The sequence below is a fragment of the Lampetra planeri genome, chromosome 26 (genome assembly GCF_965212315.1).
Source record: "Lampetra planeri chromosome 26, kcLamPlan1.2.h2, whole genome shotgun sequence".
Lineage (NCBI taxonomy): Eukaryota > Metazoa > Chordata > Hyperoartia > Petromyzontiformes > Petromyzontidae > Lampetra > Lampetra planeri.
The window spans coordinates 6,538,644-6,660,539 of record NC_136132.1 but is presented as its reverse complement, the minus strand read 5'-3'; the positions used below and the strand labels follow the sequence as shown (position 1 = coordinate 6,660,539).

The 121,896-nt window shown below is 46.7% G+C and overlaps 1 protein-coding gene across 1 annotated transcript; it reads right to left on the bottom strand.

Annotated features, from left to right (window-relative positions):
* Positions 1–510: 510 nt before the first annotated feature.
* Positions 511–109,886, bottom strand: LOC144727644 (A disintegrin and metalloproteinase with thrombospondin motifs 18-like). The gene is made up of 23 exons (XM_078606611.1): positions 109,042–109,886; positions 106,721–106,811; positions 98,802–99,139; positions 85,846–86,095; positions 71,839–72,089; positions 70,872–70,955; positions 53,870–54,029; positions 52,067–52,172; positions 41,968–42,105; positions 40,967–41,117; positions 36,028–36,123; positions 31,064–31,212; positions 27,528–27,700; positions 25,842–25,972; positions 25,104–25,227; positions 24,297–24,586; positions 23,737–23,890; positions 20,699–20,825; positions 18,771–18,972; positions 17,308–17,502; positions 9,761–10,099; positions 3,605–3,761; positions 511–864 (listed from the first exon to the last, which is right to left on the bottom strand). Exons 1-23 carry the CDS (start codon positions 109,216–109,218, stop codon positions 731–733), a joined length of 4,017 nt encoding a protein of 1,338 aa, XP_078462737.1. The 5' UTR covers positions 109,219–109,886; the 3' UTR covers positions 511–730.
* Positions 109,887–121,896: the final 12,010 nt, after the last annotated feature.

Sequence of the window (121,896 nt, the reverse complement as noted above, 5' to 3'; positions counted from 1 at the left end):
ACCAACCCTGGCTACCTTTGTCTCCCCAGTGTTTACGTGTACACACCAAACCGGATCGTCACTTAATGTTGAGTCAATCTCGAGCGGGTGGGGAGGGGGGGGGATGTCGGGATGGTCCAGATTGCACCTGGTTCATGGTCAAGCAATCAAACCGAGTTCACAAAGATCACAGCAGAGTGTGATAACCACCACTGCACCTCACGGAGATCCCCCAAGTGGCAAGTGCTGTTAGCGGGCACCTATTGTCGGCTGGAATGGCGCACAACGAGTTGCCAGTCAGCCCCGTGATTGACCGCATTTGTCTTCCGAATTCGAACGTTTGCACTCCTCACCAGGTACTCATTTAAGGCCGAGTTGACCTAGGAGCGGCCCAGGACAAGTTCTAATAACGCTTGCTACCGATGTTAGCCACCGTCAGGAATCCAACTTCGTTCAGGCCACTGGGTTATTTTGCACACAATGCGCTAACCACTGTGCCATCATCCTCCCCCCCCCCCTGCCCCCCCCCTCACGCACACACACGCGGACGTATACACAGGACACATAACACGAGTACATTTGCACTTTTGCCACGCAGCAGCAAAGTTGGCTGACAATATTAAACGTTGAGGGCTCCCGGGTTCAGGATGGACAGGGAGGTGGGGAGGGGGGGGCTTAATAACGGGATCGGCAAGGAGCTTGGTGTCAGGGGGGATGTGAAGAAGTGGGGGGTGGTGGGGGGGGGGGGGTGTCACCGATGCAAGTGGTTATTGGTTCCGGCACACGAGCGGCAGCACTGGCGCCCGTAGAAGCTGTGGCTGCACATGCCGTGCTGCGGAACCAGCGAGCACCAGCCGAATTGGTCCCGGCAGCCCGAGTCCTCCGCTGGAACGAGAAGGGCGCCGAGTCGGCAAGGGGAGCGGGAATACCGACGGGTGGAAAAAACGGTGAAAGGGTGCAAGCGCTGCAATTCGTTTGCTTACGCGCCGCTGCTAGCGGAAGGGGGGGGGGGCAACCCCTCCACTGCAGGGAGCTCCAGTTGGAGGCCCTCTGGAAGTATTCATATTCTTAGGTTTTTTCGGTGAAGTCACGTAGGTAAAAAATTAAAATTAATAAAAGTAAAATAAAATAAAAATCACGACGTTTCGGAGGCAACACAAGCTTCCGTCTTCAGGTGGAACCGTCACAGCCCGACAGCTGTATCAAGTAAATGAGAGATTACAGGAGATACCACTCCGTATATATAATGGTTGAGGGGGGGGGAAGGAAGGGCCAGGAATGGCCCACTTTTTATTAATATGGTAAGGTGCGGTTTGAGACTATGAATAGACTGCATAACAAAAGACTGAGCCTTTATTATGGAGAGGTTCGGTTTGTGTCTACTCATTCATGCTGGCGAGATGTCCTGCAAGATTGCGAGTGTACCCACAATTCACCCCACCACATTTAACCTGCCCAGCAATGTAAAGGGATTTGTTTTGTTATGGAATATAGAGACCATCCATAACCATCACCTTGCCATATATAGCAGGGGTCACCAAAAAGATTTCCAAAATCATGAGCAAACACAAGATCCCGGTTCGATTTAACACAATACATAAAATTCGTGATCTGATCCCATCTGTGAAGGATGTGATCCTTGACATGCAATACCACGGCGTTTACAAACTAAGCTGTGTCTGCGGCAGTAGTTACATTGGGGAAACTAAGCGACATGTCTCGGACCGTGTTCCTGAACATGAGGCAGATCTGAAACACCTCGGCTGTGGCTGATCATTGTTTTAATGCGGTGGGCTTACACGAAATTGATTTTTCTAAGATGAAGGTACTTTGCAAACCCACTGGCTATCAACAAAGATTCGTTCATGAAGCCAATCACATATTTCGACACAGACACAACTTCAATCGAGAAGATGGGTACAAACTTAGCAATCATTGGAAGGACGTTATCAACCAGTTTAAGTCGTAACTGCCTTTCATGTCCCCATGCTACCACCTTCCGATGTTAGTTGTTATTTTCGGCTCTCTGATTTTACATTAACAGGTTAAATTTATCACGCTAACACAGCCACCTTCGCGCGCCAACCTCGAGGTGAAGGCTGCTCACAGATCTTACATTAACATGCTAATTTTCACCTGGCAGCCCTTTGATTGGTGGAAAACCAACCATTGTCGTGGTTGCTGCCCACAACTTATATTAACATTAGCTGCTGACATTTGGGCTACGCCCATTTCAAACCTTTATAAACAGTTTGCCTTTAGAAGCTAACCCCCCTTTTCTTGATGACGACCGCTTGTGTTGCGTTCGAAACGTCGTAGTTTTTTGTTATTTTCTTTGAACCTATCTGCGTGACTTTACCGAAAGACCCAAATAATATTTATGGAAAAAGTCAATGGCTTGAGATGCGCGAAAACTGAGTGCATCAACACCATCCCAGCGTGGGTGAAAAAGTCAGTTCGTTTGATTTACAGCCCCAATTGGTTGACATACCGTGACCAAGTACATAGCCAATTCACGATCATACTCACGATTTAGCTGGTGTGAAGTGTACGTGCAAAAAAAAATCTGCGGAACTCGCCGTGGGTAGAAGACTAAAGTTAAGTCAGAAATGCTCGCGCGACTGCGTTTCTAAGAGGGGCGGCTGTTGACTGAGACGCAGGTAGCCGAGCGGACGTGTTGGAGGGCGCTCAACTCGGCTGGCAGCCTGGTACAAACAATTCCACTTTCAGATTGTGGACGACCCCCGACATGGCACGGCACTCTATTATTTTATTTACAATTTTTGTAACGGTATTTTATTTACGATAAGAGAGTGACCAGCATGGTGAAATGTGTTAAAACTCCACGACAAAAGAACATTGGGAGACCTTCATCCGGCGACGGATCTCAGGACGTAGAAATAAGAGGGCACTGCTGCCCAGCGCTCGTTGCCAGCAGCGGAATAATGTGACTTTGAAGCAATGGGAAGGCAATCGAGCGTACTGCCACACATGTCACATATTTAAATGACGAGAAAAAACCCGTCGTAACAGAATAGCAGAATTCCAGTGCAGGGTGGAAAACCGTACATTTCAAATAACATGCAAAAATGTATAAAGAGCATTCAACCCTTTGTGCGTTATGCAAGAAAAAAAGAAACCCATCAACATTTCCTGAAGAAGTGCATTTTGGTTGAAGTCACCATCAAAATAATGAATGTGAGCACGTGTGACCATTTTTGTCAGGTCGGTTACATGTCCTCAAATTTACCTCGCCTGGTATACAGGAGGTCGTGGGTTTGATCCCGACCCTAACGCCTGCATATTTGGAATTTGCAGGTACCGTCTCTCTCTCCCCGTTGTCACATGGATTTTCCCCCCGGTCCTCCGGTTTTCCCCTCCACATTTAAAAACATGCCTTTAGATCATTTGGCTGCTATACATTTCCATACAATAAGCCACTTCGTTGGGCGATCATTTGTGGCCAGGTCGCCAGGTATATAGCTCAGTGGGCCTTGTAAAAAGTTTACTTTTGAATACTTTTTATTTTGATAGCGACCGAAAACAAGAGGGCCACAATCCACTTCTTCGGGAAACGCTGATGGTTCCTTGCACGTTGCACCACAGCTCAGCTCCACGGCCACACCTGTGTTGGGCAGGGAGGCGTCGTGAGGGCAGAAGTGAGTGTTGCAGGCCGCGGACATCGGCGGCCTGAGGTGGGGGAGGCACCCGTGCGCCGGGTGACCCTGAGACGCACAGCGCACCGCGCGCGTCTGCACGCCGCCACCGCAGCTCACCGTGCACTGCGGAGACACGAACGTGGGGTTACGGGTCGTGAGCGCTAGGAATCACACCGAGCGATCTCGAACACGGCTAGTAGAGGTTGCCACTCGTACGATTAAAGCTACCGAACGTACCGGTTTGGTCGGGACTGTCCCTGGTTGCAGAAACACTTTTCCCTGGTGTCCCGAATAATTCGGGGAAATTTTGGGATTTTGTCCCGAGTTTCACAAAATGTTCGTCTCGTACTGATTCTGGAACGGGCAAAGGGCAGGGCTACTTGACTAGTGGGGTGAGGTTGGCAGTGGAGTTGGAAGAGCCTCTAACTCTGTGGGCAGTGCTAGTGGTTGGGTGGGGTTGGCCACGTAAAAGTAGGTAGGGCTGATGGTTGGAGAGGCTGCAAGCTCACCCACGTGTCCTGGTTGAGTCTCCAGGAAATTAAACGGATTAACATAAGCTGTGCCAGCCGCCTTAAGTGACGTTCACTAACACTTGCAAAACAACAGAAGCACCTTTATAGCCTGAACAGACTGTTGGGGTAATTGCTGTTAGTGAACACCTATGAAGGCTGGCACGGCACACGTGGGGGTGGGTGACCAGCATCACGCCCGGTCGACGTTGTCTCCCCAGTGGCGATGTTTACACACCACACATTTGAGGCTGAGTCGACCTAGGGGAGGCCCACGACCAGTTCAGATAATCGTCACTGGTGTTGGCCTTGAGCGGGAATCGAACTCGGGTCTCCGGGTTCGTAGCGCAGCACCCTAACCGCTCCCTATCACACACAGACATACACGTATAGAATGATATATACTGCACGCGAGAGAGAACGACCACTGCGGATATGGAGTGACAAGACCAGCTGACTGGCAGGAGTGAGACTTAGCAATGCATGGTGAATATATGTGGATGTCTTCATCCAGCAGTGGCTATATAACGGCTGCTGCTGCTGATGACAGGTCTACTGTACTGTACGTTGGACATGTTATGCTGTACATGCATGTACACTATGAAATTCATATCTATATTCACGCATATAAAGAAGTGTTCAAAGAAACGTTTAAAAAGCTGATAGTTACACGATTGATAGATAGCTGAAAATGGGTTATTCATAGGCATTCCACATGTTGATGCTATCCAATACTTTTTCAATTGTGCTTAATGTAGCGCCTCCAGTGGCTGCATGACTTATGTCTATCAAGGGTATGCAACCTATGGATGTATTGGCGGAACACTATTGCAGCGTAACACGCCCGTCATCATAAAACCGTCTAAAATAAAAAAAATGTATCAGCATATCTGTTTATCAGCCTTTAATTGACCATGACGCAATTCGAAGGTTTATTGAGTCTAACGAGACATCATGGGATCTTTTTGCCAGTATCAAAGTATGAAAAAATAAGAATAGGTTTTCCCTTTCTGGCGAACAAACACCAAATAGAAACCTTTCCCAAGAAATTAAGTCTGCATTTACTGCACACAGTGCGTGTGGTGTACATGTGGCTAATGCAGGCTTGATTCCTTACAACATATTTCTACTTGGTGTTTGAACATCTTAGCACCTAGATTTGAAGCTTTCGTGACTGCAAGGATTCATACTCTTAGGTTTTTTTCGGTAAAGTCACGTAGGTAAAAATATAAATAAATAAGAATTAAGAAATTAAAATGTTGAAATAATAATATGAATAAAATAATAACTCGATTATAATTTCTATCATTTTATTATTCATTTTTATTATTTATTTTTATTTTTACCTACGTGACTTTACCGAAAAAAACCTAAGAGTATCTTAGCACCTGTTTTATTGCCAGAAAGGCTAAAACCTATTCTTATTTTTCATACTCCTGAGACTTGTTACAAAAAAGGTCAATATTGACCGTTGATTTGGGTCCGTTGAATCGATGTCGCTGTTGCCCTTGAGTAAGCTGCAGACTCTCCATCAGAAGTTGCAGTTGCTTTCTCATTTGAACGTGTGACACCAGGAGTCGTAATCTTTGGATGCCACCGTCCGCCGAGAAATGATTCCGAAAATGAATCGAGGAACAAGTCCGGACCAAGTCTCGGGCACGAGTCAAATCTTGGCCTTTGGAACACGAGGCCAATCGTCATCAGGCTGGGTGCTGCGATACGGCAACAGTATGCGAAGCTCCGTGTTCAGCTGCTCATAACGTTTCTCTTCCGACTACTCCGACATCACGAGAATTGATTTTGATGCACAACCTCCCAAGATATTCTGACCGGGGTTGCGAATCGTGTGAACGTAAATAATTATTGGGAAAATTCTGCTTTTATATATGTATATATACCGCGTACCTATGTACCACCAATACGTTCATATACGCATTGGGAAAAAACGACTCTTACACAAATTAACGCATGAATCTCTTGCGTAAGTATTTATCCGAATGAGAATCATAATCATTATTTGTACTGGAGGAATCTGATGAGCTGTGAAACTCTTTGTCACAGATTTACAGTGGTCAAGCAAGTTCCATAAACAAACAATACAATAAATATTCAAGATTAAGATTGAGAAAAGTTAAGCAAGTCAATACAAAATGAATAAATGTAGATATAGCATTGAAGTAGAAATTGCACTAATATATTAATTTTTTGCACAGTTATTTCAATTTTGAGTATTGTCATTGTAATTGTTGGCTATGTATGTGTATACTCATACACGTCCGTAGCCAAATCAAATCCTCCGTACTTGGTATGGCACTAATGTCCTTTACTGTTCCCAAGGCACTGGTGGAAATTCCTTATTCCCATGGCAGATGCCAGTGTCTACCGAGTAAGGGAAAAAACGAGCGTTGACTCGTGATACCAATTCATACTGACCACGGAGGAATACTTAGCCACAATGTGTGAATTCTCCGCAACCAAATATGTCCCCTCATTCGTGTTAATAATAATTGGCCACGCTCATTAAGACATGCTGGAAAGTGTTAATGGAACGATGTAAACGTCGCGGCGCTGTCTGTTTCTACCCAGAGGCCGTGTTTAATCTCGCCCAGTGCAAACGGTGCCTTATGTTTGGGCTCCGTGCCTAAGCAAGCCTTGAAGGAAGGTTCACCATTGGGCCCATCCACACACGAATTATCTTACGGGATTTCACATTGTGCCGTGGAAGTGTCGGCGTGTGATAATTGTGTTCTCTTCCACCCTGCGGTGAAATAGTTCACGCAGGGATGCCTGGTGCCAAGCACTGTGGAGGAAAACCCGTTTGGGCCACGTCAAGCCAAATTTCACAACAAATTCTGCAGCGTCACCTCATCTGCGTGGCCTTAAGAGCCACACTCATTAGTTGCATTGTTACATTTGTTTTGCTCTCTTTTACGCAGGAAAGCCGCATTGAATCTCGAGCTTCATTTTCGGTAGGGTCTTGTCAAGTTTTCGCAGTAGAGGGCAACGTTGATAAATGTGTAATTGCAATTTAATAAATTGTATGTTCGGCCAATACCAGTTACATTGCATTGTTTTTTTTTGTCAACACAGTTCCATGAAACATATCCGACCTGACCAATTAACTGTCCACAGCCAGTGTATTATATGTGGATGGTGTAACTGGCATTTTCTACATGTGTTCACAAATCTGATCTTTTCTTAATCTCGTGCATCCGCTTACTTCTAAAGCACAGGAACGTGGTGCTGTAACTGTCATTTTCTAAACAAGGTTCCCATAGCCAACCTGTCCACATATCGGCCTGTACCTCAGTCCCCGGCAAATGAGGTATGTGTGGGATTGTATTGCCACTGTGGTATTGGAAGACCACTATCAGCTGACCGCGTGACACTGCGATTAGAGATTCACAACTTTCAATGATGCGTTCTACTCTTGAACGGGTAGAGGACCGACTCTGACTTCGTTCCTGCAGGGCGGATGAAATAAAGTACCATTTTGTGGCAAGTTAACAGCGATTGTCGTATGGAGAGACGGGCACTGTTCTTATTCATGTGGAATATTCACCACTGGCTCAGGCGCTTTAGATAGAAACGAGCATCATCCAGCTCTTACCTGAGCATGGATGCGTTTCACTTGTAATTACTTTCGACCAATGGAGTGTCAGGTGTGTTTTAAATGAAATAAGAGTACAAGGGGTGATCTAAAAGGTCCATGACCGAACGCAGCAACGAATGACCTTGAAGAAAGTGTGTTGCATGTCGCAAAGGTCCCCGCGCTCTGAAATGCACGTAATTCTATTGATGTTCCAATGTTGTAATCGCCGCCGGGAGGAATTCTCAGTTTTGTTCTTCAAACCACAACAAACATCACTTCATTATCACTCGAAAATTGTGTTCCCCCGCAAGTGAAATTTTTTTGGACTGTGAAAACCATGTAGGAATCACTTAGAGGCCAGTCCTGGGTGAGTATTTCGTGTGTGACCAATTCAAGGCAAATTGAAATCCGGAATCATTAAATGGCAGCCATGGCAACTCGAAACCTGTGAAGTGAACCGGTTATCAGGTAGCACACAAACAAAATTACGTCAAACACCGATATTAAATATTTTTATAAATGTGACATAGCCAACGGTATCGAGGTCCTCAATGTAAAATCCAAGCAACCACCAACAATTAATGATTCTCAAGAATAACGATTCAATGGCATCAGCCAAGTCACGAATGACTGCATGAATCCACAAAATTCCTTACTATATTCATATTGGCATTATACCGAAATTGGCACATCCCGGCTCCGGGAATTCCCGGAGTGAAAATATTCATCTCATGGCACGACGCCAGGAGTGGCGTTGAGAGCTTGATTGGGGAGCGAACGCCACTGAGTCCATCAACCGCAATGCGATTTTGACAATCCGCCTCGGACGTGGTGTACGTTACACTGAGTGCGCGCGTGAGCTCACCGTTTTAGCACAACTGCGCTACTTCTGTGCAGGGGCTGATGGACTTTTCCCAACACCGCACGCTCAGGGCAAGCCTCAACACGTGGTACCGTCGTTTTTGGACCCCCCCCCCCCCAAGGGGTCTCTCTTTCTCTCCATGTTCAGTTGTACGTCTCATTTCTGTATCTCTCTCTTCCCCTTGAGGTGCACGTTTTTTCATGCCGCTCGGGATTTTTTTCAGCGCCCCTTCTAGATGCGTGTTCCTGTAGAAGCGCACTGACCGCCCACTGAATATGGTCTATGTGCACGAGGGAGACCGTCGAAAAGCCAGAGGCAAGAGAAAGAGACAGCGATATTTTACCAAACGAAACCAACCCAGACAAAAAACATACATTAACATCCGATTAAGACGAAATTGCGGTGATCACGAATTCAGGAGTAATATACACAAAGGAGCAGCAGGCTCTATTGTAGGCCCTCGAGAGGATATTCGGCTTACTCTCCCTGCTAGTCAGACATTTGGAAGAGGTGGGAGAACCCACAGTTTACCCTACAACACATCACCGACTCATCCACTGACGATGGTGAACGCATGTAGACCGCAGAGCGGACGAGGGAGGCAGTGGGGATTCGTGAAAACGTTCACCGTTGTTTCAACTACCGCGCCAGGAGATCAAATTGAACTGGCCCTTCTGGATAGCAAGCTTACCGTGCAAAGCATTATGCCATTGCAGCCTCCCCATTGGTAATAACAGTTGCTTCTAATTAACCGGGTGAGAGCCCCACATACGGTAGACGGGCAAGCAGCACGGTGGCGAAATGTTAACTATCTCGCCCGAGATACACAGGAGGTCGTAGATTGGAATCCCGACCCTGACGCCTGTATATTTGGAGGTTGCATGTCTCTCTCCCCGTAGTCGCATGGATTTTTCTCCGGTTCCTCTTGTTTTTTCCCTCCACATTTCGAATTACCACGCGTTTGGAGTATCTGGGCTGCAATAAATGTCCACGCGTTGACAAGCTACTCCGTTGAGGCCAGGTCGCTTCTGAAAAAAATGGCTATTGCAGCTCAGCGGGTCCTTACCCGGTAAAATAAAACCTGTTTAATTCGCTAATAGTTGGGCTTATAGTTTAAATATCTCGCGGTGTCCGGTCGCCGCGCCTCGTCGCCAGGCACCTGCGACCACGTGGCGGAGTCCCACTGCGGGATGGCGTTGCTCGTCACCGCTTTGTCCGCCGAGGCCCCCAGCGGCGCCGCCAGTTTCTGCCGCTCGGCCGGCCGAGGCAGCGCACGGGGCAGCGCAGCAGGGGGACGAGGAGGAGGACGAGGGCGAGGAGGAGGAAGAGGAGGAGCGGCGGGGCACGACGCGAGCCGGCAGGGCCTCTCCGTGCTGGCGGGAGGCTTGGGCAGTTGGCGGCAGCGGCGGGAGGGCGACTCGCGCAGGGTGCCGCCGGCGTCGCGCTCGCCGCACGACACCGAGCGCCGTTGCACGCCGGGCCCGCACGTCACGGAACACTGAAGAAGGCGGGGGTGGCAGGGGAACAAGGGGGGGGACACGCATGGACGGACGCACGGACGTACGGTGAGAAATCACGACCAAGACGAGATGAACACACAAGACGGTGGGGATTTAGCACGAGAAGTTAAAGAGATTTTGCTTTAAAGCTTTCGTGACTGCAGGGATTCATCTTCTTGGTTCTTTCGGTAAAGTCACGTAGAATGGAAATGACACCTGAGGACGGCTGCTTGCGTTGTGGCCGAAACGTCGTGAGAATTATTTTATTATTTTTCTTTTTATTATTTTATTATTTTATTATTTCCATTCTACGTGACTTTACCGAAAGAACCAAGAAGTTAAAGAGAGACGGACCGACGGTGAAAATTTTTTCGCCAGACCAATAAGAACAAACGGACAGACGAGAGAGAGAGAAATTAGCAGGCCATGGTAAGGCATGCAGACAGACTGAAACACACGGGGAGGCAGTGGGAATTTACCAGATTAATAAAAGAGATGAAGGGAGTGCCAGATAAAGATTACCCTTCCAAAGGCAAGAGACAGACAAACAGTGAACATGTAACAGATAACTAAAGGAAGGACACTGGCCCATTGGAATGGCAACTAGTGGTATTATTATTCGTAGTCTTTTTTTAACGACGTGATCGCTGAGAGATGGCCAAGTGGTGGTAGAAGCATTCGTAAAGTTCCCTTTATTTTACCCAGTTTGAGCCCAGTGAGGACATTTCTCTGGGCTTATTGCAAATAATTCATGAAAATGTACGAATGTAAAATGTGTGGAAATATATATTGTACATGCAAAAATGTGTTTTATTTACAAAATGACAACATTTCTAATTCAAGACATTTAATGTCAGGAAAACCGAAGTAAAAGAAAATAACAGAAAAATACAAATGTAGAAAATCTTAAAAATATATTTTTTTAATTGGCTATTAAATTGTCAAAACTTTGCAACATTATTCAGAGAAATAAACTCTTTCATTTTCACAACCCCCACTGAAAGTTCAGTGACTAATTCGGGTGGAATATCCCCAACACTGATCTTGCGTGCCTACAAGCGGTGCCCGTTTAGCAATACCCACGAGTTGATATCAAATTAATTCCTGAAAAACATTCGTGCCAATGCTGCAAATTTCAGAATTTCTGTTTCTGTCAAGGTGTCCCTCAAGCCCACTAGGTGGCAATAGAAGCCCACACAATATAACAGCGTCACAATAACCCCGGTACTTGCGCCGCATTAAATAATATGATTAATGAAACTCCCAACAATCAATACCAGTTAATCGTTGAAAAAGTAATATAATATGCTTAATGAAACTCCCAACAGTAATATACGTGATTTGAAGATTTCGTGACTGCAAGAATTCACACTCTTTGGTTCTTTCGGTAAAGTCACGTAGGTATAAAATAAAATAAATCACGACGTTTCGGGCGCAACACAAGCGTCCATCATCAGGTGGGCAGCAGACCATGCTTTCCCACCTGATGACGGACGCTTGTGTTGTGCCCGAAACGTCGTGATTTATTTTATTTTATACCTACGTGACTTTACCGAAAGAACCAAAGAGAATAGTAATATACGTATATACAGTTTGCGTACACACACATGTGCACACGCATTTAATAACCCCCATTCTCAAAACGTGCGGACAGTAACGTAATGTGTTCCGTTAGCTACTGCAGGACGTATCTCGTCACTGCTGGATGAAGCAGCCACCATCACTCATGGCCCTGAGATGCAATAATCCATCTAGCTTCTGAACACGAGCTGATTTCATCACTCCATCTCCCTCGGTGGACGTCAGCTCAGGGGCGTTGTAAACATATGGAGTGGAAAGTATCTCCTTGCTCACGTCAGCAAATGGGACAACGCTTAGCTCTGTCGGCAGCTCTGAGCCAGCTGTGGACATTTCCACATTCCTATGCCGGGGGCCAGTCACGAAGTGCACTGCAAACGTCGGACGTCGTGCCGAACAACACGCGGCACAATCCGCAAACACATCGCAGCAGTTTAGCATAGAACATCCAGCGAATGCTTTGTTGGCGGGCATGTTCCACAACTGCTGACACTTGTGTTTGTGTTTGATGATCCTCTGTGGTATTTTGTTTTTGGGCTAAATAGTTCATCCCATCTGGCCAACGTAGCATTTGCCACAGGTCCAAGTAATCCAGTAAACTCCTTATGTTGTTAGTTTGAGGGTTCATCCTTGGTACCAGTTAAGATTCGTAGAATGGGGTTCTGTATACTTAGTGAATATTCATTACAGTAATGTGTTGTATTTACAACTGAAAAGTATATATTTTTAAGTGCAAAAAAACTTTATTTTGTTTTTTTTTATATCAGCAAGCATCTTCTTGCCTGGACACTTATTTTTTTTGTTTTTCTTCCTTTGGTGAAGACACGTGATATCATTGCTACAATGCCCTTCTCATCCATCGCGCATTGGAGTTCATTTCCCTAAATTTTCACAATTCTATAATAGCAACACGTGGGGCATCAATCAGTGGGAAGTCAACAGCGGCGGTTGTCTCATAGTTGAACGAGCCTCGCCATAGCAATGTGGAATTTCCACCAGAGGCTCAGCACAATCAAATGGAGATTAATCCTGGCCCAGAAATCTCTCGAGCAATGGCATTCTAACTTTGTACTTTGAGTGCTTTGCGTAATACAATGACCAATCAAACAGAGGCAAGTTGATATAATCGCTGTAATTAACAGAAAACTTTCTTAACTCCTCTGATCAAAAGTGATGTCGCTTTCTGGGCTCCCGTCCCATTCCAAACCCCAGCCCGGAGTGTAGTGCTTTGTGTCCATTCCCTTCAAAACATTGGCGCTAGTTGCACTTTGATCCTAGGCAGTGAAGCCCCTATGCTTGATCTTGAAAGCGGCTGCACAACTGCTGTAAATCTAGCCCTTGATGTGTCCCGGGCGTGTATGGGTCCGCGCAGGAAGCTAGCCCCACACCTGATTTTCCACCCACCGCACAACAACCCTCCCTTCCCCTGCCTTCCACCATACCTCCCTGTCTCCCTCCTTCCCACCCTCCCTGCCCCCTGTCTCCTACCATCCCTCCCTGTCTCCCTCCATCCCACCCTCCCTGCCCTCTGTCTCCTACCATCCCTACCCTGCCTGCCTCCGCTGCTTCCTCGACTCCCTGCCTGCTTGCAGCCCATCACACATGTCACACACATGGAGAAAGCAGCCTACAAACTCAGCTCTCCGCCCTTGCAGCACACGCCAACATATTTGTGATTTCGCTTAAACGCTTTGCGCGAAGAGCATTTTGGCACGTAGGGTGACCTGGACAAATCAACTGTAAATCGAGATGGTTGTGTCAAACCACCAAAAGGCATCTGTAGGGGCACTGAGCCAGAACTGTTGATATCCTGGATTCAAAAGGGACATTGTTCCCACCTTGAGATAAAACCGGGTTCTTATAGGTGGCATGTTTGGTTGTGTCTCAGTCTGGTCAGCAATGACCACATACAGTACTTTTTTAAAATAAACTAAACTATTTTTATTTTACCAGATAAGGCCTACTGAGCTATGTAGCTCTTTTTACGAAGCGACCTGGCCACAAATGATAGCTCAAAGAAAGTGGCTCATCAGGTGCAATTTTTTTGCAGCCAAATACTTTCAAAAAATTGGAGGGAAATACCGGAGAAAAGTCCAAATGACCACAGGGAGACCATGCAAACTCAAAATATACAGGCATCATGGTTTGGATCAAACCCACGACCTCCTGTATACCAGTTGAGGTCGTTCACATCCCACTACTGTTAATGTTTCATAGTTAATTTGCCCAACTCCAAAGTCTCCTTTGGCAGACTCGAATGTTCAACCTGTTGACCCAGATGAAGAACGCGCAGTTGAGCGGATGGCTAAGATAGAACCTTCTAGGCCAGCGGTGGTCAACTGGTGTCCCCCGAGGGGCATGCGGCTCTTTAATCCACCACACGCGGCTCTATGGAAGGGGCATAACAAAGAACACACCATCACAGTAGTCGCAAAGAATGATGAATGTCTCTCGTGCTGTGCCGAAAACTGTCAACATGTACACACGTATGTATACACTTGGCTCTTTGCAGGACTCATGGGCACCGTTTGGCTCTTGATCTGTTACAAGTTGGCCACCGTTGTTGTTCTTAGGGTGTCTCGCTTATGCCCAAAATGTGTGGTTATGATGCCTTAATGAGCTCCAAACTGAGAAATAAAATGTTTTCCCTGGACCTAGATGTTGATGTGATTTGAGTATGCAGTAATTATGAAATCTGATCCAGCCCCGTGTGCTTCCTTCACAAACCCACACTCCGCAGCGGGGCGAGGTGCGGTCAATCAATACCCATGACCAACACGGCACGGAGACGCCTTTATCGAGCGGCGAATTCCAAAAGGGCTGAACATTATTAATTGTCATACAACAATTGTGGGAACAAAGAGGAAACATCTGCTTGGAATTAACAGTCGGGGTGAACCAATGAGTCTGCGATGACATGTATGCAAACTTGATACAGTTCAAGAATGAAAGAGCAAATCAGAAACAGTTTCCCAGAGATCACACGGATGTCAAGAGGAGCCACTGATTGATTAATGTGGTTCCTGGAGGGTGAGGAGAGGCTACGGAAGTTTACAGAGTGAGAGGTTGGTTCGCTGAGCAAGGCTGCGTAACACATGTGCAAGTTTGGCTCGGCACAAAGAAATGCAAAAAAGTCCCCTTTTGACTACGTCAGATGCAGAGACACGGACCCAGGTTACAAATATCATTTCTCCAGCCTCCATTATGCAACACAAACCGGCATCGGCAAATGTGTTACGCATTAGCACCCACGGGTGTGAGTATTTAAGCGTGATGGATGCGAAGAATAAATAATGTCCCGCCTTTTGACAAACCATTCCCGGATTAAGGTCCGCCCGCTCCATCTCGGCTATGGGGGTTGTTTGACTATACTTCACCATCCTGGTCAGTGCAGATGCCGAAGGGGTGCGGGGACCGGGGTGGGCAGGACCAGTTCAAATATTGTTCCCCGCTGATGTTAGCCGGGCGGCGATGACACACGCCTGCGATCCAGTATCGCTTGGTGGAGAATCACACAAACAACGTTGCGAAACTCGCTACCCTGTGGGCGTCCAGGTGCCGTATCTTGGCCTACCAGGAGGTACGGCGAGTGTGAACTAGTCCCCATCTGCTCCATCTGTTACCACCTTGTCGGAGTGGGTTTGCACCGAGTGCTCTGGCATCCTTCCACATTCGTGGAGTTGGCCAAATGTCCCAATCTAGGTCCGCAGAGCTCGGGCAATTGTTGCCACCAGTTCTGGACGCCTTCCCGCTCATCCTGTGGTTGCCCGTGCCTCTGAACGGACCAAAACTGTGCACTGACACAAATTTGTTACTCGGGTCACCGGGGGTTCGTAACGCAATACGCAGACCACTGTGCCACTGCTAACCCCCCCCCCCGCCCTTACCATGATATACTGCATGGACATAATACATGTATTTTCTGCATAGGGATTCAACATATAATTGATGAGCCTCGTGTCATAGCTCATATCAAATGCAGTTTTCTGAGCTGTGTATGGTATGGCATGTGATCAATCACCTTGGCTAATTTTACATCGCAGCGAGGACATCTGCAGATGCCCGCAGTTACAATTTGTTCCAGCCGTCTGTTACTACAATTGGATGTCTCTTTCAACCGCTGGGGGGGGGAGGTTAAGATGAACGAAGAAAACCCGGCAAGCTCTTGTATCATCTCAGGATGATCCATGATGCACAGCTGTTGATGCTTTATACTATCCATGGTGCACAGCTGTTGATGCTTTATACTATCAAGGAAAAGGCTTTGGCAAGTCAAGTTCTGGCCAGGTGGGCTTTGACCGTCAAGGGCCGGGTCTCAATTTCTCAAAGCCACCACTGCCGCTACCACCACGCGCTCGGCAGCCATCTTCAGTGGCGGCGTTGCTGCTTTTGCTATGCCGACGGAAAAGCTCGGATAAATCTCACACTACCCGCAGTTTGTTGCAATGAGAATGGGCGCCGTCGTTTATTTGAATCGCTCCCAGTGACTTGTGTTGTGGACGTGTCACAGTTTTCTTTGGCAGCGTGCAATGGCATAGAAAACTAAAGTGTCTCTCTCAGCTCAATAATTAATGGGATGGCCCTAATCTGCATTTGCATCTCCGAGCCAGTAGTGAACATTCCACAGTCCGAAGACAAAAACCATAAAACAAAGTGGCCCTCATTTTATCAACTTCCTAGAGAGAATTCAGTTGAGCCCTGATGAGAATTTGAACTTGTGCGCTTCTGAGTGCGTGTCATTTCCTCCAACCACAGTGCCACCTGGCTAGAATAAAGAATCTTGTCAACCCTAATCTGTATTCTTCACTACAGTTCCATTTGTTGTTTCGAATAACTCATGAGGTGTCAGAAAATCCTCAACACCGTTGCCTCTCTATCGCTACTCATCTTCTTGGTTCTTTCGGTAAAGTCACGTAGAAGGGAAATAATAAAATAATAAGAACAGGGCTGTCGGAAAGACAGCATCCTTCACCTGAGGACGGCTGCCTGCGTTGTGGCCGAAACGACGTGAGAATCTTATTTTATTATGTTTTATTTTTATTATTTTATTATTTCCCTTCTACGTGACTTCACCGATAGAACCAAGAAGATGAATCCCTGCAGTCACGAAAGCATTAAATCGAAAAAAAAGCTACTCATCTTGTTCAATCATTGTTGAGCAGGAGGAGGCAACCAACTTGGCTGTACTTAAGAACTTGAACACCAGATTTATTCACGGGTGTTGAAAAACCTCGATTCAAACCAAGGGGTTCTTACCAGTGGCAGCTCGCTCAGTGCCCGAACACAGCATTAGCCCGCTGAGCCACCCGGCCACCTATTGCTAAAAGGGCATCAAGTGATATCAGCTCGTGCGCAGGCGCTATGGGTGCACATCTAACATCGGAGGAACGTGAGAGACGGCAACAGCTTGGGGAGGCCTTCGTCCGGCAATGGATTAATCACGGCAGATGGTGTATGCTGATGACGATGATGCCGTGTGTATTTACGTACGTTCAACTTCATTCGCCACCGTACGTAGCCAAGCGTGCAAATCGGATGCGCGGCGATGATGGCGGTCATGGTGACAACCACGATGATGACGGCGATGGCAACACACGCGCACGCGCGCGCGCTCGCCACTGGCACCCACCTCGGACCACGCCGAGATGAGCCACTGCAGGTGAGGCTCCCTGCGGCAGCGGCGCAGCATGCAGAACTCGCGGTGCGCGGGCTTCCCGCGCGCGTCGCAGCGCTCGTCCGCCAGCGGCAGCGAGCGGCCCCCTCGGCCCGAGCTGCGGCACTGAACGGCGCGTGTCCTCACGCCGCGTCCACACGGCTTGGAACACTGCCGGCGGCAGTGACGGGAAAAACGTGGCGACGCAACGCGACGCTGATGAGGACCAACCGTGGTGGAGCAAGGAATGCCAACCGTGCCGATCGGAGGCGTGGTTGTGGTTTCCATTGCATGAATGTTTAATCGCATGAGATGTACGGTACACGTACAATGTCGTTACGTGTTTGCTATGCGTGTGTCAGTTGACACCCTGAACATCTTTGCAAAGCAAGGTGTTCCATATCAAGGGATTTATCCAGGTGAAATATTTTTTTATAAATAATATAAAGTTAACGCGGTGAGTGCCAAAATTTCGAGCATCGATTGCAAAAAGCATGGGGTTTTGTTTACATCGCAATTTTTGAGCACAGCAGGTCCAAATGTCCAAAAATGTTCGGCAACAAACGGCACTCTTAAAGTTGAAATAGATGACAGTCAACATCTTTCTTGAATTGAGCAAGGTTGTAAGACGTTCGGAAAAGAGACGATGGGAGGGAATCCCAGATGTGAAGCACAGCGGGCGAAGAAGCGAGTGGGTTAGTGAGTGAGTGAGTGAATTTGTGAGTGTGCGAGTTGGTAGGTAAGTGGTTGTGCGTTGTTGTGACCTGCAACGCGGGGGTTAAACACTGTGAATGAGGTGAAACGGTCAGTCTGGTAAACCAAATTCTCAACGTGGATGGATGAATCAAACAGTCACGTTCATGGGAATAGTAACCGTGGTAGTAGTGATATAAGAGTAATCGGGAGGTGACTGACCCCAGTGAGTGAACTGACATAGAGGCTATGGCACCACAGCAGATGGTAAATGTTCAGATTAAAGTACCTTGTGTGTGTGCGGGTTTTTTTTCAAAGGATTGCTAACTTTCATCGCAATAAATTACCCGTCATCTTTAACACATGTTTAAAACATAGTGGGGTTGTTTTTGTGTGTGTGTGTGTGTGTTTGAGCTGAAAAAACATTTTGAGAAATCTGGGAAAATTAAGAGAAATGTGGAGCAAAGCCAAAAGCGCCCTCGCAACATCTTCCACGAAAATTTTTGATTTAAAGCTTTCGTGACTGCAGGGATTCATATTCTTGGTTCTTTCGGTAAAGTCACGTAGAAGGGAAATAATAAAATAATATAAATATCAAACAATTGCTTGTGTTGCAGTCGAAAAGTCGTGAGAATTTTATATAATTTTATTATTATTTCCCTTCTACGTGACTTTACCGAAAGAACCAAGAATATATATCTTCCACGAATACGAGCGAGCGAGAGCCGCGGACTTGCGCAACCGACCTGAGACCAGGACCCCATGACCCAGGCCGGGGGACAGTCCTGTGGGTTGCAGGCTCGCGTCTTGGCGGGCGATGGCGCGGGGCACGCCGAGTCATCGGCGGGGAGAGTTCCCGATGGCCCGGCACGGACGCAAGCGACGGCGCGCGTCTGTTGACCTCCCCCGCACTTCACGCTGCACGCGCTCCACTCTCCTGCAGACCAGCTGCTCCACACACGCACAGGTGAGAGCTCGTTTTACGCGGGAGATCCGTGGCGCTGCGCGAGCACAGAGACGCCAACACCACCAGCGTCACCAGCAACAAAACTAAGACAAAATAACATCGATATTGTGGAGAACGAGTACAGGGTCCTGAAGGAATATTGCACAAATACCAAATGCAATGTGTAACGGTTGTAAATGAAAGAAAAAAAGACGAGAAAAAAATAATTGAAAACCGTGCAAATATAATGTGAGACAAATATACGCCAGAAAATGTAGGTATATGTGGAAGCAAGCTCTCTATGTTTGGCTTAACAGTGACGTAAACACACGTGCATCTAAAAAGACAGTGCAAACGTGTGGGAGCAAGAGGCGACGGAAAAACATTGACCCCCGACGAGTGAGGAGCAGCTAATGATTAAAGCAGCGCGCACATCGAGAGATTTACTCCACAGGTCCAAAAATCTTCTCAGGGGCAATTGAGAGTTGACTATTAGTAATATTTCAGTCCAACGTTAATATGATGAGAATTGTCATTAATTTGTCCAGGAAATCCTCCGTCATCCCCATGGCTCACGTTTGCAGGGTCCCGGATTAATATGTTTGGCCAATTGATTTTTGGAGAATGTTTCGTAAGCGGGAATAAACTGGAGTACTTGGGGGAAACCCATAAGACGTCCACACAAAATCAATCCACGGCTGTGGAAATCGGTTTCCGCGTGGCTCTCAGCTGGTAAACGGATACGAGGGGACTCCAGCATAGAATGTGGCATGGCTAAAGCAAAATTAGAGAGTGGACCTGAAAGTCGTACTATGGTGACTTTGAAGCTTCAGACTCACGCCAGATACTTATATAGCCTAGCTATGTATCATCATCATCAACAGCAGCTGCAGCGGCTGCAGCAGCAATGTTCTATCGACTGCTGGATGAAAGCCGCCCCAAGCCGTCGCAGCACCCATGACCGACGCAGGAATATATATAGAAGCCAAACCCCTGTTTGTCTAGTTTGTGATGCTTCTTAGTTGAATCGAAAGTATCGTGTTTAGTGGGCCAGACAACAGGGCTTCAGGCAAAATTAATGCCAGAAACAGGCGTTGCAAAATTCAGTCAGGTGCCATTGCGATCAACACTGACGTACGGCAGAGCCCCATTGGCTGCCCGGAACCAGCAGGGGAACCAATAGAGAGGCGGTGTCTCCAGAGGATAACCACTGCTGACATCGTGGCAGCAGTACGCGTGCCACCCATTACACCAAACACGCAGGGGTTGATGGGTTGACTCGATTACGATTTAAAATTGATGACATGGACCACAACGCCACCTGGCCAGACGGAAGACGCAAGACTGAATGAGGCAAGGCACCGCCCCTGCTAACTTTGCTCATGAGTCGCCGGTAAGATCTGTATCATAAAAAATATGTATATATTTTTTACCAGGTAAGGCCCACTGGGCTGTATAGCTCTTTTCCAGAAGAGACCTGGCCATAATGAAGTGGCTTATCATGTGGAAATGTATAGTAGCCAAATGCTCTCAATGCATGTTTTTAAGTTGTTTAGGGAAAAACCGGTGGGACCCGGATAAACATCCACGTGACCACGGGGAGAACATTCAAACTCCAAATATACGGCAGGTGTCAGAGTGGGGATCGAACCCATGACCTACTGTATACCAGGGCAAGGTAGTTAACATCTCGCCACCGTGGCAGGTTCACCAGTTCTGCATCCTCACCTGGCAGGGCATGGGTTGTGGTTGCAGGTGTGCGTGGTCGTGGCCGGCTTCTGCCTGGCGTCGCAGAACGAGCCGTTGACCTGCGTCCGTCGGTCTCGTAGGCACACGCCACGCGTCTGCAGCTGCCCTGCGCGCGTGCGAGACGGGGTGGGGGCAGGAAACGCGTGTCAAAAGTGGTGCGCGCGAAAGATGAGCAGGGGAGCAGTGGTGCACACCAGAAGTGTTCCGTGCTGCAAACCCAGCAGCTAGGGATCAATTCCCAACACACCGATGGCAAACGCTGTCCGAGCTTTTCCTTTGCCTAGCTTAGCGTGACCGAGCCTCTTCTTTGTTCCAATTATGTTCCAATTGTGTGATTGGCATCGTGTAATGAGACAAACAACCCACGCTGAACTCGCTCTCGTGTTAAAGAAGGGCCCGCAGAAGGAGATATCACGAAACTAATTCTGAGAAAACCTTAAAGTGGCCTCTTGCACTACACGAGGGGCGGTGCTGCACTTTCCCGCCTGATCTACTCTGGAGAATTGTTCATTGCATGGCAGTTAAATAGATTATTGTAATTCTAAAAACTGGAGTGTTGCCAAATTAAGTGAAAGAGCCAATTAAATTGAATAGATTCGTTTTATGCAGTCATTGGTGACGGAGCTGAGACCATCAACGAACTAGAATAGAGAGCCCTGGTGGATTCCCAAATTCAAACCCAGGATCTCAGTGCCATTGATGTCTGAACCACCCAGGCACGTCATTCAACTTAGTCTTTAAAGAGCGCCCGGTGCACTGAGTAAACATCAGCACTGTTGAGATAAATGCTGCCAGTCGTGTGTAAATACCACCACACCATTGCTCGGTGCTCAAGGGCACCGCACCGGCCTCAAATAGGCGCTCACACACATCACTCGTCCCTGCAGTATTCAAGGGCGAACTCTGGATATTTGCCTCTGTATTGGAATAGGCTTCAAGCCCTACCTACACGCTTATCGCACAAAGTCCCGCAAGCTAACAGAGAACAGTCGCGGGTAAATGTTTGCCGCAACTATTATTAAAGTTTTTCTTTTTTACTTTTAAACACTGACCCCATGCCCGGTGTCCCAATGGGCGTGGGAACCTGAGCATGAAAACAAAAAAAAGCAGAAAATAGACGAAGGCCCTTTGTGCTGTCCTGACAGAGGACACGTCATCGGCGCTCCACATTAAAGCCTTTCCAGAGCATCCCTTCTTCCCACGGCGTTATTCATATTTGTTCTCGCTCTAAAGGACAATTAGCGACAAAGCCCTGATAAACATGACATCATCTGTGAAGGGAAACGGCGCCCCCCAATCCACCACTTTGGGTCACTCGCCCCTTACTCCCCAGATTGGCAAGAAAATGAGCCGGGCTCACGAATTAATTAGGGGGGGGGGGGTGGGACATCAACGGCCGGGGATCCTAGTTTCGCGAGCGTGTGTTGCCGAGCTCCGACAAGAGTGGATGCGATGAAAACGTTCCGGTAATTCTGACTGAGTGTCTTCCTCCCCCCCACCCTCCACCAATGAGTAATGTCATATTGCTGGACAGCAGGTGTTTTCCTGCTCAAGTGAGCATCGCGCGAGCAATCGTCTCGGTCGGTGGCCCTGAGCTCATGGTGAAAATTCCACATTGAGATGAGAACGGTTGGCTACATACGGTGCGAAAGAAGGTCAACATTCAAACGTTAAATAACTACTGTTGAGCTGCAGAAAATAGGTACTCATTTAATCGAGCCTCAAAGGCTGATGGGCTTTGTCAACTGGTGACCAGGATTAGCCACAGTGCCAGTCAGGCAAAGCCTAGTATAGAGATAGTGAATGTATTAACATGCATCGCATGGGTGAATATACATTCTATTTACGTCATCTGATATTTAATATGGCAGAGCCCCGTATTTAACACACTCTATGAAGTTGTATCTGCACCTGCATGGCAAGATTGTTTTAATGTCTGTCAAGGTCATGGCGACTGTACATCAAAGTGGAGCCTGATCCTGGCTAGGCCCAAAACTTAGGAGGGAACGATTCAAAAATAAACAGACCCTGTAAATACACACTTCGAAATCACACCAAGACACTGTGACATCACCGCAGTGAAAATAATAATAAAACGTACAGCAGTCACAATGCAAGCAACAATCAGCACTCCTGATGGTTACTTTAACGCCTATTTTCTGATTAATGATGCTTTAAACTCTTGCCAGACAGCGCAGTGGGTATGAATATTGGCTGCCCAAATGTTTGTTCCCAACCAACCAATATTTGTTCCTCCCTACTCAGATGTACCCTCAGGCTAGGGTTAAGAGGTCGTGGTTAGGCGCTACTTTGGTGAGAGGGCGGGTTAGCGGGCTTCGCTACGAACTCAGTGACCCCAGTTCGATTCCTGCTCACGGCCAACACGTATGACGAGTATTTGACCCGGTCACGGACCTCCCGTGGGTTGACTCAGCCTCAAATGAGCACTGTGTAAGGGATATAAACATCGCCACTGGGGAGACAAAAGCGGCCGGGCGTGGTGCTGGCCACCCAACCCCTCGTGTGCCGTGCCCGGCCTTCATAGTTGCTGCTCGCTAACAGCACTTGCCCCAACAGTCTGGTAAGGCTATACACGGGATCTTGTCTTGGGAGGGCAGGTGAGCGAGGGTGAGCGAGGGTGAGCTAATGCGAGCGAGCGTGAGCGATTGTGTGTGTGTGTGTGGGGAGCGATAGTTAGCGCGCTGCGCTATGAACCCGGCGACACGGGTTCGATTCCCGCTCACGGCCAACACCAGTGACGATTATCTGAACCGGTCCCGGGCCTCCCCTAGGTCGACTCAGCCTCAAATGAGTACCTGGTGCGGTGTAAACATTGCCACTGGGGAGACAAAGGCGGTCGGGCGTATTTCTGGCCACCCACCCCCTCGTGTACCGTTCCGGCCTTCATAGGTGCTCGCTAACAGCACTTGTCCCTACAGTCTGTTAAGGCTATATGGGGGATCTTTGTTGTGTGTGCGGTGTCCATGTGCTCCCGTGTTTCCGCCTGCGGCCTGCACCTCCGCCGCACGTAGCCGAACATTCGGAGCGCGACAGGGCCCACGCGTGGCTGTGCTTGCGGCCACTCGGCTTGCCGGCAGCGCCGGGCCCATCCGAGTCCTTGGGCAGCGTGTACTCCCAGCCGATGCCAGGATTCCGGCCTTGGATAAGCACCTGCGGTGAGGATGACCATCAACAACACCACCATCATCATCATTAGTGGTGGTGGCTTCACATCAGTGCCATTGTCACAATACTGAATTTTTTGTCAATGCTGACCTCAATAAATCTTTATTTTACATGCCAATATCGTCCCTCAATAAAGTTAGGCATCCATGCACATTACAGCAGAACGGGAACAGCACATGGGGCATCGAGCAACAGGGATTGAAAACAGAAACCCATCACGCCCTCAGCGGCTGTGACCGACCTTGCAAAGCAAAACACCGACCGGACCTGCTCGTTATACGGATCACAAACCGCGTACACCACCCTCCCTCGTCCACACTCCGCTCTTCCCAAAAAGCGGTGCTTTTTACGTAGCCCCGCCGTATCCCCGGGCGACAGCACGGGCCCGCACCTCAAACACCAGCGTCTGGTTGGTGGGTCCCGGCGAACTCAGGCTCTCCGGTCGGTTGTACGGCCGCTTGTAGTCGAAGGTGGCGCCGGCAAAACGCAGCCGCCCGGGCCACGTGGCGATGCGCGCGCCATTGAGGTAGTAGCCAGACGATGACGAGGAGGTGGAGGAGGTGGGGGGACCCTGGTGTCTGGGGCTAGCCGTCCGTACGGCGAGCAGGCTGCTCGAGATGCTGAGCTCGAAGACGCGGATCCACCGCGCGCCGGGAGGGACGACGACCACCGTGTGGTACTCTGGTGGATAAGCAAATCGAAACGATTGCCCGTTAAGGTTGCAACAGACTGCTGGGGCAAGTGCTGTTAGTAAGCACCTATGAAGGCCGGCACGGCACACGAGGGGGGTGGGTGGCCAGCACCACGCCCGGCCGCCTTTGTCTCCCGAGTGGCGATGTTTACACACCGCACCAGCGACTCCTTTGAGACCTAGTCGACTTAGGGTCAGCCCAGGACCTGTACAGATAATCGTCATTGGTGTCGACCGTGAGCGGGGATCGAACCCGGGTTGCCGGGTCCGTAGCGCAGCGCGCTAACTGCCACACTACTGGTGGCACACACGCACGCACACACGTAGATCAAAGCTTCCGCAAGCATTTCAGTCAAGGGAGTTCTTTGACCATACTTCATCAGCACCAATGACCGCCCACAGCAATTAGGATCACACACGGCAACATCTCCCACCTAAGCACGACAACTCGGCACCGTTATCGGTGGAGCCGTCGTGGGGTGCGGTGGGGGTGGGGGTGGGCCTCACCGTCCGCGTGGTGCTGGGCTGTGTAGTGTCCTCGGAACACCTGGCACGAGGAGTTGTCCCCGTTACAGACGCCGCACGCGTCCAGCGTAGCCCCCGAGCCCAGAGTCTGGTCACAACCGACCTCCTGCGCCGCACCGCGACCCGAGGGCAACGCCGGGGGGGTTAAGGCGATTGCAGTGGTGGCGGTGTGGCACGGAGATGGGATTGAGAGCGAGGATGGTCTTCCTACCGATATAAGGAAAGCCACTGGGAGCTATGCGATTTGAAATCATCGAGGTTGAAACACTCATGTCTTTAGAACTGATTTTTTTTGTGTTTAGTTTGTCATCCTTCCTCCCGCACCTGCGATTAGCGTGGTTGGCTTCGTACGGTGCGAAAGAAGTTCAACATCCATACGTAGCAAACCGTGCAAATCGGACGTGCAGGGGAAGGCCAACAAACTAAGCACGACAAGCAGTTCTCAAGAAATAAGTTTTACAATCGAGGACTAAAAGTGCATAGCTCCAGTGGCTTCCTAATATCGGTAGGAAGAGCATTCCAGATGACAGCAAACGTGTAATGATGACAGCAAACGTGTAATGATGACATTGCTGATTCATGATAAGGACTTTAACAATAATGATGATGATGATGGCATTGATATGTGTATAATGATGATGATGGCATTGAGAATGATGACAGCATTGAGGTGTACCACAATGGTGGTGGCGAGTATGACTTCAATGATTGGCTTCTCACCTCGCACACTCCATCCACGCAGATGTCAGTGCTGCCCTCCACGCAGGGCGTGCCATCTTTCACCTTGCTCGCCAGCGCAAAGAAGAAGTCAAAGTCCTCTGCCATGCAGTACAGCTTGCAGATGTCCTGCTCTACACACACATGCACGCACACGCGTGAGCCACGACCCTCCAGGGGGCACGCGCGGCGGCATTACACAGTCAGGGGTCAATTGACGCATCACTGGGTGCCCTCTGTTGTAAGAATGCAAGGAGAAGGTCAAAGTGTTTCGTGGCTCAACGTAGGGTGGGTGGTGGTGCATGTCACGATCATTGAAGCTCTTCCCAGGATAGCAAAATTATGCAAAGGCAATTTTAAAAAAACCTCTACGACAACCACATGAAGCGCATTGCGCACCCATGATGCCAACGCTTCACGCAGCTGGTTACGTTTTGGACAACGCTGAACTGTAATAGAACAAGACTCAGAGTGTGTCCAGGCTCAAACAAGCATGGAGTGGTGCTTATCTCTCTTTACATATTCTCTTAGCCCGTGGTGAAAAGTACGTGTGTGTGTTCAACATCTTTCACACCGTACATAGCCAACCATACTAATTGTAGGAGCGGGGGGAGGGGGGGAATGACAACCAACTCAACACAAAAAGCAGTTCTAAAGAAATAAGTTTTCAATTTATATTTAAAAGTGCATAGCTCCAGTGGCTTCCTAATATCGGAAGGAAGAGCGTTCCAGACGGCCGCAGAAACGCATCTCAAAGGGCGCGATGCAGTCACTGTCTTTGTTTGATGGCCCGCCAAAAGCCGCTGCGAGGATGACCGTAGTTCGCGTGATGGCTTATGCTCCTGGACGAAATCAGCAATGTAGTGTGGTTCATTTATGGCAAGAACTTTGTGTGTAATGAGTGGGGACCAGTTCTATGCGTAGGATGCCAACGTTTTGTGGTACAGTGGCGAGTAATTTGCACTCGAAACCCATCCAACTGAGTTTGTTTCCAAACCACAGCGAACATCTTTGGCGAATAATATCTGAACGAGTCCTGGCCCCTTCCCATTCACAAAACTACTCTGCCCAGCGTGGCAAAGTATGGTGAAACGATTCCCATCATTGACACAGTGTACAGATGCCTTCATCCAGCAGTCCGTTTTAAAAGCCTGTAATTTACTATAACTGTCAATTTATATGACCCCATTTAGCTCTCCCCAACAAGGATTTGAACTCGTGCCTGCTTATCATTCATTGTGAGTGAGATGTTCTGTCAACAACGCCGTCTGTGGGTCAGAACACCGTCTGTGATCAGGGAGTCATGGGGACGAGATGTGAACTACATCGCCAGGTAATTAGAAGGCCGTGGGTTTGATCCCGACTCAAACGCCTGTATATTTGGAGTTTGCATGCACTCTCTCTCCCTGTTTTCGCGTGGATTTGTCTCCGGGACCTCTGGTTTTCCCCTTCTACATTTAGAATCAACATGCGTTTTATAGTATTTGGCTGCTATACATTTCCACATTAACACGCCAATTCGTCGAGCTAGCATTTGTGATAGCCAGGTCGCCTCTGAAAAAAAGCTATACAGCTCAGTGGGCCTTACCTGGTAAAATAAAACATAAAATAGTTCATAGTTCATAGCCTGGCCACATTAATAGGACGCGAGAGGCGCCTCGAACAGGACAATGAGACATCTTGCATCACCATCCACTTTGGTGTAGGGCTTCCACTTGTAGAGCCACCCGCGGAACGGCTTGCTGTTGTACTCGGCGCACTGCTGCGCCCGAAACCCCGGGCTGGACGTGGGGCACGTGTCCACGTTGCACATGCGGTACATCCTGCCCGGGCCCTCGCAGTAACCTCCCCCAAACGCGGGTCTGCAAGCCAGCAGCAACATTGTTAGTGGACACGCGTGCAGATTTAAAGCGTTTGTGACTGCAGGGATTCATATTCTTGGTTCTTTCGGTAAAGTCACGTAGAAGGGAAATAACAAAATAATAAAATAATAAAACAATAAAATGATGTTCTTGGTTCTTTCGGTAAAGTCACGTAGAAGGAAAATAATAAAAAAAACATAATAAAATACATTGTATTTTTTTTTTGAGCTGTCGGTGTTCATTGGGACGCTGTCTTTCCGACAGCTCTGTTTCTTCACCTGAGGACGGCTGCTTGTGTTGTATTATTTCCCTTCTACGTGACTTTACCGAAAGAACCAAGAAGGTGAATCCCTGCAGTCACGAAAGCTTTAAATCGAAAAATAAAATGATGATGATTGCTTGTGTTGCAGTCGGAACGTCGTGAGAATTTTTTTTATAGTTTAATATTTTTATTATTTTATTATTTCCCTTCTACGTGACTTTACCGAAAGAACCAAGAATATATATACGTCTGTATGTTCAACTTCTTTCGCATCGTACGTAGCTAGTCGGAGGTGCAGTGCACGCTTGGCTAAACACGCACAAGTCAGTGCCGAGGTGCCCTGCGTTTTGCTTGAACAAAGATTGGACGGCGCTTAACCCCAATGGCGGTGGCTCTGAACTGGTGGTAAAAATTCCACATTCCTACGGCAGTGCCCACTCGTCAGAATAGGGCAATCAATGTAGACTTCTTCATGGTGATGCTCATGATATTGACTCTTGACCCGCAACCAGGATTTAAAATTGAGAACTTTCATTTGTGAGCCAAACACTCGATACGCAGAGCCAACGGTGGAATGAATGCTGTGCATACACAACGTACGAGTGCTATTATTTGCTTTATTATTGAACGTATTGATTGGCAAACTGTAATAGCTTCTTTTGTTTGGTTAATACATCTTTATCTGGAATAAAATGTCACTTTTGTCTCAAGACTCATCGGTGTCATGTCTGGGGATATTTAACGAGTGACCCATTAAAGTGTTGCCCTGCTAAGCGTTGGACCCAGGTAGCTCACTGCGGTGATGGCTGTCACTCATAGCAAATAGTGCCTCTCCAAATCACAATGTATAACAGTGCACTTCTCATTAATACACAGCCCCTATACCTTCACACAAAGTGTGCCAATTGAACGTGCAGCATTTGGAATAAGTTTAACGATAAACCATCAACATATAATTACGCGGATATAGCAATCTGCTTTTATAATTACGAGATTAACAACGATTTTCTTATGCATCCACATTTACTATAAAGTGAGCATGTAATTGTGAGCTTTTACGTATATTTAGTAAATTTCAAAACATAAAACGCTGTAATTAGAACTTAATCACTCGCAGGGTTAATCTACATTTAACTTTACAACCGTGCAAGAACATATTTAAATTTGGCATTAAAAAAAACTAAATGGGCCCTATTCTACGTGATAGCAAGATTAAAACCTTCTGTAGAAATGGTGAACGTAAAGTGCCTTGCAGTATGGGACCATTCCATTTCATGGGGACAGAATGCTCAGGGCTCACCGCTCGACATTCCAGAATTCTTTAAGTGGCAGTTGGGGCCTGGCCTGCGCCAAGAGAAAGAACCGAAATATAATGACTATTTACTTTGAGATAAAATTACCAGTAATATGGAGTAATGTATTTGTACATGTCTTAAATTTCCTACTGGATGTCCCAGACTTGGTGCCCAGATCAAATATGAAATAATGCGACCACTGCGCCCGCTAATTTGTATGAGCGCCGAGTCCTGAAGGATGGCGGTGCGTCGAGCAGACTACGTTAGCTGCATGGAAAATGTTCCGCCTGCAGTGGTTTGTATATTATAGTTAAGAAGATTAGCCTAATTCTAATACGCTCCGCTTGGTCTTACAATGATCGTAGACAGATAATAAACATGGATCATGTCCAATTATTGTATTTATCCAGCGTGTCTGTGTGTTAAATATGTAGATAATTATGTTCTCTATACACGTTCAAAAACGTAAAGTGGATGTGTATGTGCCATTGTATCTTGCATGTGAGAGAGGTAACGTAGCGGTTAGCGCTCTGTGCTTCGGACCCAACGACCCGAGTTTGATTACCACTCACGGCTAACACCAGTGACAATTATTTGAACCGGTCCTGGGCCTGCCATGGGTCGACTAAGCCTCAAATGAGTGCGGTGTGTAAACATCGCCAGGAAAGAGACAAAGGCGGCCAGGCATGGCACTGGCCACTCACCCCTTTCTGCGCTTCATAGGTGGCTCACGAACAGTACTTGCACCAACAGTATGTTAAGGCTAAACGGGGGATCTTTGTCTTTTTACACACGCCATGGTGGCAAGATGTTAACTACCTCGCCTGGCATACAGTTTGCAATCCCGACCATGGCGCCTGTATATTTGGAGTTTCCATGTCCCTGTCCCTGTGGTCGCGTGGATTTTTCTCTGGGTCCTCCTGTTTCCCCCCTCCCCATTTAGAATCAACACGCACTTTAGCGTATTTGGCTGATATACATTTCCACACGAATGATAAGCCACTTCGTTGAGCTATCATTTGTGATAGCCAGGTCGCCAGTTTTCCCCGCACCTTCGATTAGCACGGTTATCTACGTACGGTGCGAAAGAATTTCAAAGTGTAAACTGTAAAAAGTGGGGTGGAAGATGGCAAGCTTTCACGCGCCCCACTCTGTTCAGTGAGCAATCATCAACGCGGTGACCGAACATCGATCATCGCATCTCCCGGTCTCCAGAACAACAACAACAACCACGGGCGAAATTGCAGCCGTCGCTCTGCATCTACATCAGCCGTGCACAACAGAAGAATAAGAAGACTAAAAATGTGCTCAATGGGCCTTCCTTACCTGGTGGAGAGGCGGGGGGGTGGAAAAAAAATTAGACCAGTTTTTTTTTATTTCGATTTAAAACTTTCGTGACTGCAGGGATTCATCTTCTTGGTTCTTTCGGTAAAGTCACGTAGAATGGAAATAATAAAATAATAAAAATAAAACATAATAAAATAATTCTCACGACGTTTCGGCCACAACGCAAGCAGCCATCCTCAGGTGAAGAACAGGTCTGTCGATAAGACAGAAAGTCATTCAGACTCTGTCTGACAGAAAGTCATTCAGACTCTGTCTTATCGACATACCTGTTCTTCACCTGAGGACGGATGCTTGCGTTGTGGCCGAAACGTCGTGAGAATGATTTTATTATGTTTTATTTTTATTATTTTTATTATTTTATTATTTCCATTCTACGTGACTTTACCGAAATAACCAAGAAGAGTTTTTTTTTTACTTTACATAATGAGCAGGAAGGGTGGTGGCGGGGGGCCCTCTCACCGCGGGTCGCTGCAGACGCGCTCGCGACGCGTCACCCCGCCGCCGCACGTGCGCGAGCACTCGCTCCACCCGGCCCACGGAGCCCAGTTCCCCGGCACCGCGCGGGGTCCCTCCTCTCCGTGCCGCACGCATTCGCCGCGACGGCACCACTGAGCCACGCGACACCACCGCACAGCACAACGGGGGCACAGCAGGGTCAGAGGCGCAGCCCTTGCAATAGCGCGCTCAAGGTCGCTGCCGGCAGAAGGGGTCTCCGCTAGAGGGAGCACGAGAGAGCACGCTCTTAAGAGGGTGTTTTGGCCTACTCTTCCACGCTGACCAGGTGGCTTGGAATAGGTGGGATTGCCCGCACTTAGCCCAACCACACGCGACCTGGTGAGCGATAATTATTACCTGTGGTGTACACATTTATGTCCAGAGGTGGACAGTGTATGAACCATTCACCGTGGCTATTATCCCCACCCCCCCAGTCAAGGCATCTCCCCATTTAAACATGCAAATTGGCATCACTCGCCTCCAATAAGCCAGTAAAACTAAATCGAAATGTCCATCGCAAGAGGGTGGGGTCAGTCTCTCTCTGACCACCGCTGGTATGTGCACAAAGCGGCGCCTGATCTATTAACGCCAGACTTTTAGCAGCTGCCCCAAGTCAGCATCCTGTGGATATACTGCACGTGGAAGAATTCTCGCCGGGCTCCCACGTCGTTGCGGGGATATCTGTGATGCTGTGTGAAGTAAACATTCCCCCGTTCCGATTTAAAGCTTTCGTGACTGCAGGGAATCATCTTCTTGGTTCTTTCGGTAAAGTCACGTAGAAGGGAAAAAAAATACATAAAAAATAAAAAACATAATAAATAAAAATTTCACGACGTTTCGGCCACAACACAAGCAGCCGTCCTCAGGTGAAGAAGCAGAGCTATCGGTTTTCATTGAGACGCTGTCCTTCCGACAGCTCTGCTTCTTCAGCTGAGGACGGCTGCTTGTGTTGTGGCCGAAACGTCGCGAAAATTGTATTGTTTTATTTGTATTATTTCCCTTCTACGTGACTTTACCAAAAGAACCAAGACGATGATTCCCCCGTTCATTTAACGACTGGCGAATGACTTGCAAGCGGTGACGTAGCGTGCGTGGCGTGGGCCATGGTGTGAGATATTATCAGAATTATATTATTTATTATACTGGAGGAATCCGATGAGCTGTAAAGCTCTTTTTCACAGATGTCCATTAGTTAATTGAGCTCCCCCCCCCTCCCATCTTCGATGTAAACAATTGAGAATAATCATCCCCTGTCACGAGGCCCAGCTCCAGCTTCTCACAGATGGAGGAGGCGCCGGGGAGAACCGTGGTGGTCACCACCACTGAGAGGAGTAAACACGACCGGGCCCAATTGGACATTCGGTGATATGGGGGCCCACCCGCATCACCGCCCACATGCCACCACCACTGTTCGTCGCCGTGCATTGCTTTGGCAATGACGCGCGTATATAAAGCCTCGCCTGTTGTGACGTTTGAATAATTTTTGGCGAGTTTTCTCTAATTGCTCTTCTCGTGATTCCCTTTAGGGTTGTGCAGAGTTATGTGCATTCAGTGGTTTGTTTGGTACTTTCATCCCTTTTGGCGTCTACATTTTTCATCGTGATATTTGTGGCCTCTGATAGATTTTTTCTCTGTACGCTTTTCTTTTGTGCTTTCCACCCCATGTTCAGGGCACTGGCTTTAAAGTGGTCGCATCCAGGGTTCCTGTGACATCATGGCCGAGTGAGCAGCTCGAAACAGAGTGCTCCTATCTCAACTTAAACTAATAGACCCCTTTCAACCGGGTTTCTTACTTATAACTCATTTAAAGGTTTTGTTTCTCTCCCCCAACCTTGAAAACACGAAATACTCGAATAGACGAACCTCCCCGCCCGAAGCCGTCGGAAACCATCTCCAAGCCCCTATGACCTCGTGTCTGGGACACACGAACTGAACCTGACCCCGTGGCAAGGTCAGGTGAATCCCTTCACATACCCCCCGAACACGATGGAAAGTGGTCACATCCATGTCACCGTTGTGCACCTTCTTGAGTTTGAATCTGTTGTTTCGTCTGAATTCCTCAACCTCCTGCACGAGACTTTAGATGTTAACCACCTTGTGTTGGCAGCTCTGTGCAGTCTTCTTCCAACTATGATGAAATGTGTCTTGCATTGCACCAGCCTGTGATCAATGCCAGCGGCGCTACATTTTTAAAGGGCGTCTTTGATCATCTCGGACTCATCTGTGAGAAATCAAGTCAACTTCATGCATCATTTCTCCATATAGGCTCTTCCATATCCATTTTCTAGACTTCTTTTTGAGAGAAAAAAGTGTTTATGATGGTCATGGCACATACGTTCTGGCCTCTCACGTCCCAAAGCAAGAGTCACATTTACCATTCATACCATTTATCAAATGTACCATTCACACAATCTCCGCTACGTTTGCCTACCCTTGTGTTCATCGCCCATCCTGATGTTGTAATCTGTTGTTGTGCTCGTTAAGAAGTCATAATTGACGTATACAATTGTTCTAGGTCTACATCATCAGGACTTGTTGGAGCATACGTTTGAATAATCTTGGGATGGCAGAATAAGACAGTGGTAACAAGTGCTCCTCGTCAAGAAGGCCCTGGGTTTCATTCCCTTTCTGTATGGATTCATATATTATCCCTCTTGTTCTGTATTGGTTTCCTCTGGGTTCTTTCTTGTTTCCTAACATAGCTAAAAAAAAAGGTTCAATTTAACTGATGCTGCCAAAACATCCCAATCATGATTTTAAAAATACGTGTAAGTTACTCAAATGGGATTTCAACACAGCAGCTACATCGCTCTCCTCCTGAGAAAAACTTTGCAGGATCCTCCTGAAAGATAGTCTTGAGACTCGGCGAAGCCTCCCTGGGTAAACAAGCATCACAATAATAATAATTATACATCTTTAACTTGCGGTGGTTTGCGTGCCTTAACGTTATCTGGAGTAACTTTTTCCTTAATATGAACATGAATCCGAACATTTGCTTTGATTCCCAGACAAGCCTAAGGATTCCCCTTGATAATTTATTGATTTGTAATTACTAATAACAGTAAGTTGGCTACAATTTGCGCGACATATTAAGTTTGTAAAAACATAACCGTAAATTAATACATCATTGTAAAATTAGTAACTTTCATCCCTATTATCTCACAGCAGTATTAATATTAACTCTGTACTCAAATGACAGACAGTCATAATGTTGAGAAAGATGTAAAAGCCACTCTGACCTAATGTTAGCATAATTTTGGCCCCATAAGAACGCACTAATTACGTCGTATAATATGATTGTTTATTGATGTTAGCGATTCATTTATTGAAAAATAATGTGCATGAGCCTGTGTATTTTCTTAACATCCCATTTTGAAAACCTTTTTGGCAAACCCTCACGTAGTATATAGATACACAATGTATAGCAGGAGGGAGAATTTTTTTTTTTGTATACACTAAAGAACGTGCAATACTACTCCAGTTTATATTATCGTCTGCTGATTGTTAGTGATCTGCATGGTGGTGTCGGAATCCAGATGTCGTTGGTGTAACGTCAGATTGCTTTTATTCTGAGCACATTTGAGATCGCTTGCTTCATTCACTGTGGCACCAAACCTCCACTTTACACACATTCCACAGGAACGTTTGCCAAAATGTAACTGCAACAAAAATAAACGGGCCGGGAAAATACTCTCCCGTTACCGCGTTTGTCGCTGCAATATTTAGCCGAAGGTTTCCTGGTCCCGATTCTGTGCAACATTCGCATTAAAACATGTTGATTTTGGTGGAAAGCAAAGGGCAGGAGAGAATAAACAAACCCAACTTTGAAGCTAAAGGTTAAAATAAACACGCCATATTTGAAATTATGAAATTCATCAAAAAGTAAATGCTCAACCGTTTAAAGTTTATCGCCGCTGAGGATTATTTTTTAAAATTTCCCCCACTTTGGAATAAAGTTTATTTAAATGACCATTGCCAAAAGGAACACTCGGAAAGTTAAACTGCTTTGCCTGCAATGAATTAACCTGGAAACCGAAAACAATAATCACGTGCATTTGTGAAAAGTCTGCCTCTTAAGCTTTGTTTGTAAAAGCTGCTGAGCATCAAGATTCTAAAAGCCAGGTGGACAAATTAATAAACCCATCCACGACTAGTATTCAATGTGTGAAGGTGCAGTGCATTGCCATATTGATTATATTTCTCATTACTTTTATTCAATTTGTACTACCTAATTTCGCATTACTTAATCTCTCAATATAATTCACTTCAATTCAGCGTCAATGCCAGTGTCTCCATGCTCAAGAGAGCAATGAGTATTATATATTTCCATTGATAGTCTAAAGCCAGCGTTTGAAATTCCACATTTTCATTGCAGTGTAGTTTCTTTCCACAGGATAACCACTATGGACTTACTATAAAGCTCTATAGTAAAACTCCTCTTATTTTCCCCAGTGGCATCAAAGACAAGACACCTTTCCTATGACTCCTTCCAACTTACTTCAGGAGTAGTTCTACGAAGGCCTCTTTTGAGGACTGTTCTCTGGTACACAGTGACACACGGTGCACTGTGAGCATTCTAAATCGTATTTCTTCTTCCTACGGCATGGCGCAATTTAGACAGATGTTCATTGCTAAGACAGGCTACGACGCGAAGAGGATCCGGTTTTTTTCGATTTAAAGCTTTCGTGACTGCAGGGATTCATCTTCTTGGTTCTTTCGGTATAAAGTCACGTAGAAGAGAAGTAATAAAATAATAAAAATAAAACATAATAATGTGGCCGAAACGTCGTGAGAATTATTTTATTATGTTTTATTTTTATTATTTTATTACTTCCCTTCTACGTGACTTTACCGAAAGAACCAAGAAGAAGGATCCGGTTTGTAATACAGCTGCTGTGATTCTCTCTCTCTCTCTCTCAGGGGCTCACCATGTTGCTGGCACATGCGGTGCCCTCGGCTGCCGGCAGGAACTTGGTCTCGCAGTGCCGCCCGTCTCGGTGACACCACAGCGCCTTGCAGACGTCCTGCGCACGCCGGAGGAACGAGCGTCTGGGTCACGAGTGGCGAGCGCGTGGGAGCGCTGCGAAAGCCACACTCCGCACGTGCATGCCAAACACACAAGTGCACAAAGACGAAGACGAAAATCCCCCAGGATTAGCCTTCAACAGACTGTAGGGGTTTCGATTTAAAGCTTTCGTAACTGCAGGGATTCATCTTCTTGGTTCTTTCCATAAAGTCACGTAGAAGGGAAGTAATAAAATAATACAACTAAAACATAAAATAATTCTCACGACGTTTCGGCCACAACGCAAGCAGCCGTCCTCAGGTGAAGAATGAAACACCACCAAGCTTGGAGCATATATTTAAGCTGGGTTGGGTCCAAGCTTGGTGGTGTTTCATTCTTCACCTGAGGACGGCTGCTTGCGTTGTGGCCGAAACGTCGTGAGAATTATTTTATGTTTTATTTTTATTATTTTATTACTTCCCTTCTACGTGACTTTACCGAAAGAACCAAGAAGACTGTAGGGGCAAGAGCTGTTCGCGAGCACCTATGAAGGCCAGCAGGGCACACGAGGAGGGTTGGATGGGCAGCACCACGCCCGACCGCCTTTGTCTCCCCAGTGACGATGTTTACACATCGCACCAGGGACTCATTTTAGGCTGAGTCGACCTAAGGGAGGCCCAGGACTGGTTCAGATAATCGTCAACGGTGTTGGCCGTGAGCGGGAATCAAACTACCACTCCCCACATATAAGTACGCACACACACACAGATAAAGGCACTCGCGAACACAAACACACGTACACACCGACATACAAAAGGCGGAGAGATGCAATGTTAGCTGTGTAGACCACAGCACATTTTATTTCTGCTCGTGATGCAAGATGGAGTGGTGGTGTCGCCAGCATCACATCACGACGGCTTTGCCTCGCCTGTGCCGATTCTCGCAAACTCTGCCAGGCACTCATGGACCAAGTCAGCGCAGGGGTTGGCAAACGAAATAACAATAGCCACATGTCAGGCAAGCATTTAGGGCTGAGTCAAGCCACAACAGGCCCAACAAAGGTGCTGATACCACTTACATTAGCCAGGGCTCGGAATCCAATTCAGTGAGCCGGAGTCATTGGACAGTGTGAAAACCACAAGTGCCATTATTCCCTGCTACACGCACACATATTTAACAAAGGTCTGCGACGTAACCAATTGCGGTGACTGAAACGTGTAATTATAATGATCTGCTGTTCCTTGAAAGTGTGTGGAGCTTGAATGCATTTGTACACTTTGGCATTGAGAAAAAAATAATCATTGGGCAGTTATTCAAGGAAATGTGCTATTTGAGTTACGCTAGTCAGCACGTATGATTTACAGGGTCTAGCCTTGCAGCCGGGTGCAAGTTAGGGCTTGTCGGAAGCTCTAAGTTCTTGCATGGAATATGTAACCAATTAAATGTTTTCACAAGTGTGTTTGCCAGTGTAAGTGTGTCGGTGATGCATTGGGAGAAACTCTGGCAGCTTTAGCAAGGCCATTCCGAGATAGGTGCATTGTACGTGTTTTTTTATACCATCAAGTTGTTTATTGAAATGGAAATTAGTAACATTTATTAGAGTACTAGAGACTGGTCCCAGCCATGGAAATGTAGAATTTCCACCCTTGGCTCAGGACCGCTGAAGGAGGTAAGCAACCACCACCACGCTTATTTTACAAGCGATGCAACTGTGACTTGACCTTTGACCTGTGCCGTACACGCTGCTTCGCTGAAAGTGATAACACACAATCTGTCATCAGTTCAGCAATAGGCAGCCTTGCTTTACTAAAATAAGGGGCAGTCAATTATGGTTTGGTGTGCTGCCCAGCTCAGCAGGCTTCCCAGCCACTTCAAACCTCTTATTTCCTGCCCGCATGAAAACGTAGAAAAAAAAAGAAAGAGACAAAATAAAAAAAATAAAAATGTGTCCTTTGAAAGTTAGCAGAGCGTGTGTTTCAGCCAGCAAGCAGCTAAAGGCCGACCACTACTGCCAAGCACGTTCGCACACTGTGCCACAAATCGATCGCCGGATCCATAAATGAACCAACTACGTGTGAATTGGCTTGATTCTCACCTTTACCAAACCCTCAGCTTCTTTTCCCCTCCCTGCCATGTGGAATCCCATGCAGAATTTGTCATCATGGTACACTGGACTTGCTATCTCCCAGCGCAGCAGTTCAAATAACTGGCAAATCTCCCCCCGCCTCTGGCCCACTCAACCAGTATCAATTGATAGGCAACGGTTCTCTGATCGGCAGGCCGCAGTGCCATTGCGCAAAATATTGGTGGACCCACCTCTTCCAAGCCTTCTGGGACAGCATGGAAGAGTAGGCCAAAATTATCCTCAACAGGGGCTTTCTCGAGCTCCCCTGGTAAGAGGCCGGCCTAGGAAACAATCTCACTGCTCTCCTGTGCTCAGAACCCGTGCCTCGTCTTCTCCGTTCTTACAAAGCAGCTTGAAATGCGGATGATAAAACAAATTGCATACTATTCGTCTGTGTGTCTCTTCACGCACTGCTGCCGTTTGCTCTTCTCTGAAGCTCCGCAGGGACTGGGTACTGTTTTCATCGCATTGCCTCGGTGGCGTGGGAAGATTTTTGCAGGGGCATTCTCTTCCGTCGAAGTCTTAGTCTGTAGCTCGGATTGAGATTTTAATTTTAACAAGCGTTTTAAGGTGGAATTGTGCTGCTCTAAGGCATTTATGTTTTTTTCTCTGGGAACTTTGTGCTCATTGTTCGGATGTGTTTTTTAAAGTTATCTTTGCCGCCTTCTGCTGGCATTTTCTTTCTATCTCTTGCAGGCGAGATGTGTATCTCAATCGACTCTTTAGTTAAATGAAAAAGCTCAACCTTTATCTCAATTGTGCTATAATCTCAAAGGTAAAGATGTTTCTTTTGTTTATCTTAAACTCCTTCAAGTCACGAGAACATGTTGCGTCACTGATCGGGCCACGGAAGGTGACAGCACGGAACACATCCACAAGTCTGTCTTGTGAAATGCTGCTGTCTCTTCAAAAAATATGACGAGAAAGCAGCATTCCTTTGGGTAAGTGGTCAGTTTGGTTTCCCACCCCCAACCTCAACAGCTCTCTAGGAGGAATGCGCTGCCAATTTTTGAATTCACCAGAAAAAAGATAGATCGTTTCGGATTTTTCCCGAAAACCAGAAAGTAGCATCACTAACATAACATCACGTCCGCTCTTTGGCCCCGCCAAATATGGTGCCACGTGGCATCATCACGTGACGCCACTATAGTGTGCACGAAGACATGTTTACATTGGGTGATTGGTAGAATTGATCCAAAGATCCCAAAGAGATCCCAAATTGTCCGTCAAAATCCATTCATTAAGAAGACGAAACGTTCCAAATCTGACAATCGTCCCTTCTCTCTACAGGTAGGGGAATCGGAATCTGCGTGCTTGTGTTCACACCGTCCACAAAGTCCCAATACCCAGTACAGCACCAGTCCCGTGCTCGATTTAGTGGACGTCTCTGCGGATTCCGTCGTGGCCAGGGGAGGGCTGAATCCGACGCCACACGTCCGTCGGGTCGCTCGTTTTATGCAACGCGTTCGGCGGTGTAGAGCGCCACACACACGGCACGGCTCAAGGCGTCCACGGAGCCAAGGAGCATGAAGTGTATCGGGAACTTGTTGAGCGGTCTGCATAAGTGTGACGCGTGTGTTTACTCGGTGACACGAGCTGCTATTCTCCGCAATGCTTTTCAAACCGTTGCCAACAATTTAACAGCGAGGATTACAAAAATCATTGACAAAATGCCTTGCAATTCTGTACTAATCATCGTAGAAACATTCCATTTACCAATGAGAGAAGGTCAGCTCCATACCAGCTGGATTTTTTGGTTTTTCCACGGTAATTAAAAGCGAGGGAGGGGGGGGTGGGACACGGCGCAACGCGCCCCCGTTACGAGGGCAGCATACGATGTTAACAGCCTCGCTTACCAGCCAACCCCCAACACGTAACCACTCGTAATGTAGGTCGCATTCAAGCAGAAGTCCTTCATCCACCCGCATCTATGCACTGACCACATGATTGCTCTCAGCTGTGAGATGAGCGTCAAACTTCCATGTTCACAGTCGGCAAATTACCCTGAGTGCGATGGGAGGGGGCTGGTCTATTCATGTGCTATTATTTTGTGCGATTGTAGTGTATTTTTAGGGTCCTTCCTAGAGCGTACATTGGCAGTGCTTCTATAATGCGAGGATACAAATGAGGCGGGGTGTTTTTTCCCCCAACTTCCAGTTTGATATTTTTAGCGAGTGAGCTGAAACTAGTCGACACTTTTTTTTGAATGGTGAAATAATAATTGTCAATCTTTGTAATAATCCACATTGGATGGTGCGCCAGTTGACGTCAGATATAGTATACATCTCGGAGCCACACAGCAAATTTAACGAGCTATTGCGAGACACAATGAGCACAAAGTGCACTGTTGCTAAAATGTGTGTTTTACTACGCCAATTCATGAAGTGCATCTATACAATGTATTGTTCACTACCTCGCCTGGTATACAGGAGGTCGTGGCTTTGCACTACGAATCGAGAGACCCGAGTTCGATTCCTGCTCACGGCCAACAGCTGTGACAATTATCTGAACCAATCCTGGGCCTCCACTAGGTCGACTAAGCCTCAAAATTAGTACCTCGTGCAATGAACAAACATCGCCACTCTGGATACAAAGGCGACCGAGCGTGGTGCTGGCAACCCCACCCCCTCGTGCGCCCCGTGCTGCCCTTCGCTCGCTAACGGCACTTGCCCCAACAGTGTCAAAGGCTATAACCGGGGAATCTTTGTCTTTGGTGTAGGGTTGCTGTGCAGCTCACCCGCTTGCCCTCAGAGCACATGCGCGCGATGGTACCGAACAGCCACCGGCACTGCGTGTCGCCATCGTACAGCTGGCCCGGCAGCTCCTCGGGGAAGCGGAAGGGCACGGAGGTCTTGGGTTTGTCGGCCAGGCAGGCGGCTTGTGGGGAACTGGCAGCAGAGACAACAGAACTCGAACGAGCGCACCGACAAGAGAAACCCAACGACCGCGACCACAACAGAACTCCAACGATCGCGACGCCGACAACAGAACTCGAACGATCGCACCGACAAGAGAGACGGGTGTCTCAGAGGTCAAAGCTTGGAGCTGGCACTGCAACTCCTATCTAATCGCTTCCCAGTCACTTGTAACAGGCTCCTGGATTCACTACTTGGTTCATACGAATGAAAAGCGCTTTTGAATTGTACCTAACTTCACATTGCACCTAAAGCTTAATTTGATACCGCATAGAAAATTTAATGAAGTTCATTTTTTTCGTTTCTTTTTTCATCCCGTATTTTGTTTGGGGGAATTCTTCATCCAGTAGTAGATTGACAACGGCTGATGATCATGATGAGTGTTTGGTGCAATGGGATCCACGGATTAAATGCACCTCATACATACACATTATAATTAGTTGGCACAATGAGGAGCGCAGGTAGTGCATCTGCCAGTCGAGTCAGTCAGCGAGCTTGCAACACTTCACGTGGCCTCAACGTGCACCCCGGTGACGTTACCACCACTTTGAGAAGAACGGCAGCTGTTGTTATTTTGGCGTCATGGCTAGATTGATACTAATTGCTTTAGAACTGCTTTTTTGTTTGTTGTCCTTCCCCCCCTCCCCGCACCTCCGATTGGCTACGTACGGCGCAAAACAAACTCAACACGAATTAAATTCTCGTACTTGTCGACAAAAATGGCTCTGGCGCCCTTTGGGGGGGGGGGGGGGGAGTGGCGCTACGGGCTGCAGCGGTCTTCGTGTTCTGGCAGCGAGAGTGAGCCGTGCGCACGAGCACTTACTTGAGGAAGCGGTGCAGGTACTGGCGGCTGCAGTCCGACCAGGTGAAGACGCCGTTGTTGCCGGCGAGTGTCGGCGACATGATGCTCCCCTCGGTTTTCTTGCACGCGTTGCCCTCGCCGTCGTGGATCATGCCGAAGCTGGCGAGACGCGCGCAAAATCGAAAGGCAGGGAAAAGGGGTGGAGAAGGGGGTGGTGGTTCTCCCCATGGGGACAACACCGACTGTTGTATTGAGGATGGCCACGGCGCGCGACCGAGGGTTCGTGTGCTCGGAGCCCGGGTTGTGTAGTTTTTTGGTGAGCAAATGCAGCGATGAAAATATCGCTCAGCCACAAGTGTTTTTATTATATTTTAGAGAACGATGACCGTGATGGCAATAAATAGACGTTGTGACAACTACGGCTGCCCCGGCGAAAGTACCGATGGGTAACTACGATTAGATGAAATTACCAAGTCCGAATTAAGGCACAGACTGGGATTATGTAGTCATGTCATTAGAGACCGCAGTGCACTCAGGGAGACCAAAACAAGGTAACTGGCTTCATAATGCGTGGAAAAACGAGTCTCAATTCACTGATTGGCTCATATGATAGTATGAATGGAAATTGTGCGCCCCTCGCACCAGACTAATACTTCACAAAAGTTCAACAGGTGGCCATCAACGTGAATGTTGTTGACGAAATGAACACTGGTCAGAACCCTGACAAATTGTGACCTTTGACTCCCCCAGTGATGGGTATTCACACTCCACCACCGGGTTCTCAATGAAGGCTGAGTTGACCTAGGAGAGGCCGGCTACAGGCGCACGCGCCAGTCATGTGCCACTAATGTTTGTCATTGGTAAAGATCCAACAAACGTGGGATGACACTCATCTACACTCACGGCTCCGAGACGTTGAGTGTTAACCGGAGGTACTCCTTTAAGCCTGGGGCTCTTGCCAAGCACGCTACAACACTGCTCTGAGAGAAGAGCGAAATTTACACATTCTTCAGGGCAGGGGACCAGTCTCCCCATAGGACAACGACTGCTGGCATCCCACAAAGTGGTATTCATTTTAATGTACTGAGAGGGATGATGATGATAGGCTGACACCTGACGAGGATTTTAACTCGTAACTTTCCGTTCACGGGTCAAGCACTCTGCGAGAGCGTGCCTCATATATACGTGTGTCGAATCCAGATATCTCGTTGAACATTTACACTCGTCAATAGTTTTAGCTTTTTGTAATTCCTTTAAACCGGTGTAATTTCACACAAATCACCAGCGATTTGTAAAAAATAAAAATCACACAATAAATCGTATATCTCTCAGGCCCATTAAAATGACATGGCACGGAGATTCAAATTTCGAGAACCTCACTCTTTGACAGTTCCCTAAATTCCATATCTGATTATGTGAACGGCCACAAATTAGACTCCGTGTTTACACTCATCATGCGAGCAAGTGTACTCGTGGATGCTATATTTAGTTCAAGTTTGCCTTGGCATGAATCCACATGGCATGACGTTGTGTGCGCAAGTCTTACATCCCCATTTAGACCCGGTGCAAGATATGTTATACACTGCCCAAGGCAGTCAGAGTGTTGCTTGCTAGGTGTGGGAATAACCGTGTTTATCCAGGTGTATGGTAATGCATATTAAATATACAACACGCGCGCGCGCATAAGCGCACACGCATACATTTCTACACGTGGCCAGCTGCACACTTTGTTTACAGCATGCAAAGTGATATATTACCGCCCTCTACAATTTCCCACAATCAGATCTTGCCAATAGATGTAATAGAAGATTGGCTGTACATCAATGTATACAGTTACCTCTATGGTCACACCTGGCATAACAGATTTCTCAACTCGTTCACCACGCAACAAAGATCCCCCGTGTAGCCTTAACAGACTGTTGGGGCAAGTGCTGTTCGCGAGCACCTATAAAGGCCGGCACGGCACACGAGGGGGTGGGTGGCCAACACGACGCCCGGCCGCCTTTGTCTCCCTCGTGACGATGTTTACACAACCGCACCAGATACTCATTTTAGGCTGAGTTTACCTAGGGGAGGCCCAGGACCAGTTCAGATAATCGTCACTGGTATTGGCTGTGAGCGGGAATCAAACCCGAGTCGCCAGGTTCGTAGCACAACGCACTAATCGCTACACTACCGCTCACCACACAAAGACAAAGATCCCCCGTGTAGCCTTAACAGACTGTAGGGGCAAGTGCTGTTAGCGAGCACCTATGAAGGCCGGAACGGTACACAAAGGGGTGGGTGGCCAGCCCCACGCCCGACCGCCTTTGTCTCCCCAGTGGCGATGTTTACACAACCGCACCAGATACTCATTTGAGGCTGAGTCCACGTAGGGGAGGCCCAGGACCGGTTCAGATTATCGTCACTGGTATTGGCCGTGAGCGGGAATCGAACCCGGATCTCCGGGTTCGTAGCGCAGCACGCTAACCGCTACACTACCGCTCCCCACACATATACACACACAAATGTCCACACTGCATAGCAATTGATTGAGTTGATTGTAGCAAACACTGCGACGAATGTATGTGACACATACTACTGCATTAGCATGAGTTCAAGTCCCGGCTCCGGGGTTAGTGTAACAGATCTTGTCTCTGAGATCGGTAAACATGAGCACTGCACGGTGAGGCTAAAAAAAAAACATGATCTGAAGCCAACAAAGGTGGCTGTGCTGTGGGAAAACGATCCCTGTCATAGGAATGTGGAATTTTCAAAAGCTGGTTCAGAACCACTATGAAAGATGAGCAGTGCTGCCAAACAGAGATGTGTTGGTTTAACGCGTTGGCTTTCGCGACCAATATCATCCACAATACAGGTTATTTTAGGGGGTTTGGTCGCGTAAATATAAATGTGTCATTAAACTCGCCACCACCCGACACAGCCAATTAGTAAGGTTTGTCACGTAAACAGAGCTTGCCAATTCGTCACTAGTACAGCACACCGGTGTGTTGGAGAGCAAAGCCACAACATTTACAATCTGATTACGACGTTTCGCCAGCAATTACAACTAGCTCTGAATTGGCTGTGTCGGGTGGTGGCGAGTTTAACGACACATTTATATATTTACACGATATAACCCCCAAAAAAACCCGTATTATAGAGATGCGCTGCTTCAGTGAACCTCGACTGGTTTCTTTAATATTACGACACACAAAGTCACGTTCACATTTGCGGTTGACATACAAGCACGTACGATGGGTTTACGTACAGCATCCATTCTACATGTACGCGGAAAACATCGAGCGGTGCGAGACGTATCCAGTTCACCGTAACTTAAACAGCAAGTGCAATTACCGCTTAAGGAAGTGATCGTGAATGTAATCACAGACTACAACATTTGTACTTATGTCTTCTACATGTCACGGTTATTTTTCAACGGAACTGACCGTAAGGGTGATGCCGTATTTGCACAAAGCTTGATTTGTTACCTATTTTTTTTCCCCTGCCTGTGTGCTTTTGGAAAGAGCTTGTGCACACACATGTATCATTAATTCATTAGCATTAATAAAATAACATAAATCTTACATTTCTTTTTCCGTTGTTTTTTAACAATCCTTGAAAAATTGTTCCCACTTAATTTTTTTTAATGGATCCCTCAGGCATTCAATATTTAAAGCAATGCATATTTGCACACACACACACTTACAATAGCAAGCACACACACGTATAAATTTATTTATTTATATATATATATAAACGAGAGGGACAAGATCTATTCGTGAACACCTTTCGTATTCTCTGAACTATAAGAAGCAGCTTTCACTCCAAATGTATTTCAAAGCAAACGTTTGGGGTGGGCCTCAAATTCTGGTAGGCGCGTGTGCGCGCGTGTGTGTGAGTGAGACCAGATCTGTGTACTTGTATCGACACTCGGCACAAGTTTGGGGGCGCGTCTGCTTTTCCGGAACGTCTCATAATCTGGCGATCACAGTATTAACGAGCACAATAACAATAATAATAATGAGATGAATTTCGATTTAAAGCTTTCGTGACTGCAGGGATTCATCTTCTTGGTTCTTTCGGTAAAGTCACGTAGAAAGGAAATAATAATAAAATAATAAAAATAAAACATAATAAAATAATTCTCACGACGTTTCGGCTGCTTGCGTTGTGGCCGAAACGTCGTGAGAATTATTTTATTATGTTTTATTTTTATTATTTTATTATTTCCATTCTACGTGACTTTACCGAAAAAAACAAGAAAAATAATGAGATGCTTCTCAAAGAGCGCACTTCATTCCCGGGGCATCCCAGAGTGCTGTGCACGCAATACTCAACTGACAACCTGACAACACATCTCATTCTAGATTTGAAGCTTTCGTGACTGCAAGGATTCATATTCTTAGGTTTTTTCGGTAAAGTCACGTAGGTAAAAAAATGTAATTAATAAAAGTAAAATAAAAATAAAATAAAAATCACGACGTTTCGGAGGCAACACAAGCTTCTGTCTTCAGGTGGAACAGTCACAGCACGATAGCTGTATCAAATGATCAAGTGATACAGCTTTCGTGCTGTGACGGTCCCACCTGAAGACGGAAGCTTGTGTTGCTTCCGAAACGTCGTGATTTTTTTATTTTATTTAACTTTTATTAATTAATTTTTTTACCTACGTGACTTTACCGAAAAAACCTAAGGATATGAACACATCTCATCTCAAATACTCTGGAAGGAGACCCCCCCCCCCCCCAATGGCAGCTATGCCTGTGCAGCGCAAGGCGACTCAGCTCCTGGTCGGCAAGGCGAGCATTGGGTCTTGCAGGAGGTGGGAAAGAATTGCGGCTGTGTGCAATCACAATTGAGGATGTATATTTGAAGGTGAGTGCAGCACGTAATGTGATAGTGGTGGGGTCAGGGCTGCACGCTCGTATCTACACGATCAACACGCACTCACAAGGCACCAGCTTTCATGCTTCACCACCACAGATAGCTGCCTCCGAAGAGAAGCACTCACGTGTTAAAATATACCCCGAAATGTCTATGCCACCCACGTTTCAAGAGCCAGTACCAAACATTTTTAAACCACCTTTCACAATGGACGCCAGCCAACAGTCGAACGATATCAAGTGTGTGTGTTACATTTACAATATACATATCATCTCGGTGGGTTTTCACAAGTTGTTCGTTACTTGAACAGCCTAAATCTCGTTTTTCAAGTATTCTTCGAATGCCTACATCCTCTGGGTAAAGTTATTTGTTTAATGTTTCTCCGAACTGACTTTTGCCAGAATCCTGTGTTATGAAAAGTTATTCCGTGATCCACCTTTTGCATTTCATTGACTCTATTTTTGCCTCCTAGTTGTAGGATTGTTCCAATGTTTGTTTTATTTTTATATAATAAAACAATGTTTCTGCTGTTCATTTTTGGGGGTTTTTTTTACCCTGGTTATCCTTGAACATGATCATTTTTGTTTTAACAGGTTCTAAACACGTTAATTAATTTTTAAATATAATCGACAAAAATTGAATAAGTAACTGAATGAGATGCTGGTTTCAAATACCAATTGTCACTGCGTGGTCATGAATCGGACTTGAGAAGCCAGAATTGAAGCTTTAATGCCTTAACCATAACACCCCTGCCAAACACAAATGCAAAAATATCCGCATATAGATTGTTGGGGAAAGTGCTGTTATCGACAACCTACGAAGGGTAGCATGGCCCACGAAGGGGATGAGGCGTGGCTCAGATCCCACTCACGACTTACATTTCAATCGCCAGGAATCGAAATTAGGTCACCGGGTTTGCAGCACCGCGTGCTAACCGTTATGCCACTACTCCCCATGTGCGCACGCACGAACACGTGGGCTGCACAGGCTACCAACTTCTGGAACTGACAAACACCCCCCCCCCCACGCATGTTATGCTTGGCAAAAATATATTCCTGACACTTCAAAATGAAACGTAATCTCATGATCTAATTTTCCTAATTCACGTGTCAGCAAGCTAAATAAAAGTTTTTTAAATAAATAATTGTTTTAAAAAGTGGGAAGAAATTATTGCCACATTATTTATGCTGCATGTGTAACCCAGTCTTAATAGTAGTGAGTAACAATCCGTTTTAATGGAGAATGTACTATTCGGAATTTGTTTGCCAAAAAACGTTAAACCTCATTTTAAAAAGAATGCTGAACACTCTCCTTCCACGTTGAGCCTTTGAGATACTGACAAAACATCATTTGCTTTGACATCGTGTTGTTGATTATGAGAACATTTAACAGGAATATGCCCCACTAGCTGTTCGCCTTCAAGAATGGCTTTTAAGAGGTTTACGTCTGTCCCATCTGCGGTTTTTAGGTAAGATTTTGAAAGAAGTTGACTCAGTATTCTGACCATACACGCAACAATGGTGCATTTGTCTCCGTGCGTGTTTAATTACGAGCAAATGTTCCGAATAAAAAACAGAAAATATATGTAAAGCACATTGGAGATGGCTGGGTTTTTAGTGCAGAAGGCGAATGTCATGTCAGAGCACTTCTCAGCAAGCACCACTGGAGATTCTGGGTTCAAATCCAGACATCCGCCTGTGATTTATCTGGGCTCATGAGTGCATCGAGGTGATGATCTCACCCCAGTCACCAAAGACGGCATACACACAAAAATTCACGATATTGAATGTTGTTTTTCCACTTAATATTATTTCCGTTCTGAGAATGAAATACATATCATTTCATTGACATTTTTGGCAAATGCACTTTGCAGGGCACACCTAATGTGTATGGTTAGAGAGGGATATTTAATAGGCTTCAGAAGTAATCGTCCCATGTCATCTTCTTCGGCTGCTCTATGACACAAGGTAGTGTACTGCTTACTGTGAGAGTTCAGAATTAAATGTCTGCATCTCATGACAAGACACTGAGAGCACCATCGCGATACAAGTGGGATAGAAAGGGAAATACATGTACACCCATAGCAGTGATCTCCAAATGTACAATTTTCCTAAGGGTTAATTTACGTTCATTCTCTTGACAAAAAGCATACAACCAAATCCATAAGCGTTACCACTGTACCACCCTGCCTGCCACCCAAATTGATGCGTGAATTATTACTTAAACTGAATTTATGAACTGCTCGTTGTAGGGATACTTCAGAGAGGCTATATTTTGGAGATTTAAACAAATATTTAACGTCTGATGTCTCTACATTTCCCACTATACTCCTATCCTTAATAATTTACGATATTTGATGAATAAACAAGCACATTCTTAAACGCACAGAAATACTATGTTGTGCCGGAAGGGAAAAATAAGTGAAAGGGGTTATAAATTTTCCATTTCTGGTATCAAGGAGAGGACCTTTGATGAAGTCTACCCAGACCCCAATACCCACAAAAACATCTACCCCGGCTTACAAATCAGAGGTCCCTCTCACAACCCTTTAATGTATCATCAACGTGTTACCATGATCGTATGAGAATTTAGCGATACTCCTAAATGGTGGCAGTGCTAAGCCAGCACTGGAAATTCCATATACCCAGGGGTGGTACCAGTCTAACCATACAATTAGCACTGATGATGTGCAGAGTAAACCCCAATCAGCAACTTGAGCTCACAAGCTTCTGTTTGTAAATGAAGCATTCGAACCAAAGTGCCACCTGGCCAAACTTTGCCACCATCACCACCAAGCTCAAACATTGAAGGTTTTGACTTAAACTTCCGTGACTGCAGGAATTCATATTTTTGGTTCTTTCGGTAAAGTCACGTAGATAGAAAACAAAAATAATTAAATAAAAGCTACAAAAAAACACGACGTTTCGATCGCAACACAAGCGGTCTTCATCAGGCGCATGATGAAGACCGCTTGTGTTGCGATCGAAACGTCGTGGGTTTTTTGCTTTAATTTTTAATTTTAATTTAATTTTACTATTTTTATTTTTAATTTTTATCTACGTGACTTCACCGAAAGAACCAAGAATAATGAAGGTTTTGCCTAAACAAGTAAGTCGGAATGTTACATCGTCTTCCTTGGATAAGTGAAAACCCATCCAGGCTACAGACAATATCTGAAGGGCTTAATGCCAACTCCGAGTCTGCCCACCTCTTTGCTACGTATCGCTTGAGAAGGTTCGCCCTCATTTTTCATTGCTAACCGCCTCTCCCCCCCCCATCCTTCTTTGTGACGCAGTCCGACCGGCGCTGTTAACACAACCCCATGCTACGGACTGCATTGAAAGCCCGCGTTGAAAGCCTCGGTTCGCGTAAGTGGAGTTATTGGTTTTTGAAGGCCGTGGGGAAGAGCCTAAAGACCCGTACCGAGTTTATTTTCACAGAATCCTCAACCGGCCAAGTTAATTTTCACGTGGGCAAGCACCCGCGTGTGACGAGGCCGCGACTGGGGTGGTCTCAAATGAAATGCATATAATGTCCGTGTGCGGACCGTGCAGCGTAGGCGTGTTCCTAAACACTTTAGTCATGCTCTATGGACAACGCCGTCGTGATGGCAAAGGATCGCTGTTCATCGGCGGCACAGACGCACGCACGCACGCACGCGCGGGCGCGTTTATGAGGCGTATCTGCTTCGGAAGCAGCAATGCGCCTACAAGGCGTTGACATTGTTGACGTTTATATTGTTGACGTTGACATTGTTCATTTACGTGCTATGAAGAAGGGACCCCCATTGCCCAAGACGTTGCACACTGCAACTTTTTTAATTTCTTCCTGTTAAGGCCACAGTGTTGTTGAAGGAATCCGTTGAGTTGTTTTTTTTTCTTTCGCTACGTTGTTGATGCGCACACGATTAGTGTAGGGGAGGAATGAGCGGGCGGCGCACGGCTACTTTATAATAAAACGAAGGGCGTCCCGGACGAGCCAACTTTCAAGTGCGATCACAGGTTCAGCACACGAGGGCAGTGATGAAGCTTTACCGACTACTCAGGAGTTCATCTCTTCGCCCTATGCTGTGCGTGCACGGGGTAACATTTGGCTCTACAGTCTCGTTGCCATACGAGGACACGTCGCACTGATGAGAAGCGGTGGAATTTAGATCAGTCAGAGGTCACTGTGTATAAAACAATAAATCAATACTTTTTTACGTATTCAAAATAGAGAGTGCACGTCGCATCAATAAATGCGTATCGGAGGGCTTTACGTAAAACGTAATTCATGTGAATGAACAACACTTCGACTTTATGAATTACAAGCCATTTATTTTAAAATAACCAAGCAACGTACCAGAGGCAATATAATTTAAAACCAACACAAGCTTGATTCATAGTTTATTTTTGGGTTAGACCATGTGGCCATATATCCCAATCCAAAACTCGACCATGAATCACAATACTTGCTGCAAAAACCTCATCTGTTAAGTTAATTAAAGCTGATAAACAAATGTGGTAACGTGGAAGGCATATGTACACGCACATTGAATAACAAGTTGATCGATTAAACGTTTCCTCGCTTCGACTGTACGTATGTTGAACTTATTTCGTACTGTACGCAGCCAACCATGCTAATCAGCAATTAAACAGAGCCTACTGCACACGACTGAGTGTGAATGTGGTGCATGTGCTTATGAATAATGGGTACCAGGCCTTCAATGACAATATTCAAATATAAAAATCGATGCCAATTGTTGAGTTTACTCGTGGTCTAAATCTGTTGTGTAACACACTTTTGAATATAGCGACAGATACATCATGCATCCCTTCAATTGCCTTTGTAGATGCGACTATGCTGTGCACGTGCACGAATCGACTCAGATTTGAATGAGTAACACAGTGCTGGCCTTCAGAGGTGCTCGCTAACAGCACTTGCTCCAACAACCTGCATAGGCTACATGTATGGATCTTTATTTTGAATGTAAGTATGCTGGAGGGGGTTCACACTCTATAAGTGATTAAGTTTTATCTGAATCAGTCCTGGTCCTCCCTTAGGTCGACTCGGCCTTAAATGAGTACCTGACACAGTGTGCCAACATGAACACTGGGGAGACAAAGGTGGGCAGGCATTGTTCTTGCCACGCCTGCCACTTGCGGGCATAAAAGGTGCTCGCTAACAGCACGTGTGATAAAAGTCTGTATGACTTTACAGGGGATCTTTATTTTGTTTCGTGCATGTGTGTGCTTATATATATGTTCGTACTCACTTGTGTCCTGACTCATGAGCGATGGTGAAGGCGACTCCCAGACCAGAGTCTTCATTCACCGTGCAGCTGCGGTACTTACTGCACATCCCACTGATGGGCGCAAAGCCTGCACAGTGAGAAAACACGCGCACACACAACACACAACACGACCACCAATAACAACAGTCGCCATTTGTCACTAAGTGACGGTGAAATTACCACCAAGCTCCTGTCAGGCTAGAGGCACTTGGAAGCCACAATGGAGCGTCAAAGGCTTTGCTGGCAGGAGGTCACGGGACATATCCAGGTATCGTGGGTTGACAAAGACAAAGATCCCCCGTAGAGCCTTAACAGACTGTTGAGGGCAAGTGCTGTTAGCGAGCACCTATGAAGGCCAGCACGGCTCACGAGGGGGTGGGTGGCCCGCACCACGCACGGTCACCTTTGTCTCCCCAGTGCTGATGCGTACACACTGTACGAGTTACTCATTTAAGGCTGAGTCAATCTAGGGGGGATCACCACGACTGGTTCAGATATTCATCACTGTTATTGGCTTCGAGCGCGAAACCAATTCATGGTCACCGGGTTTGTAACGCAGTACGCTAACCACGACACTACCACAGTACCACTCCCCGTACACATACAACGACAAACATCTCCCGTATCGCCTGAACAGACTGTTGGGGCAAGTGTAGTTAGTGAGCAACTATGAAGGCCAGCACGGCTCACGAGGGGGTGGGTGGCCAGGACCACGCCCGGCAGCCTTTGTCTCCCCAGTGGCGATGTTTACACATCGCACGAGGTACTCATTTGAGGCTGAGGTGACCAAGGGGAGGCCCAGGACCGGTTCAGATAATCGTCACTGGTGTTGACCGTGAGCGGGAATGGAACCCGGGCGCGAGGTTTGTAGCACAGTGCGCTAACCGTTGCACCATCGCTCCCCATACATACACACACACGCATGTGCGCACACACGCACAAAAACGCACAGCCACTTAGGTCAAATCTTGCACTCATGAATGCCCCACGTCCCGGCATAACAATAGCGATTCTCTCATGCCGCAGCAGGTGAGTTCTCCCAGTGTGTGATGTTGGGTGATGCCTCAGTGTTGTATCCTTTAAACACCTTATGCATCGGAAGCATTTCAATGCACCAGGGGCTCTTGGTTTAATCCCCCCGCCCCCCCCCCTCTAGCGAAACGTGAGTTTTCAAGAATGGTCTCCAAGCCAAGAGGGGGCTACAACAAAGTGCAGGAAGCCGAGGAGCGGGTACAAGTCGGTAAGAGGTTGACAGATCTGCAATTATAATAAATGACCTCAACTTGCAATGCGCCGCAGAGTCGTCGCTCCCTCCAGACGGGCGAGAGCGACTCAAAGAGGCGCAAGTATCCCACCAAAGTCAGCGGCCACGCGGCAAGCCTGCGCCCAAGCACCCACCAAGCTCTGCGGTCCTCTACGTGTCAAGGCGTTGTCGGCCCATCGCTGAGTGGTCACACGCGAGAGTAAAAAAACGGAGCTTCCGGGGGAAAACTAACGGGTGAGCGGGAGCAACAACTTCCCAGTGCAGATGCAACAGGTGGAGTCCACGTGTTGCTGTGCCGCCGTCTGCCGGCGAGCCGGGGTGTGGCACCGCCTTGACAGGAAGGGAGTTTTCCGCAACATCTGCGCGACCCCCCCCCCAACCCTTTCCTCCAGCGGGTGGATTACTGGCGTGCATAGAGCCACGACCGCCCCTGCCGAGACCTCTGTGGCCACTAAGAGGATGACGGCTGCCGGGGCAAGCAAAAAGGCGGAATGTGAAGGTCTGAGCGGCGGTGGCGGTACCGAGGGTGTCGCACGGCTTGTTCTGCCAGGAGCAGATGTCCAAGCCGGTGAGGAGGATGGCGTGGTCGTGACGGGCACCGTTGCGGCCCGATACACCGGCCTGCCACTGGCAGAAGCTGCTGAGTGTCTGGTCGGCGTGGTGGGAGATCACGAGGCCCGGCTGAAACCAAACAAACAACAGCAACAACAACAAACCCCCCCCCAGATAGTTTTGTGACGAACTGTTGAGGGGGGGGGGGGTCGAGTGATGTTTGTGAGCGCCCATAAATGCTGGCAAGTACATATGTACGTTGAATTTCTTTCGCGCCATACATAGCCAACCGTGATAATCGGAGGTGCGGCGGAATTGCTGGGACCACAGATCGTGTTGATGGTGAAATCGGTGGGGGGGGGGGCGGGGGGGTGGTGAATGTCTCCCTAAGTTTCATGGACTTGTGTGCAATGTTATGAATTTGAAATCTGTGGTCGAGCAAACGGTCTGTGCTGGTTGGGGTTGCTTTATTCACGATTCTAGGTGGGATGAAGTAAATCGGTTGGGCAGGAAATTGGCACGGCACACGAGCGGAGTGGGAGGGGGGGGACAGCACTACGCCCGGCTGCCTTTGTCTCCCCAGTGCCGATGTTTACACGCCGCATCAGGTTCTCGTTTAAGGCTCAAGTCGTCGGCCCGGGGGGAAGGCCCGGGACCAGTTCTGATAATCCCTCACCACTGAGTCACGGCAGGTCACCGGGTTCGTAGCGCAGTACGTGAACCACTTTGCCACCACCACCACCACACACGCGCACGTGCGTCCAAACGCATGGAGAAAGCAACCACCCCCCCCCCCCTATTTATCCTCAGAGACGGTCGCATACATACATACATATATGCGTGTGTGTGTGTGTTCGCAGGCACACATGGAATCGTTTTACTCTTCCGTTAACTGTCATTTGAAGGTGGCTGGGGCTGCTCGAGGGGGGTTGGCGGGCAAATGTTGCGCCAATTGCCCCGAGCGATCGCGGTGTCGAGCCACAACCCTCGGCTCACATCGCGGGGTAAAACCGGCGTCTCTAGAGTGAGCGCCCGCGTGTGTGTGCGTGCGTGTGACAGGCTTTGACATTCTCCGCACGATCACTAATTATTGCACAGAAGAAAGCATTGTCAGAAAAAATATGAGAATAGTTGTTACACTTCATTCGGTCAACCGGTCCCTCTTTACACAAAACTCAGGGGGGGACCAGGATATACAAAAAACAGACCCACCATTGAAGGGATCTGGAATAAAATCCCCTTGGGCCCCTCCTGAGACATTACATTCGACAAATGATTATTTTTTTGCTTGTTTGTTTATACGATCGACAAACCCCGAACGCGCTTGTTTCACTTGCCTGCATTGATGGCGAATGTGACAGATCGCATGTGACTACGACGCGGACCGTGGTATCGGCAGAAATGTGAAAATGTCAGCTACCGGAACATCTTTGGCACTGGCAGAGCCAATGGGGGGGGTGGGGGGGGTGACATGTGCCCCCCAATGATCTGATCGAAATCCTTAATTTCGATCGGATCATTCGGGTTTATTAGTAATAAATCGGCATTTTGCGACCCCCACTGCCACTGTGTATCATATTATTACGTGCCAGGGACTCTATGAGATGATAGGACAATAGTCTGAGTCCATAATTGCCAATAAGTAATGTCAAAGCAGTTATAAGTGACTCACAGAATTGTGCGCAGTTGCGTATACAGCACACGACTTCCCTGAAGGCATTCACCTTCAGCGAGCACGATGCCGATCACACAACGCGGTTCGAATTCGACCCTCGATCGATGGCTGCACCATCGCCGCACACGCGTCGAATACAAAACAAGGGACAAGTCCTTACTTACTAACAACTCCTCTATAATTTTTCATTGCTGGAGGGGTTGCCCCCCCCCCCCCCCTACCTGAAAATCCTGGCTCTGCCATTGATCGTTGGAAAATGACCATCACACCACCGTACTGCATCGGGCGTGGGCGGTCAATTGGTCAGGGCGGGTAATTTGTGAGGGTCGGATATGCGACACTGTGGTCCTCTGCAATTCAAGTGAAATCAAAACGTGCGTCTCCGTTCACGCAAATAATAGGGGGGGGGGGGGGGGGTGGGGGCAGTGCTAATTTCCACACGAGAAAGTGGTGGAAACTCCACGATCGCATGTCAGGCGGCCGTCTGCCCACGGGACGGCAAACGCCGCCGACTTCCACGAACGCGACGGCCGGTTTACGTAAAGATCAACGGTTGCATACTCTTTGGTTCTTTCGGTAAAGTCACGTAGGTATAAAAAAATAAAAGAAATTTCATCACGACGTTTCGGGCGCAACACAAGCGTCCGTCATCAGGTCATCAGGTGGGACAACCACAACAAGAAACATGCCAGGGACTCTATGAGATGATATGCAATTGCTGTGGTTGGACCACTTGATGACGGACGCTTGTGTTGCGCCCGAAACGTCGTGATATTTTTTTTTATACCTACGTGACTTTACCGAACGAACCAAAGAGTATCGATCCCTGCAGTCACGAAAACTTCAAATGAAGATCAACGGTTGCGTTCAACACGACTTCCCTCGAGTGTGAGGGCACACTCTGCGACGCCAACGACGCGAATGATGAGCCCGTTTTGTTTTCGAAACGTTTTCTTTTTGTTGCCTTCCACGGTAGCACCGCGACACCCACTGCGACACACGGCGAATCAGGTGTTCGCCTTCACCCGTACCGTGAAAGCCGCTCCGCGTCTCGGGGGATTAATATAATTCTCTGCACGCCAACCCCTTGCGGACGTAAGCATATCGCTCCGTCAGCACACAAAGTCTCGGTTGATTGAGTGTGGCACTGGCACGTACTATTTTCCTTCTTACTCTTAAATCCATTTTGACTTCCTGTACCGCATTGCACATGTGGCCTTTACGTACGCAAGACCACACACTGCCTCGGTATTTATTGTCGAGAATTCCCGGGATTCCTTCATTGTGTAGAGTTATTTCAAAGCGATGAAGGTTTAGAGCTGAAGACTGAGCAGAGGTGCTAGACAATGCGTATGAATTCAGTGGCGTTATTCCCACATCCACGTCGGCTATTCTCCGGGTATTCCAGTTTCCTCCTGCATGTGAAATTATTCACGCAAGGAATTTACACATTTTCCCAGGCACGACCTACCTGAAAAAGGGATTTGAGACTCATTTGATGACATGTTACGTATGTAAATAATTACAATGTAAAAGGCTTGACTTAACCGCTGGCGAATGCTACCTTTCGTCTAGTTTGTGTTAACGTGCTTATATTCTACCACCACTTCTTCACGTAGCTGTCAATCTGTTCCAACTTGTCTGCCAGCTCAAACGAGCACAGTGGTCGAGTTAAACTCTGTTACTTTGAGCCAGAGGAGGAAATTCCACATTCCTACTTTGCGGGCTAATATATCTCTGTCGATAGAATGGTACTTATTTCATCGACCACTGATAGTTGACATGATGGGCAAAGTCTCACCCCTAATAAAAATTCGAACTTACAACCCCTCCAATTGTTAGTCAAGTTGTTGAACCCAACATTGCCACAATGGTGGCGATATTGGAATGGAACAAACTTAAGTAGCAATCATTGAGATATTATCGGCATCGCTTTATTCGAGTGTGTCGCCTGCCAAGCGTAAGGTCACAAGCAGCACGCAGCGCACCTTCCATCGAACCACCCCGCACTTACACTGAGGAATTAACACAGCTCTACATTCTGAACGCGATAAAAAAAACACTGCAAATGAATACTTTTGATAATGACTGCTCGCAGCTTCGCCATATCCAAGAAAAAATCCACAAACCCAACGCTTGACACTGTAACTTTATTAGCTAATTCTGCCAAGATCGAGTCAACCAATTCCTCGATGGAAACCGATCGCTTGCACTTATGAGCAGATTCATAGACTCGTGTCTGCATCTGATCAAACGACCGCTGTGCCCATGAGAGAGAACGCTGCTCAATGGTCGGTACTCAACACCCGTTGGGGGCTTTGATCGTATTTTAAACAAGCCGTTGGTTTCACAGAAGCATAACCAATGAAAGTGACGTTCCTCAGGCCACTTGGGTTGGCTGTGAAATTAATCACGGTTTTAGAAAAGAAGGGGGGGAAAAATGAAAGCCGAGGTCACGGCGGTATTATGCCGGCGTTATTCTCCAAGCGATGGTCAGGAAAAAGGGCCCGTGCGAGAGAAACCTGTAATATTTTAGCCCCAAAATATAGCAATTCTGGGAATTTCGAAATTAAAGATATTTGACATTTGGACATGTTTTTGCGCATGTGCATGCACGCAAAGTCACCAGCGTGCCTGGCGCGCACACGCACCAATCACACGCACCAATCACACGCACCAATCACACGCACCAATCACACGCACACACAAACAAGCGCGTGCGCCCGCACGCCCACACGCGCACACACACGCACGCACGCTCATGCACGTGCACACACACACACTCATGCTCACGTGCAAACACACGCACACACGCAAGCTCACGTGCACACAAACACACACACGTTCATGCACGCGCACACACACTCATGCTCACGTGCAAACACACGCACACACGCTCATGCACACGCAAACACACACACGCTCATGCACGCGCACACACACACACTCATGATCACGTGCAAACACACGCACACACGCAAGCTCACGTGCACACAAACACACACACGCTCATGCACACGCAAACACACACACACGCTCATGCACACGCACACACACACTCATGCTCACGTGCAAACACACACATGCTCACGTGCAAACACACGCACACACGCAAGCTCACGTGCACACAAACACACGCACGCTCATGCACACGCACACACACACTCATGCTCACGTGCAAACACACGCACACACGCTCATGCACACGCAAACACACACACGCTCATGCACACGCAGGCGCGCGCGACAGAGGGGGGGGGGGAATACAAAAGCAGCTGCATCAGCAAGGGAAAAATAATAGGCAATGTGAAAAACACAATCCTTGAAAATCGCTCAAATCAGGATTTAAGTGAACACCCCCTCGCTCCACAGTTTAACCTTTGTGAAGAGGCTGCTGAATTTCCACAGTGCCAGTGGAGTTGCGCTCTGATCCAGCATAGTAACTCAATGCGCGTTGCTGTGGAACATTTCGAGTAAAATCACGTACAAGCGAAACTGTTGGAACCTCATTTGCCAGTAAAAAATATGATAATTGGTTTTTTACCCTTCTATCTGGCAACAAAACCGACACATTTTTTACGCCTTTTGGCGTCATCTGGTCCAACCCATGTGAGACTAGGCTCTAAGGAAAGCTGTCACGGGTGTGGACCAATCAACTTCAAGGACAGTGCATATATTCATCTTCTTGGTTCTTACGGTAAAGTCACGTAGAAGGGAAGTAATAAAATAATAAAAATAAAACATAATAAAATAAAATAATTCTCACGACGTTTCGGCTACAACGCAAGCAGCCGTCTTCAGGTGAAGAATGAGACACTACCAAGCTAGGAGCTTATATATAAGCTGGGTTGGAGGTGGAAGAGCGCCTTAACAAAAAGAATGTGCATATGAAGAGGAATTTAGCATATTCATGGGAAATGCGTAGGAGGTGGGCGGGGGGGTTTCAAAGTCATATTATGCCCATGCATTATGCAGGATCAGCAGCACCAAGGGGGGGTGCAGGGAGTAGCATTAACAAAGGAAAGGAATGTTAATGATATGTAGCTGCAGTTACTAAACAACCACGTAGAAAACTAAAGCATAAACTACATAAATAATTAAAGTATGAACCTCATAGCACCATCAGTATACTTACTATACTCTAAAATAAGCTGAGTTACTAACAGCAAGTAATACATTACAATTCTACGTCGTAAAAATTATATAATATGCTTCCATCTAAACTTTATTCTCTTACATCACACGAGCATATACCATACTATATACTGCCATAGATAAACCCAACATTAAATTATATACTGTATTGCTATAAACCACCCTATACCTTATACATTTTAATATAACACTATGTATTATTCTACCCACCCTAATGTGTATCGAAATGGTTTATTACGTCCTTCCAATGATTGCTAAGCCAGAATCCATCTTCTCGGTTAAAATTGTCTCTGTGTTTGTATATGTGGATCGCCTCATGAACGAATCTCTCATGATAGCCAGATGGCTTACAGAGAACCTCTGTCTTGGAGAAGTCAATGTCATGTGAGCCCACTGAGTTGTAACAGTGATCTGCAACGGCTGAGGTGTTTGTCCTACCGTGTTTCAGGTCAGCTTTATGTTCACGGATGCGGTCCGAGACATGTCGTTTGGTTTCCCCAATGTAATTGCTACCACAGAGGCAACTTAGTTTGTAGACGCCAGGGTACTGTATGTCTGGAACCACATCTTTTACAGACGGTACCAGATCACGGATTTTATGTACTGTGTTGAATCGGACCTGGATCTTGTGTTTAATCAGGATTTTGGAGATATTTTTTGTGACCCCAGCAATGTAGGGTAAGGTGATGGTCTTGAAAGGCTCCTCAACAGGATCCTTCTTGATGGTTGGAGTGATGGCTTTGCGGATTGTGTAGTCGGAGTAACCATTAGCCTTAAGAGCTTGGCGTACGTGTTTGAGTTCACTGGAAATGTGTTCATGGTCGGAGATGCATTGGGCTCTATGATATAGAGTCTTGATGAGGGAATTCTTTTGGGATGGATGGTGGTGGGAATCCGGTTTTAGGTAAGCACCCGTATGGGTGGCTTTCCTGTAGACAGAGTGGCTCATTGAACCATCAGGTCTCCTTTTGATTAGGGCATCCAAAAAGGGTAGCTTGCCATCTTTTTCGACTTCCATGGTGAATCTGATGGCTGGGTGTATGGAATTGATGTGGTCGAGAAATTGGTCTAGAGCAGGCCGGCCATGTGGCCAGATGACAAAAGTGTCGTCTACGTACCTCTTCCATAAGGTCGGGCGTAGAGTGGCAGTCTGGATGGCGTCCGTCTCAAATTTCTCCATGAAGATGTTGGCTACAACCGGAGATAGGGGGGAGCCCATTGGGGTGCCCTCAGTTTGCTTGTAGAAAGTTTCATTCCAGGTGAAGTATGTATTGGTTAAGCAGTGTCTCACCAGGGGGGGTACCCCAGCATTCAGTTCTTGATGAACCAAGTCTTCAATGATTGCGATGGTGTCAGGTACAGGAACCTTGGTGAATAAGGAAACCACATCAAAACTGACAAGCAGGTCGTCTGGGGACAGGGCAATCCAAGACAGAGGTTCTCTGCAAGCCATCTGGCTATCATGAGAGATTCGTTCATGAGGCGATCCACATATACAAACACAGAGACAATTTTAACCGAGAAGATGGATTCTGGCTTAGCAATCATTGGAAGGACGTAATAAACCATTTCGATACACATTAGGGTGGGTAGAATAATACATAGTGTTATATTAAAATGTATATGGTATAGGGTGGTTTATAGCAATACAGTATATAATTTAATGTTGGGTTTATCTATGGCAGTATATAGTACGGTATATGCTCGTGTGATGTAAGAGAATAAAGTTTAGATGGAAGCATATTATATAATTTTTACGACGTAGAATTGTAATGTATTACTTGCTGTTAGTAACTCAGCTTATTGTAGAGTATAGTAAGTATACTGATGGTGCTATGCACTTTATACTTTAGTTTTTTATGTAGTTTATACTTTAGTTTTCTACGTGGTTGTTTAGTAACTGCAGCTACATATCATTAACATTCCTTTCCTTTGTTAATGCTACTCCCTGCACCCCCCCTTGGTGCTGCTGATCCTGCATAATGCATGGGCATAATATGACTTTGAAACCCCCCCGCCCACCTCCTACGCATTTCCCATGAATATGCTAAATTCCTCTTCATATGCACATTCTTTTTGTTAAGGCGCTCTTCCACCTCCAACCCAGCTTATATATAAGCTCCTAGCTTGGTAGTGTCTCATTCTTCACCTGAAGACGGCTGCTTGCGTTGTAGCCGAAACGTCGTGAGAATTATTTTATTTTATTATGTTTTATTTTTTATTATACTTCCCTTCTACGTGACTTTACCGAAAGAACCAAGAAGATGAATCCCTGCAGTCACGAAAGCTTTAAATCGAAATTTAGTGCATATATTATCAGAGTTATGTTTTTTGTTTGCATTATGGCTGCAGGTATTGTGGTCTATGCAAACATGACTCCTTGTAAAAAAATGTGTCAGTTTTGTTGCCAGATAGAAGGGTAAAAAAACTATTATCAAGCGAAACTGTGTTTCCGTATATGAGAAAACAAATCTGTATTTTGGTCCATTGGCCAATTGGCTTTTCTACCAATGTTATCCGGAAGAATTTGTTTAAGTAGGCTTGAGTAAGCAAACTGTGGACTAGTTTCAAGCTTATGGGTCTCTTCAGCAGAGTCAGGCTTGGTGAACGAGGCTGCTGGGTTTACAAATGTTGTTGGCATTAGCACTCCGTATACAAGATGAAGCCCTGTGTAATGCGAACGAGCAATGTGTACAAAATCATTGTGTGGGGTGCATTGTAAGATATAATCACGTCCATTTTTAATCCATCGGGTTTTGTGGCACAATCAAAAGGCTGCGTGAGTTCAAATCCAAGGACGAGGCGTGGTTCAAAACCATTTCTTCCCCTCCAGGGTCAATTAAATTAGTACCACTTTGTGGGAAGCCAACAGGGGTCATTATATATGTGAAATATGTTCCTGCCATATGAATGTGGAATTTCCACCAGAGGCTCAGGGCTGTTCATCGCAAATGAATGCCGCATCATTATTAATTGAAGAGAGGAGATGTTTTTTTTATTTGTGTGTTTGTAACCACACAGTGTCAATTTGCATGAATCACCAACCCCACGTCCAAAGTGCTGGATTACGTCCACTACAGTAATTTATGTCTTGCTGTGGTTTTCCCACCTGATGACGGAAGCTTGTGTTGCTTCCGAAACGTCGTGATTTAATGTTTTTTTTTATTCTTTAAACATTTCAATAACATTTTTTTCATTTGTAAAAAAGTGTTTATTTTATTTTATACCTACGTGACTTTACCGAATGAACCAAAGAGTATGCTTCATGCTATTTCGCGGAAATTGTGAGTTAGTGCCCCAAGCCTACACTGATGTCCAAATTCCATGTCACAGTTGCACATTTTGTTCATAGCTACAGCACGCTTGAGCATAGCGTGAATAATAAATTGGCTTTGAAGTGGACAAAAAAAGAGTGCAAACGTCTTTATGTTAATGGTTATTGCTGCACCAAGAAGATAATACATTTTAGAGGTATTTACGTCTAAAAACTCACAGAGTCAGAATTAATTTGTTGACATGCAATTACACGTTCCATTAGTCTTTCAATTAAAAACACCCTTGAATTTCTGTGCAGCTTCACAACGGACATTGTATATATACCCTTTACTTAAGACGCAAACAAGACGACATTTGAAACTATTACACTTGCAGTTGATTATAATCCGGGATGTCTTAAAATATACATGTCATGCGATCTCAAATGTAGTTTAGTTTTTGACTCTGCACGTTACGGTTACAATGCGCATTGCCAACAGCTGAGAAAATGTCTCGTGGGTTGAGCCTACCTTGCCAATGGGTCCTTATATTTCTCGGGAAAACCCTGCTTGGCTTAGCTCTGTATCATGTCACCCATGAAACTAGACCACACCACGAATGCCAAAGCAAATAGGTGAAACGAAGTTGCGTTTATTATTATTATTATCATCAGACCGCAAGACGAACGGGGAGGAGCTGACTCTGAAACCGCGGAAGAAAACGAAGCCGATTTGTAAACCGGAGTTTGCAGAAATAGACAAGCGTCGTTAATTACCAAAAGTGTTTAGCTCTGATTAAATATAGGGTCACGCTGTCTCGGGGGAGCACTTCTTTAGGGCAATATAAACACCATCACGTCCACTACAAGCACCCTATTCCAAGTGACATAATGCCGTCAACATTTTGATTGCACCAAGTTTTACAAAGGCTTGCTTTTATAAATCAGCAGCAAAGAGATTGTACCTTTGTGTGACCCAAAACGCTTAAATAATCAGCTGCAAGTAATGCGCAACAATTTCCTAAAGCTATGAGCTGTTTCTTTTTTGCTGCAAAGTGACTTAAGGCTTTGGGTGGGTGGTGGGTTGGGGGAGGTTTAATTAGTGGCAGTTAAGGGCAAGTTCAATAAGCGCTTATACTATTCCACAGATCCCATTTCGGGGAATAAGTAAGATCGCGTTATTTAATTATATTTGTTTTGGCTTGCTTCAATCACCCACATGGAGCCCTCCAAAAGTAAAAGGAGGCACAGGAGTCCCACAGCAAGTTTTGCGGCCAAACCCAAGCCCCATACGAAAGGACAACCCACAGAGGGGGCCTGCTACACTTTCCTGCCGCAGATTTTAATGGGCAAATCACACCGCTGTTACTATATTAAGCACCAAAAAGGAAAATATCAATTTTCAAACTAAATAAACGTCGTTTTTTTACATTTATTTAATGTCTTTTTTTTTACCTTCACCACGTTTAATTCATTCTCTCTTTCCTCTGCTTTTTAAATAATAATAATAAAAAGTCTTTCAAGGAAACATTCCTCTCCGGGGAGTGGGGGTGGTTTGGAAAACGAATCCTTTGAAGGGAAAAAAAAACAGAGACTGCTGTTTGACCACACTGGATTTTTTTGTGCGAAAAAGCCATCGGTAAAATTTGGAAGATTGCTGCTCCCCCACCCCCTCCCCCCCCCCGGGTACGGGGCAGCATCATGGGAGCCTCGCACATTAAAGCGATGCGGAGAAGCGTCCTTGCGTGCTCTGCTGAAGGAGGAGGAAGAAGAAATAAAACAACAATGGGAGACTGCCTGTCATGAAGGACGCTGTGTCGTTCGAGCGTCGGCGATCCAGGACCACACGGTGGAATCTCCTAATTAACAGCACTGCCGGGAACCCCACGCAACAGGCGATCCCTCCCACCGGCCCAAACTGTTTTTTTTTTTTTGGGGGGGGGGGGGGTTTGCGAGCGACAGTTGTGTTGCCGTACCCTTTCATCGGTATCGACAGATAGAATGTATCCGCTTCCAAAACTGCGACGGGGACGACAAGCTGATGGGAAAGAGTTAATGTGAAACATGTGTCGGAGTGGAGGCGGACCCGCCACCCCCCCACCCACCCCCGGCCAAAAAGACTCCTCGTAGCAACTCGCATCTGCTTTCGCAAGTGTCTCGGTAACGCCAACAACCAACAGAGATATATATTCTTAGGTGTTTTCGGTAAAGTCACGTAGGTAAAAAATTTTTTTATTAATAAAAGTAAAATAAAAATAAAATAAAAATCACGAGGTTTCGGAGGCAACACAAGTTTCCGTCTTCAGGTGGAACCGTCACAGCACTTGATGCAGCAGTCGTGCTGTGACGGTTCCACCTGAAGACGGAGGCTTGTGTTGCCTCTGAAACGTCGTGATTTTTATTTAATTTTCATTTTACTTTATTAATTTTAATTTTTTACCTACGTGACTTTACCGAAAAAACCTAAGAATATGAATCCTTGCAGTCACGAAAGCTTCAAATCTAGAATTAACAGAGATAGAGTTGATCGAATAGCAACATTGCCTTTAACAAGGCTGGATATCTATAGCCCTTTATGTGTATGTATGCTGAACTTCTTTCGCACCGTACGGAGCTAATCGCGCTATAATCGGTGTCGTCAATATTCGTCTGGGTGAAGGCCTCCTGATGCAATGTCAGTCATGGGAGGTTGTTTCACCATATTTCACCACACTGGTCACTGCAGGTTCGTGAAAGGAGACAGCCCCAGGACCTGCTCAGATATCTCTAACCACGGACGTTAGCTCTGGTTGGGAATCAAACTCATGTAACTTCTAGATTTGAAGCTTTTGTGACTGCAAGGATTTATACTCTTTGTTTTTTTCCGTAAAGTCACGTAACTTTGCTGAAAGTGCCGTGCACCAAGCACTGCCACACTACTCCAATCCAGGCTGCATGTACACATTTATAATATTACTGTTTGTTTTTATTTGCCCAAGAACGCCCGAGTAAGTCTTAGTACTCAGCCCGAGTTCAAAATCTAAATTCTAATTATTCTGATTTTGATTCTGTGTATCAGTCCTCGGTGGAGAATCACATCGCAGGATACTTAGAGATGGTGACCGCTTGGGAAAGCCTTCATCCAGCAGTGGATTGATCAAGACTGATGATGATTTATGTTACACTGGTCAAATCACAAATCACATATTAAAATATACACTCCGATAATTTTTTTTTTTTTAAATCGATATCAGATCATCAATTTATGTCGTATCTCAGTGGAGCTGTCCAGCACAAATCCTTTTCAGATTATTTGAACACGCATGCCATATGTATATATACATAACGTAATCCTGAAAGCAACGGTGCTGAACACAAAGAAATTGCAACCTTTCAAAATACGATGCTGCAGGCATACAACGAGAGGGGGTTACTGTGCAGCGATCAGTCACATGCGCCGGATTCACATTCCAAGAGTGAATTCAATTATCTGCCCAATTAACGATGCAGATGTTGCCAGCAGTGAATGGGTGCGTGTGTGCGTGTGCGTGCGTGCGTGAGTGAGTGCGCTCTCTAGAAAATTGAGTCACGCGTGCTAAATCTGCAGCCATCGACGGGTAATGTAATGGTTAAGACAAGCAACCAGAAAATTGCTTCAATAAGGTTCAGCTGTGCACCAACAGTGTACGTTCTTGACCGACGCATAGTCGTCATTCTTCCATATAAATAGCACAAGCGCACAAAAAACAAAGACCCCTCTCCCTGATCCCTCCCCCGTGAAGCCATGGCAGGCTGTAGGGGCAAGTGCTGTTAGCGAGCACCTATGAAGGCCAGCACGGCACACGAGGGGGTGGGTGGTCAGCACCACGCCTGATCGTCCACAGTGGCGATGTTTACTGCACACCGCACCAGGTAACCCATTTGAGACCGAGTCGACCAAGGGGAGGCCCAGGACCGGTTCAGATATTCGTCACTGGTGTTGGCTGTGAGCGGGATTCGAACTCGGGTCCTCAGGTTCATAGCACAGTGCGCTAACCGCTACACACGTATGCACACTCAGATCAGCAACCCCATTAAGCTATACTCTTTGGGTCTTTCGGTGAAGTCATGTAGGTAGAAAAATAATAGATCACGACTTTCCCATTAAGCTGTATGGTTTGTCAGTGAGAATCTACTAATGCCAGAAGTGGACATCTGGTGATGTAATTTTTTGATGTAAAGCTCTCGTGACTGCAGGGATTCATATTCTTGGTTCTTTCGGTAAAGTCACGTAGAATAGACTTTACCGAAAGAACCAAGAATATCTGGTGGTGTGGCTATGTCTTCCTGTCTTTGTCTCTCCATGTTCATGCACTGCACCTGGCACTCCCTTCAGGCTAAGTTGACCTGGAGGAGTCGTCCAGGACAGGTTCAGATTTCACTTTCGACGGATGGTATCCGTGCCCAGGAATCGAACCGAGGTTGCCGGTTTCAAAAAGCAGTTGCACGAACCACCATGGCACTCTTGACCACACGCAGCAGCTGACATCCATCAACTAGGTGGTGGTGGTGGTGGTGAAGTCATCCCACGCACGCAAAGAACCCTCCCCTGTATACTGAGGTAAGTGCTGTAAGTGAGCGCACCTATTAAGGCCAATACAACACATGCGGGGGTGGGTGGCCAGAACCACACCGGGCCATCTTTGTGTACCCAATGCTGACTTTCACACCGCACCAGCTACTCTTTGCCAACTGCCTATTTATGCAAAGGACGGGAAATGCCCACACTGTTCGGTAGGCAGTCCCCTCGTTTTGTTCATGGGTCATTTTATTGAGGGACTGTTGTCTCGGTGTGGTCTGGGACTGTCCGTGTCGTTGTTTTTGCTACCTTGCCCAATGGTGATAAATCGGACTTAAATGATGTGCGCGTTTATTCATTATTCACATTGAGTGACTTGCTTACCAATTTTTCTCTAATTTCGCGTGTTTTGTTTAAAAAAATTGCTCTTGTAACTTCCTGACCCGCCCACCCTCGACGTCTGTGTAAAAGAGCTTCACCGCCCAGCGGATTTCCCCCCCAGTCGAAATAAAGATTCTGATTCTACAACGGCCCCCGCGGTGCGCTTTGCGCATTTTTGTCGCGAGCACGCTGATCCGTTTCCACAAACTAAAATGCTGCTTCGCCCTCTCGTCTGTGCAATCTATAGCCCCAAACACGCTTGTTGTCCTTCCCGCCCGCACCCCCCGATTAGCACGGTTGGCTACGTACGGTGCGAAAGAAGTTCAACACGTTCGTCAGGCGACAACAAAGCCTACGGAGCCGTGATGTGCGGTTTTTTATTTATTTAGAGAATCCAGACTGCGATCAGCGACTATCAAAACGAGAGCACGTGACTGCGTTCTCCTGGCTGGCGCGAGCCACAGCCGCTGTTGTAGACGCCAAGGCAATCGCGATGTCGTTCCATTTCTATGCGAAGAAAATGGGAGCGTGTTGTGTGTGTGTGCGTGATGTTTTTGTGTTTCTCACACATTTGCAAGGCTAAGCGGGATTGATTCATCTGATTTTGGCTTTCACAACGTTCGTATTAAAATAAAGCATTGTGTTTCTAGACGGTAGAGATGATACCTAAAATGTTACTGGTACTTGCAATATGCTTGCTCACTCACAAAGGCAAAGATGCCCAGTATAGCCTTGTCAGAACTTTTGGGGCAAGTGCTGCTAGCGAGCACCTATGAAGGCCGGAACGGTACACGAGGAGGTGGGTGGGCCAGCACCACGCCCAACCACCATTGTCTCCCGAGTGGCGATGTTTACACACAGCAACAGAAACTCATTTCAGGCTGAGTCGACCTAGGGGAGGCCCAGGACAGGTTCAGATAATCGTCACTGGTGTTTGCCGTGAGCGGGAATCGAACCCGGATCGCCGGGTTCATTGCGCAGCGCGCTAACCACTACACTACCACTCCCCACACACAGGTGCGCACACACACGCATTACGGTCGCATACGTATTCAGGTGGGAATTATATTAAAATGAATTTGAAGAAAATTGACAGCCGATTTCTATCTTGAACCAATTACCTGCACATATTAAATCGTGGTCTATAGTCTAATCAGAGTCTACATAAGTGAACCATTATGAAGATGGTGTGAAATTAACCAGTGCGTAATGGTGTAATGGTCGTTATAACATTATTACGCCATGCTATATTCTTTCAAATACGCCCCTGGAATCAATAAAACGAGACCGACGCTGTGGGAGGCGAGGTGACAGTGGTTGCCCAACATCAAGACTGGCCCCTGCCATACGAACGCGTTCTTTCCTTCACTGGCTCAGGAGCGCAGAGAGCGGCCAAGCGCCATCTGCCAGCGAGACATCTGTCCTAGAACCTGGCAACCCGAGTTCGATTCCCGGGCACGGTCGACGTACGCGTTGATCCGCGTGGTGAGGTTGGGTCAAACGACCGCCGTGACCGATATGGATGCGCAGGAGGCATTCATTCGGCGGTGGACTGGTAAGGGGCTGGACATTACATAACAGATGCTGGCACCCATTCACCACATTTTATTGACCAGCCTGGTGAAGCGAGGTCACGTAGCCCATTATGACTGACACAGCATGGGGGGCGGAGGGGCGGGGGGGCGGGGGGGGCGGGGGGGCGGGGGGAGGTCTTTCATCCAACAATGGATTTAGGGTCGTAATCGATTCATACGATCATCATCATTATTCGTGCACGCACTGCGTGGTACGTGTGGTGCCACGTGTACCTGCGTGCACAGCGAGCGGCGGTAGCAGCAGCCAGCTGACTGAAGCGGCTATCTCTCCCCCAAACAACGTGCCGGCCGGAATTTTTTTTTATTTCAATTCTCCCGCACCCCCCCCACCCATTGTCGGCTCAAAAAAATAAAAAAAGACGCGCGCTCAAAGGCGGGCGCCCCAACTGCCCGGCCACCGCAACCCCCTAATCCGACTCGTCGCCGGCGCTGCGGCAATAATGGGTTCCGTCTTGGGCGAATTAATTGCGCGTCGCACGCAACGCTACTCCGTGGCGATGCTTCAGCACGGGAGTGGAAGTTAAGGCAAGTCACCCGCCCCGTGCGCATTCGCGAAACTTCTAAATGAAGCGCGCGCTCAACCGTGAGGCTGCTTGCCGGGAGGGCGCGGGGAGTTGGTGGATGGGGGGGGGGGGTAAGGGGTGGGGGGGTGGTGGTTTTGCAGGAATCAGTGGAGGTTCGAGCTTTGATTCGATGCCAGATCTGTACGTGCAGTAATAACGCGTCTCTTGAAGTTGTGGGCCCCTGGCCTGGCGTTGGCTGGAGTTGTGTAAATGTCCCATTAAAGCGCCCGGGGCATGCCAGAGTAGAATGGCGCTGCTGCTGCTGCTGTTCCATGTGCACTCTCGCGCACAAGCAGTGAGCGAGCGACGATGATGACGACGATGCAACGATGATGCCACGATGCGCCGCTCATACGAAGAGTAAAAAAATAACCTTCGAGGCTTAGACTCGAAGGTGTGAATTCTGCCTTTGATTTAGGACAAGGAGATGGCGATTGAACGAATTAAGCAGAGAACGTAAATAACCGAGGGCGATGGATGACAGACAGACCAACAAGCACAGACAGGTGGACAAGAGAGAAAGCAAACACGAAAAATCTGAAAGATAAGCAGACAGAAACCAGCACACACAGGTGGACAAGATCCACATATGTTGTATGTTAAAGTCAGCATCCACTATGGATGATTCAGATTGGATTCATCCAGTCTAAATACAGATTGTGATGTTACAAACATACTGCCCAAAACATAATCGATTATTAAATGAAGTCGCAAACTCAAATTGTGACGACTCGTTAAATCGCTAAAGGGGGCGGATTCGTGAGTTACACAATGTGTTCACGTCGCTCGGCGGATGCCACGGCCCACCATACCTGATCTTCCTCCAGTAGAATGAGCCCCACCACCACCATGTTGATCTTGCTACCGATCGTGCCATCCTTGAACAGCGTAGACACCTGCCAGACACGCACGCACACGCCCGCGGGACAGGTGGTGTGCACATGGGGCAAAGCGAAAGTATGCTGTTGTGGCCAGGCATGAGGAACACGTTTCTCTACCCAAACATGGTTGATGAGCATTGTCAATGCAGCATCTTCATACAACTACTACGTGTTGTTGTTTGTTTGTGGTCGTGCCGTCCAGCCCTCTGACGTGTGCTCCTTCAGGAATACCTCCTGTAGAAGCCTCTTACACGTGAAGTGAAACGTCGAATATTGTTTCGAACAACTTGCGGTATAACCCGAATGCACATCAGAGAGCTATGGTACAAGTTATATTGTATGCACTGACATTATAAAGGTTAGTAGTGGTAATATCACATTTATAGGCTAGGAGGCAGCCTTTCCATAGACAAACGCCACCAGCTGATGGTGATGTTTGATGGATACTGAAAATTTATGGACGAAGATGATGATGGCTGAAAGGTGGATGCTGATAATGATGGATGGATAGTGATGATAATGATGATTTGAGTTGGACTCCAACTGGTATATAACTTCCCTTTGGGGGCGGTACAATTAAGGGGAACAAATCAGCATTAGTTTGAAACAAGTACACATTACCCGCGGGAAGCAATATTCACACAAACTAACATGGCAAGCGATGGGAGTGATCGGGGCCGGCACCATCACGAGCGAACTCACGGCCAGACCGACAACTCAACGCACGGGAGAACGAGCGGCTCAACTCAACGACTGACCGACCGAACAAAATTAACTCAACGGACGAAACAAAGCAACAACAGAAACCCCCCCCCAAATAAAAAAAAACCGACCCACTGAACGGACAACGATCGACCGACCAAACGAGCGGCCAAAACCCTCGGAAGCTGGCGCTCACCATGTTGAGCACGGTGAGGATGTAGGTGGTGACGTTGTCGGCCGTGTGCCGCTGCAGCATGCGCTTGTCGGCCACCACCAGGGTCTCCACCGTGAGCTCCTTGCCGCCGCCGCGCGCCGGAGAGCGCCGACTCCTCGCCTCGCGGCGCTGGCGCCCGGCTCCGGCCGCCGTCGCCGCCGCGGCGGGGCTTGGGTACTCGTCCAGACGGACGCGGAACGCGGGGTCGAGGGAAGGAGACATGGAGGGCGAGGCTGCAACACAGGCGCACGGAACAGGGCTTGGCCGTCGGGCCGAGCAGTAGCGGTGGAGGTGCCGGCCCATCGGCCACTCACCGCCCCACCACCACCCTCCCTCCCCCCTGCACCTCCGATTAGCAAGGTTGGCTACGTACGGTGCGAAAGAAGATCAACAAACGTAACCCGCTTCCAATGTGTAAACTCCACGTTTAAACTCCCCGTGAGATGATAGGCGAGATATTAGGTAGCAGGTCGAGATGATATAGCGAGGCGAGAGAAATGTGGTCAACATGTTAGAGGTGTAGTCAGATGTAGTGAAATGAGAGACATGTGGAAAGCAGCAGATATGGAGTGGGATTGGGGAAGAGCAGTGCAGACAAGATAGGGGTGAGAGAGAGAGAGAGAGATTCGCCGTTGTATGTGAATTAACTGGTTATGTTTATTATGATCTGAATTAGAGCTAATATTTTGTCATCCCCTACTTTTGGGTCCCCTTAGCTGCATGGGGTCCTGAGGTTTTGCTTCGTGCGTTTCATGCCCAGCGCCACCGCTGTGGCCGGGGATGGAGTCCAGTAAAAGACTCCGGTGAAAATTACATATTCTCATGCTGGCACCAGTCTCTCCGCTGAACGGCCACTGCTGACAAAGTGGTCCTCTTTCGGCATGAAATATGCATCAATTCAGCGACTGAAATCGATTCCTGCAAACGTGCTAAACGCATCAAATCGTGCGTGTGAAATATGACTCAAGATTTATGCAAATAATATTTTTATGTTACATTCAAAGCTAATGGAGCTCACAAAATAATTGAACAAGTGAGCAAAATATTTAGGATTGTTACAAACAGAGTGGTAAAAAATAGCCAAACAAAAATAATCAAATTTGAATTACAACATTGAATTGTGGCTCTCAATTCCAAAAAAACTGCTGGATGAGTTGACACACACAGAGTACGTATTGTATTGACCTGAACAAATGATATTACAATTTGACTTTTAAATAAAATTCCACTCGCGACCTACGTATACATGAGTCAAATGTTCTACCACAATTGCCAACCCAGTCTGATGGGAATAGAATACTCCATCTCGTGTCAGGGATTTAACACAAACCACTGTTTTACAAATTATGATGATGCTTTTAATAGGTCTGGGTCAGGAAGTCCTAATAACGTGATTTAAGAAGTAAATCTGTGGTGTCATTTTCTGGAGGCCATTCCATGACATGACATGATGTTTTGCTGACGAGAGGAGATGAGGACATTTCTTCGCTTAATTACATATTTCCTTGCTTAATAACACGTATTTACAATGCAAGAAATCATTTTGATTTTTTAAACATAACATTTCGCAATTCGGGGAAAACGAACAGCAGAGATATTTCCGAAATGGATATTAAAGAAGACAAACAGGAATAGAGGGGGGGGGGGTGTGGAAAAGGAAATGAAGAGATGGCAGCATAGACAAATTATCATGAGCAATACCATGCAGACATCTCATCCGATTTCCTGCATAAGTTAAGGAAGCGATCACAATAATGTGGTACATTCACACATACATATGATGGGGAGTCATTTTGACACGAGCACATCGATAAAAGGTGACATGTGTATTTGATTGTATTTCTGAAAACAATTCAACATCATCATCATCACTATGGGAACCTCATTTGCCAGTAAAAATATGATAATTGGTTCTTTACCCTTCTATCTGGCAACAAACATGACTCCTTGTAAAAAGGTGTCAGTTTTGTTGCCAGATAGAAGGGTAAAGAACCAATTATCATATTTTTACTGGCAAATGAGGTTCCCATAGTGTAGATGCTTGCCCCGAGCTCTCATACTCTGATGGTGCATTGTCTTTGAGCTGTGCGCCTTTTGGCGTCATCTGGTCCAACCCATATGAGACTAGGCTCTAAGGAAAGCTGTCTCGGGTGTGGATCAATCAACTTTAAGGACAGTGCACATTGTCAGAGTTATGTTCTTTTGTTTGTATTATGACTGCAGGTATTGCGGTCTATGCAAACATGACTCCTTGTAAAAAGGTGTCAGTTTTGTTGCCAGATAGAAGGGTAAAGAACCAATTATCATCATCATCATCATCCAGGAACTATCCACTGCTGGATAAAGGTCTCCCCAATCCGTCGCCATCTCTCAAGGTCCTGGGATGTAACAATCCATGCGACCGCACGCACACGATCCACTTCTATTGCTACATCTCCGTGGCGTGAAATCTCCTTGCGCACGTGTCCCCTTTTTTGGCTTTCACTCCGCCGTTAGCCTTGACCCACTGGCCACCACCCCTGCCAATGACGTCTCCTGCCCAAAGCCCCACTCTTCTCAACGGTAAAAAAAATGCTTCCCTATGTACGTATGTTGAACTTAATTCGCTCATCGGATGATGTCTCTAGCTCTCCGATCCATCGGTCCCTTTTTCTGGCTCTCAAATTTAATCAGGGGCATGCACCTCTTATTCGCTGCGTTGCGCACACTTTATACTTTATTCCATTGTATCCGACAATTACACCTATGCACCCTATGGCGAATTGGACTCAAGGACTAACCATCGCAAATGTTCTCTTTTTAACGATTTCAAGTTCTACCAATGTGGATCGAAAGAGTTCAGAGCTCATTAATTCACGTGCACCGCACAACTGCGTACACGCACGCGCACACACACACAGAGACCCTGCATAATTATATAAACAACAAAAAAATATACGTTCATGCACAGCTCTCAGTATGCATTCACGAGGGGGGCATGAAGGGTAGGACTAACGGATTAATTACACACGTCGCTGAACGCACGCCTGGTGCCGGGAAGGCGTGAGTGAAAAGGCGCCGAGGCCACACGCTCAGCAAGTATTGATGGGAGTGTCCCCCACGAAAAATTATTTTTCTAAAATGTATTTGCACGGAATTATGCGCTTTCTCTGCAAAAATGCACCGACGCCACGCACGCACGCACGGTGCTCACCAGGTGCACTCTGCACCGGCGCCGGCGGGTTCTAACATGTGCAAAGAGACAGCTGCAAGCGTGTCGCGTTCAAAATGCATATTCCATATGGGCGCATTCATTATTAAAAGAAAATGTATTTTCGTATATTTATTTCGCGTATGCAAATGTGCACCTGCAAATGCTCGAGTTCACACGGATATTCCGCTATGCCGTATTTATTAAAAAAAATGTGCACCTAAGTAATTATAAGGGAGTTCAGTTCAAACAATGGGCAAGTTTCTCTTTTTTACTTGACTCTCTGACCTTTTGACATGAGGATACACGATGCTGTGGCTTTTCAGACAATGTATTGATAAAAAAAAATCTGAGAATGTGCTGCTGTGTAATGGTGAGAGCACATCGCAAGGTCGCAGCTGGAACAATGGTGCAAGATTCATAAATGCCACCCCCATCCTCTCCCCCCTTTGTCCACCCAGCCAGGTTCCATGTAGTGGTGGGGTAAAGTGTGGGTACTGCCACCATTGCTGAGACACACCTGGCCAGCGTGAAAAAGGCGAAATACCCGACAGTGGAGGTCCTTCTGCAAGCGGTGCTATCAGCAAGCGAACGCTCACAATACAATTGACGTTCAACATATCGTGCACGTGGTAGATTGTTTATAATAATTGTTGGGCAACTTTTGAACGGATATTTCTCCCTGTGTCTAAAAAAAAGCCGATTGAAATAAAGAATAAAAACACTTGCAACGAAAACAACAACATCTACGACACCACCAGTTAAAAAATTTCCAACCGCCGATGCCAGCATCTGCATGTATATTCCATATGTCGCCTGTGACCCACAACCGACAACGCGAGACAAAGACAAAGATCCCTCGTGTAGCCTTCACAGACTCTTGGCAGCAAGTGCTGTTAGCGAGCACCGATGAAGGCCGGCACGGCACACGAGGGGGTGGGTGGGCCAGCACCACACCCGGCCGCCTTTGTCTCCCCAGTTGCGATGTTCACACACCACACCAGGTACTCATTTGTGGCTGAGTCGACCTAGGGGAGTCCCAGGGCCGGTTCAGATAATCGTCACTGACATTGGACGCCGTGAGCGGGAATCGACCTCGGTTCGCCGGGTTCATTAGCGCGGCGTGCAAAACCGCTACACGACCGGACACACACACAGACACATTGACACACAGACACATTGACACACGGCTTGTTTTCTCCACTTGTGGGGGTCAGAACGACCCCGCTACGACCTTTCCGCTGACCTGCTGCTCGGAGCTACTGCAGCTTCCCGTGTCAGCTCACGCCGGCCACACGAGGAGAGCTACGTGGCGGTGGTGTGGGCGGTAGTGTGATAGCCGCACAGATTGTATTTTCGCGAAGCGGAGGGGGGGGGGCTGCTTTAAATAACAATTAAATGTGCGGCTCATCGGCTCGTCTGCTGGCACAATAAATACTCAGCAGTGTTTTCCCGCCATTAATCTTGGCGGCGGCTCGAACACTAAACCGCTAAGTAAATGAACACGTGCATAACGGGTATCGTGACACGGGGAGGGGGGGGGTGGTTTGTTTCGTGGCGGAACGCAAAATGCTTGGCCGTGTGACCACGGGCGAGTTAGTTGATTGGCGACTTGAGCAGTCGGTTTTGCCTGCCAATAATGCGACGTTTTGAGTTCGGTGACAAGGGCTTTGAGTGGCGCGGAAAGCGGCATTAAATACGCGTTTTGTTTTCACCGGCAGGCGGGCAAGCGAACCGATGGAATCGAGTGCCAAACTTTGCTACAAGGTGTGTGTTGTGCAAGTTTGTGCCCGTGTGGGCAGTAGCAATGCCACTTCTGGAGGTACAAAATCACCGGGACATTTCGTCGGAAGAAGAATGCCTCCTCACAATACCGAAATAGGCGAGAAACAACACCTGTGAATGCATCGTTATTAACATGGCACAACCGACAAAAACAGGACAAGGGGAGGATCCTGGGAAAACCAGGACAGATGGCAACCCTCGTGGTGACCGAAAACTTCATTGGTTATTTACAGGGGTAGGATTCCAGCTACCTAAGTTTGACTCCTAACCAGGGACGCATCGGTGACTACTGACCACTAAAGCAGCCCTGGGTCTCCGCTTGAATTACTCATCCTCAAACGAGAACTGGGAAGACAAAGACGGCCAGGCTTGGAGCAAGTCACATTACCAACGTGTGTGCTCTGCAAGTCGTATGGGGCGTTCACAAAAAGCACTCTCTCCTGGAGAATGTGAAACTAAGGACTGCTATATTGCCCTAAGAGGTCAGGGTGATACCACACATCCAGCATAATGTAGGACACAGCAGCAGTGCACCCAGATAAAAAAAAACGGGGGCCAAATCATATCGGGAAACAAAATTGATTGCATATGACTGAAGTTGTTTGTGATTAAACGTGCACAATTAAATGCACATGAACAAGGCTTGCTCCCTCCCACCCCCATGAGCTTGCAAGCTCATGGGAGTGGGGGGGTGGCTATTGACAAAAAGGCTGCACGTTTTTATGCACGCACACACCGTAGCTCTACATTGGGTCAGCAATGAAAATAACAAGATGGGCCATCTTCTTGGTTCTTTCGGTAAAGTCACGTAGAAAGGAAATAATAAAATAATAAAAAGAAAACATAATAAAATACAATTCTCACGACGTTCCGGCCACAACGCAAGCAGCCGTCCTCAGGTGAAGAACAGGTCAGACGCTGTCTTTCCGACAGACCTGTTCTTCACCTGAGGACGGCTGCTTGCGTTGTGGCCGAAACGTCGTGAGAATTGTATTTTATTATGTTTTATTTTTATTATTTTATTATTTCCCATCTACGTGACTTTACCGAAAGAACCAAGAAGATGAATCCCTGCAGTCACGAAAGCTTTAAATCGAAATTTAAGATGGGCCATTTTTGATCGAATTCGGTAACGAAAAACTCAATATTTCAATAGCCCAATCAGAGCCGGATTAAGGCACGGGGGCTTTAGGGGCTGCAAGCCCAGGGGCCTCTGCCAGCTGGAGGGCCTCCAGGGATGAAGTGAAAAGTTATTTCATTTGTGAATGGCGAATTTAATTTGTTGTTAGCCTTGTAAAAAAAAATACATTTTATTTTTCTTTAACTTTGTTTTCCTTTTGAAGATATTACTGGGGGGGCCTCACAGTACCTTCAGCCCAGGGAGCCTACAAAATCTTAATCCGGCCCTGAGCGCAATGCACGGTGGTGATTACGAGACGATGGTTCTGAATAAGTAACGCCACGAAGCAGCAGTCCTTAAAGAGGCACGTGAGCGCGTGTGCGGTTCCGGAGCCGAAGGGTTGCCGATCCCTGGTATATACCCTAACAGTTGATCTCATCTCGTGCATAGATGTTGCTCTAATGCCTAATACTTCCCATGCTAGGTTTTTTTAATTTAATGTGTCTCTCTCCCGTTCTCCTAATTTTCAAGCTTGCTTACTTTACCACCCGTCGTCCTACCCATTGACATGCTAATTTTTTCTCTAACCCTCTCCCTCTCTCCAACCCCGCCCCCTCTCTCTATTTAAGGCCTCGTCACAGAAACTTTCTCTCTCTGTGTGCCTATGTGTTGCTCTCTCTCTATGTATCTTGGTGATATCTGTCTGCTTATATGTCTGTCTATAGTTTTCTGGTTATATTTTTGTTGCTATTTCATTTATACCTGATGATGATTGCTTGTGTTGCAATCGAAACGTCGTATGCTATTATTTAATTTTTTATTTTATCTTTATACGTGACTTTACCGAAAGAACCAAAGAGTAATTCCTGCAGTCACGAAAGCTCCAAAATTAAGATTGAACTTCCCATGAGTCAGACCAGGGGACATGAGTGCCGCTACAGGTGTGTATGGAAGCCCACGTGACCTGCACGTACATCCTGGCACGGAAACGTGAAATCTCCAGCAGGGCAGCTACTGTAGACGAGAGCTCCAATCCCTGCGCATGGCGACGGTGCACGACGATTTTGGCTTGACATTGTACATTCACATTCCACATTCCTATGGAGGGGGCCGGTTTCCCCAGAGGACCACTGAACCTACCGATCAGTGGACCATTCCAAGTCGTTATGATTTAAAGCTGTCCTGGCGCATACGAACATCACATACATAGCATATGTACGTACATACACGCCATGTATCTAACATGCACACGTACGTGTGTGTATTGAATGTGGGGATCGGTAGTGTTGCGGTTAGCGTGCTTAGCGACGAACCCAGCAACCCGAGTTGGCCAACAACAGTGATGATCTCATCTGAACTGGTCCTGGGCCTCCCCTAGGTGAACTCAGCCCCAACTGAGTACTCGATGCGATGTATAAACATCGCCACTCGGGAGACAAAGGCGGCCGGGCGTGGCGCTGGCCACCCACCCCCCTCGCGAGCCTTGACGGCCTTGGTAACTGCTCGCTCACGGCGCTTGGCACCAAAAGTCTGTTGAGGCTATTCAGGGGGATCTTTGACTTCGCATCGAACGGGATGTCACGATGACCGGCGGGCCGATCGACGGTCGGTGCAGGCCCTCCGCCGAGCTCAATCTGCTCCTCGTGTAAAGTCGTCGCATTCTCGGGGAGCCGGGGGCCAAAGACTCGCCAGTGAAGCGCAAGCAGCGGCTGCCCCGGCCAAGCCAAGCTGTGGGTCGATGCGATCTCTGGCACGGATCCATCCAGTCCCACCCCCCCCCCCCCCCAAAGCAGGGCTTTCCCCCTATGCGTAGGGCACGAGAACACACTCGTCAACAGTGCAGAACATCTATTTGCTTCGACGTGCAACCGATACATTCTAATTAACCAATGTCTTGTGTTCGAGCACGTGGGAGTACGCTGAGATTAGCCATCTCTTTGGCAGGCAAAGGCCAAGTTCATGCAATAACACGCATATTCATAATTTTGTCACTGCAAACGTCATCGTTGTCCATCCACTGTGAGCTAAAAGAATTGCCACGATTCCCCGCCTTGCCTCGCCATCCTGCGGGTTTTCCTCAATACGTCTCACTCCTGCGCATGATCTGATGTCACCGTTCCATTTCCACGGTGTTTGTCCCGATCCATAGTTTTTGTTTTGGGTCAGGCCACGTGGTGGTCGCTTTTATGCCAAAGTTTTTTTAACTGACCCCCCATCACCCGACAAGATATGATTTGCGTGTGTGGATGTATTGATCACATTCTGACCAATTAAGCTCCCTGGAATGTGATCAATATATTGGAACGTATAAATAACGTTTGTGAACGTGACAATTGTATGCAGTGCTGGAGCGTTAATGACAGGAATATTGCCATAAAAAACTACCACCACGTGGCACTACCAAAAAAAACAATATTGCATTGGCGCCGAGAAACTGAGCTTTTAAGTGTTAAGTCCTCTCGGCCCAGGTCATAATACTGCTAATCCATCACCAGCCTCGACCTTCAGCCAACGTCCTTTCTAGAGCTGTGCCCTGCGAAAGCTCACTTGACTTTTCTCGTGAGTCAAGAAGACGTTTCTGATTTGTGTTCGTTCCCTGATCCACGTGGGTCTCCTCTTTCCGTCTCTCCACTCTAATTCTAAGCGTGCACCCTGTTCGTGCTTCTTTGCACACTTTTCATCCTGTCAAATCTTCTCTGGCAGCGTGGTCCTGCTGATATAAACATCGTAGCTGGTGGTACGCTCGGCCTGAAATCATTCTTCTTCTCTGCCTGAATAGCATTCTTTTTCAGGCAGACCAACGAGTTACTCTTCAGTTTAACACGTAGGCTTTCGTGACCAATATCATCCATAAGAGGTTTTTGGGGTTAGATCACGTAAATATATAAATGTGTCGTTAAAACCCGCCACCACCCGACACAGCCAACTAGTAAGGGTTGTCACGTAAACAGAACGTGACCAATTCGTCACGAGTACAGCACTAACCAGTGTGTTGGAGAGCCAAGCCGCAACATTTACAATCTGAGTACGACGTTTCATTGAATGCCAAAACCAAATCAAATAACACGAACATTTAAACTGCCAAAGTAATTAAAACGATCAAAATACCGTGCATTGCAGGAGTAACTGATAAACCAGCCAGATGTTTGGAAAAACAAAACATCTGAGTCAGATTTGGCACGGTACATAAAATACAGAAATTAATAGCAGGTACAAAAGATGTATTATCGAAGCTATCAACAGAAGGTGTGTACAGGATTAAATACACGTGTGGTAAATGTTATTTTGGGCAAACAGGATTAAAGATTAGCACGAGACTAAAAGAATATCAGAGAAATATTAAATTATCCCAAATACAACTATCAGCAGTATCAGAACATGCGTGCCAACAAGGACACTCAAAACTAGCTACTTTAACCAGTCGGATAGCTTTCACCTTAGTGCTGCGTGGAAGCGAATCATCAAATATGACATTAGTTAAATGCATGCCTACAAAGGGCAGCGTACTTCAATAGGGATTACCGTTGGTACGGATATTTTAATACACACAATAGACAGGAAGGACAAGATCATAGGGCTCGAATAACAAGAGCGCAGAAGCGTGGTCACCACATCTACGCCTCTATATAAGGAATGAAACAGTTAGACTTCTCCACAAATCTGGCTGTTGCCTGATGAAGCTGGTTGTAATTACTGGCGAAACGTCGTACTCAGATTGTAAATGTTGTGGCTTGGCTCTCCAACACACCGGTGTGCTGTACTAGTGACGAACTGGCCACGTTCTGTTTACGTGACAACCCTTACTAGTTGGCTGTGCCGGGTGGTGGCGGGTTTTAACGACACATTTGTATATTTATGCGATCTAACCCCAAAAAAACTCTATTATGGACTCACTCTTCCTTATTGAGTTAAACTTTCCCAGAAGTGACGCATCCTGCTCCTGTTGTCCTCTGTGTTGCATCATTGCGATCCCCATCTGCCTTTAGCAAATGCCATGTTTCGATTTAAAGCTTTCGTGACTGCAGGGATTCATCTTCTTGGTTCTTTCGGTAAAGTCACGTAGAAGGGAAGTTGTTTGGCAAATGCAGCTACATATCATTAACATTCCTCTCCTTTATTAACGCTGTTCCTTGCGCCCCCCCGTGGTGCTGTTGATCCTGCATAATGCATGGGCATAATGGGACTTTGAAACCCCTCCGCCCACCTCCTATGCATTGCCCATTGGTATGCTAAATTCCTCTTCATATGCACATTCTTTTGTTAAGGCGCTCCTCCTCACTACACCTATATAAGCTCCTAGCTTGATAATGTTCTCATTCTTCGCCTGAGGACGGCTGCTTGCGTTGTGGCCGAAACGTCGTGAGAATTGTTTTATTATGTTTTATTTTTATTATTTTATTACTTCCCTTCTACGTGACTTTACCGAAAGAACCAAGAAGACAAATGCCATGTATTGACACCTGTCACGCTGTGCTTTCAACTTGTTGTCACGTCAATAGTTCCAATGGCGCAATGTCCTGAACTTAACGGCAGCAGAAATAACCGAGAGAGAAAAGTTATCCGAAACACGTGTGCACATTTCATCCATTCAAGTGAGCATTTCTTACGTCATGCATGTCACTTTCCCTCAACATTGCGTTAAAGGCTGCATGGGGGAATCTTTGTCTTTGTTGTGTGTGTGTGTGTTTGTATATACAATGGTATGTAGTATGTGCACATGGTATATATGGATCTAATTAAAACAATGTTAGCCCTTAGTCAATTCATTGTTGCATGGAGGCCTCTGTACATTGCATCAGTCAGAGGGTTTTTCAACAATAATAATACTTCACCACGCTGGCGATCGTTAACTCGCAAAGTGGGGGCTCTCAGGACTACCGTAGTTCTATATCACTCGTCACTGATGTTAACCATGGCCAGGAACTCCAACTCAGGTCATCGAATTCAAAGACCGGTGCGCTCACCGCTGCGCCACCACTCCCTCGTGCCCTGCCGTGTATTTGTGGAGATTGGTGGGCGACGTCTGCACAAGAGGTGGAGGTGGCTTAACGGAGGATTTCATCCAGCAGTGGATTGCCCACAGCTGATGATGCTGATGATGAACTGCTTGTTGTGTTTGGTCTGTCGTCCTTCCCCCGCACCTCCGGTTATACCGACGTTGCCAACGTACGGTGCGACAGAAGTTCAGCGTGCACACGCACACGACGATTATGACGTGAAGTCAAACTGACTTTAACGCTCAAACTGACTTTAACACAATATCTGCACAATGACACCCTGCCATATTTGCACTATGTTACCTTATTTGCATTTTTGTAATTTTATATTGTATATTATAGCTATTGTATATTTTAGATTTTATTTTATTAAATTTTTATATACTTTAGCTCCTTAGTATTAGTTAGACTTGTATCTTTAGTAGTTAGACTTGTAAACCACTTATTTAAGATTTAAGATTCCTAAATGTTGAATGTATGCACCTTCCGGCCAAAGTAAATGCCTTGTCTGTGCGAACTTTCATGGCGAATAAAGCCCTTTCTGATTCTGACCGCCTTTTCTTTACACTTGTTTTTCCTACAGCTGGTTCAGTTGCCTGCGAATGCCATGGCCCTGGCTTCCAGAGTGGTCCTCGTTGCACCACCGTCAGCAAAAAAATGTTGTCAGGGATCCATTACACGGCGAGACGTGGCGGACACTTTCCCAGCGCAGGGAAGAGCTCGCGGTTTTAAATGAAAGCCAAATGTATGAAGCAAATTAATCATTTTATGAACATGTGCTCGCAGCAGATAAAACAAATTAAGTGGATGTGCTGCGCTCTTTACGTCTTAACGCATCACAAATAGTAACATCCAGCGCCGGTTTATATTGTACACTGCTGCAGTGTTTGCATTAACCGCTCCGCATGCATCACATGGGGGCATGGCGACATAAAACGCCATTTTAATGTACAGTAAAAGCAACGTGGTGGAATAAATAACACGACGTGAGAGTCGTGAATCATGACAACAGGCCACATGACTCTCTCATGCAAGGGCACGAGCACTGTGGGTCCCTTGGGTACCCCCCCAACGTGTGTAGATATGACTAAGAGGGACCTCCCCACAACGTGTGTAGATATGACTAAGAGGGACCTCCCCACAACGTGTGTAGATATAGATTTGTCTGTTCTTCGTGTTTGTGTCTGGTCTCTCTTTAAAATGTCACACTTAACTTCTAACTTAGCAATCTTTGAAAAACGTAATCAGCCAGGCGATGCGTTAATTGTGTGTTGACCGACTCTCTGTGTTGCATTACATTACATTTCGAAATTTTGCTAGGTTATTTAATTCAGTGTGTCTCTCCAGGTCTCCTAATTTTCTCAAGCTTTTGCACCGTGCAACTCACCGTGCCACTCATTGACATGCTAATTTCCCTAACCCCTCCCTCTCTCTCTGCCCCCGCCCCCTCTCTCTATTTAAGGCCTCGACACAGAGGCGTGGTTTCTATGTGTGCCTATGTGTGTCTCTCTCTATGTATCTCTGTGATATCTGTCTGCTTATATGTCTGTCTATATGTCTCTGGTTCTGTGTTTTATCTCTCTCTCAAATTTAGCATTCTCAGGAAGAACGTAATCAACCAGGGAGGATTATGACTGTTATGTTATCCGACTCTCTGTTGTATTACATTACATTTCTAAGTATACTAGATTTGTGTTTCTATTTCATTTATACCTGATGATGATTGCTTGTGTTGCAATCGAAACGTCGTATGCTAGTATTTAATTTATTATTTTCTCTTTATACGTGACTTTACCGAAAGAACCAAAAGTGTGTAGATGTGGCTAAGAGAGACCCCCCCCACAACGAGTGTAGATATGACTTAGTGGGACCCACCAATATTTGGCGGGAAACCATCGTGGTGAGTCCACATGTCTTTTGCCCCTTCGACAAAGGTGACAACGAAAAGTTGATGGCGCCAATGACCGAACCTCGAAACTACGCCGTGAACGTACAAACATTGGGCTAAGCATCGGATCCGTACACGCCATCGGCGCAGAGTTAACGTCATTAACATTCGGGAGAACGTCGCTTCTCCGTGACGACGTTGAGAGGGGGGAGGGGTGTAGAACTTGGTATTGGATCCTTAACACCTGTTTCATGATCACCCCGAGATCTCAATGTCCTGAGAGTGCATTGTCTTTGTGCTGTTCGCCTTTTGCTCTCCTCTGGTCTAACACTGTTTGAGACTTGGCTCTATAGAAAGATGTCTCTGGTGTGAACCAATCAGTTTCAAAGAAAATGTATACATTACCAGAGCATGTTTTCTGCTTGCATGTTCACCACAAACATATGTGGTTAAAGCAGACATGATTCCTTACAAAAAGGTTTCTGTTCGTTGTTTCAACATCTCAACACAACTGCTTTATTGCCAGAAAGGTTAAAACCTATTCTTATACTGGTAGGAACCTCCTGGTTACACCAGCCCACAGGGGATTATTGTGTCCGTCCGTCGTGCAGGGAGGGGCTGGGTGGGGAGGGGAGGGTGGGGAGGGGCTGGGCTGGGTGGGGAGGGTGAGGCTGGGTGGGGGGTGGGAGGGGTTAGGCTGGGTGGGGAGGGGCTGGTCACCCCGTGGTGCCCTTATAAAACTCAAAGTTTAACCTACTCACGCTGGCTTCTGCCCGCCCTCACAGTCGGGCATATTTGCGGAATACACCACGCCGCCGTTGACCCTACCAGCTGCCTCCGCAGGAATGTGTGATTGTGATGCTGGCATGGGAGGTCCCACGATGGATCCTGTCTGTAATCTACCAAGGGACCACCGGGGAACCGTTCGCGAGTACGATTCGAGATCCGCAGTGCGACTGCGCCCCTGGCTCTGCCTCGGGGGGAAGGGGACGTGGTGGCTCTTACATACATTTCTTCCGTGCCGCCCCACAGTAGTGCTGCTTGCGTCCATCCCCGCCGCCTCCGTCGTCGCCGTCGTCGCGAGGTCCTCCTCCGGCTCGTCGTTTCCCGGTCGGCGACACTCGCCGCTCGGCCGCGCGCCGGTAGAGGACGTGCGGAGGGGCGGCCGCCGCCGGCCGGCTGATGTTGTGCTTGCGGGCCAGGTGGTCGGGCAGCGGAGATATGAAATACTCTCCCATCGATGTGCGTATCAATCCGGACTGCGAAAAAGATCGATCAGGGGCGGGGTGGGGGGTGGAGGTGGGTTAGGGGGGGGACACTTCAGCGAGTGTCGACATCGACATCGTTTGGTTGTCGTCGCGGTGACGATCACCGCCATCGTCGTCGTGATGATCACCGCCATCGTTGTGACGATCACCGCCATCGTCGTTGATGACGATCGCCACCGTCGTCATGACGATCGTCATGGTGAGGATCGCCACCGTCGTCATGACGATCGTCATGGTGACGATCGCCGCCGCCGTCGTCGTGGTGACGATCGCCGCCGCCGCCGTCGTCATCATCGTCGCTACCGTTTTGACCGTCGTCGGCGCTGTCGCCGTCATCGTACTCAACGGATTTGTCAACAGAATATTCTGACGAGAATCGGTTTTACCCGTTCTGGCAAATAAAAACAGAAGATGTTCAAATACCAAACAGAAACCTTTTTGCAAGGAATCATGTCTGCATTAAACACGCATGCTTGTTGTGGTGAACATGCAAACAAAAAAAACACATCTTAACACCTGTTTTATTCATCATACAGGTTTTCTGGGTTAGATCGCGTAAATATATAAATGTGTCGTTAAACCCACCACCGCCCGACACAGCCAACTAGTAAGGTTTGTCACGTGAACACAACGTGCCCATTCGTTACTAGTGCAGCACACCGCTGTGTTGTTCTGTTTACGTGACAAACCTTACTAGTTGGCCGTGTCGGGTGGTGGTGGTTTTAATGACACATTTATATATTGACGCGGTCTAACCCAAACAAATCTGTGTTATGGATGATATTGGTCGCTAAAGCGTACGCGCTAAACCTGTTTTATTGTCAGAAATGGTCAAATCTATTCCTATACTTTGATACTAGCAAAAGAGCTTCCATGTCAGACTATCTTTAATTGGCTTTGTCATCATCATCAACGTCATTACCATGACTATAATTATCAACATCGGTCACCAGCACCACTGTCATCGGTACTGCCCACCGCCGCCGTAACTGTTATTTTTGTTTCACCAATATCATTATCATCGTTGACAACAAACTGTCTCGTAGTAGTTTGTCCGGAGAAAAACCACAAATCACACTATCACGAGAACACTGCGTCCTAACACTCATTCATTAAAGAGATAATGTTGCTAAATGGGAACTGTGGAGTAATCCCAAAGAAATGTTGATATCGCTCCAGCAAACAATTAACAATGCTTGCAAATTAAATCATCTTCATAATCATAACAGGCTAGCAGACAATGCAAGTGATTTCATTACATGTGTACAGAAAATACTATAAAACAAATCACGTGATTAATTCCTTGACCCTTGGTAATTACAACAGTCGCCAAAATAAATTGAAAGCAAATTGCCAATTATATGCCGATTTTGACCAACACCTTGAGCAAATTAAGTCTTGTCCCGTTATTTTTTTCGTATCTCCCCAACTCGATTTACTTCATCCCACCTAGAATCGTAAATAAAACAACCCCACTACCACAGACCGCTTGCTCGACCACACAATTCAAGTTGCACACAACTTCATGACATTTAGGGAGACATTCATCACTGTGTTGCTCATGCCCCCCCCGCGCGCCTCCAATTTCACCATCAACAAGATCTGGGATCCCAGCACGCCCCCTGTACCTCCAATAAGCACGGTTGGTTCCGTACGGTGCAAACGAAGTTCAACGCACACACGTACACAATAACGCACAGAAGCACATTTGCATCACAGGGGGAAGTCGCTTTTCTTTTCTTTTTTTACTACGCAGCCATAATCACTCACGATGTAACCAAAGCCACGTGTGGTTCCGTGGTAACATTGGCCAAGAATCACGCATTGCACATCCACAGCGTCAATGCATTTGCATTGTTGCTCTGGAAGAGGTTATAAAACCTACAACTGGAGCAAAGTCAATTCTCCACAACTGGCATTTCTCAGGATTGCAGTGAGACTTTTGGCCATCATGCTTTTATATATATACACATTATGTTGGTATGTACCCCTGTGGGATGACTTCATTTTTGTTATATTTATTATTATTTTTCTTTATCGCGTTTGCCTTTTTAAAATACAGCTGGCATACATTTCTGGGTTGAACTTTACACTGATGCGTCAATTAAGTTTAGACGTTTGCGGCTGAGGCTTGTGTTGGAACGTATATCAATCATTGTTAGTGGTCCATATATTTTGTCGGGGACAAAAACGAGTCGTAAAAAAACATTGATACGATTCTGCAAAATCACTTGTCTTGTATGTATGTTACTTGTGAATTTACAAAAGTTCCGAGTACGGCATTAAGTGCAACTTAAGTACATTATGGATGTTTTTGTTTTTTTAACCTTACTCTTTGCTGAGAAACCCAATGTTCATCTGAAGGCAACATTCTTTTGTACGAAACGGAATCTTTCCAACATATTTGTCTTTTTCCCCAATCGCATTCTAAGCTGTGTTATTGGCATCATGTCATGAGGCAAAATAAAACAAAACCTCATCTTTATTTTTATTTTTGCTTGCGCTGATTTTCTCTGCATGTGCACCTTTCTTAAGCTCTGAAAGTAATCACTGGTACAGCAATTTACATCTATTTTTTTTTCTTTCAAAATGGTCATGTTGAAATGAACCAGGTTAACCCTAGAAGAGTCAATACATGTTTTCTCCATGAGTTTCAGAACGAAACGTTATGAGCCCCTCCGACCCAAACCCTTGCGACCTTGGAAATTAGCTCGTGTCCTGCCAGATCAAAAAAAAATTGCGATCCATCTTCTTGTCGTCCTATCTCCCAGACGTCATTCTACTTGGGAAACCGATGGAATATATCAACAACAATCAGCTCGTCCATCAATTGAATTCGCAATTGTTTCTTAGTGATGATCGGTATCGTGGGTTACACTCTACAAGTGACCTGTTATAGCTTATGAATATTTTGGGAGAGTCTACAATTGTAGGCCTTGACATTTAGAAAGCATTTGATCATGTCTGGCATTCCGCACTATGTTGCCAATCTTCCATCATTTGGCAACCACTCTGATCTGAAAGCTTGGATTCTCTGGCGTTCTAACCGCTCGGCCACTACGTGCAGTAGTTGATGGTCGCAAAAACGAATACTTTCACCATTAACTGTGGAACTACACAAGTATCTGTTTTGTCTCCCACATGTTTCGTGTCTTCATTAACGATATCTTAACACTCACAAAACGATGACATAACACGTCATGCATAACACTTATTTAAATGTTGATTTGAAGCTTTCGTGACTGCAGGAATCCATACTATTTGTTTCTTTCGGTAAAGTCACGTGGGTAGAAAATTAGAACTGCTGACGTCAGCAGTTATCATGCTGTGTTTGTTTCACCTGATGACGGTTGCTTGTGTTGCAATCGAAACGTCGTGATCTATTAATCTTCTATCTGCGTGACTTTACCAAAGGAACCAAAGAGTACTCATTTAAATCTTAGGCTAAAAGTGAGTGGACATTTAGCTGCCAGGCGCACAGATAATTCACTATCAATCACCACTGACTTGAATACGACCGTTAATTGGACTGACAAAATCCTGATGCTCAACGGGGAAAAATAACCCCATCGATGATAATATCACGTAAGTCTGTCAATTTCGCTGTCAAATTCCTCACGTCATATTAAACGTAGATTTTCGTATCTGAAGTAAATCCATTCATCTGCTTGGCACAACAATATCATTTGACCTGTCTTGGAATGGCTATACGACTCATCTGGCTAGGTTTAATTTTTCCACGATGAATCCTCCAGTGACTCTAAAACAATTACTCCTATACAAAGCACTTATTTGGTCTAAACTGGAATCCTCTTGCAATGTCTGTGGTGGAGAAACACAGTTCCTACCTCGCTCGCTCAACAGCGGTGAGTTGCTTTCTTATCACTCATCTATAGCTATGACCAAGACTATATGGTCCTTCCCATTGGCTATGCTACTCCGATTAGCACGGTTGGCTTAGTACGTACGGTGCGAAAGAAGTTCAACATACATGCATACATACACAACGTTCGGTATCATCCACACACCGAGTTCAACCACCACACTGCAGGTCACGACAATTCTACGTCGGCTTTATCCATCAGCAGTTGTGTCGCTAAAAAATTGCGTCTCCCATATAAATAATACGGCACCTTCCCAGGCTGGGTCTGTGGTTGCTGGAGATTATGCAGGCGGTAAACCTGCTGCTGTACGTATATTGAAACTCCTCTTGCTAGAGCCCCTCCTCGCTGCTGCTGATATTAGCTGCATCACAAATCAGCGGTAGCAAAATTATTCTCTCATTGTCTGATAGAGTCTTTCCGTTATTCGCATTCACCTGCGGATTAACAGATGCCACCCAGGCGTGGGGCCCAAGTCCTTCCGTTCTCCGTGTCGATCCGTGGATAAAGAGGGACAGTCAGGGGTCTACAAGAAACTCAAAATTCTTCCTAATTATGTAAGTTCTTTTTTTAAATATATATGTATAACAGGAGTGTCTTGGATGTGGCGGATAAGCCATCTCCTATTATACTCGTTTATACGCAGATGACAGTGTAAATAACTTGGAGAAATTCTGCAAATAATAGGATCAGTTAATAGTTGCCAAGAAGCGCTGCTCTAAAAAAAGTCACATAACAGTGTCTTGCTCTGCGACTAACGAGAACCAGCCTAAACAAAAATGTCTCATGATGTCAAATCATCAGCCCGCCTACACGTTCGCAACCCTGTCTGAATGCTGCTAATATAACTATATATGTGTATATTGCACCAATAGAAGGGATGCCCTTTAAACAGATCAAGTCCTCAAAGTCAAACATAAATTAAACCCGGTGACATCATGACACGGTATCATAAAATGCATGACACGTATTTATCTTGCAATTGATTTGTTTCAAAGATATTTACGTGGGAAAAATCTGCTAAGTTAAAGATGAATGCATCTTTTAAAATACAACTTGTGTCCTACTCCCAGTGAAGAATTATGTATTTTTTTGCAACGAGCTTAAGAGAAAAAATAGAGAACTGACAGCGAAGTCTCCTAAAAATACAAGATGAATATATATTTCAGCATATTTAACTTTGTGTGTGTGTGTCTGCTGGGAAAGACTGTTGACACAACTAGATTTCATCTAGAAGACTTCTACAGCAACTACTTTGATCTTTTTTTAGAATGTATAATTTAGGTAGGAATCATATGACAGGAACTCAGAAATTACTAGATAGTACTATAATGCTCAAGATACATGTATCAAATAACATGTATTAGAATATCTCATTTAATATATTTACGTAACTTTATTTTGTATTCACCGCCATGTCAATCAAATATTTTTATTAGTGAATCCAATCACAAGTCAAATGTTTTGAGAATGTGTCTCAATCATAACAATAGCAGAGGCCCTATTTTTTTTATCCAGGAACGCTCCAATGAGTCGAAGAACCATTTTACAGGAGGGTCCTGCATTGGGATGTTTGTGCCAATCCCATCAACCATTGTAGGGCAAGTGGGTGGAAACCAGAGTACGTGGAGACAACCTACACACGCATCCACGGAGAAAACACTCCACACGTTTGGATTCAATAATCCACTGCTGTACTGCCATCTACCGAGCACCTCACAGCTTGACTACGCCATCTCACATTCCCTGTCAGTCTTCCATCCAATTCATCCCCATGCAACAAACGTGCTGCATTTGAAGATCTGGTGAGAGATTTGGATACATTCAGTGTGCTTCGATTGTAGACAAGGGCGGGCGAGGTGCATTGTCACAAAAAAATTAACCCGTAAAAACAAAGTTTTTCACTATAAATCCTTTATATGCGTGTTCAATGGGCCACAACCCAGCCCACATTGGTCTTTGAAACGGGCGGCTAGAGTCCTCTCGTCCTCTGGCTTGAGATGGCTGCCACCTATGGGTCAGATGATTGCCTGCCACCATTAAGCAATTGGAAAAAAAAATGTTCACGAAAATAAATTGTCACGCACAACGAGTCTGTGTGCAAAATGTCAGCTCGATTGGATCACGGGAAGTGGGTTAAAAAACGACCGAAAGATTTGCACGGTCGTAAGCGCGCAAGCAAGCAAGCGAACTTAATATAAAGGATTTTAAAAAGGCCACGCACAAGACCGCTATGCGTAAACGTGGCGCGCACCGTACGCCAGCCATCTGGTGTCGACGAGGGTTTGGTGGTTCACGTGGTGCCTCCTTGATCAGGCATGCTTGGTGCCAGTGCTCATCTCTGTTGGAGGCTCTGAGCTGGCTGTAAGCATTATATGTTACTATGGCCGGGACCAGTTCATCCATTGGGTTGTGAACATACACGTGTTGTTGTTGTTGTTGTTGTCGGCCTGTAACTTTCTACTGCCGTGCAAAGCCTGCCCCATGCTCTTCCGTTCTCTTCGATGTCCCCACATGCTCCTGTCTGCTCATGGCCCACGAACCGGGACTTCATCTCGCCGCTGCAATCTCTTCCGTCGTTTCCCTCGGCTTCTCTTCACTTCTCCCGCGGTGTCCACTCCGAGTTTTAATGTTTGTGTCTCTCACCTCTCGCCAATTATTCTCATGACGCATCCTGCCTGCCTCCCCCACCCACCCCACTTGCACTCAATTGATTTCGATCTGACAACAGCGTGCTCATCATTGGTGAGCCCTGTTGTTTTCCTCATTTCTACATTCCTATCTTTTGTCCACTGTTCGCGTGTCAGGATGTTGAAACACCTTGAAAGCTACTCGACATATTTGGCAATAACAATGCCTTAAAAAGAAACGTCTATAATCCGCGAAATTACGAGCAACGGTCTTTCTCCAGAGCACATTTGAAGACATCGTTACTTTAGGGAAGTTGATATTCCCTCATGTATTGAGTTTTGCTGTTGTTCTTATTATTATTATTTATTGCCTGTACACCACTGCCAACGCAGCATCACCAAATAACAATACTGCATTTAAAACCGCTGCATCGCGGTGGCTAGCGTCACGGTAACATCGCCACCGAAACCGCACAATTCCACCACCGCCAGCAACGATCCAGCATTAGCCACAGCACGTCGCGAAAAGGGAGAGTGGCGAAACTGGCAGAGGCAACGGCGTGAAATGTCACAGCCGACGGGACGTTCACGTGCACGGGGAAATGACCTCTTTGGTGCGTCCGCCAACTCGTGGCAAAACCCCACGCTGGCCTCAATAAAAGTTGCGAAGAGAAAGTACCGTACAGCTCGGACACCAACATGCAATGAAATAAACATTGTGTTGGCAATAAAAACATTTATCTCCCATCCCTGTGGGGGGATGGTCCCTTAACCATAATTTCTAGCATGTGCAAACAGGTTATTTATTTTGCTGGCAATATGAATGTTGTACTCTAGCGATAAAAAATATATATGGTTGCAATAACGTTCAGATTAAAATGGCATCTGCAGCAACCGCAGCGCGGTATTTTCTGGTCAACCTGAGCAATGTCTGAGCACAAATCGCTCCATGTTACCAATCAGATGACGGAATTTGCTCTCTGACCATCACTCACATATGCAGCAATCACTCACATGATATGCTTTTACAATATTCGTAAATGACAAATATTATTCCGAGAGTTAAGTAAGCATTTATAATTAAATTACTTGGGTGGAGTGGTGGCGCGGTGCTTAGCACCCTGCACTCATCAGCCCAGTGATCCGAGTTCGATTCCCATACCATATTCAAGAGCCGAATGGCTCACAGGGCTATACCTAAGAAATTAACTTGAACTTGAACATCAGTGGTGGGTGATTTACGAACCATCGTGTGGCGTCCCCAGCCCGCGTTGACCAGCACGGTGAAGTTTGGTGAAACAACCTTCATGATTGACATAGTGTGGGAAGGCCTTCATCTAACACTGGACTACAAGGCAGCTGTTATTGCTGTGGTCTTGGACTCTTCTTCTTGTTATTGTTGCTGAAGTGCACCAAACTTGCGCTTAGTGTTGAACGATCTGCAGTAATTTGTGTACTTATGCAATTTGTACTCGTGTACTTTATTTATTTGTATTTATTTATGTTTCTTGACTTTACTTACTAGTTTTCACTCCTGTCGTGTTTTTGTATTGTTTGTTTGCTGTTGTTAACGTGCTGCCCCCCTACTGGATATCTGTTGAAAAGCGCTTCATAGCTCATCGGATTCCTCCAGGAAAAATTAAGATTCTCATTTTTTTTTTTACATCTCGATATTCAAAATCCAGCAAATGGATGAAGGCCTCCTCACGTCACATCGGTCAAGGTCTCTCTGACCATACTTCACCACGCTGATCAGTGCGCTGCTGAAGGGGGAAAGGCAGAACCAGTTCAGATACCGATTGCCACTGCTGTTAGCTGTGGCCGGAAAATCGAACTCGGGTCGCCGGGTTCGCAGAGCAATCCGCTTACCAACGTAACACCGTTCCACTCTGCAAGTCATTATTCATATTTAAAGTACTACATGCATTCACGATATATTCGCCTGCTTTGCGCTTGAGGTAACACACACACACACACTGTGTGCATGGAGATCATTGCATGAGCCCTCTTCAAAGTCGCATGCTTGTTGTCACGAATTTTACGGTCCACAAATGAGCCGATACAAGCCACGCTCCGTCGTATGTTATTTTCGACGCGTCGAACGCGACTTTCATTTACATTGTTAACACTTCGCATGCTCCGTTCTCGCTGTGGCTTGGTGACTGGCCAAGTGTCCTCGAGGCAAAACGGGTTTTTTATGCTGCAGCCAGCATTCGTCAGCCCGAGGGGTCATTTGCGACTGCACTCTGATGGCAAGCGACAGGAGTAGAGCTCGCGTGTGCATTGATGCGCGCGTTTAAACAGCAACAGCACAGGTGTCTCTGGAGATTTCTGATGGAGATGCCAGATGAATGTCTTAAATTCGATTTGTATGCACCTGTGTGGTGGTGGTGGAGTGGTTACGAAGCTGGTAACTTGGGTTCAATTGCCCAGGCTATTACGAGCGTCAGTGGGGAGTGCCGTCTGAACCTTTCCCTGGGCCTCCTCTATGTCAACTCGGTGTTTAATGAGTACCTGGTGCAGTGTGTAAACATCAGCACTGGGGAGGCAAAGGTGGCTGGACGTGCTGCTGCTAGCCACATCACACTGTCGTGACGTTCACGTGTGGAAGGAGTGTGTGGGAGTTCGAACATCATACCACGATCCCCTCTGGCCCACGTTTGTTTCCTAATCCTACAAATCCGTACAAAATAACATTTGTACCTGGACTCTAAAATATCATCATGCCCTTTTGTTCTTTATCCATTGGCTGCCAGGTCCGTTCTGGCAGCCAATCGTCCACGTGCACATCTGCATTGCCTGATTTAGTGCGGTGACATGTTCCTGCTCAAGCCCGCGGGTGTTTAAGCTGCATTCGCAAACTCCATGCTGCGCAACTCATTTTTGCTCTCCCGCCCTGGACGAACGCTACAGGAATCGCGCAGACTTCTGATACGCACACCGTTTCAATGAGGATCATTATTGCTGTGCAAGTTTTTCACCGTGGTGCGCGTCTCGCTCTCTTCGGCAGGAACTGACGCTCGCAGCGCGGCGAGCGAAACATCAGACATCAGGCCGAACAACACGAGGCATCTAACCTGAAACCATGTGAGGGTGAATATCCAAATTCGAATTTCTGAGATAACGCGACTGCTACACTGTGCTTATTGGAGGCTCCGTCTGATCTTCAGGGTGCTCTCAAATTATGCAACTGCAATTGCAACAAAAAAAAGAGCTGCCTCAACCGCAGGAAGAAAACAACATGTTGGTCAGAATGACAAAACTTAACACAGCTGGTTATGTTTTAGGCAACACTGTACTGGAGTGGATTCTGAACGTGAACCAAGTGTGTCACTACTCAAACCAAGAGTGGGACGGTGCTCAACTCTGCTTACAGCTCTCAGACCACGATGAAAGAAATTCCACATTCATATGGCGGGGGAAAAATCTCTCCATGAGAAAACTGATGTTGATTTCCCGCAGTGTCACAAATTGTATCGGTCACGCAGAGGTGACCCGCTTGGGTTGACCCCATCCAAGTTGCGCAAGTGACCCACTGGAGTGTAAATAACGGTTTGTATTTTCCCACATGCCAGCATCGGTATTCATTCTGTGAGCGGCGTTCAAAAATATCCATACAACTTTTAAAATGCTTAATTATTTTTCAAGAAACACCCAACTTAATATCGATTTTTATGGTAAACAAACACGTTTTAGAATTAGTTGTGCATCATTTTGAAACGTAAGATGTTTCAGCTATGGCATTATCCTTCAGTGGATTTACTGTTGCTTTTCACATTGCAGGGGCCTTTTTTATTAAAAGAGGCATAAATTATAGGGTTGACCTGTTGCCTTTGTGTTAGGTGACTAAAAGGCTAAATTAATAATAATATTGTACACTACTTACCTTTAAAAGCCTCCCCCGAGTCTTAAGACTTTCTGTCAGAAGGGTACTGCATTGAGAGGTTTGGCAAGTCTGTTAATGAATGTTGGCAACATGGGAGGAAACCAGAGTATCCGGAAAAAAACCAAACGTATGGGGGATAAACTTAAGTGGACCAATGATCCAAGATTGTCACGTTTACAAAGATGTCCTTTTCACGGGCCACTGCGTTCATCAAAATTCTGACTGATAAAATCTCCTCGCCGGTTGATCAAACCTTTTCATGACCGAATGCAACATCAGCACGCGACGACGAATTTGCTCGAACTGCTGCGAAATTTGAGCGGACCAGAACTTGTGCTTAGACCGCACCCGTTGTGTTGCCTCCATCTCCTAGCACTTCGGAGGCCTCACAGCACCTGGTATGCACCGGTGGTCAGCCATCCAATCGCTATGCATGCTCAACCCTAGTTAAGGTCTCCAATATCCGAGGAGACCAAGCACGTTCAGAGCAATGCAGTCTTCAGTTGAATACTGACCAGTAGGGGCTCACAGCAGCACATGGAATGCTCAACTTAGTTTTAAAAAGGAAAAAAAAACGTCACAGGGATAATTATTACCAAAAGTCCTTTTGAAGACTTTGCAGAGTGCTACATTTCATTTTCTGAAATATGGAGGTCAGTATGCCAGGCCCTAAAAACAGAGCGAGTATGTTATCTGTACACCCACACTAGCGCACCGAGTTCAAAGGGGGGGGGGAGTGGGTACACTTTCTATAATGTTATACATTCCAAACACGGACTTCCTAATTTACAATACCCAAAACATGGGGATACGCTTTGTAAAAATGTCATGCTCTTACGTAATGGTGCCGAGGCTCGAGTGCGGGAGACAATAATAACTGTAGAGATGTCAGATAGGCATCGGAAATCATCTGTGTTGATCAAAGCAGCCCAGGGGCCCTTATGTGGACGCAACAAGATTGAACACGCCCATGGTACACTTCATGCAGAATTGTAGCACTGCAAGTCGGCAGTTTTTTTTTTTGCCGAGTTTACAATATGTTTATTTTTCCAAGTAAACGTTAACACGGCCCTTTCTCGACATTCTCATTACTTCTACCCCAAGACAGGATTGCTGTTGTTGGAAATTTCTTGGGGGGAAAAAAACTCGCATGTTGTTAAGCTAAACGTGCTCTCAATTTGCTAGCCAACCCCTTGGAGTAGAATTTGCAGATCTATCAAGCCACAAACCAACATACGTCTTGGATAAATTAATTCCAGGGCGTTCTCTGGATTGATTTAAGGAACCATGTTCTTATCCATTTCGGGGCTCAGGGACTCGCCAATCGACGGCCCCTAGCCAAACAGTTAACCAATAACACAGGCCCCAAGGGTTAATGGAACTTTTTGTAGAAGAGTTACTTGCAGCGGGTTTATCCGCACATATCTGATCATCTTTCGGACTGTCATTAATCATTCAATGTGAGCAAAAAATGATAGTCAGCATAGTTATATATGGGCTTAAGAGTCACCTGTTTCAACCATCCCTGCAATCCACAACAACACATGGACAATCTCAAACTAAGCACACCAATTACGAATGAATGTGTGCATTATATGAGTATATATAACGTTCTATCATCACTCCTGGGTGAATCAAACGAGCACCACTTTGTGGGGAGTCAACAATAGTCATTCTACCATAGGAATGTGGAATTTCCACACTGGATCACAGACAACAATAGAGATGAATGCCACCCCATTGACTATTCGAACAAATGTTATGTTTTACTTAACTATTAAGAGACAATTCATGAAAAGGAGAGCAGTGGTGCAGTGCTTTGACGTATTTCGCTATGAACCTGGAGACCCGAATTAAATTCTAAGCTAGTAACATCTAATTATACCCATCCTATCCAGAATATGTGAGACCAAAACTGAACATTTCATGGAGAAAGCCAGCCGGCCAGCCAAAACCTCAGGCATTTTTACATTTCATGACAGTCAATAAAATAATCCTGTTCTATTTTAATTAACACTTTATTCATTCAGTGGTGAAATCGAGTGAGCAGGTGGTGCAAATGCGCCAGGGTCCACAGGCCAGAGAGGGGCAGAGGCACGAAGCCTACACAGAGATAGGTGAAGGTCGACTGAAGGCACCCCCCCCCTCCCAATGCCAACCTTGCTCACGCTACAACGTCCATCGCATAGGTTCACTCAAGCGCCAATGTAAACACCTCTACAGCAGAACTTCCCGTCACCCCACAACCTCCCCCCACCCTGCCCCACGACGCGCGTAGCCGTTGCTCGGTAGCTACTGACCAGCCCGTCGCATGTCGAGACGGCTACGGAAGAGCCCTCCATCCCGCGGAGCCTCCCCTGGTAGTGGCAGCTCCTCTGGGCTGGCGACACGTCCACCGTTCGGACCGCGGCGCCGGACGACGACGACTCGTCTCCCAGCACCGTCACGCTGAAGCCCGGCGCCAGCAGCCACGGCGCGGGCTCCAGCTCGAGGCTGAAGTCCTGGCCCGATCCCAGGAGGCGGTAGCGCAGGAGGCCATCGCCTCCGGCCGTCCCCAGCGAGCGCTTCTGCCGGCCGGACGAAGGCGCGAGCACGGAGCCGTCGGCGTCGACCTCGACCGGGTGGACCAGCTCGTAGTCTGCAACAAAAGGGTCAAGGTCAAGAGGTCGCGTTCGAAGCCGCCACGCATCGCCAATCGCTTCCGTCCCACTGGCAGATGGTGCCGCGTCCGAACGGTTGACGTGGCACGAGATCCGAGGCAGCAGTCTCCCGATGAGTCGAGTGTCAAAGGAGGTTGTCGTCCACAACGTTGTGGATTCCGTGACAGCGCACCATTGCCTATTTCCCTCTGCAATACCACACGCCTGACCTCCAATGTCTACTCATACAATAGCAACATCATCGTCGTCACTACCACCACCATCTATCTGGCTGTGGGTGTTACTCTTGTTCGTTATGCAGTCAACACATCATCCAAGGACCGTTCTGACAGGACCCACAGTATCCCACAATCTGGCTAGTAATTAATAGAATCGTTGATTCAAATTGTTTGGTTTCTTCCTGATGCACGTATTGAATCGAGCACGTCGGAATGGGTTATTTAAAGCGAATGGAAATTATAGGCAACTGATGTAACGCTCGCTTAAGGTAATGGAGCAAATGATGCTACCACATGGGATTTAAAACAACCTTGAGAGACATGCAAATCGAGCAGGAGACACAAAATCAGAAGCAAATATTTAATTCAGATTAAGGCACGAGATGATGACAATTCACGGCTAGGGATTTGGCCTGCCCCTTGGTTCCAAATCACCGGACGTCCACATAGCAACCTGTACAGGGACGACTCGACTTACGACCGTTCGACTTACAAACTTTCAAAGATACGAACAAACCTGCCCGTATGTCAAGTCGCCTGTCCGAACCGAGAGTCGTAAGTTCAACCGCCGATAGATGGCGGTGGAGGCATCTACATCTACAGAACGAGAAGAACCAGTGGCATCTACATCTAGAGGAGATAATACAACTTTTAAATCCATTCCCGGTGTTTAGTCTATATGCCGTACAAGATGTTTGAAATCGACAGTAGTAAAGTTGGACTTACGATCAAAGCTTACAGTCAAACCTCTGTAAGCTGAACTCCTTCATAAGTAGAGTCCCTGTATTGGATACCTGTATTGGTAAGCGAACTACCCTCCATGCTGCACACATCTCGCCCATCGCAGCCACCTCCTCATGATTACTTATATCCTATTGTGAACTTCCAAGTTGCTAACCATCTCCTGCCATAACCTTCTGAGCAACCGATGCGTGCATTTATTATAATTGTCCAATAAGCTTATTTTGTAGCTGCTTTATTGGGGAGAATAGAGGCCCGGTGGTCTGCGCACGGCGCTCTCGACCCACAGACGTGGGTCCAATTCCCAGCCTTGACTAAGATCAGTGGCAAATGAGATCTCACCAACACGCACTGACCAGCACGGTGAAGTATGATTAAATATCACTCATGACCGATATGTCATCGGGAAGCCTTTATACATGAAGTGGATTGACAATGGGGAATTATTATATATATTTTTTACATATCACAATAAACTAGATTTTGAAGAGCGGCTAAGATGATACAAATCAAACATATATATCCTATGTGTAAGGAATAACGCACCACTCGGTGTCAGCCCCTCATCGATCTCGGACCAGTAAATCAAGGATCATCTCGGAGCAAGTCAAACTGTTATTGTGTAATGGATGGACTGGCCCCCAGGCATAGGAATGTGGATTTTGTTCCACTGCCTCAGGACCACCAACTGATACGAGCACCATGCAATGTTCACTTGAGCAGAACAAAAAAAAACTACTTTGTTCGCGTGTACAATAAACGGAGGCGTGAGTTAGTTTGTATCCGTAATGCAACTCACCAATGCATTAGTTTAACAACTGATTCAATAACATTCGCTTGCTCACAAATACATGTATGGCTCTCCATGAAATTGTTCTTATTCACAGTGCACTCAAAATATGGGAATGGCACATTTGAGAATCTGGTGATAAAACGAAAGAAATATATTTCACACTATTAAGTTGAACATGTCGCTCTTAAAAATGCCTGATCAATGCCAGACAGCGATAGAAAACAGCTGCACTCGGATGAGAAGAGTGGAATTCAGGCACAAAGTGAACCAGTAAGATGAGCGGCGGCCAAACAACGGGACTTGGAAAAGACAATAGAATTAATAAACCGAACATGGGCAGCGTGTTATTGAGGAGTCACTTCGGAATTGTACAGACAGGTCCTTCCCACGGCATTGAAACCACCGCTGGAAATTCAAACCCACTTCTCATCCCACCACAAGCGATAACATTACTAACATCAGAGCACACTGCCAGACGCAGGAAAGGAATAATATATTCAGTTTTTAGCATCAAAAATCAAAAGGTCTCCCTGCTCAAATGAGTGTGCGTATCTTGGTTGGCGGGCTTATGCCAGTGATGTAAATACCACATTCCTGTGACGGGTTCCTGTTTATACACAGGACAAAGCGATGACGACAACAAACAACAATGCCAATTCTTTATATTCAGTTTAAAGGAATGGTGGTATTGATGAAACCCTGACGGGGATTTAAACTCGGCACTTTCACACTGTCAGTTGAGCTCTCTAATCACAGAACCAGGTTAATTCATTCACTTGCCTGAAAATGTCAATCACATTTACTTTGGTATTTCTGTTAATGATTGGGCATTGTAACTGTATTAATAGAATGACTGTGTGTTGGCCTCCAGTGAACACTGACCCCTGTTACTAAGTAAAGTGTACAACATAGAAAAAATATATATATAAAGATCCCCAGTATAGCCTCGGCAGACTGTTGGGGCAAGTGCTGTTAGCGAGCACCTATGAATGCCGGCACGGTACACGAGAAGGTGGGGTGGCCAGCGCAACGCCCGACCACCTTTGTCTCCCCAGTGGCGATGTTATTACACACCGCACCAGGTACTCATTTGAGGCTGAGTCGACCTAGGGGAAGCCCAGGACCAGTTCAGAAAATTATTGCCACTGGTGTTGGCCGTGAGCGGGAATCGAACTCGGGTCACCAGGTTCATAGCGCAGCGCGCTGACTGCTACACCACCACTGCGAAAATAGTTTAAACACACACACACACATCTGGTGTCGTTAACAGTGGGTAATGCTCAGAAAATAATACACGATGACTATTTAATAATTTACCACTATCAGTTGTGTTCTTCGGTTTGATTTGAAACAGACTTGGATCCAGTATACAGATGTATAATAAGACTTGGATATCTACTTAAACGTCCTGCGGCGTATAGGATCCTTGAAGCAAACTGTCAGGACCGTTTCAACAATGAAACCATCGAAAAGTGGTAAACAAGACGGCCACACATGGTCAAACAGAAGACATTCAGAGTTGCATTTAATCGTCAAAGTCATAAGCGCATGGCAAACAATGCCCTGTAAACTAACTGTAAACCCTCGTTTAAAAGGGCACCCTAAACATTAATCTAATCTCCCGGTGACAAAAAACTTGTTCGGTGTTTATTGGCCTCTGGCGGTCCATAAACCAGTCGAGCGCCAATTAATGTGACCAGGAGGTGAAGCTTAAAAGACGACGGGGGGGGGGGGGAACGCAAAGTGCATGGCCACGACAACGACTCAAGCGACGCTGACGATGCCAACAGAAAAGCTTCGAGGAGCGGAGGCACGCAAGGGGGTGAGGGCGACAGTTGCGATGTCATTCGTTTCTCGAGAAAGACGGGCCGAAGAAATCGCGGACACCGGCTTACGTTCAAATACGTTATCTGAGCTGTGCAATTGTCGAGACACACGCACGCGCCTCAATGTCTACACTCGTCAGCGCGTGCCATCGATTCGTCATACTCGCTTGTCACCGACGCCGTTGAAATGGCCACAGAACCGCCGACATCAACCCGCGGTCTTCCCTCTCCCTTCGTGTGGCCGATGTGCAGCCACAATTTGACATTTCAGGTGGTCGCGCCGGATAATTGCCGCGTCGACCGGGAGCAGCAGCGCAGTACGTCGCTGCTGCGTCGTCGTCTCTCCTGGATCGGGGCAATGCGTCGTGACGCGCTGTACGGTCCGTTCTGGACGACCACAGCCGCACAACCGTCTGGATAATTTTTAATTGTCCATTTGTGCATCAGGTATCCGCGCCCGCCGTCTTTGGCGCGGATGCAGTTTCGGGTGGCCCACGAAACCTACAATAATAAACCTTCGTTACCGCTCCAAAAACCAGTGGCGTGGAGTCTCCGCTCCACAGGGCACGAGAGGAGTCCCTTCACCCAGCGGCTCTCTCAGCATTGTCTTTGAGTTGTGCGCCTTTTGGCGTCATCTGGTCCAACACCATGTGAGACTAGGCTCTAAGGAAAGCTGTCTCGGGTGTGGACCAATCAACTTCAAGGACAGTGCATATCATTATCAGAGTTGTTTTTTTTTGCATTATGACTGCAGGTATTGTGGTCTATGCAAACATGACTCCTTGTAAAAAGGTGTCAGTTTTGTTGCCAGATAGAAGGGTAAAAAACCAATTATCATATTTTTACTGGCAAATGAGGTTCCAGTGGTATACGGGGGTCTTTGCATCTCCTAGACAATTGTATCGAAGCGCCTGCAGTACTTAAAATAGCGCGCAGGTGGCGCTGTAGATACAATGCTCAACTTCCTATCACAACGCTGTGATTTAAACTCCGAGTTGGTGGTCGTGTCATCCCTTACGTGTGCTTCTTAAACTTGTTTTCGCACCCTACCTAGCCGAGCGTGCTGCATCGGAGTGGCGGGACTGTCACTTTGTGTGAAGTTAATGATGGTGGTTTCTTCCCAGGAGAAACCGGGCCACTGCTGTGAGAATGTGGAATTTCCACCAATTGGCTTCAAAGACCCAAGACAGGCACGAGCCCTTTCCCGTTTGCCATTTAAGGAAAGAGACAACTTGGGCACGTCTTCTTGGTTCTTTCGGTAAAGTCACGTAGAAGGAAGACGGCTGCTTGCGTTGTGGCCGAAACGTCGTGAGAATTATTTTATTATGTTTTATTTTTATTATTTTATTATTTCCCTTCTACGTGACTTTACCGAAAGAACCAAGAAGATGAATCCCTGCAGTCACGAAAGCTTTAAATCGAAATTTAACTTGGGCACGCTTCAGCACTCGAACGCGTACGCAAATAAAGTGAATTTTTACTTGTGTTGTTGGGTTAGATCTCTTAAATATATAAATGTCTCGTTAAACCCGCCACCAACCGACACAGACAACTAGTAAGGTTTGTCACGTAAACAGAACATACCAATTCGTGACGAGTACAGCATACCGGTGTGTTGGAGAGTAAACCCACAACATGCTAATTGTCTGTGTTGGGTGGTAGCGAGTTTAACAACACATTTATACGTATGCGATAATACCCAAACACCTCTATTGTGGGTAATATTGGTCGCGAAAGCCTCCGTGTTAAACAAAGTGTATTCAATCTTGATTTGAAGCTTTCGTGACTGTAGGAATCCATACTATTTGGTTCTTCGTCCAACATCAGCGTTCCACCTGATGATGGACGCTTGTGTTACGCCCGAAACGTCGTGATTTATTTTATTTTATACCTACGTGACTTTACCGAAAGAACCAAGAAGTATAAAGTGTATTCATTCGTGATGCTGCCACAGTGGTGTGACGCCTAACAACACCGGACTTGCAATCCAGAGATTGTATGTAGATATGTCTGCTGCCACAATGATTATTAGATCGAATCGATCTCCTGGTGCAAGCAGTTGGATCAGGAGAGCAATATTCTTAAGTCCTTCCCCACCTCTCTCCACCTAGCAATATAAATAGGTACACACACGTGTGAACACTCCCACCTCTTCCAATACGTCTAGGCCCGCATGGAAGAGTAGGCCAAAACACCCTCCAAAGAGAGTATTGCCTTGAGCCCTCCTCTGCCCGGCGGTGATTGTTGGCAGGCAATTGCAGGGCTGCACCTTTGCCCCGCTATTTTCACTTCACAACCCAAGCCTCGCTCGCTAAAGTGACTTTCATCGCAATCGGCTCCCGCCTGGTTGTAAACGAACGTTCACACGTGCACACGCATGCAAGTAGCAGCGCGTGCGTTAATGTGAGCGTGTGGTGGTCGAACGAGCACTCTGTAATAGAGTTACTGCGTTGGCATTTCGGGTCAAACGAGCAGTCTGCAAGAAGAGCAACTGCGTTGCAATTTCGGTGACTCCCTCTCCTGGCTGCAAAGGGATATTTGCATCTCCGTTTTGAAATGCAAATGTCACGGGAGGGACTGCAGTGTTCCAAGAAGCATCATAATTCCGTGTATTGCCATGAAGCAATCACCCCTGGGTCAAATACACACGCTTTGAACATGGCCAAAGCATAAATCGCACGAAGGCTGCTGCTGCTGCTGAATAAGGACGCAGGGAAAAAGTTCAACAAAAGCATTTCAAGCTGGGGGGTTTTGTAGTGCATGCGCGCGTGTGTGTGTGTGAATGTAAGTGTGGGCTTGCACAAAACTCAAACAAGTTTTTTCCTCTCTTTTTCTTCAATCGAGAGTGGAGATCGCAAGGATACCCCCCATTGTTAACGTCAAGCCAACGCATCGTACGTCGCTCGCACGACACAATAATAACGATAATAGCAGCAACACCAAAACACAAATACTTGGCATGCACTTCAAAGCCAACGACGGGGCCTTTACAAAAAGAGCCAATCACCTCCACACCACGTGACTTGTGCAACGGTAGTGACCAGACTTGCCTCCCGTGAAGCAGAAGCAACGTGTGTGCACATGTGTAGCTCTTTAGAAGAGCTCTCCTTTAGTGGAGGCCCCACTGCCGGCAGTGGTATGAGCAAGTAATTGCAGGGCTGCACCTTTATCTTCTCCCGACCACGTGTGTGCCGGTTTGTGTGTGTACTTGATTTACTTGTGGGCATCAGCAGTGCAGCGGGTCGCGCTCTGAGTTACAAAACCGAGGAACCGAGTTCGATTCCAGCTCACGGCCATCACCAATGACGAACATCTGAACCGGTCCTGGGCCTCCCCTCGGTCGACTCAGCCTTAAATGAGTACCTGGTGTGAATTGTAAACATCACCACTATGGAGAAAAAGGTGGCCGGGCGTGGTGTTGATCACCCACCCCCTCGTGTGCCTTCATATGTGCTCGCAAACAGTACTTGCCCCAAAAGTCTGTTAAGGCTATACGGGGGATCTTTGTCTTTGTCTTTGCGAGAGCACGTGTGGGATATGATGGATCAGAATGTTACGTGCTTCAGACTCAGTGAGCCGACATGTGCATCATTGGCAAGTGTTGTCTGAACCTCTCCTGGGCCTCGCTTATGTCAGCTCAGCCTTGAATGGATAACGTACCTGGTGGCAGGGCCACCTAGTGGGCGGGTTTTGGGGTGCAAAGGGGGTCATTTGCCCCCAGGTCTCACGCAACGGAGTGCCCCATAATGGCCCTGGTTTTTTTTTGTAATCGCTAATGAATGAGGGGCCCACAGTTTGCATTCTGCTCCCGGGGCTTCATTGGAACCTCTGCCAGGTTGGGGTGATGTGGCCAACTTAAAGCAAAGAGACGACAACGTTTACCCGTGCCTGGTGCTTTGTTGTCCCCATGCATCTGCATGCTGTACGGAGAAACAAGACACGCGTTTATCTGTGCGTGACACTGGCGGGTAGAGCATTTACCTGTGCCAAGCCCCAGGCTTTCATCCGCTAAGAAATCTTCGTTGCTGTGGGAGGAGTGGCTTCCGACGTCCGTGTCCTTCGAACCTGTCGTCTGAAAATCAGATTAAGGTAAACGATAATTGAAGGTTAGAGTATTAGACATTTTAAATACTGCAATAAAACGAGGCCTGCTCCTTCCTCCTCTGTACCTGCCTTGAACGCTCGATTATCACGGTTGGCTACGTACGGTGAGAAAGACGTTCAACATACATACATACTTCGTCGTCTCTTCTAAACAAACATACAGTATCCGAGAATACGCCTCCCCTTATCCCGGTCGTGCACATGTGCCCTTGTTTTTAAGAGCGTCTGGAAATCGCGGTTGCATTTAGATGCTACACAAATCACAATTGTTTTGCATCAACGCAGCAAAAAAACAAAATAAACCGATTGAACTTTAATGTTTATGCCAACAAACTCGGTTTCAAAATCTGTATTTAATGACATGCTGTCATCTCTGGGTCATTGTTTGCCGATGTGGTGCGTCTTGGGTTGTTGTCTTTGAGGCACGCAATCGTTGCGCACAGTTCAATGTGTGCAACAGTTTAGACGTTATTCCAAAAAGGGATTTGCGAGCGCTTATGTTTTGAGGGATCCTTCAGGAGAGTCTAGACAACTTTCTGGTGCATTTAAAACGTGCAGCTCTACAGCTACATCGTGAGCATGCCATGGTCAATCCACTGCTGGATGAAGGCTGCCACCACCTCTCATGACCCTGCGATGCCGTAATCCACCTAGCAACCTGCACATGACCTGATTTCACCACTCCATCTCCCAACCTGGACGCGTCCTCTTGGATGTGTTACACGTTACATTACCTTAGAAAATGAATACTTAAAACACAACAGTGTCTTATTTTTCAACGCATCTTTTAGTGCATTAACATTATCACTATAATGCTTACAATAACCCACATGAAGTGGTTCCAGTACATTGGTAACTGAATGCAAAAGGCCATCAACAATCATATTAGCAGCAAATAAAAGCGTCTCCTTCCTCAAACATGAAATGGGGCGGCAATCTTCTCCACTGGCGAACATTCGGCCAGCCGTGGAAACTCCACATTCCTATGGCAAGGTATTTGTCCAACCATTGGCTCTCCCCAATATTGACTTCCCAGAGAGTGGTGGTTACTTTATGTATCCCAGGTATACGTTTGCGAATAGAGGGCTCTTAACGTCACCAAAACGAAAATCCGCGACAAACGGAATGAGCCCCTAGATTGCCCTGGTGAGGAGAGGCAATCGGTTTGGGTGCCGAACTTGCGAGCCAAGCGAAAGCGAGCCCGAGCCAACTCACCAACCACGAGCAATGCCCCTCTCGTTGACAATGACCCGTTCCTGACCCATTCCCAAGGCAATTCACAAAAGCCACTTAATTTCCTCTTTTAATTTCGCTTGTCGGCGGTGCTGTTTCACAGCTCCACCTGCTCGGATATTGGATTTTTATAGAAAGGTACAGGTGCAGCCCTGCAACTGCTTTCTCACGCTATTGCTTGAAGGAGGGCCCCCGTGAGAGGGGGGTTTCTAAATAAACGGATGAAAAAAAACTCCTTCGGATGGCACCTTAACCGATTCCACGCTGCGCGAGCCAGACGTCTTGGGAAGAAGTGGGAATACCCGCACTCTTCCCCAACCACTCGTAACCTCCCGATCGACTTAACTGCGGTGTTATCACCGCCCGACCTACGCACACACGTATACTTACAGAGCATGTAATCACAAGTATACAAGGTAAAGGAGCAGGCCTGCAATTGATTGCTCATGCCAATGCTGGCCGATGGGCCTCCACTTAGCAGGAGCTCTGGGAGACCCCCTCGGGTAATCTGGCCTACTCCTCTACGCTGGCCGGACGTCTTTGAAATAATACATTGCACGCATTAAATGCCATCCCTTTGGTCAGCGGAAGACAATTGGGGTTCATCGCACGTGCCACGTGCGCGCATGGCGTGCGCAGTAAAGACGAGGGACGTGGACAAATTCGTGTACACACAGTAGAGACGTTACCTACGCATAGACGATACTTTTTTTTTTTAAAACGGCGATGTCACGCCTGCACCTGCAGCAAACATTTCCCACGTGTCACGCCGCATATCAACCCCACCGCCGCCTTATCCACACCGCGCTCCACGATACGCCGCCGAAATTCGCGTTCACACATGCGGCATGTGCATGCCTCATGCGCAACGTACTCACCACAACTCTCCACCCATCCCCCCACCGCCACCCCCCCCCCAATGCCCCCTCCTCTTTCCCTATTCATCCGAGGTCCCAGCCACTTGCCTGAGCATTTGTTCCACACGCCTGCCACAGCGCGACCAGCAGCGGCAAGAGCAGCAGCAGCATCATCATCAGCACCAGCAGCAGCAGTAGCAGCAGCGCGTGGCGTGGAAGACGGGCAGAGGTGATGCAGGACGCCTCCGGGATGGGCTGATGGTCTCTCTGATCCGAGGTCCCCATGGAGCGACGAGGCGTAGACTTGACTCAGGAATCCAACTCTCGGACTCGACTTACAGGCTCACGCTGGTGCATTGATGATGGCCGCTGCTGCTGCTGCTACTGATGATGATGATGCTGATGGTGATTATGGTGGCGATCGGTGGTGGTGGTGATAATGATGAAGACACCGCCGGCATGAGTATGTTGAATTTCAAGATCGTCGTCGTCCAGCGGTGAAGACAAGAAGTCCCAGGCCGTTCGACTTGGAGCTCTGATGCTGCTGCTCCTGCTGCTGCTGCTGCTTCTGATGAAGAACATTGGTGGCTGGGGCGGTCTTCAAGGCGATGACACCATTCTGGTCGTTGTGGCCCGGAGCGCCCACCGACGGAGACGCGCTTCCATTCAGCGCCTGTGCTTTACGCATTCATAGAGCCCAGCAGCGGTGCCATGCTCGGTCAATTTTATCGCCCGTTGTAACACACGTAGATATATGTGTGTGTGTGTTGGCATGTATATGTTAAAGTGCATACATGGTTGTTTCCTTGCCTGTTCACTTTTCTCTGTCTAGAGCACGCGGCCCACGCGCAGTTGCTAAGTGCCCTCGGAGGCAACGGAAGGCGGCTCTGTTTTCATTAAGGTCGCTCTCTCGCAGACTCGAGGAACGAACTCCCTTTTAATCACGCAGAGCGTGGTGGTGGTGGGTGGCTCATCCCCTCCCTTGGTTTTGCGGCTTGGTATCCACACCCACCAAAACCTTCTCCCTCCACCCGCCCCCACAGCCACCCCCCACAGCCTCTCTTTAGCCTCCAACCCAACACCCACACACACGCACACAGCCATCCATCCACACACACACACGGAGCTTAGCCTCCCACATGCAACCCCCAACGCACCAACCCCCACTCACTCACCCACCCACCCTTATCCCTCTTACCAGCGCAATCTATCAAACCTCTTGCCTCGCTTTGATTTCTATTGCCCGTGTAGTCTCACTGAGCCTGCTCAGTTCCTCAATTACCCAGGGCCGTGCAGCGAGCCAGCCTCTTAAGGAGGCCAGAGTAAAACAAGTATGCCAAGTGATCTAAAGAGTCTGTTCATTTCAATAATTACTGACATAATTGCGTGCCAATAACTATCAGTCCTCAAACTGAAGTACACATTTCCATGTTTTGTCAAATTCACAAAACATGAACACAAGGGTGGATATTGATTGTGCGTGCATTATTATTGATTGCAAAACAAAACTGTGGCTTTAATAAGCCAACACTTGCTAAAGAATCCTATTGCCCTCTATGGGTTTATGCCTGCCTAAGCATTTTGGGAAAGGTGGAGAAATGCAAGACTGATGATGACAACTCGGGCTTAATTTTTCACGGAATATTATCCGTACCTCGACAACCCCGAAACCCCGGAGGGAGGCGTATTGCCCAGGTTGGGAGTTGGGGTTGTCTTTTTTTCCGGAGCTCAGTACCTGGCCAACTCGATCAAAATATTAGTCCTGATTACTTCAATTATTATGCTGTAAACAAACCATCGGTATAGCCACATTTGGTGTCAGGAGCGTCCATGTTTTCAGGTGGCACACGCAAATCCGAATCGCCTACAGCACGTTAACCTTTATGTTACAAAAATTGAATAGCACCCCAAGGATGATGCAAACAAGTTGTCGATGCTATCCGTGTAACGTTATATTTATCAAAACAAAGTAGCTCACCTGTAAACAGCGACTCCATTCCGTCTGGGGGACATACCCACCCCGTGTTTTTACGGTGCCCTAGGCATGCTGGTATGAACACGTGCATTGTTAATTGCCGTTGGGCTGTGCAAGGTACTTAGGTCATTATTTGTGGCCATGCCTTGCTATGCGAAACATGTCATTAAGGGTCATAATCCAGCATACCACCGAGGTCTATTGTTTTTCCATACATTGAAGGAGCAAAATCACACGCATACATAATTTGGGGGGTTGCACCGTTCAATATATGTGATATTTATATAGATGGCAGGAAATATTAATATCCATTGTTAATTAAATCTGGCTTGTGCAGGATTTCTCACTTTATGCGGCGATGACTGATGGACAAGGCTGGTGATGGAATGGCAGACAGATGAGAGAACGCACGAAAGGTCGTCCACCGTGGAGATGGAGCGACAAGATCGGCATCTGTTCAGGAGCTGGACAGATTGTCGCATCGGTGAGATTGCAAATGGTGTAGGAGGCCATCATCCAGCAGTGGAGAGACAATGGCTGACGACGACAAATACTGATGATGACTATTTGTAGATACATAAAATTAGGTAGGAATTACACCAACAGCAAATGTTTTACAAATGTAGTCATTCACATTTGTGAATATAACTTTATTTAATCGCCGAGGTCCAGTCTTGGTCTGTGCAAGTACCTTGCAAGTCACTTGCACAGCCCAAGACCCCGGGGTCGACCCAAGACACTGCTGGCGGTGGGATGATGTCGCTTAACTGGCCTGGGAACACCTGGGAATTCCACAGGCAGAGCTGGAGTCTGTGTATAGTAGTGGCGTGTGTAGTAGTGTAGTGTATCGTGTAGTGTATAGTCGTGTAGTAGTGTAGTGTAGAGTAGTTGTAGTGTATAGTAATGTAGTGTGTAGTGTATAGTAGTGTAGTGTATAGTAATGTAGTGTGTAGTGTATAGTGTAGTATATAGTAGTGTAGTAGTGTAGTGTAGAGTAGTTGTAGTGTATAGTAGTGTAGGGTATAGTAATGTAGTGTATAGTGTAGTATATATTAGTGTAGTGTGTAGTGTATAGTAGTGTAGTGTATAGTAGTGTAGTGTATAGTAATGTAGTGTGTAGTGTATAGTGTAGTATATATTAGTGTAGTAGTGTAGTGAAGAGTAGTTGTAGTGCATAGTAGTGTAGTGTATAGTAATGTAGTGTGTAGTGTATAGTAGTGTAGTATATAGTGTAGTCGCCAGGGAGTGGGAGGTCTGGACCACCACTACTCAACACGCTGCCACCGCGACCCTCACCAGGACAAGCGGCCTGAGAAACGAACAAACGAACTTTATTCAAAATTGATCAAGGAAATTACTTGAATTACATTACAATGTGTTTGCAATTGGATCGCAAATGTACACCAATACACACTTTAAACTGATTTGCACTAATAAGATTAATGTCTAAATGTGTAATAATTATGGTACGCCAGTGTCTAGACAAAAATTGCTTGGTATACTTAAGGTTTTTTTTTTCTTTAAATGTAAACAAGTTGTCAAAATCATAGGCTTTTCTTACTCAAATGGGTAATCTGACAGTTATCAAAATAATGTTGAGCCCTGAGCCAATGGTTAAATTCCACATTTCTATGGCATCGGTCAGTCTTTTGATGAAATGACCACCACTGACATCCCACAAATTGGGATGGATTGCTTCAGTATTCTGGCAAATCGCCCGATGATACTGGATGTAATTACCAGCGAAACGTCGCATTCAAATTGTAAATGTTGTGAATGTACTCTCCAACACACCGGTGGGCTGAGGTAGCAACTAATTGGCGCGTTGTTTACGTGACAACCCTTACTGGCGATCTAACCCAACAAAATCTTTATCATGAATAATATTGGTCGCGAAAGCCTACATGTTAAACTTGTATGAATGTTATAGCCCTTACGGAGACAAGACATGCTGAATAATCTTCAAGTTGAAAGATATTAAAATCTGCATTGAATCATGCCAGAAATGTATGTTGCGAGCTGGGTTTGTACCCAATTAATTTGCAACTCATTAATCCTACTAATTCTTTCTTGGAAATAAAAAAAGTTTCATCTGCAAGGGCTCTCACTTGGTTCTACGAGGCTACTTCATCATAAACAAAGGCTACTTACTGACTGGACGGATTTAACCCGAAGCGTCTAACGTTTATTTATTTTTTGTCATCTTCCGGTAGAATGCACACATTGGTATTCGATTCGTGCCATCACAGCGGCTTGTCAGCGATGGCCTTCTGTCATTCATCAGGTCGCAGGGGAGACATGCGGACAGACAAGGAAAAGAAGTGCAGAATAGAGGAGGGAAAACAAACAGCTCTTTCATGTGTGTCCTTACGTTGTCGCATGCACACAAAGTTCAGGCCAACAGTCACTCATTCAACGTGCGGTGAGTTTCAGCGGTGGATTTAACGCACACACAAAAATACCACCAACGGTGTCCGGTTACGTGCTAAGGGTCAGACACCACTCAATCCTTACCTTCACAGCGCCTTCCACGTGTCACATATGGGTCCAGAACTAACAACAGGTGGTGCAGGGTGTGGTGATCACTGCACACCTGGGTTTGTTTGAGAGGTTCGGTAGCCTAGCGGACAGCACACGCGCCCACCGAGTCGGTTTGCACAGAGACAACGGTTCAATCCCCACGGGTTCCGCCTTGGTAATTCATATACACCGTGACAAAATTGATGTTAAAAGCCACGTGGCTTTTGTGTGCCATTGTCAGTGCTCTGCACTTAATACCGCATGATTTATAAATGGTTGGCGGATCGCGCTATGCACCCTGTGACTTGACTTTCAATCCCTGACTACCGCTGGTGATGTCTGAACTGGCAGTGTGGTATGGCTCTTCACCGACATGCGCCAACCTGCACTGATCAGCATTGGCAACACGTGACAGGGAAGCCTTCATCCAGCAGTGGATTTACAAAAGGGCCTTTTTATCATTAACAGTACGTCATGTGTAGTATATTTGTTCCTGCCATATTAATAGGGGATTTCCAACAAGAACCTCGACAGAAATTAGCACTCCCCCGCACTCATTCATTTGATTGGGAATATTGCAATTTAATATCAGTGTATATGACACCATCGCCATCACGCAAAGAAGGCATACTCTTGTGACTTATACCACCCTTTTGGCCCAGCCCCCCTCCATCCCTCCCGATACGTTCCATTCATTGGCTACCACATTCTGATGAGCTCCCCCCCCCCTCAACTCGCTTTTAAGGGATTACATCTTGAATCATTGCCTCACTTGATGCAGCTAATCTGGCTGTGACGGTCCCACCTGATGACGGAGACTTGTGTTGCCTCCGAAACGTCGTGATCTTTATTTTATTTTATTTTTATTAATTTTGATGTTTTACCTACGTGACTTTACCGAAAAAACCTAAGAATATGAATCCTTGCAGTCACAAAAGCTTCAAATCTAGAATTATACCACGGGTTTCATCAAACAAAATGGTAATGAACAACAGGGGACATACAAACAGCTAGGGTCACCTCTCGATGAAAGCCATCATTGATTTCTTTATTGCGCCGTGTGTGATCCTGTTAGCAACACTCTCTGCCCTACTAACCTCCACGACCCCTCTAACCCATGCCATCTCTAGCAACATTCGGGTTCACAGGCTTGTTGGGTGGGAAAACAGAAAAAACTGGCTCTTGCATAGATACGCATGGCCTTACCCCTCTGCCAATGGTCCAATGTGAACAGTGGTGCAAAGGGCAAGCATGTTCATAAACCCACCCGTGACCTCGGTCCATAGCCCCACACCCACCACCCAAGTCCACCACATCCTCCTCGCTCCCGACCCCACCCAACCATCGGGTCTCCCCACCTCTCCGTCACTCGCCACCATCCCACAGCTTCCCTACCACCGCCAAAGGGCGGTGGATGCGGTGGTAACCGCATCCAGATAATTTCCTTCTGTGTATGAGATTATTTCTCAACTGTTAAAGTCTCCCTCGGAGGTGGCCCGTTCAATTTCCCGGCACGGCAGCTTCATCAAAGGGCGAGTTATATTTATATAAATAATAAATAACATCCCCTGCTTCTGGCCCAACCCAGCAGTATCTCTCAGCACCCAAATAATCATGGGCTTAGCATTCATTTCCAATTGGCGGACCCGAGTTAATAATGTAACTTCCACATTTCCGTGGAAGACGACAATTTTTGCATATGACCACCAATGTTAACTTCTCATAAGGTGCTCCTCGTTCTATTGACCCCGGATGGATGCGACTTTGGTGCGGGTAAAAACAAACACAAACACAATGGTCTGGGGGAGGTCTCCCCCAGACCATTGCCACCTTTCACGACCCTGCGATGCTAACAATCCTCCCAGCATTCGCACACGAACCAATATCGTCGCTCAATTCAATTGGTGGATTTCCTTTCAGGCGTGTTCAACTCTAGGCTGGGCTGCATTGGCATGCACGGTGGCACAGCGGTCACGCCTCTGCCTAACAGCAGCAAAGTCACGTGTCCCACTCCCCGACTTGGGCACTCTTCTATGTGGGAGTTTGTATGTCTTCGCTATGGTCAGCATGGGTCTCCTCCCGGTTCACCAGTTGTTCTCCCATGACTAAAACAAGCTAACAAATGCATTGCAAATGCTATTTGCCAAACATCCCAATGCTAAACATGTACCTGCAAATTACTACATTTCGGATAACACCGAGTTTATTAACACATTCCTGCGGAGGGAGCTGGTAGGAACGTTGGGTTGCTCGGTCAATGGCCAGGGTCAACGGCGGCGTGGTGTATTCCGCAAATATGCCCGACTGTGAGGGTGGGTACAAGCCGGCGTGAGTAGGTTAAACGTTGAGTTTTATAAGGGCACCACGGGGTGACCAGCCCCTCCCCACCCAGCCCCTCCCCTCCCAGCCCCTCCCCACCCTCCCCACCCTCCCCTCTCCACCCAGCCCCACCCCTCCCATTTTTGTATGCACGACGGACAGACGGACACAATCATCCCCTGTGGGCTGATGGAACCAGGTGGTTCCTACCAGTAGTATCATTATCATAGAGCACCATTGACCCCTACTGTGAAAACTTAGCAGGACCCTGCTGGAAAAGAGCATCGAGATTCGGTGAGGCTCTCCTGAGTAAACAAACGTAATCATGATACATATACATCATTTTTTTTATCTCCAGTTTTTCTCTAATTAGTCTTCACATATTTTTCTTGATCTGGCAACACTTCTGAAGAGCTGCACTATCTGGGTGTATGTGCAACAGCCGTATCGATTCCACTCTTCTGCAACCGCAATCATTCTCCCTACATAAACAAGCAGGGCATGCATACGATTTATTCACTTACACGATAATTATCAAACTTTAATGTAACCCCTGCAGGATTTATCGTAATCTTTTAGTATACTATCAGAAAATCAGTTTGTTAGGAAAACGTTACATTTTTTCTGCAAGTGGACAATTATACTGACTTGTTTAAATACTTTTTTTATCGTGTTGTAGCCAAGAAATTGCATTATTGTATGGATAAAGACAACAATTTTTTCATTGTCCAAGATTCTTGTATGGAGTATGGATGGAGACATGAGATGAACTAGAATTGTCATGTTACTTACTGTATATCTACCGTATAAATGAAACCTGAACGTGATCATGAAAAGCAGCATACCATTGTGCCTGAGGAGGAACGTTTGCAATCAGTGCACATTGCCAGCCATGACATATTGACACTGACAGAAAATGGAACAAAAGTTGAAGAGTTCACAGCGAAGCGTGGAGATGCGCATGCTTGGAATTACACTCAACCGGCAGAAAGAAGAACACATGGATCACGGTAAAAAAAAAACACAAATCAGAAACATCGTATTGACTTCTTCTCGGTTCTTTCGGAAAAGTCACTTAGAATGGAAATAATAAAATAATAAAAATCAAACCTCATATTATTATATTATTTTATAATATTATAAAATTTTATTTTATTATAGTATTATGTTATTATATTATTTTATTATATAATATTATTTTATTTCATTATTTTAGTATATTATTTTATTATATAATTTTATTATATTATTATGTTTTATTTTTAGTATTTTATTATTTCCCTTCTACGTGACTTCACCGAAAGAACCAAGAAGATGAATCCCTGCAGTCACGAAAGCTTTAAATCGAAACATCGTATTGACTTTTAAGGAACCCCAAGTAGGCTTGGGCAGGAGGCGTCGCTGGAAGGAGATGATGATCGATTGGACGTGACTGGCGACAGAATGACAGCCAGAAAATAGGTGCCCGAGATCCGGATCTTCGTGGAGGTGGAGCGATGCGGACAGTTCATGTCCAAGCGTGAGATGGTTGTGACAACGCAGAACTATGCCGGATGATGATGATGATGGTGATGTCGTGGGGGTGACTTGTATGCATGTTGAGATTCTTTCGCACGGTACGTAGCCAACCGTGCCAATCGCGTAAGCCAGCGCTCAAGATGATGATACGCCAACATTATACGGGGATACAACCTAATCACCTTAATGTTTGCAGGTTTTCAGCGAGTAATAACGTTGTTGTTCTTCTTGGTTCTTTCGGTAAAGTCACGTAGAATGGAAACAGGTCTGTCTTCTCGACAGACCTGTTCTTCACCTGAGGACGGCTGCTTGCGTTGTGGCCGAAACGTCGTTCGTGAGAATTATTTTATTATGTTTTATTTTTATTATTTTATTATTTCCATTCTACGTGACTTTACCGAAAGAACCAAGAAGACGAATCCCTGCAGTCACGAAAGCTTTAAATCGGAACGTTGTTGTTGTTGTTGTTGTCAGCCTGTAACTCTCCACTGCTGGGCAAAGGCCTGCCCCAATCTATTCCATTGCTTCCTCCACGCAAGTTTCTCCTTTCCAGGAGTGGCTTCAGAACTTTGCGACGTCCTCTCGCTGCTGCTGCTGCCGCCGCTGCCGCTGCCGCCGTCTCTTGCACTGACCTTCTCTGCTTCTCTCTTCCCCTCTGCGGGTCTCCACTCCCTCGTTTATTTTGACCGCGCCTCGTCGACAGTTATTTTCACGACGCGTTCCTGCAACAATTGCTTTATTTTGCTTTTGCGACAGCGTGCCCGATGTCCCCTGTTGTGTTTTCCGTATTTCGTAATTCATTGACCCATTTTTTCGACGTTGTAGATAACGTTTGCTATTAATTGAATAATACTCATTGATAGAAATTTACCCAAGAAACTCTCACAGTATCAAGTGTATATTTCGAGGGGACCTTGCTTTTGGGATTCATGTTTATTTTCTTAAAACGAGTGGGAGACAACTGGAATTCCTGGCGAAAACCCTCCCCGAAAAGTTAAAGGGGACGCGACGGCACTCGACAAAGAACTGTGGCACAACTGGTGCGGCAAACCACTCGCTCAGAGTGAGCCACAAGGGCTCGGCAGGTTTGGGAGTGTAACTGCTCACGGTGAAGAAATCTGCGCAAGACATCCACCACTCCCTGGGCGAGAAGGGCGAGCACCACCACACCCTGCAAATAAAAAAAATACGATTTGTTATTATAGAGGAAGTTGGATTCACTCGTAATAATGATGATGATGATGAAATGCCGATCTTATTGAGAATCATTTGAGGACAATCTTCGTGGAGTAGCAGATGTGTGGTCTCTTATGGGTGATCTGGTTCTTCAAACTTGCGTCGTCAGCAGCACGGTGATAGCGGCTTCTTAAACTTCTTGGAAATCTGTGTGAAAGGCAGCAAAGCAATCGGCGCAACGCGTAACAAACACACTGTTAATGTAAACAACGCGAACCGTGCATCGGGGTGGGTGGGTGGGTGGTGATTATTCGATGTCATTTTAAAGTAACTGCACTTGTAAATGTAATGTATGTTCAACAAAATAAATGGGTGTAAACAGAAATAACCCATATATGTAATCTCTGGTTATAATGCTTCTGAGTTGGCAATGTATGAATACGTATTGTCCATTCATACATTGCCAACTCAGGAGCACAATGAAGTGCCGAGTGTTTAAAAAGCTAATATTCAACTTAAACGGTGGATTCTAACACGGGTTTTAAAAAAGTGTGCGTCATTTGAGATTTTTATTGAACACCCTTGAACAAATTTGATTCACGTTTTTTTAATTAACAATCCTTAACTAAGTAATCGACTTAAGAAAACGTTAAGTTCATATGCCGCATATGGGGAGGGATAATAAACTGGTCTGTGCATGATGCTATGACTCTAGCAAGCTTTGTTGGACTCCCGCTCATGACTAAAAGCCGAGTGATGAATCGGTCCTGACCCACCAATCTGCCCATCCCCTTCACCAACCAACACGGACCGGAATGGTGAAGTATGGTCAAATAACCCACGTGACTTAAAGCTAAGGGGAAGCTTTCATCCAGCAGTAATGTGCCAAAGGGCTTCACATAAGAAGTGTTCACTTATAATCCCCAAGTTGAGATATCCACTGCCACGGGTGGCATGTATTGTAGCCAGGACTTGAACTCAGGTCGTCAGGATCATAATACGTACGTATGTTGAACTTCTTTCGCACCGTACGTAGCCAACCGCCCTAATCAAAGATGCTGGGGAAGGACAACAACAACAACGACGAATACAGTACACAACCCAATCACACAACACTATCTCCCAATACACATAGTCCCCCCCCCCCCCCATTAATCTTATGGATCATAAGGAGCGAGTGTTGTTCGCCAGGAGCTATTTGAGGCTGCCATGGTACATGAGTGGGTCTACTGGCCATCCCCGCACCTGGCTGCCTTTGTATTTCAAGAGCAGCAAATGTGGACCACACAACCTAGGAGAGGCCCAGAATGGGTTCTCACATGACACTGTTGGTGTTGGCCGTAGCTGGGAATCGAACTTTGGTTGCCAGATTCGCAGTGCAGTGCGCAACCACAACAATCCCGCCCCCCTCACTATACAGTATACACACACACACGCGCAAGCATGCACGAATGCACACATACAAACACACGTGTTCGTGACAGCATGTACTAACAGCAATTCAGGCAGCTGTATGCATTGCAGAGTACCTGTTCAGCGTGTCTGTGGCCAACCCATAGCTGGAGGGTCTAGGGATGGGGGGTCGGTGGGCAGACGGACGGCTGGTGCAGAGGGGGGTGGTGGTGGTGACGGCTCGGGGGGATGGAGACCGAGAGACAGGGAGGGAGGGTATGGGTTCTGTGCATGCGCAGTAACGACATGCGGAGTCCAGAGGCAGCAAAATTCCGAGAATCTCTGGCCGCCAGCAAAGGAAACTCCCGTAATTTGAGGATAAATAGCCGCCGTCTTGCTGTCTGTCCCGCGCACGTCTCTCTAAACTGGAAAGTAGGGTCAGAGAGTGGCTTACTCACAGCCCCTGCTGGCCTGCCTCGTGTTCGCTTTAAACTGTTTGACTTGTCAGCAGAACTATTCACTCATGTCTCTCGCCGAGCTCCACCCTCTTTTTTTTGCCCTCGCTTTAGTTATTATTGTAATAATGCAATATTTATTTATTTTTACTTCCAGACACTTGCTTGTTTAGGCATAAAGTGTCATCGCGCGCTGGGGAGGCTGTTCGCTCAGTTGTGTGCCCTTTCAAGTGAAGGACATTTGAAAGCAATGATCCTGAAAAGCAAAGAACGAGGAGTTCACGGCTCTTAGTGTAAACGTTAGAAAAATGTTAACGCAGCAGATGATTTTATTCTGTAACCGTTGCCCGAGCAAAGCCCCCACTTTGCAAAGTAAATTCCACAGCGTCTCTTAATTCACGATAACAATGGCCCTTTGTCAAACCCCTGCTGGGTGAAGGTCTCCCCTTGCCTTTTCGTCATGGGGTTGTTTGACCATACTTCACCACGCGAGTTGGTTTGGGTTTGGCGAGGGGTGGTCCACGTTCGGTTCAGATGGCTCTCGTCTCCGACGTGAACCGTGGCCGTGAATCAAACCCCTGGCCACTGGCTTCTTCGCGTCGCGCGGTGTGATAGCCTCTGAGTGACCACTCCGATCGTTCGCGATGTGGGAGATTTGAATGTCTTACGTGCAAGTGTGAAATAAAAAAAAAATGAGATCTGAAAAAAACTCACGAACACCGTGTGCAGGATGTAGGAAAATATTCCAATATGGATCGACTGGTCCCTGCTAAATAAATGTTGAATATCCACCACTTCATCAAGTTCGCCAATGCAGATTATCGCAAAGTAAAATTCTCATTTCAGCACAGACACCTTGACTTTGACCACAACATCAGGCACATTTTGTATAAACATTGTATTTTACGCGATTAAAATAACGGCTACAGAAATATGTGAGCGAGGGTCATTTACGGCATTTAACAAAGCCTCGTCTGTTGTGGGTTTTTTTGCTGTTGGTTTTCTTCTTCACACACGTATAGTGTACATTGTTAAAGTGGGGGGAGGGGAGTCCATAACGCACTGGAAAATGCGCCCCTTTTTGCACCCACCCGAATACGGAATGCTTGCAATTGCCTTTTAATTGGCTTCTTAGCTCAGTCGAGTCCTTGCACAGGTCAACAGAGCCCAAAATGAGCACCTGGTGCTACATTCGTCTAGTGCCCAGGGGATGAGCCTGTGTATCAGACCGTGGCGGCAAGTGCCTGCTAACAGCCTTTAGCCCGGAGGTTCCATTGAGAGGTAATGGCCACATTTGACTTTTTTTGACCATTTATACGTATCGCCACTTGCTCTCAGCTTAAGCGCGGATCGGGTTTGGAGGGGTGGGGGAGGTTTGTTAACGTGAACAAAGAGGGGTCATTTTTTTTGTTTTGTTTCCTCTCTAATTGCCTCCTACATTAAAACTACATTTACGAGGGATGACTGAAAGAAAAGTCTGTGGCCTGACATAGAAAGCAATGAGTGACGGTAATGAAACTGCAGTTATTTATCCCCGCGGCTTCCCCCTGAAGTGCAATGCATTTGGTCCAGAAATTTTTCTTGGGCACCTGTGAAGACGAGATGCGT

Bases quoted from the DNA above. Each gene is read 5' to 3' on its own strand.
- LOC144727644 (XM_078606611.1), bottom strand. From the start codon at position 109,218: ATGGGGACCTCGGATCAGAGAGACCATCAGCCCATCCCGGAGGCGTCC. The intron at 36,124-40,966 runs GTGAGCTGCACA...CGGCGTGCGCAG, and splicing joins TGTGCTCTGAGGGCAAGCGG to GACGTCTGCAAGGCGCTGTG. The intron at 10,100-17,307 runs GTGGGTGCCAGT...CGCCTTCTTCAG, and splicing joins TCATCTCGGCGTGGTCCGAG to TGTTCCGTGACGTGCGGGCC.